Source organism: Selaginella moellendorffii, unplaced genomic scaffold (genome assembly GCF_000143415.4).
Source record: "Selaginella moellendorffii unplaced genomic scaffold, v1.0 SELMOscaffold_21, whole genome shotgun sequence".
NCBI classification, from domain to species: domain Eukaryota; kingdom Viridiplantae; phylum Streptophyta; class Lycopodiopsida; order Selaginellales; family Selaginellaceae; genus Selaginella; species Selaginella moellendorffii.
The window spans coordinates 1154187-1283127 of NW_003314282.1; the positions used below are offsets into that span (position 1 = coordinate 1154187).

The 128941-nt window shown below is 45.0% G+C and overlaps 28 protein-coding genes, 3 long non-coding RNA genes, 1 other non-coding gene and 1 pseudogene across 49 annotated transcripts; 18 read left to right on the plus strand and 15 right to left on the minus strand.

Moving 5' to 3' along the window:
* Positions 1-3705: 3705 nt before the first annotated feature.
* Positions 3706-6387, plus strand: LOC9637932. Its single transcript, XM_002973136.2, has 4 exons — positions 3706-4105; positions 5588-5789; positions 5849-5940; positions 6005-6387. Exons 1-4 carry the CDS (start codon positions 3706-3708, stop codon positions 6265-6267), a joined length of 957 nt encoding a protein of 318 aa, XP_002973182.2. The 3' UTR covers positions 6268-6387.
* LOC9637933 (sperm-associated antigen 6) lies at positions 6324-8628 on the minus strand. Its single transcript, XM_002973339.2, has 8 exons — positions 8516-8628; positions 8263-8444; positions 7755-8007; positions 7531-7683; positions 7374-7424; positions 7113-7314; positions 6711-7039; positions 6324-6651 (listed from the first exon to the last, which is right to left on the minus strand). The coding sequence occupies exons 1-8, from the start codon at positions 8612-8614 to the stop codon at positions 6385-6387; spliced, it is 1536 nt and encodes a 511-aa protein (XP_002973385.1). The 5' UTR covers positions 8615-8628; the 3' UTR covers positions 6324-6384.
* A 133-nt stretch (positions 8629-8761) lies between these two features.
* TRNAT-AGU lies at positions 8762-8835 on the plus strand. The gene has a single exon. It is a non-coding gene; the product is annotated as a tRNA-Thr (tRNA).
* An 8-nt stretch (positions 8836-8843) lies between these two features.
* LOC9641656 (probable small nuclear ribonucleoprotein F) lies at positions 8844-9471 on the plus strand. Its single transcript, XM_002973137.2, has 5 exons — positions 8844-8904; positions 8973-9060; positions 9129-9166; positions 9227-9291; positions 9346-9471. Exons 1-5 carry the CDS (start codon positions 8899-8901, stop codon positions 9401-9403), a joined length of 255 nt encoding a protein of 84 aa, XP_002973183.1. The 5' UTR covers positions 8844-8898; the 3' UTR covers positions 9404-9471.
* A 162-nt stretch (positions 9472-9633) lies between these two features.
* LOC9637934 (serine/threonine-protein kinase prpf4B) lies at positions 9634-10762 on the plus strand. Its single transcript, XM_002973138.2, has 3 exons — positions 9634-9829; positions 9882-9997; positions 10066-10762. The coding sequence occupies exons 1-3, from the start codon at positions 9653-9655 to the stop codon at positions 10667-10669; spliced, it is 897 nt and encodes a 298-aa protein (XP_002973184.2). The 5' UTR covers positions 9634-9652; the 3' UTR covers positions 10670-10762.
* Positions 10763-10838: 76 nt separating this feature from the next.
* Positions 10839-12366, plus strand: LOC9637935 (formyltetrahydrofolate deformylase 2, mitochondrial). Its single transcript, XM_002973139.2, has 8 exons — positions 10839-11045; positions 11096-11217; positions 11295-11442; positions 11507-11580; positions 11640-11799; positions 11855-11953; positions 12005-12091; positions 12169-12366. Exons 1-8 carry the CDS (start codon positions 10944-10946, stop codon positions 12322-12324), a joined length of 948 nt encoding a protein of 315 aa, XP_002973185.1. The 5' UTR covers positions 10839-10943; the 3' UTR covers positions 12325-12366.
* LOC9637936 (protease 2) lies at positions 12354-15272 on the plus strand. Its single transcript, XM_024678281.1, has 11 exons — positions 12354-12705; positions 12755-13029; positions 13083-13277; positions 13335-13681; positions 13732-14023; positions 14080-14238; positions 14300-14665; positions 14714-14779; positions 14833-14881; positions 14933-15056; positions 15111-15272. Exons 1-11 carry the CDS (start codon positions 12354-12356, stop codon positions 15196-15198), a joined length of 2313 nt encoding a protein of 770 aa, XP_024534049.1. The 3' UTR covers positions 15199-15272.
* A 176-nt stretch (positions 15273-15448) lies between these two features.
* On the plus strand, positions 15449-18127 carry LOC9637937. 3 transcript variants are annotated; one of them, XM_024678284.1, is made up of 6 exons: positions 15449-15978; positions 16034-16227; positions 16338-16596; positions 16667-17313; positions 17360-17875; positions 17944-18127. In XM_024678284.1, the coding sequence occupies exons 3-6, from the start codon at positions 16377-16379 to the stop codon at positions 18076-18078; spliced, it is 1518 nt and encodes a 505-aa protein (XP_024534052.1). In that variant the 5' UTR covers positions 15449-15978; positions 16034-16227; positions 16338-16376; the 3' UTR covers positions 18079-18127. The 3 variants fall into 3 exon arrangements, with proteins under 3 accessions (XP_024534052.1, XP_024534051.1, XP_024534050.1); XM_024678283.1 differs by having other exon boundaries at positions 15449-15849; positions 15911-16227; XM_024678282.1 differs by having other exon boundaries at positions 15449-15699; positions 15757-16227.
* LOC9637938 (GDP-L-galactose phosphorylase 1) lies at positions 18087-20147 on the minus strand. The gene is made up of 7 exons (XM_002973340.2): positions 19699-20147; positions 19527-19639; positions 19402-19461; positions 19109-19345; positions 18864-19049; positions 18562-18813; positions 18087-18505 (listed from the first exon to the last, which is right to left on the minus strand). Exons 1-7 carry the CDS (start codon positions 19814-19816, stop codon positions 18197-18199), a joined length of 1275 nt encoding a protein of 424 aa, XP_002973386.2. The 5' UTR covers positions 19817-20147; the 3' UTR covers positions 18087-18196.
* Positions 20148-20911: 764 nt separating this feature from the next.
* On the minus strand, positions 20912-22689 carry LOC9641657 (two-pore potassium channel 5). Its single transcript, XM_002973341.2, has 2 exons — positions 21228-22689; positions 20912-21150 (listed from the first exon to the last, which is right to left on the minus strand). Exons 1-2 carry the CDS (start codon positions 22523-22525, stop codon positions 20994-20996), a joined length of 1455 nt encoding a protein of 484 aa, XP_002973387.1. The 5' UTR covers positions 22526-22689; the 3' UTR covers positions 20912-20993.
* Positions 22690-22887: 198 nt separating this feature from the next.
* On the plus strand, positions 22888-25996 carry LOC9641658 (probable NAD(P)H dehydrogenase (quinone) FQR1-like 1). 3 transcript variants are annotated; one of them, XM_024678285.1, is made up of 11 exons: positions 22888-22939; positions 22998-23108; positions 23159-23252; positions 23303-23421; positions 23495-23617; positions 23673-23868; positions 23927-24033; positions 24105-24185; positions 24237-24301; positions 24355-24514; positions 24566-24636. In XM_024678285.1, the coding sequence occupies exons 1-10, from the start codon at positions 22892-22894 to the stop codon at positions 24425-24427; spliced, it is 1017 nt and encodes a 338-aa protein (XP_024534053.1). In that variant the 5' UTR covers positions 22888-22891; the 3' UTR covers positions 24428-24514; positions 24566-24636. The 3 variants fall into 3 exon arrangements, with proteins under 3 accessions (XP_024534053.1, XP_024534054.1, XP_024534055.1); XM_024678286.1 differs by lacking the exons at positions 24237-24301; positions 24355-24514; positions 24566-24636 and having other exon boundaries at positions 23916-24033; XM_024678287.1 differs by lacking the exons at positions 22888-22939; positions 22998-23108; positions 23159-23252; ... (4 more) ...; positions 24105-24185; positions 24237-24301 and adding exons at positions 24879-24972; positions 25100-25362; positions 25455-25715; positions 25776-25996 and having other exon boundaries at positions 24409-24514; positions 24566-24640.
* A 3609-nt stretch (positions 25997-29605) lies between these two features.
* On the plus strand, positions 29606-33899 carry LOC9637940 (homeotic protein female sterile). Of its 3 annotated transcripts, XR_002992767.1 has the most exons (9): positions 29606-30298; positions 30395-30796; positions 30894-31593; positions 31893-32039; positions 32180-32266; positions 32351-32416; positions 32836-32898; positions 33305-33620; positions 33729-33899. XR_002992767.1 is itself a non-coding variant. In XM_024678329.1 (8 exons), the coding sequence occupies exons 1-8, from the start codon at positions 30018-30020 to the stop codon at positions 33560-33562; spliced, it is 2004 nt and encodes a 667-aa protein (XP_024534097.1). In that variant the 5' UTR covers positions 29606-30017; the 3' UTR covers positions 33563-33677. The 3 variants fall into 3 exon arrangements, 2 of the variants coding, with proteins under 2 accessions (XP_024534097.1, XP_024534098.1); XM_024678329.1 differs by lacking the exon at positions 33729-33899 and having other exon boundaries at positions 33305-33677; XM_024678330.1 differs by lacking the exon at positions 33729-33899 and having other exon boundaries at positions 32201-32266; positions 33305-33677.
* Positions 33900-34249: 350 nt separating this feature from the next.
* On the plus strand, positions 34250-35544 carry LOC9637941 (desumoylating isopeptidase 1). The gene is made up of 4 exons (XM_002973145.2): positions 34250-34347; positions 34416-34513; positions 34596-34912; positions 34978-35544. The coding sequence occupies exons 1-4, from the start codon at positions 34330-34332 to the stop codon at positions 35397-35399; spliced, it is 855 nt and encodes a 284-aa protein (XP_002973191.2). The 5' UTR covers positions 34250-34329; the 3' UTR covers positions 35400-35544.
* Positions 35545-35736: 192 nt separating this feature from the next.
* On the plus strand, positions 35737-39149 carry LOC112347430 (probable LRR receptor-like serine/threonine-protein kinase At1g67720). 2 transcript variants are annotated; one of them, XM_024678258.1, is made up of 14 exons: positions 35737-35871; positions 35917-36472; positions 36523-37034; positions 37093-37225; positions 37279-37350; positions 37406-37474; positions 37530-37589; positions 37643-37800; positions 37864-38066; positions 38116-38245; positions 38295-38357; positions 38403-38592; positions 38654-38767; positions 38830-39149. In XM_024678258.1, the coding sequence occupies exons 1-14, from the start codon at positions 35796-35798 to the stop codon at positions 38867-38869; spliced, it is 2376 nt and encodes a 791-aa protein (XP_024534026.1). In that variant the 5' UTR covers positions 35737-35795; the 3' UTR covers positions 38870-39149. The 2 variants fall into 2 exon arrangements, with proteins under 2 accessions (XP_024534026.1, XP_024534025.1); XM_024678257.1 differs by having other exon boundaries at positions 38292-38357; positions 38830-39114.
* A 183-nt stretch (positions 39150-39332) lies between these two features.
* Positions 39333-40634, minus strand: LOC112347368 (spore coat protein A-like; the record flags this gene model as incomplete). Its single annotated transcript, XM_024678102.1, has 1 exon — positions 39333-40634. A coding segment is annotated over one exon (1302 nt), but the record flags the coding sequence as incomplete, so codon positions are not given.
* Positions 40635-41346: 712 nt separating this feature from the next.
* Positions 41347-44845, plus strand: LOC112347429 (probable LRR receptor-like serine/threonine-protein kinase At1g67720). Of its 2 annotated transcripts, none has more exons than XM_024678255.1 (14): positions 41347-41520; positions 41567-42125; positions 42176-42690; positions 42753-42885; positions 42939-43010; positions 43067-43135; positions 43191-43250; positions 43304-43461; positions 43525-43727; positions 43777-43906; positions 43953-44018; positions 44064-44253; positions 44315-44447; positions 44501-44845. In XM_024678255.1, exons 1-14 carry the CDS (start codon positions 41445-41447, stop codon positions 44735-44737), a joined length of 2601 nt encoding a protein of 866 aa, XP_024534023.1. In that variant the 5' UTR covers positions 41347-41444; the 3' UTR covers positions 44738-44845. The 2 variants fall into 2 exon arrangements, with proteins under 2 accessions (XP_024534023.1, XP_024534024.1); XM_024678256.1 differs by having other exon boundaries at positions 43956-44018; positions 44501-44837.
* Positions 44846-46789: 1944 nt separating this feature from the next.
* On the minus strand, positions 46790-49627 carry LOC112347409 (spore coat protein A-like). Of its 5 annotated transcripts, none has more exons than XM_024678178.1 (6): positions 49516-49627; positions 49389-49459; positions 49073-49317; positions 48801-49002; positions 47076-48733; positions 46790-47014 (listed from the first exon to the last, which is right to left on the minus strand). In XM_024678178.1, the coding sequence occupies exons 4-6, from the start codon at positions 48984-48986 to the stop codon at positions 46963-46965; spliced, it is 1896 nt and encodes a 631-aa protein (XP_024533946.1). In that variant the 5' UTR covers positions 48987-49002; positions 49073-49317; positions 49389-49459; positions 49516-49627; the 3' UTR covers positions 46790-46962. The 5 variants fall into 5 exon arrangements, with proteins under 5 accessions (XP_024533946.1, XP_024533943.1, XP_024533944.1 ...); XM_024678175.1 differs by having other exon boundaries at positions 48801-49014; XM_024678176.1 differs by having other exon boundaries at positions 48801-49023.
* Positions 49151-51682, plus strand: LOC112347369 (G-type lectin S-receptor-like serine/threonine-protein kinase SD2-5). The gene has a single exon (XM_024678103.1). The coding sequence runs from the start codon at positions 49151-49153 to the stop codon at positions 51680-51682; it is 2532 nt and encodes an 843-aa protein (XP_024533871.1).
* A 992-nt stretch (positions 51683-52674) lies between these two features.
* LOC9637943 lies at positions 52675-54077 on the minus strand (annotated as a pseudogene).
* A 529-nt stretch (positions 54078-54606) lies between these two features.
* LOC9641659 (uncharacterized protein C57A7.06) lies at positions 54607-55482 on the minus strand. The gene is made up of 3 exons (XM_024678104.1): positions 54961-55482; positions 54772-54902; positions 54607-54699 (listed from the first exon to the last, which is right to left on the minus strand). The coding sequence occupies exons 1-2, from the start codon at positions 55480-55482 to the stop codon at positions 54783-54785; spliced, it is 642 nt and encodes a 213-aa protein (XP_024533872.1). The 3' UTR covers positions 54607-54699; positions 54772-54782.
* A 228-nt stretch (positions 55483-55710) lies between these two features.
* Positions 55711-58400, plus strand: LOC112347408 (G-type lectin S-receptor-like serine/threonine-protein kinase SD2-5). The gene has a single exon (XM_024678173.1). The coding sequence runs from the start codon at positions 55891-55893 to the stop codon at positions 58393-58395; it is 2505 nt and encodes an 834-aa protein (XP_024533941.1). The 5' UTR covers positions 55711-55890; the 3' UTR covers positions 58396-58400.
* On the minus strand, positions 58336-60380 carry LOC112347370. The gene is made up of 8 exons (XM_024678105.1): positions 60243-60380; positions 59979-60157; positions 59283-59904; positions 59119-59226; positions 58846-59060; positions 58685-58750; positions 58493-58619; positions 58336-58436 (listed from the first exon to the last, which is right to left on the minus strand). Exons 1-7 carry the CDS (start codon positions 60378-60380, stop codon positions 58538-58540), a joined length of 1410 nt encoding a protein of 469 aa, XP_024533873.1. The 3' UTR covers positions 58336-58436; positions 58493-58537.
* A 45-nt stretch (positions 60381-60425) lies between these two features.
* LOC112347372 (G-type lectin S-receptor-like serine/threonine-protein kinase SD2-5) lies at positions 60426-61442 on the plus strand. Its single transcript, XM_024678106.1, has one exon. The coding sequence runs from the start codon at positions 60426-60428 to the stop codon at positions 61440-61442; it is 1017 nt and encodes a 338-aa protein (XP_024533874.1).
* Positions 61443-69259: 7817 nt separating this feature from the next.
* Positions 69260-71782, plus strand: LOC9637945 (G-type lectin S-receptor-like serine/threonine-protein kinase SD2-5). The gene has a single exon (XM_002973149.2). The coding sequence runs from the start codon at positions 69260-69262 to the stop codon at positions 71780-71782; it is 2523 nt and encodes an 840-aa protein (XP_002973195.2).
* Positions 71783-72283: 501 nt separating this feature from the next.
* Positions 72284-72759, minus strand: LOC112347411. Its single transcript, XR_002992750.1, has 3 exons — positions 72608-72759; positions 72465-72535; positions 72284-72390 (listed from the first exon to the last, which is right to left on the minus strand). It is a non-coding gene; the product is annotated as an uncharacterized LOC112347411 (long non-coding RNA).
* Positions 72760-72781: 22 nt separating this feature from the next.
* Positions 72782-74230, minus strand: LOC9637946 (putative L-cysteine desulfhydrase 1). Its single transcript, XM_002973345.2, has one exon. It carries the CDS (start codon positions 74145-74147, stop codon positions 72837-72839), a length of 1311 nt encoding a protein of 436 aa, XP_002973391.2. The 5' UTR covers positions 74148-74230; the 3' UTR covers positions 72782-72836.
* A 104-nt stretch (positions 74231-74334) lies between these two features.
* On the minus strand, positions 74335-77914 carry LOC9641661 (uncharacterized protein C57A7.06). Its single transcript, XM_024678107.1, has 11 exons — positions 77612-77914; positions 77385-77559; positions 76883-77325; positions 76606-76824; positions 76209-76550; positions 75808-76152; positions 75086-75754; positions 74905-75036; positions 74707-74832; positions 74610-74644; positions 74335-74547 (listed from the first exon to the last, which is right to left on the minus strand). Exons 1-10 carry the CDS (start codon positions 77912-77914, stop codon positions 74633-74635), a joined length of 2766 nt encoding a protein of 921 aa, XP_024533875.1. The 3' UTR covers positions 74335-74547; positions 74610-74632.
* Positions 77915-78580: 666 nt separating this feature from the next.
* On the minus strand, positions 78581-84800 carry LOC9641662 (DNA polymerase zeta catalytic subunit). The gene is made up of 21 exons (XM_024678235.1): positions 84673-84800; positions 84538-84620; positions 84430-84487; positions 84336-84385; positions 84174-84286; positions 84063-84105; positions 83946-84014; positions 83607-83895; positions 83459-83550; positions 83059-83337; positions 82155-83013; positions 81682-82103; positions 81475-81620; positions 80854-81424; positions 80660-80806; positions 80330-80605; positions 80170-80277; positions 79907-80112; positions 79555-79858; positions 78858-79505; positions 78581-78806 (listed from the first exon to the last, which is right to left on the minus strand). Exons 1-21 carry the CDS (start codon positions 84782-84784, stop codon positions 78663-78665), a joined length of 5019 nt encoding a protein of 1672 aa, XP_024534003.1. The 5' UTR covers positions 84785-84800; the 3' UTR covers positions 78581-78662.
* Positions 84801-84877: 77 nt separating this feature from the next.
* LOC9641663 (heterogeneous nuclear ribonucleoprotein H3) lies at positions 84878-86540 on the plus strand. The gene is made up of 2 exons (XM_002973150.2): positions 84878-84977; positions 85397-86540. The coding sequence occupies exons 1-2, from the start codon at positions 84964-84966 to the stop codon at positions 86250-86252; spliced, it is 870 nt and encodes a 289-aa protein (XP_002973196.1). The 5' UTR covers positions 84878-84963; the 3' UTR covers positions 86253-86540.
* Positions 86541-86643: 103 nt separating this feature from the next.
* On the minus strand, positions 86644-87623 carry LOC9637947 (basic leucine zipper 43). Of its 6 annotated transcripts, none has more exons than XM_024678325.1 (4): positions 87602-87623; positions 87471-87536; positions 87387-87407; positions 86644-87283 (listed from the first exon to the last, which is right to left on the minus strand). In XM_024678325.1, exons 1-4 carry the CDS (start codon positions 87615-87617, stop codon positions 86844-86846), a joined length of 543 nt encoding a protein of 180 aa, XP_024534093.1. In that variant the 5' UTR covers positions 87618-87623; the 3' UTR covers positions 86644-86843. The 6 variants fall into 6 exon arrangements, with proteins under 6 accessions (XP_024534093.1, XP_024534092.1, XP_024534090.1 ...); XM_024678324.1 differs by having other exon boundaries at positions 87387-87422; XM_024678322.1 differs by having other exon boundaries at positions 87387-87536.
* Positions 87203-87654, plus strand: LOC112347439. Its single transcript, XR_002992766.1, has 3 exons — positions 87203-87286; positions 87358-87443; positions 87498-87654. It is a non-coding gene; the product is annotated as an uncharacterized LOC112347439 (long non-coding RNA).
* Positions 87655-87881: 227 nt separating this feature from the next.
* LOC112347434 lies at positions 87882-89126 on the minus strand. Its single transcript, XR_002992760.1, has 4 exons — positions 89067-89126; positions 88450-88595; positions 88347-88375; positions 87882-88290 (listed from the first exon to the last, which is right to left on the minus strand). It is a non-coding gene; the product is annotated as an uncharacterized LOC112347434 (long non-coding RNA).
* Positions 89127-117487: 28361 nt separating this feature from the next.
* On the minus strand, positions 117488-117886 carry LOC9641665 (copper transporter 5). The gene has a single exon (XM_002973350.1). It carries the CDS (start codon positions 117884-117886, stop codon positions 117488-117490), a length of 399 nt encoding a protein of 132 aa, XP_002973396.1.
* Between the last annotated feature and the right edge of the window lie 11055 nt (positions 117887-128941).

The window sequence follows — 128941 nt, forward strand, 5'->3', positions numbered from 1 at the left end:
GGCGTTCCAACAGGTCCGAGATCAGGGTCAGCGGATAACGGTTCCGAACAGTCACCTTGTTCAAACCTCGGTAGTCGATGACTAGCCGCAAGCTCCCATCCTTCTTCTTGACAAAGAAGACAGGCGCTCCAACCGGGGACTGCGAATGCTGAATGTAGCCCGAGGCAAGGTTCTCATCCACGTACTCTTTGAGGGCCTTAAGCTCGGACGGGGATAACCCGTAGATAGGCCCCCACAGAGGTGACGCTCCTTCCTGTAAATCAATGGGACAATCATAAGGCCGATGAACAGGAAGTACACTAGCTTTTTTCTTGTCAAACACATCCCCAAAATCATGATACTTCTCAGGAAGACTGACAGGAGAAACATGCAAAGCAAAAAGAAAAAGAGGTTCTTCATGAAGGAGTTCCAGAAGATGGAGACACAAAATGCCCGCCGATGCCTTCAACCCTCAGATCCCGTATGGTAGGAGAAAGAGGAACGTGATATCGGGCAGCAAAGTCCGTGTCCATGAAGCAGGAAGTTGCACCCGAGTCCAGTAGCGCCAAAGCCTTGAGTCCTGATTGTCCGGTGAAAGAAAGGAGATATGGGACGCGGAAGTTGCGGGAATTGGTGGTGGCTTTGATGAAAGGTGGTGAGGAGCTTGATAAGGAAGAAAAGTGATTTTTATTTGGGGAGTCCAAACAGACAGCTCCTACTCTGTTTGGACAGGGTCGTTTCCCAACTGCAACAGAAGTGGACTTTGAGGCAGAGTGAACTCGAGCAATCGGGGAGGCTTCCTGGGACACACAGCTGCTTTGTGATTAGGATCAGCACAGTAGAGGCAAAGATTATGAGATATTCGACGTTGCCTCTCAGCAGGACTCAACTTCCCTCTAATGAGTTGGGGAGTACCAGAAATATCCATCGGGACCGGAGCAGTAGGTTCAGGACTATGCCCCGAAGACTCAAGCTGGGATTCCTGAGTCTGGGACGGAAAAACAGCGGCGCGGCGACTTTCCTGACGACGTTCAAAGAGACGATTGTCACATCGAACAGCTTTGTTGATGGCGTCCGACAGGTCCTTGGGATCCTCCATGGTGAGCAACAAATCCTTGACACCGTTGTTGAGGCCGAAACGAAATTGGTCAATCAGGGCCTGCTCATGCCACTGAGTGTCCAAGGCAAGGAGTTGGAACTCTGCAGCGTAGATCGAGGCAGGACGAGACCCCTAAGAGAGACGTCTCATCTTTGTGGTAGCAGCCCGAACCCGATCCGTCTCGCCAAAACATGCCTCGAGCTTCTCTTTGAACAATTGAAGATCCATCAGCTCCAGAACCACAACCCCTTTCATGCTCTTCTCCAGAAGAGGAGAAAACCATGACAAAGCTGCACCCTTGAGCAACGTCCCAATCGCGCCGATTTGAGACTCGGGAGTGGGGTATCGCCGATGTTGAAGTGCAAAGATCAGCTCCATTTGGTTCAAAAATCCACGAAGCTCCGAACGCTTGCCTGAAAATTTCGCCGGGAAACTCACCTTCGGTTCAGGAACTTTGCTGGATCCTTGAGCCGAAAGTGAAGCAAGCTCCTGCTGCATGCGAAGAAGGGTCGCCTTCAGCTCGGTATTCTCAGACTGGATTTTTGCAAGGACTTCGGCAAAGAAATCAAGATGGCTTGGAGACTCCATTGGCAAGAAGAAAGAAAAGAAAAGGGGGAAAAAGACAAAGGCAATTAAATAATCAAAACGAGCTAAAAGAAAAGCAAAAAACACAATCTGAATCAAATTGTCAAGACCCTCAACAAGATCAAGACTGGAAAATGCTAAAGACAAAGAGAAAATGCTAGTGAAAACAAAGAAGAAGCCTTAGACTGGTGTTGATTCAGATTGTGGAGAAATGGAACAAGGCTAACCTATATATACTATAGGTTGATGAAGCTCCACCACTCTTGGATCGAGGACGGCCTAAATACAGCTGAGGTCGAGGAGGCGCCACATCATCATCAGGAATGTGGCTCAAGACTCAGGAATCGGGAAGTGTCTCGAGACTCAGGAATCGGGAAGTGTCTCGAGAGTCAGGAATAGGGAAGTGTCTCGAGAGTCAGGAATGTGGTCTACAGGTCAGGAATCCGGCGAGAGTCAGGAATGTGGCAAGAATTGGGGGATTCCTGATATAAATATAATAAAAAAACTATATTCTGTACTCAACATTAAGTGATGGTATATCAAATGTGGATTGACTTAATTTTAGAAATGTGTAGAATCATGATTAAATCTTTAAGTGTTAATACAAAAATATTAAACAACTTTAATAATAAAAGTATATATTATATTTTTATATGTAGCCTTAGCTATTTACAATATAGCTCATTATCAAAAAAAAAACTATGATAATGTATGAAGTATTTAATTGAACAATAATATTTTAAAATCTTTTTACTAATTGCAAATATAGTTTATTAGAATGTAACTTTCTCATGAACGTTTTACTCAAAAAATAATATCCAGCCTAAGTAACAAAAGCATTACACATCTATAAAAATTTGACAACTATGAAGTAATTAAGCAAAAGGTGCAACATAATACTATGGAATATAAAATTTAAATTTATAGTTTCTATAAAATATATATATACAAATATTTATTTTTTTGATTGGATATGGGTAGTTATATATTAATGTTCCTAAACACTTATTGTTTTATTTTCTGAGTAAAACCTATCATCAATTAATGTCTTGTAGTAATTATTCTCTTTTATTTGATAAAATCATAATAATTTATCCCAAGTAAAAATATAATTTAAATATATAACATATTTTTAATAATATGAAATTCATTTTTACTTTTTTTCTTTTTCAGTTATTTTCTAAATATATTCATATTTCTGAATAATAATTTGTATATAATCTTTTTATGAATTAATATTTATTCTTACTTATGCCTAGGAATATATTTGTTCTAAATATTTATATTATCAAGTTTACAAGAATTGATTTTTATATTCTTCTAGCATTTTCTAGACATTATTCTCTCAATCAAAGTGGAATACAATATTTGTTGTTTTGATACTATTCCAATTTAATTTTTGATATATTAAAAAATCAAAATAGTATTTTGCTTGGCAAATGCTAGCCTAAACTTTCTGAGTCATCGGATCCAGCCAATTGCAATTGTCCAATGGAGGGTAATTGTGTGATAAGTGTCATATACAATGTGTTAACTATGACTGTGCTTATCACCTGTTAAGTGAATTGGTTTTGTTTTGTAATTTTTTTCTAGGGTTTATGAAATGGCGAAACAGCCCCTGCCGCTGCATGATCCAAATCTGAGGTGTTGTGTTAACGCTGTTGGAACAAGCCATGTCCTAGTATTGTTTGTGTCAAGATCTAATCGATTTGTCCATGCTTTCTTCTAATGTCTTCCATTTTACTTTCTTTTCTTCTTCTAGAACGCTTCAACTCTTGGTGTCTTTTCTTGCTGTTTTCATTCTTTTTTTAATTTGGTTTTTGCAATAGAACGCTTCAACTCTTGGTGTCTTTTCTTGCTGTTTTCATTCTTTTTTTTTTTTTCCTCTAGATTGGAGCTCGCTCGATGCATTGATGCATTGCAGATGCTTCGTGTGCCGCCAACGTTGCATGCTTACAAACTTGTAACAATCGACCACCAAGTGCCTTGAGATTTTGTGCAGTTATTTGGAATCTAGAGGGGATTTTAGGGCTTCTTTGTGTATGGGGAGGAGGCGACTGGAGCTGTTGCCGGGGTTGCCACCGTCGTGTTTGATACCAGTTTCTTCAACGCTTGAGTCGCCCAAGGATACCATGAAGACGCAGGAGTGCCGAAGTCTGTTTGCTTCGCTCGAAGAAGTCCGAGACACTTCAAGGCACCCAGGAGAGAGAGGAACCGGATCCGAGAGGAGGCGGAGAAAGAGGCTGTCGACAGAGCCCAGAGGAGTGTACAATCAGTCCCTGGCGCGATTGATATGGAAAAACATGACCAGGCTGTGGTTCTTTTCTCTCCTTTGCAAGCAGCATTTCTTCACATTGAACTCCAGCCGACAATGGTCGAAATCGTTTCGTTCATCAGTACAAGAGCACTGCCAATGCTTTGCTCACCATCGCGTGATTAGAGGTCTGATTTATAACATACAATCGATTGTAAGAGTCTGTTAGGTGTGAAGCATTCATTGTGGAAGAAAATATGCAACACAGCTAGAGCAATTGTTCATAATCATCTTACAGCTTTGATCTAGAAAGATATTGGGCAAGCTGCTTGGTATGGGCAATGGTGAATGGCAAGGTGTTGGGAATGGTGAGGATTTAGGCTATGAGGATATTGTGAATTGTTTTGGATCAGGCTTAATATTTGCTATCCACAGATAGTGAACATCACAAATGATGCTAGAACAGTTGCATGGATTTTAATGTTGCTCTAGAGACATCAATCTTTTATTGATAATGTGAGGATAAAAAAAAAGTTTTGTTAACTAGGCAGCTTATGCTGGGCAAGTGCTAGTACAATAATATATTTTTAAAATTTTTTTAGTTATTCCATACTTTACATACATTGATATTTTTTATTTATTTCTTTTTACTATTAATTTCTGAATATCAAATAATTTTTAAAAAAACTTCTAATGGATTTACCACATTAAACATTTGATAGTAAAAAAATCTTTTAATAATTAATATAAATTGTAAGTAATGACAGAAATAGTAACACACACACACATAAGGTTTTGTTTCAACCAATAGTTATTTAGCACAACTTTGAGTATATATTAGGTGTTGTGAGAGAAGAAAAAAATTTAACACATGTAACATGCACATTTATGAGAGAATCAAAATAATGCTCCTTGCTCCTTCAATTCCATTCCCACTAAACAAGGCCACTTTATGATCTTTGCCAACAAGGCAACTTATGCTAGTATATGTATATAAAATATATATTAACCACCAAAGTTTATATTTGTTGTTTATTTGATCAACTATCTGTTATCATCTGTATTTTTGTTGGAAAAAGTTTTATTAAACATCTTATCTGTGGTTTTAATTAGAATTGCAAAATTATACATTTCAAGAACATTAATATCATGGATGAGGTTGAAGGCACTTATATTTGGATAAGGTGGGGAGGTGTATGCATGAGCCTAGATGAGAAGAGATTAGTGTAGTGATGATAGTGCATTCCATCTGGCATGGAGTGCTCTCCTTGATATCCACATGATCAAATACTGAGGTATATTTGCAGAAAATGTTTGTATAGAAGAATCCAGAAATATTTACCAACACTCATATTTGCATTCCATGGAACTTCCAGCCAAAACTCTTGCCAAAAACCTTGTCTAAAACCTCCACCTTCAGAAGGATAGTAGCATCGTCATACAGAGTCCAAGTCTGGGCTTTTGGCGAGACAACCATGGGCAGCCACCACAAACTTTTGCTCGTGTCCTCTCTCAGGTTACCCAATGGAAGAACAGCCCCTTCCTCAATTAAAGGCAAAAAATTCGGTGAGACAAACAAAACCCTTTAATTGATTTTACTCTATCAATGCTTCTTGGTTTAAATTTGGGGGTTTGGGTTGTTTAATTAGGGTTTGGGTTGGGTTAATTAGGGTACACGCGGCTGCCACCTCAGACTTGTGCTTCAATAAAAGTATCCGGAGGAGCCCTAGATTTTAGATTTTGGCGCGAATTCGAGCTCCTCCTAGGGCTTGGTGTGGGCGGCGGGATGTCTCTTCTTGTCAAGAAGCTCTCGGCGTGCGCCATTTTGCCGTCCAGAGGCTCGGCGCTCGCCGCCGGCTACGATCTCTCCAGGTTTGGGCAGCTCTCGCGTTCATTCTCGCGTTCTAAAGCTTCGATTTTGGGGGCGGCAGTGCGTATGATAGCGTTGTTCCTGCCAGAGGCAAGGCGCTTATTCAAACCGATCTCTCGGTGGCAATTCCGGAAGGAACTTATGGCCGCATTGGTGAGCAAATCCTCTCCTCTTCATGAAAAGAGAGATCAAGGCTAAAGCTTTTTTTCTTTCGCAGCTCCACGCTCTGGACTGGCATGGAAGCACTCGATCGACGTGGGCGCTGGTGTTATAGACGCCGACTATCGCGGACCACTCGGTGTCATCCTTTTCAATCACTCTGACACGGAGTTTTCGATCAAAGCCGGGGATCGGATTGCTCAGCTCATACTGGAGAAGATTGTCACTCCTCCCGTCCTGGAAGTCGAGGACCTGGATCTCACCGTCAGGGGAGCTGGAGGATTTGGCTCAACCGGAGTGACCCTCAAAGTTGTTGCTTGAGAATCGATCGAACACTAGTAAGTTTCTCTTTGCAAATTCTTGTAGCTCAAGGGATGTTTGCAAAGTTCGTTCTTTTGTCTATTGACAGATGAGATGAAGCGAAGATAAATGGTTTCTTTATTTCCCTGGTTTGGCCCCTGTGAGCTTTTGTAGAAGGATCTCCTCGTAGCCCGGATCGTAGTACTGGACAACTTCTTTGGGATAGCTCGCATTCACGCCGTCCACCAGGCTCTTCATCTCTGGATCCGGCCCGAAATTCATCTGGAGCAGCTTCTCGAGGCCACCCGACGTGACAAACTTCGTTCTTCCCTCGGGATCGTTTGGAAGAACCTTTGCGAGCTGCGCTATCACGTACTTCAATGTCTCGATTGGCAACGGTGGCCCCTGGAGAGAGAGCTCAAGAACAGTAAGCTGAGAGGAAATAGTTTTTCAAACAGCGTTACCTGGAGAAGAGAATCTAAAGCCGGGATGTGAGTCAGGTGCTCTATGATCGCCTTAAGAGCTCTCTTGCACTTGCTACGAAGATCTTCGCTGCTTGTCTCGGCCAAAAGTCGGGTGACCAGCTGGGGAAGAACTCCGGCTTCAGCAACGGCGAGCGAGTGAACCGGACTGTGCCTTCCGACTTGTCCGAGTGACCACGCACTGGCACTTTGGATGTGATCTTCCTGCTCGTTGGTGAGAGCGTCTACCAGTGGCTTTACACCGTTGGACTGGATGATGGTTGTAGACAAAGACTCGTCAAAAGCCGCAATATATCCCAAAGCCATGATAGCTGCGCATAAACGAAGAAAACTTTATTGTATACGGACAACAAGCCTTCAAGATTGCGAGAACAAAGCTTGTACCTGGTAAGCGATCATTGCCTAAACATTCGGCACAGTTATCCACTAGTGCTGCAACACCACCAGTGGAGACGATGAACTGTGCCATTTGCGGTGTGTGCTTGGCAACTTCTCTCACGACAATGGCCGCTTGCCGTCTTACTTGGTGATCTATATCTTTTAGACACAAAAACAGCTTGGGGAACAGCTCCGCTGCAAGTAAAACCTGTAAGAAACCGCAGGGTTGCTGTTGAGATCTCAACTGGTCTGTGATAAAGATCGTACCTCAGCAAGATCGACCGTGTGTCTAGCGATTTGGCCCAGGCACAAGCAAACCTGAGAGATAAAACAAAGCGACGAGACGCGCTTAGACTAAAAACTGAAGAGAAGAGTTCTTACCCGACATTAGCTGCGATGAAGAAAAGCCTTAGAAGCAAATTACCTGCCTCTTGATCTTGGCGTCAATATGTACAACGAGAGGAGCAATGAAAGGAACAGTGCCAGCATCAACCACGAGCTGTGCAAGCTCCGGTGCATGCTTTGCGATGTCTGCAAGAGCAGCCAAGGCTGCACGTTTTAATATAAGTTCCGGCTCCTGACAGCATACAAAAGAAGAAGAAGAAAACTTTACGGCATATGTGGAAGCGAAATAGATGAATATCGCACCTGGACACAAAGAACAAGGAGCGGGACGGCACCGGCATCCACAACAGCCCGCGCAAGCTTCACGTTGTGTTTGGCAACATTACCCACTGCTGTAGCTCCAACTTCCTTCACCGAAGGATCAAACTCCTCGAGGCATGAGACCAAGTCCTCCAAGGCACCGGATTCAACGACTGCCTGTGCAAGCTCGGCATTGTGTTTAGCCACGGAGCGTAACACAGATGCCGATGCCTTCTTGCTATATCTATTTTGGTTCCTGGCAAGAGCAGAAAAGAAAAACACTTCTTAGTTCTTGGTAAGAAGAAAAGAAGCTCACACTAGAAAGACTAGCAGCTAGAAAACTCAGCAAGAGAAGTGGAAGACTGAGAAGAAACCGAGGAAAAAACTTACTTCAAGGACAAGACAAGCTGGCGCAAGAAAAAAAAAATCTTAGTTTTTAGAAGGATAAGAAGAAAAGATCACGCTTGAAAAACTTAGAAAAATCAGCAAAAAAACTGAAAAGAAAACTTACTTCAGGGAGAAGACAAGCTGGACCAGGAGATGATGCGACACAACCTCCTCCGCCATGTCTTCGCTCCAATTGGCGAGCCTTCCCAATCCCAGCGCCGAGGTTTGCTGGATTGTGGGAATGGAATCGATCAACAAGGGGCGCAGCAACTCCAGGACCCCAGCCGTGTGAAGAATCTCCACATTCTAGAAGCCACAAGGCGAAACGCGTGATCTGGGTGCCCCAAATCAGGGTTTGATGGATCCGAGCGCCAAACCTGTGCATTGTTGGACAACTCAGCTACCGTCTGGGAGAATGTGATACGCGCCTTCTGATACGACTCGAGAATCTGGAGGACTTGCCTCGTCGTCGCCATAGCCGCACAGCCAATCTAAAGCATCGCGCCGCGATTCGAATTTCCCCCCTGCGGGCAAATGAAAATAGTTAGGGCAACTTTATAGGGCTGAACTGGAAGCGGACACGTGGAAGAAGATTATCTTAAGAAAATCGATTAGCATAACAAGCTCTTTTAGCTCAGTTGGTCAGAGCACCCGTTTAGTAAGCGGGAGGTCCTGAGTTCGACTCTCAGAGAGAGCAAAACACATTCATTGACGTTTTAGGGTTTTGGGTTTGGCGCGAACCCTAGGAGCTCGGTGAGCGATGGCGGTAAGCGATCGATGGTGCTGCGCGTTTTCTCGGCTGATTCTCTGTCTCTTTTTCTCGATTTCTTGCAGACCGTGCCTGTGAATCCCAAGCCGTTTCTCAATGAGCTCACGGGGAAGGCCGTCATGGTTAAGCTCAAGTGGGGCATGGAGTACAAAGGTAAACTCGCAATGCTGTTTCTTCTCATTGTCTTCTAACACAAAAAAATCTGGTCTTTCGCGTGGCAGGGTTCTTGATCTCGGTCGATTCTTACATGAATTTGCAGGTTTGCTCTAGCTTTGGTCTATCTTTGGTAGGATTGAAATTCGTGTTTCTTTCTTCGCAGCTGGGCAATACGGAAGAGTTCATCGATGGGCAGTTCGCAGGAAATCTGGGCGAAGTGCTGATAAGGTTTTTCCAAGTTTTTTTCTCCTCTCGGAGGTTTGATCGTTTTGCTTCTACCAGGTGTAACAATGTACTCTATCTTCGTGGAATTCCGGAAGAGGAAGAAGGCTCTCAGTGAGAATGGAAGATGGTGTAAGAATTTTGCTTGACAAAATTTTTCCAAGCTAATCTTTTTTGTTCCAAGTGTTTGATTGTTTCCAAAGGCAAATCTGCATGGGCAGGGTTTTAGGGGTTCTTGGATATTTTTTGCCCTTTAGGAGGAGTGATGCGATGGAAGAATTTTGCTTGACAATATCTTTCCAAGCTGGGGTTTTAGGGGTTCTTGGATATTTTTTGCCCTTTAGGGTCTGTTAGGGTTTATGCGCGAATGGAAGGCGCGACGAGCGGCGGCCATGGAGACGAGGCGGCCGCCACGGCCGCCGCTGCCAGTGCCGCTCTCGTCGCCGCGCGCGTTGTCAAGCCCCAGGAGGTGCTGGAATCGCTCATGAACGACGGCACATTCGACGCTCTGCGCGGCAAGGTCACGGCCCAGCTCAAGAGCAATGTAAGAGCAAAATTCTCGTGAAATTTCGTGCTCAGCTACCGAAATTCTCCAGGAAGATCTCAAGCGATACACGCAATCGCTGGTGGAGAAGAGCCAGTGTCTCAACAGCCCCGGGGCGGACAACAAAACGCGGCGGGAGCTCTTTGATGCGCTGCGCCGCGAGCTCGAGTAAGTGAATCGTTTCCATCTTTGCCGATAGGAAGAAGAAGAAGAGAATTAAAACCTTTCATCTCCAGGGGTCCTGTTCTTGACAGAGCTTCCAAGGCAGCATGGGAGCTAATCCTCTCGAAAGAGAACTTGGGCAAGGAGATTGCCGAGGCTGTGGACTCGACTTACAGCAAACTTAGCACGCAAACGATCGAGGAAGAGAGAGCGCCATCGCTAGAGAGACCCAGCAACGATCATGGCACCGAGAAGAGCACGCCATCGCAGGAAAGAGGTGATTTGCCAGGAGCTAGCAAAGGATTGAATGGGCATGGTGGCTACTACCACCCGGGAGGAAGCGCTTCGAATGGCCGGGAGGGGAGCTTGAAAAGGGATAGAGATCAATTGGAAAGGATGGACAGGGAGCGAAGCAGCCGGATGCCGCTGGAGCGAGAGAGCTCCCGGGACAGGGATCGAGAGTTCTCGCGGGATAGAGATTATCCCGAGAAGACGAGGAGCAGGGATAGAGATCTATACGAGCGCCGGGACGCTGCGAGAGAAAGAGAGAGGGAGCAGCACCACTTTGGTGGTGGAAGATCTTCCTATGATGGCCAGGATTTCTCCAGGGACAGGGAATTCTCGCGGGAGCACAGTGGAAGAGATTTCTATGATTCGAGGAGAATGCCGCGATCGTGAAGAACACACTGCTGGAGTAGTGTTGTAAGGCTTGGCAAGCTTGGCTATGGTGGACGTTTAAATTATGCTAATGAGATTGAATTGGTTTATCCATTTGTATGGTGCAATCCAACGCATGCGATCGTTCCACGTGTGCTAATTGGCATCCGACGGTAAAGAGAGGTTTTTGCCTTAAAAAGCTTGTCACGCGAGCGTCATGGAATGCTCGTTGTGCGGAGCTCCGGCTAGGGTTTATCACGCGCCAAGAGGGAGAATGCTCCCGGCATAGTCGAGTATGGCGAAATCTCTGCTCGCATTGGGCTCCAGGCACCAGCGCCGGCTCTATTCGTCGACTTCGAAGCTCACGCATCATGGAATCCATGTCTTGCAGTGCCCGGTATGTGATTATCGCGAGTATTTCCAGGATCTTCAACGCGATTGTTCCAGGATCAAGTGGGAATTGTTGCAAGGATATCGGATTGCATCTCTGGTCACGGCGCGAATATCACAAGCACGGACATTTTCGTGGACATGGACTCCCGCGATGAGCCGGTTTTCAATTCACGATGGTAAGAAGCAACAATCTCTTTTTGTCCTTTCGTGAAATAGGCAGGAGGAAAATTTTCTAGTGGCCGCCATCACCCAGTCAGTTTTCTTTTAATCCCGTGCAGTGGACGCGGGAGGAAATGGAGAGCTCGTTCCAAGAGATTGGGAAGCAATTCGTAGGGAAATCAGTCGTCAGTGTTCCTGGGATGGACAGGGATATGAAAGTCGCCGTCTTCGCATCTTTGCAGGTAAATCAATCGTTTTTTTCGTGCTATAATAGAAGAACACGTTCTAAAACTCAATGCGTTCCAGGATCACTGCTTGGTAAATCTGCTCCATCGCTGGCAGGATGGAATGCTTCCAGTGCAAATAGAATGCGTGATAAGGTAAGCTCGCAAGCGTGAGAATCGATTCGCTATCGTGTTTTACGTGGTTTTTTCGACAGTAACCATGCTCGAGGGGAAGATACTCACATATGGCGCTTCTTAAAGCGTCACGGCATTCCATATCACTATCTTCCAACAACGAAGGCGAACAAAAGGGAGGACGATATATTGGAGCTTGTTTCCGGGACAGATTTCCTGGTTTTGGCTCGATACATGCAGGTATTTCCAAACTCTCTCAAGCGAAGAGATCAGGTTTTTCTTTTCTGTCAGGCAGATTCTCTCTGGTGATTTCATAGCTCGCTATGGGAAGGACATCATCAACATCCATCACGGATTGCTACCATCTTTCAAGGGCGCCAATCCATACAGACAGGTACCAAAAGTCTCCTTCATTCTTCCACTCGTTTACGCTTTGTTCTCGCAGGCTTACGAAGCTGGAGTGAAGCTGATCGGTGCCACAACGCACTTTGTGTGCGAGGAACTGGACGCTGGACCCATAATCGAGCAGATGGTAAGCACCAAGTTGCTAGATTTGCCTGCCAGAGTTTGCGAGTTTCCTGACAGTGAATCGATGATCAAACAACGCAGGTGGAGCGCGTCTCACACCGTGACACACTGGAAAGCTTCGCCATGAAATCCGAGAGCCTCGAGAGACAGTGCCTGGATCGAGCGATCAAGTACTACTGCGAGCAGCGCATCTTGCGATACGGTCGAGACAAAACAAAGACGATTGTCTTTGCGTGATAGAAGAAAACGATAATAAAGACGCCAAAATGGCTTCTTGTATAGCATTTGGATTCTCTGCCTCGAGCGTCTCGCGGAGAAACCCTATCGCGCGGGCCATCGCGTCGCCCAGCCGGCGCCAGGTGATCGCATTCCATCTCGGCCTTGGTCTGTGCTGCCGCGGAGGATTGGAGCTAGTTGCCGCCTTAGCAGCTGACGGATCGACCGGCCGTGTCGCAGCGATGATTCCACCGGTAGCGCCTCGGCTCAAGCAGGAATTCGAGCTCTTCGGCGATTCTCGGGAGGATTTCTACTTCTGGCTTAGGGATGACAAGCGCGCGGATCAAAAGGTACTGGATCATCTCAAGGCCGAGAATGCGTACACGGAGCAAGTCATGGCAGGCAAGCCTCATACATTGCATTGCTCGCGCTTATCTTCTTCTTTGCGCAGACACGAAGAAGTTCGAGGAAGAAATCTTCGCGGAGATGAAAGGGAGAATCAAAGAGGATGATACGAGTGTTCCTGTGAGAGATGGGCCTTACTTCTACTATGAGAAGGAATTGGAAGGCAAGCAGTACAAAGTCCACTGCCGGAGGAAAATTCCTGGAGGTGAAGGCCCGGGCTCGATTGACGAGATCATGGACGAGGCTCAAGAGGAGGAAGTTCTTCTAGACGAGAACGAGAAAGCTGCCTCTCACAAGTTCTACACTGTGGGGGATGTCCAAGTAAGTTTTCTTTTCTAGCTTTTATTTGGTTTGTATATGCGTGGTTTCTTCAGGTGAGTCCAGACCACACGAGATTGGCTTACACCGAAGACACTAAGGGGGATGAGATTTTTAGCATCTACGTCGTGGACATTGCGAGCAAACAGCTGCTGGGACCTGTTCTTAAGGGTGCTGTCGAAGATATCAAATGGATTGACAACGAGTCGATAGCTTACGTGACTCAGGATGATATTCATCGCCCTTACAAGGTCTGTCAAATGCTTTTCTTCTGTGTCTTTCTCATTGGAGACTCGTGCTTTTGCTAGGCTTGGTATCACAAGATTGGAAATGAACAATCGGAGGACGTTTGTCTCTACCACGAAGAAGATGAGACGTGCTTTCTGGACATGGGTTCGTCGGAAAGCAAAGAGTATACGTTTGTGCACTCCGGGACTAAGACGACGTCTTTTGTTCTCTATCTGGAGAACAAGAGTCCGGTGAAGGAGTTGAAGTACTTGACGCCACGCGTTGAAGGTGTTGATACGAGTGCAAGTCATAGAGGAGAGCACTTCTTTATCACCAAGAGGACAGATGATACTTACAACTCCGAGCTTTATGTGTGTCCTGTCAATGACGTTTCGTCCACAACGCTGGTACTCCCTCACCGGCCGAGGTTTGTTCGACCTTTGACGGATCTTCGTGACTCATACTATTGTCTTGCAGTGTTAAACTTGAGGAGGTTCAGGCTGCAAGGGATCATCTGGTAGTCTATGAACGGGAAAATGCCTTGCAGTCCATCACAGTTTTCAAACTACCTCCGGCAGGAGAGCCGATCACTAGCCTGGATCAAGGTGTACGGATAAAGTTTCCAGAGGCTGCGTATGCGTTGTCGCCAAAGGAATTTCAGTTCAACTCGCCGATTCTACGGTACCAATATTCCTCCTTGTCAACACCTTTTTCTGTTTATGACTATGACATGGAAACTGGAAAGTCGATGCTGAAAAAGAGGCAGGAGGTAATCCAGCTATTGTATTCTGGTTGACGTTTACTAAAACTTTGTGTGTTTTTCAGGTTCTTGGCGGCTTCCAGCCTGAGAAATATGTAACACTACGCAAATGGGCAACTGCACAAGATGGCACGCAGGTGCCGATTTCTATGGTTTATCGAAAGGACCTTGCAAAACTAGACGGCTCTGATCCACTTTTGCTTTATGGATATGGTTCCTATGAGGTATTCCTTTTTTCACTCTTTCCTCCGACACCCTGTTACTTTTTCTTTTGTCCTCGTACAGGTCTGCATTGACCCTGATTTCAGAATGCATAGGTTGTCACTAATAGACCGTGGCGTAACCTTTGCAATCGCTCACATTCGAGGCGGGGGCGAATTGGGAAGGAAATGGTACGAAGACGGAAAGCTGACTAAAAAGATGAACACATTCGAGGACTTCATTTGCTGCGGCGAGTACCTCATTGCAAACAAGTTTTGTGCCAAAGACAAGCTTTGCATTCAGGGGAGAAGTGCGGGTGGTCTTCTCATCGGCGCGGCTCTCACCATGAGACCAGATCTGTACAGATGCGCAGTCGCGGAGGTGCCTTTCGTAGATGTTCTAACAACAATGCTGGACTCGTCGATTCCTTTGACTACTGCTGAGTGGGAGGTGAATATTTGATCTTCGCGTTATATTTTCTAATCATTTTCTGTCCAGGAATGGGGAGATCCACGTAAAAAGGATGACTATTTGTACATGAAATCCTACTCCCCAGTTGACAATGTGATTATGAAGCTTTACATTTGTTTTCCACTGCTGAACGGGTTCACTTACAGGTCTTGCCTCGTGAGTATCCAGATATTCTTGTAACCGGAGGACTTCATGGTGAGTGGCTTGATTTCCGTTGCTTCAATTTTGTAAACACTCTCGCGACAGACTCGCGAGTTGCCTACTGGGAGCCTGCAAAGTTCGTCGCCAAGCTGAGAGAAAACAAGACGGACAAGAATCTACTGCTGTTCAAGTGTGATTTTGGAGCTGGACACTCCTCGATGTCTGGAAGGTACGAGAATTATAAGAAAAGCTTAGCAACATCCGCTTACTCCATCCATTGCAGATTTGACAAACTCAAGGATCTAGCACTTTCTTATACGTTCATTTTGAGAAGCTTGGGCCTGGCGACCAGGAGCACTTCTTCTCTATAGGTATTCTGCCACTTTTGATGGGTAAAACGATTTTCGTTATAATCAATGGCACTAAAAGCCAATTTTTCTTGCGAGCTGCTTCATTCCTTGTTTAGTAGGGAAACTTCTGTCAACCAGCTTCCATTTTGCTCCAGCGTCTTTTCGTGATTTTACAGATTGGTGTTATTTCGCTATTCATACCACCTAGATCGACTCAGAAGGTACTGGATCTTTTTGCGTTGCTCGTCACGAGATCTTCACTCTGTTTTGCTTGTGGGAAGAATATCCGAAGGCAATCGTCATGCGTCCCTTTCTCCTGCAAACACGAAGTGTGAGAGATGGGCTTAATTTGATGGTGAAGGCCACTAGGCCTGATGAGACTTCTATGTAATGCTTCCAGGTTTGTCCGGTTTATAACAGATTGCTATTTTATTTCGTGGCTGATAACTTCTTTCGTTTTGTGTCCTATTTTTCTAGTACCAGACTTGAGGTTCAGGCTCCAAGATTTCCTTAAACTTGAAGGTTGTACTCGAAGGTTTCTCGTTCATCTGTTTTAGCTCCTGAGCACTCTTGCTACAGATTCCCAAGTTCGTTCCGAAGATTAGCGAAAACAAAACGGACAAGAACAATTTTCTACTTTTCAAGTAACAGGAGACTGCTCGATGTCACAAGGTACGGGAATGGCAGAAGTGGCTCGACTTATTGTTTCCGTTCTGTATTTTGTCTTTTGCAGACTTGACAAAACTTAAGGACTTAACATTTATTTTGAGAAGGTTGAGCCTGGCAACCAGGGGATTTTAGGTACTGGTACCACAAGCAATTTATTTGCAACTGCATTTCTAGTATTCTTTCTCAGGGTTTGGTCAAAGAGGAGTCTCTTTCAGTAATTATTGGCCGTTCTCGGAGTAATGGCCAGGGCTCAAACCGCCACGATTTCATTCAAAAGGAACTGCGCCTCTGTTGCTGTCCGTTTAGTTCAATAGTGACGAACCAAGCAGCTCTAGCTATGGCGTATTAGATACTTTTTTCCCAACATGGTTTCATTGGAAGGTATGATTTAAGCTAACTCTCGGATCATATCAGACGCATGCTTCTTTCTCGTCCTTACGGTCATGCATTTTCTATGCTCTCTCATCAACACTCATTCACGGTTTTTGCAGAAATTTGATGCCTTCCAGGTAACCATCTACCGTCCCACAATGACTACATTTGCAGCAGCGCTCGGTGCTGCTATTTTTTTTCAAGCAGCAACGGCAGTAACTGGTGGATATGAAAGCGCTTTGGGAGATCCAGGGATGAGAAGCCCAAACTCCAGAGTGTTGCTCGAAGGCTGGAACTTCTGCAATGGTGCTGAGAGCATTGGTTCAGGACAGCCCAGTCCTCGATGGGCTGATTGCACTGATAAAGTCTGCAAGCCCGGTAAGTTTTCTCAACTGACCCTTTTCTTTTTTAGTTGTTTCGCCTAAATTTTTTCTTTTTTCATGTGCAGATAGTGTCTGTTCTCCTTACAGTTTCGTGTCAAACAATGACAACCAGCTACGGACAGGAGATATATTTCCAAACCGGGCATTCAAGAGCTACCAGAATCCAGACCTGTACGCTGTTGAGAAGGAGAAGTTCCTGGCTTCGCTCTGCCAAGTCTCCGATTTCAGCAACCATCATCCCTGGTACTTCTGGAACTCGATGCTCAAAAATGGCAACTTCGACATGAGCTCGGGGCTATGTCCGGCGACTTCGAAAGCAAGTTCTCTTCAAGTTCACACTCGGCTGACGAGACCTTTCAAGAAGATTGTCAACGCATTCCCTTGCTTCGGTGATGGCTGCATGAACCAACCGGTTGTTGTCCACGAACAGTCCACAATCCAGCGGAACTGCAGTTCCCATGGCTGTGTGGATGATCTCAAAGGCAGATTTTACGGCACCTACGACTTGAACAGGAGCCCCGAGAATGTGACAGCGGGCATGTCGTTCTTCTCGGTGGCGTGGGAGAAGAACGTATCGTCTGGAAGCTGGATTTTCAAGCACAGGCTCCAAGTATCCAAGAACTATCCGTGGCTGATGCTTTATCTCCGAGCCGACGCAACTTCTGGACTTTCTGGAGGCTATCCATGGGACACGCGAGGCATAATGACACAGGTAAAGTTCAAACTATTTTATCTACGCTAATCGCTTTGCCTTCCAGGTTCCCGAATCACCAAACTTCAAAGTAGTCGTCACTCTCAACGTCACCAAAGGCGGCGGCCCCCAGAGCCAGTTCTATCTTCTAGACATCGGTGGCTGCTGGAAGAACAATGGCCAGCCATGCGACGGTGACGTGAAAACCGACGTGACACGCTACAGCGAGATGATCATCAATCCAGAGACGACGAACTGGTGCACTCCATCGAGGCTAGATCTCTGTCCGCCATACCACGTAACTTCGACCGGCACCATAGTCTACCGCAATGACACCGTCAACTTCCCATACTCGGCTTATCATCTCTACTGCTCGCCGACAAATGCAGAGTTTCCAGAGCATCCGTTCTCCGTGTGCGATCCTTACAGCAATCCGCAGCCACAGGAGCTTGTCCAGATTTTGCCTCATCCCGAGTGGGCGGTGAATGGCTACCCGAGCCGGAAAGGAGAGGGATGGATTGGTGACGCAAGGACTTGGACTTTAGAGGCAGGAGCTCTCTCGAGTAGGCTCTATTTCTACCAGGCAAGTCTCTTTTGTCTTTTTTTTTTTTTTAGTTTTTCTTTTTTCTGGACGTTGTTTTGCCTTCACAGGACCCAGGATCGTTCCCAGCAAGAAGAGTCTGGCCTTCGATAGACATCGGGACAGAAATATATATTAGTTCGAGTGAAGAACTTGCTGAATGGACAGTGAGTGATTTTGATGTTTTAGTTCCAGTGAGATTATGAGCACATTGTTTTTTCCTAAGCTAACAGTAGTATTATAATTGCCTATTTATTTACACAATTGTTATTTTTCCTAAACTACTAGCTTTATTATGCTTATTCATTTTTGAAATAAAAGCTCCTACACCATAATGACGTTCTCTCCCACGGTGTAATAAGTGATATCTGTAGAGATTAAACTCTTGTGATAGAGTTTAGCATCAAATTTGTCTTCTGCTGAGGAGAAGACAAGTTTGATAATCTCGTCAAATACTTTTTCTGATACTGAAACTTCTGCCAGTAATCTCCAAGCATACTCCTCGGTGGCCCTCTCAAAATCTTCTTTCCGCTTCAAAACAATGTGACCACTTATTTCCCACACTGCAGGATTCACTTGAGTTTCTAAAATCTCAAGATCAACCTCACCACGAGCTTGTTTCTCAGCATAACACTGAACAAAAATAATAATTAATATGATATGATAAAACTATAATATCTAAATCTTACCTGTGGAAATAAAAAGATTTGACATCCTTTATTAGCAATAAGAATATTATAAGGAATGTTTCGTCCTTGAAGCCCCTTGCAAACCTTGATAATATAAAATGCTAATTCTTCAAAGTTGCTTTCTCCAACCTCATAAACAATACCCTTAACTGGATAGTTTTCTAGTTGATATACTTTAAAACCTTTATAGTGGTGAAGTATTAATTTGGTTGGAGCTTTCTCCACAGGAAAACAATTTCCCAAATAATAAGCCTATAAAATAAAATAGATAAATATAAAATTATAAAATATAATAATATTACCTGAAAATGGAGATGATTTATTGTTGCAAATGCACCCAAACTATTATAGCCCAAGCGAAAGAATGGACTGCTTGCTTCTGCTGCCATATAAATTGCCAAAAGAAATGTATCAGTCTCTAAATGTTGTGGTATGCAATCCAACACTCGAGGGACTAATAATATATGCCCATATTCAATTGGACTCACCTATAAACAAAAATTTAAAAATTCAAGAATATAAAGAGAAAGAAAAAAGAAATACTTACATTAATCACCACCACATTTGGACTACCTCTAATATATGCTTTTGAATGATAATGACTTTTATCATTGTTACTTTGCTCAAAGCAAAATAACATTTCCTCCTGACCAACCTTTGTAAAATTGAATTTCTTATGATCAAAAGGTTGTAAGACTTGATCCACACGAAATTCAGTTGGACGTTTCTTCAAATGTCGGCCCTCATTTAATTGAGCTATAAAGCCATATTTTCCTGGTAAAACCTTTAAAATTATAATAATATTAATATCATCAACTTTATAAAATAAATAATAATTACCTTTGTAGCACAAGCAGTGACATCATAACGAAAAAGTCCTTCTGCTTGCTTATCTGCCCACTATATTATAGCACCACAAAAACATTAAATTCACTTAAATAAAAATAATCTTTAAAAAAGCATACTTGACCAAGAATTGCTGAATCAAGAAAGGAATTTTGCCCCAACTCTTTTGATTGAATTTCTCCATGTTCATCCAATTCCTGATTTCCAAATAGATAAAGAGGCAGTCTAGCTCCTACAACAAAATAAACAAGTATGAGAAAACCATATATATAAAGAAATAAAATTTCTCACCAGGAATGCAACAAGATCCCAAACAATTCTTGCCACATCCAATCTTGGATTCAAGACTCTCCTGATAGTTGGATACAATTGTTGGAATCCTCCTGATTGTCAACATCTTTGACTCCATTGACTGTGTCCTCAAGTTTGCCTTGCAAGATTGCAAGAGCAAAATGATTGCCTAGAGGCAATCAAGAGAAAACAGAGCTCCGGAACCGCCCCCAGCCAAATTCAGAAGATCTGATGGGTGCCCTCCTGCAGCAGGAGCGGCCCCGCGACCACCGTGGAAAGAAGGAGAACTCAGAACGCGTGCTATGCAGAAACTCCTGGCAACATCCACACTCCCTACAGAGTTCCGAAACTTGAGATTCAAAGCCGTGATGAAAGATTGAAAAGCTCCAGCACGCAGAATTTTGCTCCCTGCTCCCTCACACCAATCCTTCCACTCTGAAATGAACTGCTCAAACCCTATAAAGGATTACAGACTACACTTTTCCTTTAGTATTGGGATATGTGATGCATGGGATTGCCACGTGGCAAACTCTCGTTTCTACAAAAAATTTCTGGCTAGCAGCTCTCTTTTTCTACAGCCAGCTTCCTTGGAGCTTCCCCGTATCCAACCCGGAAAGAAAGCAAGCGGTCCTTCAAAAAACATATTCTTCTCTAGATGCAAGTATTCGGTGGTGGATTCGTCTTTCGACAAGATGGCACAATTTCAAAGAATATGAGCGCGGCGAGATTTGGCCGCTATCAACTTAGCAGGAAGTTTGTCACAAAGTTAGGCACCAACCAGGGTCTTCTTATTCCCTTTGAATTTTAGTGAGAGAAGAAATTTACAACGCTCAAGATAGCGACAACCTTCTGGAAACTCGAATGGTACTAGAACGAGACGTGTACGTTCTCACATACGCAAAAAAGCCTTTCAGGAGATTCTTGATCATCCGCTGGCCTTGGTCGAGCTATGGATATGGAGTTCTCATCACTGTTCTCTCCCTCGGACGCCGTCAATGACAAGCATGGTGACGAGTTTCCAATCGTAGAGGCCGAGCACCAGCGCCTCCGACTCGCACTGGCTAGAGTGGCATGGACCCCGGAAAGACAAGGATCTCGTGAGCGATAGAGAGCCGAGCGTGCAAACCAGGCCTCCCAGCGCCGACCAGTGGAGGATCCTACGCCGCTTTCAAGGAGACAGGATCTTCGCCGTGATCTTCATCGAGAGCGATGATCTCGGCAATTACACAAGAGTGACTTTCCTTTACTCTTGATGGGCTTCTCTTATATACACTTTCACTTCTAGCACTAGTCTCTCATTGTACAGTGTTCTCTTCGTTGACCAGACAGGAGATCGTGATTCTTCCGGAGCAATCCTTGTCTAGGACGTTGAACTGCCTACACACGTCCATGATCTCCTTCTCACTGATCTTCCCCATCTCCTTGAGCTTGTATATCACATACTCGGACTTCCTGTACGCAGCAAAGAGAAAACATATATACTTGAGTCAAGATCACTGGAGAAAAAAAAAAAGACTTTGAAAGCTTACGTGACGAATCCGTTGTTGTCCATGTCCGCAGCAACTAGATCCGCCACCGTCATCTCCCTGTGCAGCACCCACTTTGCGATCAATCGGTTCCTCTTATCGATCCTCGCCTCGGCTAGAAACAGAAACGATCGAGCAACCGCCAGAGTGCTCACGAGCAACCACCCCGCAGCAAAAAGCCTGCCTTTGAAAGTCTTGAACGTGTGATCCCCGTAGCCAACCGTCGTCACGGACATGGTGGAGAGATAGAACGAGTCGAGCCACCCGAGCTCTTCCATCCAGTGCATGAAGAGAGTCCCGATCGCGAGGCAGAAGAACACGACCCCGAGCGCCAGGCCGACTTTCATCCGGATTCTCATCCTCCCCTTCTCCGTGTTCACCACATAGTTCTTGGCCGTCTCGTGGTGACTCCCCTCCACAGCACTGAGAAGGAGGTGTTCTTGCCGCTCGAGAACGTAGGCCACCATTCCACTCAGGAGTATGTCGATGAAGCCGAAACCAACAAGCACGAAGAAGCACGCGAAGAGCTTCGCCGATGGAGAGGTCGGGGTGATGTCGCCGTAGCCGATGGTACACATCGTCACGATGCAAAAGTAGAGCGCGTCGATGACTGGATACGTCGAAGATCCTGAGAAGTCGTCCGTCCTCCACACGTAGATCGCGACCCCGATAGCGAGATAGATCATGAGCCCGATGCTAGCTTGCACCACCACGGTCGTGGCGCTCTCCAGCTTTGGCCTCGTGAGCTTCTTCGACTTGTCCCGCTTGGTGTAGTTTACGTTGAGCGCTGGCGCTGTCCGCGATTTCTTCAAGTACTTCCTCTTCACAGGAAACCCCGGATGATCGCATTCCTTGGCGTCAGGCAGCTTCTCCAAAGTCTCGGAGCACTCGCTGGATAATCCCGAGAGAGTAGCAAGCAGTCCAGTGGTTTCGTCACCGCCACCGAAAAAAGAAGAGCCCCTTCTCTCCATCGGCGTCTCCTCGTCCTGTTCGTCATCCCTGCTCTTGCCCGAGTAAAGCATCCATTGTTTTTCCTCCGCGGTTGGGTATAGATTATATGCTCGCCGAGACCCTCCCTGGCTCAAGAAATCCTCTGTCTCGTCTTGGCCCTCGCAAGCGTTGAAAAGCCTGGGGAGATAGAACCCTGCGGGGCTCTCCAGCGATCCATAGACCAGCTTCTCCTTGAATGCCAGAGGTGTGATCGGGATTGCCACTTCCCCCGGAGCCGCTGCTTCATCTTCCACCACTAGCCGGTGCAAGGAGAATGGTCGGCGCTGGCTGCCGAGAAGTGGCTGCTCCATCCCCGGGAGCTGGAAATCCTCATAAAACCGAGAGCTTCCGGAGAAAATCCTCGCAATGCCGATGGGCCGCGGGGAGAACTCCTGTGCTCCCGGATTGAGATTACTTACAAGAATCGCTACGCCATCGCGGAGGGACGACGAAGTCAAGCTCTCCGATAATAGGGTTTTCTTCTCCTCCGGGGAGCTTCCATCCCCGCCGTTGGTTTGAGCGAATCACCGGGTGACACGTCAACTAACGTATCTCCGAGGATATTCTCAGCTTTTCTATTTTGTTTTTATGGGCGCGCCAAAATTCAAAGATTTGTGTCTGGCCCAATTTTGCTTTCCGTTACAATCTTTTTATTTTCTTTCTTTCTTTTAGGGTTTATGGCGCCACTGCGCGTCTTGGAGTTCTACAGCGGCATTGGCGGCCTGGTAAAGAGATTATCGCGCAGATTCGTGGATCCACACACTCTCGCATTCGTTCTTGCAGCGATTCTCACTCGAGGAGGCTAAGATCGATGCCATGGTCGTGGAGGTGTTCGAGATAAACGAGCTCGCCAACGATGTGTATGAGCGGAATTTCGGCCATCGCCCTAATCAGGTGTGTGCTAGCTAGGACAGTGCTTTGGATTGATTGATTTGAGAATCCAGGGAAATATCCAAAGGCTTTCCGTCAGCGATCTAGACAAATACGAGGCCGACGCATGGCTGCTCTCTCCGCCGTGTCAGCCTTACACTCGACAAGGTGTGCGATTCTTTTGCTCTTTATTCCTTTCATGTGGAAAATGTGGACAGGGCTACAGAAGGATTCTGCCGACGCTAGAGCTTCGTCCTTTCTCAAGCTTTTGGACACGATCTCTTCGCTGTCGATTCCTCCGACGCATGTTTTTATTGAAAACGTTGTTGGATTTGAGGTAATGGGATTAAGTTGCGATTGCTTTCTCCCTCACCGGGGTCTGTTTTTCTTGCTATTTTTTCCTTTTCTAGACTTCGCATACACGAAGTCAGCTCATTAAAGTGCTCGAAGACACCGGTTTTAGAATACAAGAGTGTATCATCAATCCGCTCCAGTTTGGGATTCCATATTCTCGGCCCCGTTACTTCTGCCTGGTAAATCACATTGGTGTTCGAGAGAGAGCATGACTTACCCGTGCGATTTCTCCAGGCCAAGCGTGAACCTTTCCAGTTTTCACGTTCCGACTTAAACGGGCAACTTGTTTCCTGCCCTTTCGATTTTTCCACCAACAGGGACTTCCATGTTGAAACTAAAACTGTCGGCGAGTACCTGGAAAATGCTTCCGACTGCACGGAAGACTATATGGTCCCGTCCACTACAATTGCAAGATGGGGAGAAGCTTATGGTATCCTTGACAGCTGGTTGATCGTTTTGTGAAGTTGTTCTTAACAGTGGCGACAAAGATATTGTTACACCCGATTCCGGAAGATGTTGCTGCTTTACAAAGAGCTATGCGCGATATGCCAAAGGCACTGGTTCCATTTTAGTCACAAATCCATCCTTTTACAAGGTAGCTTTGGAAAGATTTCTTTTCTTTTCTTTTCTGTGATTGAGCTAACATAATGGCTCTCGTGCTCGCAGTATTTTAGCAAGGACCCGGCTGAACTCAGTGACCTGACATGGTTGCAGTCTGCTGGCTTACGCTATTTCACACCACGCGAGGTATTTCCTTGCGACTTTTTCTGTATATGTTTGTGATGCTCGAGGTTGCAGGTTGCAAATTTCCATTCTTTTCCAAAGGGATTCGACTTTCCTGATCACTTATCTATCAAACAACGGTACGTTTTAGCTGTTCTCATTGCAGATTGGTTGTGTTACGGTTCTTGCACAGATATGCTCTTCTTGGAAACAGCCTCAACATCAAAGTCGTGGGATACTTGTTAAACTACCTTTTTTCTACGTAACGCTGGCGTAGCCATCGAAGCCTTGGTCCAAACAAAGCCGTGGTTTTCTTTTCCTTCTCATCTCACGATATTTCGTACGAACATACGGTATATCTATAGTTAATTTGGGCTTGTATTTAAACTGTCCATTTGTGGCAGAAGGGGAGATCTGGTCTGGGAGGCGTTTCTTACATCTTTGAGCAAGTTTGCGATGGCGGTCAAAGTTTACATTGTGTAAGCCTTCCTGCCTCTCTTGCCTTTGTATGCGATGCATTGCTCCCGCGTTGTTTGTGCTTTTATTGTCGCTGGAACTGTGTGGATCGGCCCCAAATTGCCTGTTTCTCGCATTCGGGTGCCCTAGATCCACACAGATCTGGGTTGACTTCCTTAAGCAATGCGATGCCTCGTTTTACTTTTGATGGGCTCACTGAAGAATCAAACTTTTGTTTTTGTTCTTTTCCATGCCGCGCAGGTACTACTCGATGTATGGTCATGTTGAGAAGCTGGCTCAGGAGATCACCAAGGGCGCTAACTCGGTGGAAGGTGTCGAGGCTTCTCTTTGGCAGGTAAGCCGCAGATTTTCGTGCTTGTTTGTCAACTGAAAAATAAAAGAGAGGGAGAGAGTGATGGAGAAGAGCTTGCTTGCTTGGTCGAAAAAAAACTATGTACTGAGTTTGCGATCGAAATTTCCAGGTGCCAGAAACATTAAGTGAGGATGTTCTAGGCAAGATGGGAGCACCTCCAAAGTCGGAGGTCCCAATCATACAACCTGGCCAGCTCGCTGATGCTGACGGACTGATATTCGGCTTTCCCACGCGATTTGGCATGATGGCTGCACAATTCAAAGCTTTCATGGATGCCACTGGGGGCCTCTGGCGTGCCCAAACACTCGCCGGTAAACCGGCCGGAATCTTTTACAGCACTGGCTCCCAAGGAGGCGGTCAAGAAACTACAGCGTACGTATTTCATTCTCGTTTCGTTCTCGTGCACGCATCTAAAGCATGGATTGTTTTTATCTCTCACTCTCACTCTCTCTTTTTACGTGCAGGTTGACAGCTATAACCCAGCTTGCTCACCACGGTATGATCTTCGTGCCGATCGGCTACACTTCTGGCGCTGGGATGTTTGAGATGGTCCAAGTGAAAGGCGGCTCTCCATACGGTGCTGGAACTTTGGCTGGGGACGGGACCCGGCAACCATCAAAGCTGGAGCTGGAGACAGCGTTCCACCAGGGGAAATACATTGCCGCCATCACCAAGCGCCTGGCCACTAAATCCGATTGAGAGAAACCATCTCCGCGAGCTCTAAGGTATACTTTGCTCTTTCTTTGTTTGGTTCTTTTTCTTATGCTGGCTGTGATTGCTAACAGATAAAACCGCGGGACTTTGATATATTGTTCTTCCTCTTTGGAGATTCCCGTGGAAGGAATCTCAGGGATGCTTTGGATTGTTTATAAGAAGACGATTTTTTTGGTTTTTGCTTTTACTATGTTTTCTTTCCAGTAAAGAAGAAGAGAGAATCACGGTGATGGTATGGAACTGGTAAAAGGAAAGGGTTTCGTGGCCCCGGTGAGTTTCTCCTTTTACTTTTTAGGATTTCTTTTCTTGCTTTGGATGCAAGGCAAGACAAAAAATACACAGTGGAATGATTTTCTCGTGTGGAAAGCTCTTCGCGAGGTTTGATTATTACATCACGACCTCAGGGTCAATAACACAAGAAAAAATCTTTCAAGCAAAATCCGATTCTTTTGCTTAATTTCTCGTCAGCACTTTCTTCCAGCACAAGATCTGATCTTGCTGCTTGAATTCCTGTTTACTCTTGGATTGAGACGTGAAATTTTCTTTCCCTCTGCGAGTACATACTAGAATCTTAGTAACTTGAAAAGGTGGCATACTCTATAGGGGAAACGAGAATGATCTGGGCCTGGGTCGCTCCCATGGCTCGCATGATGCAAAAAAGACATTGTACATATTGACTTCGTCGTTCTATACATCGTCCTTCTCGCTACAAAGTATGCAGCGTAGACCAAAGCTCATCAGATTTGTCGCTGCTTCGCGGGCATCTTAGCATTTCTAGCTCCAATAGCTGCCAGCGAGCCAATGAGGCTAAAAGCTTGCAAACCCTACAACTAGTTTCTACTGAAAGCAACCAAAGAGATGGGAGACAATGTAAACAAGTAAGGACAGGCAAAAGGAGAAGTGTAAAGTTTTGGTATTAAACACACATACACGCACAAAAGTCTTTCCAAGTGTATAGACTGTCACAAAGTTTTGGCTGCGTTCCTGGAATTTTCATGTGCTTGTCCACGGCCCAGTAGTGGAGAGTCAATGCTGAGTTTTGTCTTGCACATATGGAAACAGGTGATCTATCAACATTCTTCTTGTTCTTGTTGTTCTTGGCAATTTCTTTTGCGTTTCTTTGGGTGTGAAGAGGTTCTCCTAGTTGACTAGTTTGACTCTAGTTGCTTTTCTAGCTAGGTTGTGATGATTCGCTATGTATCCGCTGCAATAGGCCTTCGTCGTGGTGTCTTGTCTCGGTATAGATTTGTCTATGCTGTTTGGAATGTTCAAAAGATTAACAAATAGATGTTTCAATGTTTGTGCACACACATGTGTTGTGATATATCAAGACTGTAGTTTGAGAGGGAGAGGAAGAGGAATTCGGATGAGCGAGGAAACGGACCTTCCCCATGTCCCTTGCAGGGATATTTCAATCTATTAAACGGATTCAGTGCAGAGCGGCATCTCGCCTAGAGAGTCACACCAAAGCGAGAGAGGAAAATATTCCACACGATCTCCAAAGGGAAGCTCGTGGTGATGTTTATGTGGGTACAACTTTTAACAATGTTGCTGAAAGGTGGCACATTTCCTCAGAAGGGTAGTTGCCATCGATCACATTCGTTATCACATGGATATTCCTCTCTCTTTCTTCAGCATGTTTAGGAGCTTCTTGCTGTTTTGGATCAAGATAGATCTAGATCATCGATGATTATGGTTCTGCAGTGAAAGATTTGGCAAAACTTTCATATGCTAACCAAGCATGGATTGGGACCAGTAAGTACTTTCATTCGCTGATCAGGCATGGATTGGGACCAGTAAGTACTGGCGAAAGTGATTGTCTGCAAAAAGAAAACTCTAGAAATTTGTGTGGCCTGTTCTTCTTCTGGAAAACTTGGAACAACCAGCCAAGACTGGTGCAAATTCCTAGAAAACGAGATCTTCCTGCTTAAGGAGACCGTTTGTTGACCAAAGACTGGTTTGACCAGGCTTATACCTCCCCAAAGTACGTATAGCAGAGAGCGTATATGTCGTATATAGTGTTCTCAAGGACATCATGATTGTATGGTATGGAGGGAGAAAGAAGGGGGCCCATGCCACATGCGCATGGGGCCCCATGCCAGGTCGGTCGGTCACTTTATTGACCGGGGGCCCACGTGGAGCGTGCCGTGCCACGTAGGTAAAATTCCCCCGCCCCTTTCCCCTTTCACACCTCCAGTAGTCAACCAATAAAGAAAGGTAAAGTGGGCGTCACCCGTCAACGGCTGACGTGACGTGGTGATCTGTAGGTCGGCGGGAACGTGGGCCCCAAGTGGCAGGCCACGTGGGAATATGACGACACGTCAGCGGGCCCCAACCCAGAGGTCAAACTGTGGTCCCTCCCGTCCGTCACCGCCTGGGTGGTGTTCTCCGGCAAACGCAACGGATGCCCAGCGTTTACATTCTCCTTTAAGTTTTTCTTTTTTTTTTGCAAAAGGTGGCGTTGACTTTGATGGTTGACAATGTGATTTCCTGAAACGATTTTTCTGATTTAAAGCTGCAACCTTGGCTCCCAAGCATCAGGCGTTTTTTGTGACCAAAACAATCACTGCTTTGTTGCTGGCTGCAAGAGATTGGGGCAAATGGATTTACTTATTGGATCCATCCAGCTTTCAACTACAGATCGACTCTTCTCATTCTTAAGCTCCAAGTTGTTGAATGAATCCGGGTGGCCAAAGGCCAAAGGTGGTGGTACAAAAGATTATTATCATCACCCCAAGCTTTTCAAAAAGAGAGTCCTCATCATTCAAGCGATGCCGAGTAAAGATTCCGGGGCGACATATGGCGAGAGTTTCCTTGCTGATGCTTACTTCTTTTTCTCCCAATAGTAATTTCATTCAAAACTATATATCAAAGTTGCCCGGTTTCGCCATCTTGACTATAAAACGTGTCAACTTATGCCCACAAAACTATAGAGTTGGATTAACTTGTCTTGGGATTTCTTCCTATGCGATGCGGGGACATGATAGCTTCTATAATAATTGGCATGGAAGCATCAAAAGCAGTCGAGAGAGAGGTCCATCCATCAATTCGATTCATGGATGCCATATAAATCAATCCTATAGGATCATAGTCCTCGCCGGGCGGAAAGAGATCCATGTACGAGATGATCCTATTCTCTTCACCCCCTAAACCACCAACATGGAGAATACTAAATCTCCATGAGGTTATTTCCATTTCATACTTTTGGCCTTCATTTCCCCTTTAAAAACACATTGCTTGATGCGAAGAGGATTGATTAGACAAGTTTCCGTGTGTGTGTGTGTGGACCCAATGCTGCATCCCAAAAAATGCATACACAAACAATGCAATGTTTAAGTAACATGGTAGCTATCGAAGAAAAAAATCTTCTTCTTTAGAAAAAGTGGGAGAATTCGATAGAACTTGATGGAAAAACTGGCTGTAATGAAGGGTGGCACAAGGATTTGTATGAGGCACAAAGAGCCAACCACAAAACTATATGAAAAAACCGCCAGATTCTTGTCCCAGTCGCGTATAGATTTCGCTTCCAAAATCAAATGCCAAAGAAAGGAGGGAGAGCGAAAGGAATAAAATAACGCGGGGGTCCGGCGGGGGTTCGATACCGGCCAGGGCCATGAGGATGCTGCCCGCGGGCACCATCACGCGTGGCCCCTCGAAAACGCGGACAGCTGCACGCGTGGCATGGCCATGGCGGACGGGCAGCTGCCCGTGACGACCACCGCGAAATGCGGGAGGGGGGCTGACGTCATCCTGCCCGTTACTGGATCCAACGGCTATGATGCGGACACGTGGCATGGGCATCCATGACCCATTCATGCTGGGATAACTATAACTACATATATATACTCATTGGCCTGGGTTGACTCCTCTTCTTCTTTGTTTTGTTGCTCGGGAGAGAGCTTGTTCGTCTCGCTCCAAAGATTGCCCCGGTCAAAGCCCAGAATTTTATTTGGATTTGTGGAGCGCAGGGATCGCTCGCTGGATCCAGTTTGGCAATCGCATTTTACAAATTCTCACTCTTCTTCTTCCAGCGCTAATGAAGAATCTCCTGTGTTGTCGTTACTAAACGCGCCAGGGAGGAATTCCCGTTCGATCTCCACGCTATATATTCTAACAATTCTCCTTGGTGGGAGACGTTTGGAGATCTTCCTCTTGTCAAGACCCGTGGCCCCGGCTCGCCACAAAGAAAAATTGTTTTCTTCTTTCTTTCTTAGGAGGAGGGGAAGGGTTGATGCAGTCGATAGCAAGACTTATAACTCTCCTCTTTCTTCTCCGGAGTAGTGTTTCTCGAGAGATCTCGCGCCGCCGCCTCGATGTTGCATCACGCAGATAGCCGGCTGCTGAATGCGTTCCCGTTTTCAGGAGCAGAATCAGCAATTGCGGCCGTCAATCTGTCTCAGCTGCTGCTCTCGTCCACCACATCTGCATCCAACAATCCACAGCAGAAATCAGCAGCAACAGCTTGCGCTAGCGTCGCTCACAGCCCTCTCAATTCCGAAGGCTCCTCGACGAACAGCACCACCACCACCACCACCAATCTTGAATGTTCCACATCCATACAAGCTCCACCACCGCAAGCCATCCATTCCTCGGTGTAAGTTCTTGAAGCACTATACCGCACAGTGTTCCATAGTCTTATCCGATTGCCGTGTGAGAGAATTCTTACTGATCGTGTGCTCTCTTCTTGCAGCTGGTCCGAGTTCTTGAATGGTGCTGCTTCTAATTCCTTCATGGGTGACAACTTAGAGAACGCGCTTCCAACTTCGTCCAGTTTGAGCTCCACCGCGCCGCCGGTGACGAGCAGCGGCACGGCAGTCTCATCATGGTGGAGCGGGCGAGATCAGGATGATCAGCTCCCAGCCGTGAACTGGAACCAGACCGCTGGATCCACCCAAGGCTTGCCCGATCTCGAAGGTGGAGACTGGTCCCCGGGACAATTGGGTTGCCTCCCCACGGCTCCAGAAGTGAACGAGCAGCTCCCCAGCCACCATATGGCGATCGAGCACAGCGATTTCACCTCCACAATGAACACCACCCTGGTGGATCCCGATCAGATTTCCGGCAATCCGGCTTCATGGGGCTCCATTCTCATGTACGAAACTTCTCGCTATTTCTTTCTTACGTTAGCTATGCCGTGATTTGCGGACGTATCGCGGGGAACTAAATTCTCTTTGTTTGTGTCTGCACAGAGGGAGCTCCGGGAATGAGGAAGCTAGCCTTGACAACGAGGCCTTCTTCTCCAGCATGAAGCTCTTGAACAAGGCCGTGTCAGAGCCGTGGCCCGAGTTTAATCCTCTCAAGAGCTCGGCCGCTGCTTCTGGATTCGAAAGCATCGACGACATGATGATCAAGCAGCAGCAGCAGCAATTCTCGCTGCCGGGCCATCACTTAAACATGGATTCGAGCACCAACTGGTCATCGAGAGCAGCAGCAGTTACCAGCAGCCTGGACGTTTTTGGAGGCTCTCAACTCATTGGAGGCAGGAGCAAGATCAAGCAAGAGATGGATGCACAGTTCCTCATCACCCAACAGCAGCAGCAGCAGCAGCACTCGATGCTTCCGCCACCACCGACGATTCCAAATCCAAACAACGTCATGATGAGCAGCGAGGTGCCCAGCCCTAGCAGATGGGGAGCTCACTCTAGCAGATTACCAGCCATGCTCTCGCAAGTTCTTCCCTCAACTTCGAAGCGTGGTGGAAACCTGTTTGGATCCGGTTCGAGGTCTTTTGGAAACTATGTGAGCCCGAAAGCCGAGCCAGCTTTGTACTCGAGCAGCAAAGGCCAGCAGCAGCAGAGAGAACAAAGCTGCTCCATGTCCCAGCACAGCTCGGGAATCACCTCACAACATTCGCATGACAGCAAAGATTCTCATGCCAGCAAACACTTGGTAAGCCACCACACAAAACTTTAGACACTTATCTTCTTTTTTCTTCTCTTCTTGTCAAGGCTTGTTGTTTTTCTTGCTCTTGTTCTTGGAACTTCTATCACTGCACTGCAAGGATCATTTCTCAAAAGGAGAGGAGTAAAAGAAGAGAATCATAGATATGATCATGCATGAACTTTAATTTTCTTTTTCCTTTCCTTGCTGCTTGTCTGTGTGTTCAAGCGGAACTCGAGTAGTGCAACTTTACCTAGCTGGATGATCTCTTTGCTAAGTTGCTGTTGTTCATTTTCTACATGATATAGATGGATGAAAGCCGAGAGGTTTTGTCGTCCGAGCCTGTTTCAAAGCGAGGATCAAACAGCAGCAGCGATCATCCAGAGACATTCTTCAAGAGGCCAAGGATAGAGCAACAGCAGCAGCAGCAGGCAGCTCCAACTTTACCTTTCAAGGTGAATTTCTTTCCTTCTCTCTGTTCTTTGCTAGTACTGCTTTTCTCTTTCATAATCTTCTCCTTTGTTTTTCTTTTTTAAGTTGCTACCTTTTGTTTTTCCACAAAAGAAACCTTGTGAACTGAGAGTTTGATGAACAGGCCACCACATTCGTTTTGCAGGTGCGGAAGGAGAAACTGGGTGAACGGATCACAGCACTCCAGCAGCTAGTGGCTCCATTTGGAAAGGTGTGATAAAAACTCCCTCGAAATTCTTTACTTGGCTGTGGAATTTTTTCGCTGGATTCAAGGCTGATGGGTGTTCTCTCTCAGACTGACACTGCTTCTGTCCTTCTGGAGGCCATAGGCTACATTAAGTTCCTGCACGACCAAGTCCAGGTAATGTCCCAGATTACTTTAAACACATCCCCAAGTGAAGGAGCTTACCTCCGGGATCATTGCATATCACAGCTATTTGTTTCTGTGGGTTTGATCATTGTATCACGTGTGTCTGTGTGTCTTACTGCCTGTTTATACATCTTCCATCTCCTGGCACCGTGTTACTGCTTGTTTGTCTTACTGCTTGAGAGACAAACAAGCAATCACAAAAGAAAGAAAAAAGTATAGAAAAGAGAGGAAAAGAATGCTTAAATCTGCTTGCTGGGCTGCCTGTGAATGATCCAGACGTCTGCCTGTGTGAGGCTGCATCGAATCAAGCAGCCCAAGCTTTGGTGGATGGGATGATTGCATTCTCTTGCTGCTCCCAAGCTCTGGAAACTGGGCCTGACCGTACAACTGTTTTGTTCACATGCTGCCAGGTTCTAAGCACACCGTACATGAAGAACGCAGTTGCAGGCGCTGGAGTCCCGGGGAGGCCCAATGTAAGTGATTGATCAGCCCTCGTCGCTCTCGTACTCTTTTCTCTTTCGCAGCTTTATCTCGCTCCCGCTCTCTCTCTCTCTTTTATTCTCTCTTCTCGTTATCAAAAGATAAAGTTTACAAACGCTATAGATTGCCAAACTACTCTAATTCTCCGCTGCAAGAATTCTCTTCTTACTTCTCGTCCCTTCTGTCTCGCTACTGCAAGCTGTGTGTTAGAATCATGGCAGCATCTTTCCTGTCTCGATTGCTTGGCAGCGGTCAGTAGCGGCATGGGTTTTCTAAAGCATTTAGAAAGATGCTTTTGTCAAGTTGATCAATGCATATAGATCAATTCCTGGTTGATCGATACGGGATAGAATTTCCAATATATACTAATTAATGTGTGGCTTTCACCACAACTTGCAGGTGGTGGAGGGTGCGATGAAAGGATCGTCCTCGTCTTGGGCGATGAGTTCTTCCGATGCATCGAACAAATCCAGAGACAACGACGAGCCAAGGCAGGATTTGAGGAGCCGAGGGCTTTGCCTGGTTCCAATCTCCTGCACACTCCAGGTTGCCAATGACAATGGTGCCGATTTTTGGACTCCGAACATTGGGGGAGGAGGTGGCGGTGGTGGCGTTGCTGGTGGTGGTGCCGCTGGAGGTGGCGGCTCCGCCAAATGAATGGGATCAATCCATCATAGATCTTTCAGCGACGTTAACGCGCACGTCAACTCTCCAAGTACGTATATAGATTATGTACGTTAGATCAAGACTTCGAGCATTTGATCATTCGATTTAGCTATGTCTACGCCCAACGTTCTCTATTCTACTACTGCACTACGTACAGCCGCTTGCGAGAAGATCATCCAAGACACACAAGCTCACATTGGTGATCGACCGCTTCATATGTGAGTGACCGTATAATTATAAATATTGTAGATAGCCATCTAACAACATTTTCGTTGGACACTCTAACTTGATTATTTCGCTAATTACCAAATTAATAAAAGGTTCGCCACCAACCATGTATCTAAGAGAAAGAGTTTTAACAATTCTCACTCAAGTTCTCCCATTCAAGCACAGTAAAATAGAAAAAATTCCATTAGTAAATTCCTGATCTTTATCCTTTGAGGAACTACAATAGTATAATGGAGCGTGTGATAACGAAACAAGGCCAAGAAATATCAAACGATTCCCTGCAAGCCACAGCAAAGAAAGCGAATATGCTGGGCACTTGACATGTGCAGATGCTATCATGAGCGCACGCGGGCTGTACGGACTGCCCGCCCGTACCAACGGTACCAAAATACGGAATATTCTAACGAACGTTCTAGACGCCAACGTGGAATGACCTAGAAGCTTTCAAGCGCGTGAGATTAGGGTTTAAGGCGAAGAACGAAGAGGAGAGGAAGCGTTGCGCGCCGGCGATTCACGCGGGGTGCTTTGGAATGGCTGCCGACGGCGAGGTATGTCGATTCCGCGAGCGATCGATCGAGGATTTTCTTGCGCTGATCGCCGAAATCTTGCGTTGTAGGCCTCGCATTCCGTGGTTCTCTACGTCTACGACCTGAGCCAGGGCCTGGCGCGGCAGCTCTCGACTTCGCTGCTCGGGGCAGCGATCGAGGGCATCTGGTATGTCACGGGCAAATTTCCCTCTTTAGCTCAAAGATCCCCAGTAACTTCCAAGCTTATAGTTCCAAGTTTTTCTTCACAGGCACACTTCGGTGGTGGTCTATGGCACCGAGTACTACTACAGCGGTGGAATCACGACCAGCAATCCGGGGCGCACGCCCTACGGCCGTCCCGTGAACACGGTCGAGCTTGGAAGAACTCAAGTGCCAAAGGAGGTGTTTGCGGATTACCTCAGGGAGATCAGTCCCCGCTACACGGTCCAGACTTACAGCATCCTGTCGCACAACTGCAACAACTTTAGCAACGAGGTGGCGCAGTTTTTGCTCGGAGTGGACATCCCGGACTACATTTTGCGGCTGCCTCAAGACGTGATCACCACTCCCATGGGATACTTGCTCCGTGAGTGCCAATTTTTTTTTTGCTTTTGTGGATCTTTTTCTTCACTGACTGTTTGATTCTCTCAGAGCCGATGATCCAGCAAATGGAGACCACCCTGAGATATGGAGGAGTCCCGCAAGTGCCTGAACTAGCAGAGGCGACGGGGACGCCACAGCGTGTAGCGATGGCCAGACGTGCCAAGGAAGAGTGCCTCACCACCACCATACCCGAAGACGAGGATCTAGAGCTCCAGAGGATGCGCTCTTCGCGAGCAGTCAAGACGGCTAAGGTGGCTTCTCGCGGCGATGAGGGAGGAGCTGGACGGAAGAAAGCCGCCGCCACCAAGATGGAGGACGCGAGAGCCAAAGTCCAGGAGGAGATCACTCGCGAGTTTACTGCGCTCATGGCCGCGGGAGGGCTGCGAGCCAGCGAGGCGGCGGCTCTTGCCGCGCGGAGAGTGATGGAAAGGCACGGCATTGGTGGCAGTGGCACGGCGACGCAGTCGTGATAGATACGACGTACGAGAAATTCTTTTGGGTGTGAGCGATTCTTCTACACCCCCATTGATCACACAGTTCCTTGATCGATAACAACGACGATGATATGTTTCAATCAATATTGGGTTTTGCCGTGATTGTGGATGTAGTTTGAAACACGTGTTAAAGACTGGATCTCTGGATCGTATAGTCGACTTTGAATCTGATTTTTCCCATCGGACAAGGGAAAAATCAAAGTTGCAAAGTAAAGTTGCTATCATACAGGGTTATCACTCCATTAACTTTGTAAGCAGGTGTCAAGCAAGCGTAGTTCATACGTTCTTGCTCTGGAACTTCAGCTATTTGAGAGGTCTAGCTGAAAGAATTGAGCGGTTTGTGATATCTTCTTGCTCTTTAGGTCCAAGGAAATGTGGTCGACAGATTATCTCCTTCTCCTTCTCACAGTTGGCTTCCTCGCAAAGATTTACGTCTCAGCCCAACCAGGTCAGTAGTATTGCATAAGGGTCAATCTGAAGATTGTTTTTGCAGGATTTCTGAGCCTTGACTGTGGAGCTTATGACACTCACAGGGATGAATATGGTATCGAATGGACGCCGGATGACAAGTATATCACCACTGGAATTAAAGCCTCCATTTCAAGTTCGGAAAAAAATGGGACAGGTTTAGCTTCGCAGCGTCTTCGCTTCTTCAACGACACCTCTCGGAAGCACTGCTATGCTCTGCCAGTGGTGGTAAACGATAGCTACATCGTGAGGCCATGGTTCTACTACGGAAACTATGATGGGATGGAATCAGCTTACACAGAGTTCAACATCATAATTGATGCAAACGATGTGGCAAACTTCAGCATGGATTTAACCAAAAGAATAGCTTACTATCACGAGTTTGTGATTAAAGCCAAAAGCTCGACCCTGGATCTATGCTTTGGAACCGGCTCAAATTCACCGGCAAATATCCCCTTCATCTCCGCAATCGAGCTCAGAAGGCTGGATCCCGGTATGAGAATAAGTTCTTTCAATTCTAGTGAGCTTTTGATCACTTGGAGAAGGATCAATTTTGGAGCAGCTATAAATAATCCCATTTGGTAAGAAATTCTTCAGAAGGTAAAAGTTCTTTTTGACTCGTATCAAACAGGTACCCTTCTGATGACTATGATCGATTATGGTTAGCTGATAAAAATTTCCCAGACATCATGGGAGGATACCAACAGATTAATACTACCTCAAATGTTTCGGTGGGAAAAACATTTGACAAGCCTCCCACAGCCGTGATGAGTTCCGCCATCACCTCCCATTCCACGATGGTTTTCCAGTTCCCACAGCTTCCCACAACGCCGACTGAATTCTACGTTAGCTTTTACTTTGCTGAGTTTGCCGCCCTGGTGAACAACACGAGGGAGTTCCAAGTCCGTTTTAACACAAGCTTGCTTGAATCTCCCCAGCTTTTGGCAACCATCAACGTTGAGAAGTCTGTACAGGCTCCTCTAACGTCATTGCAGATGTATTACAACTCTCGAGTGGAACTTTCTGAACCAACAAACTTCTTGTTTGTGCCCACGGTGAACTCTACGCTTGGTCCGATTCTCAATGCTGCTGAGCTGTGGGAGTACAAAGGAGGTCTCCTCCCAGGGACGGAAACCAACGATGGTAAAGCATATAAATTTAAATAATTGTGATCTCGTTAACATTGTCATAAACAATGCAGTGGCAGCTGTACTTGATGTGATGAAAGATTTTCACATGACTGAATGGTCAGGAGACCCTTGCTTGCCTGATGCTTACACTTGGAAATGGATTACTTGCGATGTAGCTCAAATCCCAGCAAGAATTATAGAGCTGTAATAAGTGGACGCATTTCTAGCGTGATCACATTAACATCTGTGCATGACAGGAACTTGTCTAGCAGTGGACTCAAAGGAACCATATCACTGTCCATCACAAAGCTATCGCATCTAACAAAAATGTATGTATGGGTCTTTTGACGTAATTTTTCGTTCTTCTGATCTTTATGTCTTCAGCTATCTGGATAATAACGCATTGACAGGGCATGTTCCAGATTTTAGCTCCTTGAAAAACCTCACGGTTTTGTGAGTACCACCATTCAGTATGCTAGATGATAGAATTTTACTAATTCTTTTGCAGGTCATTAGAAAACAACAGTTTGGATTGCCTACCACCAGAACATGTACACTTCTCTTACAAGTCAGTTTTTCTCTATTGCCATTGAATTGTTTATCACCTATATGTTTTTTCAGCGCTACTTTTAGCTTGTGTGAGAAGAAACATACAACACTTATATTTGAAGTAGTGGTACCATGTGCAGCCATATTGTTACTTGGAGCTGGACTTGTGGTTTGTTTCTTCTCCCGTAGAAAAACTTCGAAATCCATCACAGTACAGAACAGGAATCCAAGTAAGTTCCAAAAGGTGGCCTTGTGGGTAATTCATTTTTCTAATGGCATATTGTTCCATCCAGGCTTGTCTCTAAAATCTCCAAACTCTAGCACTAAAATGATTGCTTACAAGGATGTGATTGAGGCCACAAGCAACTTCAAGAGAGTCATTGGTGAAGGAAGTTTTGGACCCGTGTACTATGGCTGCCTTCCAAATGGTGTTGAAGTTGCAGTCAAGGTTTTATCCAGTAACTCAAAGCAAGGATATCAAGAATTTCAAACTGAGGTGAGTTTGATCATCAACAGGTACAAATCTATCTAATTTTCCTTGATAGATTGATATTTTATCAGTTGTACACCACAAGAACTTAGTGCCCTTTCTTGGTTACTGTACTCAAAAGTCCAAGCTCATACTGGTCTACGAGTTCTTGTCAAATGGAACGTTGAGGGAGCACTTGTATGGTGGTAAGAATTTTTTGTGTTGAAACGTCCTCCTTTAATGTAATGTCAGAAGGTAAAAGATATCCAACTCTAAGCTGGAAAACTCGGCTTGGAATAGCTCTAGATGCTGCTCAAGGTAAGCTAAATCTCTGAATTGATATGATATAACTCTCTCTCATAGGATTGGAGTATTTGCACACATCTTGCAATCTACACATAATCCATCGAGACGTCAAAACAAGCAATATACTTTTAAGTTTTGATATGGTTGCAAAAGTCAGTGACTTCGGTCTCTCCAAGTTTTATGACAGTAACAAAGCATCTCATGTCTCAACTGGCATCAAAGGAACTCCAGGATATCTTGATCCAGAGTGAGCAAAAGTTTTTTTTCTCAATAAGCATGATATTTTACTGAATTTAATGGTTTTACAGGTCACAGAGAAATCAGACGTATACAGCTTTGGAGTGGTACTATTTGAGATTGTTTGCGGACGTGAGCCCCTCAATTTCACACTCCTTGAGGAACAAATTGTTCTTTCGGAATGGGTAAACGATTAAGAGAGCTAAGTTATAAACATCTGTTCTTGATGAGCTTTGCTTCCTCCCAGGCATGCAAGGAACTTGAGAAAGGCAACCTACGAACAGTAGTCGATCCCAAGTTATCCGACTATGGAGAGAAAGCAGCACTGAAGGTTTTGGAGGTGGCAAGAAAATGTGTGGAACGTTCTCCCCACGGGAGGCCTAACATGAGCACTGTCGTGATCCAGCTGAGAGAGGCCATCCAACTCGAGGAGGACGGAAGTTCACTGCCAAAATCCATGGAAATATTCACTGGAGGAAGATAGATATGCAAATATACTTAAATTCTATAAGATTGTGGCTATGGCATTTTTAACTACATATAATAATAATAATAATACTTTTACTTTAATGTTTTAAAAGTTGCGACTGAGTGACGAAAGAGAAGGGATATTGGAGTCAATTCGTTCTTATCAAATGCGGGTTGCTCTTCTCAGGAAGAGAATACTACACCGGTAAGTGCTAGTGCTTTGTATCCTTGGTAGAAAGAGGCCGCTGGACACTATCTTTCTTGAGCGCAATGAATTTCTGTTCAGTGTTTGTGCCCACAAGATCCACGATCACCAAATTTCCGAAGTGTCAACCCGTCTATGAAGCGAATCGAATCCTTGGCACCGCTGATCCCATCCTGGTGGCTCTGCGATGGCTGTTCCTGCTGCTGGATGCTGGAGGACAAGTCAGCCTCGCCGATCTCAAGAGCGCCAAGGAACCTGTACGAGATGCTGGGCTTGAACGCCAGGAAGAACCGGGTGACGGTGGCGGGCTGGATGACGGCCGTGTCCTTCCACCCGACTTGATCCACGTCGGCTCCCTGTGCCTCGCCCGTGTAGCAGCTCCTCGAGTCCGGGTAGTCGTACTCGAACGAGCACGACCCGGCAGCGAATCGCCCGGTGTCGAATCCCTGCTGCTCGAGCACGAGAAAGTTGATGAGATGGATGTGGATCGGATGGGATGCTGTCATGGTGTTGATCATGCACCACACCTCGTTCGTGTAGAGCAGGACTTGCTCGGTGGCCGGACGCGTGAAAGAGAACCTGTCCTGGAGGAAGAGTCCCGTGAGCGTGTTTCCAGAGTCGTGAACGAAAGGCCGGTTGTAAGTTGACGCCCAGTCGACGTACGAGAGATCTACTCCGGCCGTGGCTTTGATGATCGATAGCGTCGGCAACTCGGCCAGCTCGCTTGGAGTGAGTGCTTGCGGGATCTCATTGGCGTCTTCGTCGACGGTAGCGTTGGTCTGCCAGTTGATTACGTTGAACAGGAGAACTTCTTGCTCGGTGACGCTTCCACTCGGGAATGGAGCCGACGGGTTGTTGTACAAGAGAACTCTCTCCCCGGGCTTCACTCCGCGAAAGTCGATAAGAATGTCGACTCGTTCGGAAGGAGAGAGGCTGAGCTTCTTCTGCCGTATCGGAGTCGCCAGGTATCCCCCGTCCGTGGCAATCTTGATGAAGCTCAAGCTCGTGTCGTTCAAGGTGAGGATGAAGAATCTCGAGTTTGCCGCAAGCAGCACCCGGAACCTCACCACCACCGGCCAGACTTCGATGTAAGGCCACACCTTCCCGTTCACCAGAATGGTATCACCAAAGTAGTCCGCACACCACTGCGGATGAACTGCCGGATTGCTGGGATAGTTTATGGAGCCATCGCTGAAGAACTGCTTGTCTTGGATCACCAGAAGTAAGTAGTTTCTCGGGACCCAGGATGGATCTTCCCAGGGCGACTCTATCACGTAAAGTCCGACCAAGCCAGCAGCCATATTGAGCCGGGTCATGCCGTAAGTGTGGTCGTGATACCACAGGAGCAAGTGGCGCTGAAAGTTGGGATAGACGTAGTTTTGCGCAGGTTGGAGGAGTGCCCAATGTCTTGGAAGTTCGTAACGCTGTTCATCCTCGAGATTTTAGTCGCAGTAGAAGCGGATGAGGTCTGTCTGCAACTGTCACCGTCCCCGGAGCTGGAAAAGTTCGTCGACGTTCTTCCAACGCCACCGAAGATATACTTGACCCCACGCTACAGAGTTACCATTGGAGCTTACAAAATCACCCAGGTCCACTTGATTTCCAGACTCTTCCAAGACTCGTTTTTTTTTGTTGACGCAGAAACTGCACAGAGACTTGCCACCAACAACACTGTATGCATTCGGCACGAGCGAGTATACAGCTTCATATCCGGGTCCAACTTTGATAGCCCAAAAGAGACAAACATCCTTTGTCCGATGGGAAAATCACATTCCAGATCGTGAACACTCTCTTCCAGTCGACTATACGATCCTAGGGGCGGTACGGCTACATTCCCGTGGTCCCTCATCTCCATGGACAAGAGGGCTCGAGATGGTCCGACGGGCATCCAGAAGCCTGGTTTACATCAGTTGGCGAGCGGGGCCCGGGTTACGTAACAACACTTGGATCGTATAGTCGACTTTGAATCTGATTTTTCCTATCGGACAAAGTTGCGAAGTAAAGTTGCTATCAAACTTTCAATCGTACAGGGTTATAACTCCAGCATTAACTCTGTAAGCAGCTGACAAGGTAGCGTAGTTCATACGTTCTTGCTCTGGAACTTCAGCTCTTTGAGAGGTCTAGCTGAAAGAATTGAGAGCTCTGGTTTGTGCTATCTTCTTACTCTTTTCGAAAATAGGTCCAGGGAAATGTGGTCGGCAGATTATCTCCTTCAACTTCTCACGGTTGGCTTCCTCGCAAAGATTTATGTTTCAGCGCAACCAGGTCAGTAGTATTGCATATATGGTCATTGTGAAGAATGTTTTTGCAGGATTTTTGAGCCTGGACTGTGGAGGTTATGACAATTACACGGATGGAAATGGTATCGAATGGACACCGGATGACAAGTATATCACCACCGGAATTCCAACCTCCATTTCAATCTCTGCTAAAAATCAGACAGATTTACTTTGGCAGCGTCTTCGCTACTTTAATGACACCTCTCGGAAGCACTGCTATGCTCTGCCAGTCGTGGTAAACCAGAGCTACATCCTGAGGCCATCGTTCTACTACGGAAACTACGATGGGATAGAAACAACTTTAACGCAGTTTAACATTATAATTGGTGCAAACGATGTGGTAAAGGCCGGCGTGGATTTAACCAGCAAAGAACTGAAGTACTATTACGAGTTTGTGATTAAAGCCACAAGCTCGACCCTGGATCTATGCCTTGGAACCCGCTCAAATTCACCAGCAAATATCCCGTTCATCTCTGCAATCGAGCTCAGAAGACTGGATCCCGGTTTGAAAATAAGTTCTTTCAATGCTAGTGAGCTTTTGATCATGTGGAGAAGGATCGATTTAGGAGCAGCTACAAAACATACCATCAGGTAAGAAATTCTTCAGAAGTTAAATGTTCTTTTTGACTCGTATCAAACAGGTACCCTTCTGATGACTATGATCGAATATGGAGACGTGATACAGATTTCCCAGGCTTCATGGGAGAATACCAACGGATCAATACTACTTCGAATGTTTCTCTGGGAAAAACTCTTGACAAACCTCCCACGGCGGTGATGAGTTCCGCCATCACTTCCAATTCGACAATGGTTTTCCAGTTCCCAACAAAGCTTCCCACAACGCCGACTAAATTCTACGTCAACTTTTACTTTGCTGAGTTTTCTGCCCTGGTGAACAACACGAGGGAGTTCCGAGTCATTCTTAACACCAGCTCGCTTGAATCTCCCCACCTTTTGGCGACCATCAACGTGGAGAAGTATACTCAGGCTCCTTTAACTTCATTCCAAATGTACCTCAACTCGCCAGTGGAGCTTACCGAGCCAACAAACTTCTTGTTTGTGCCCACGGTGAACTCTACGCTTGGTCCGATTCTCAATGCTGCCGAGCTGTGTGAGTACAAAGGAGGTCTCCTCCCAGGGACGGAACCCAACGATGGTAAAGCACATATGAAACTTTAAATAATTGTGATCTCGTTAACATTGTCATAAACAATGCAGTGGCAGCTATACGTGATGTGATGAAAGATTTTCACATCACTGAGTGGTCAGGAGACCCTTGCTTGCCTGACGCGTACACTTGGAAATGGATTACTTGCGATGTAGCTCAAATCCCAGCAAGAATTATAGAGCTGTAATAAGTGGACGCATTTCTAGCGTGATCACATTAACATCTGTGCATGACAGGAACTTGTCTAGCAGTGGACTCAAAGGAACCATATCACTGTCCATCACAAAGCTATCGCATCTAACAAAAATGTATGTATGGGTTTTTTTAACGTAATTTTTCGTTCTTCTGATCTTTATGTCTTCAGATATCTGGATAACAACGCATTGACAGGGCGTGTTCCAGATTTTAGCTCCTTGAAAAACCTCACGGTTTTGTGAGTACCACCATTCAGTATGCTAGATGATAGAATTTTACTAATTCTTTTGCAGGTCATTAGAAAACAACAGTTTGGATTGCCTACCACCAGAACATGTACACTTCTCTTACAAGTCAGTTTTTCTCTATTGCCATTGAATTGTTTATCACCTATATGTTTTTTCAGCGCTACTTTTAGCTTGTGTGAGAAGAAACATACAACACTTATATTTGAAGTAGTGGTACCATGTGCAGCCATATTGTTAGTTGGAGCTGTACTTGTGGTTTGTTTCTTTTCCCGTGGAAAAACTTCAAAATCCATCACAGAACAGAACAGGAATCCAAGTAAGTTCCAAAAGGTAGCCTTGTGGGTAACTCATTTTTCTAATGGCATATTGTTCCATCCAGGCTTGTCTCTAAAATCTCCAAACTCTAGCACTAAAATGATTGCTTACAAGGATGTGATTGAGGCCACAAGCAACTTCAAGAGAGTCATTGGTGAAGGAAGTTTTGGACCCGTGTACTATGGCTGCCTTCCAAATGGTGTTGAAGTTGCAGTCAAGGTTTTATCCAGTAACTCAAAGCAAGGATATCAAGAATTTCAAACTGAGGTGAGTTTGATCATCAACAGGTACAAATCTATCTAATTTTCCTTGATAGATTGATATTTTATCAGTTGTACACCACAAGAACTTAGTGCCCTTTCTTGGTTACTGTACTCAAAAGTCCAAGCTCATACTGGTCTACGAGTTCTTGTCAAATGGAACGTTGAGGGAGCACTTGTATGGTGGTAAGAATTTTTTGTGTTGAAACGTCCTCCTTTAATGTAATGTCAGAAGGTAAAAGATATCCAACTCTAAGCTGGAAAACTCGGCTTGGAATAGCTCTAGATGCTGCTCAAGGTAAGCTAAATCTCTGAATTGATATGATATAACTCTCTCTCATAGGCTTGGAGTATTTGCACACATCATGCAATCTACACATAATCCATCGAGACGTCAAAACAAGCAATATACTTTTAAGTTTTGATATGGTTGCAAAAGTCAGTGACTTCGGTCTCTCCAAGTTTTATGACAGTAACAAAGCATCTCATGTCTCAACTGGCATCAAAGGAACTCCAGGATATCTTGATCCAGAGTGAGCAAAAGTTTTTTTTCTCAATAAGCATGATATCTTACTGAATTTAATGGTTTTTCAGGTACCATTCCTATAGCAGGCTCACAGAGAAATCAGATGTATACAGCTTTGGAGTGGTACTATTTGAGATTGTTTGCGGACGTGAGCCCCTCAATTTCACACTTCTTGAGGAACAAATTGTTCTTTCGGAATGGGTAAACTATTAAGAGAGCTTAGTTATAAACATCTGTTCTTTGCTTCCTCCCAGGCATGCAAGGAACTTGAGAAAGGCAACCTACGAACAGTAATCGATCCCAGCTTATCCGACTATGGAGAGAAAGCAGCACTGAAGGTTTTGGAGGTGGCAAGAAAATGTGTGGAACGTTCTCCCCACGGGAGGCCTAACATGAGCACTGTCGTGATCCAGCTGAGAGAGGCCATCCAACTCGAGGAGGACGGAAGTTCCCTGCCAAAATCCATGGAAATATTCACTGGAGGAAGATAGATATGCAAATATACTAGAATTTTATAAGATTGTGGATATATAGTTTACGATGGCATTTTTAACTATATAATAATAATAATAATAATAATAATAAAACTTTTACTTTAATGTTTTAAAAGTTGCGACTGTTTAGGGACTGAGTGGGATACTGCAGTCAAATCGTTGTTATCAAATGCGGGCTGCTTTTCTCAGGAAGAGAATACTACACCGGTAAGTGCTAGTGCTTTGTATCCTTAGTAGAAAGAGGCCGCTGGACACTATCTTTCTTGAGCGCAATGAATTTCTCTCCAGTGTTTGTCACTCTGCCCACAAGATCCACGATCACCAAATTTCCGAAGTGTCAACCCGAATCGAATCCTTGGCACCGCTGATCCCATCCCGGTGGCTCTACGATGGCTGCTCCTGCTGCTGGATGCTGGAGGACAAGTCAGCCTCGCCGATCTCAAGAGCGCCAAGCTCAGGAAGCAAGAGAAGAAGGGGAAGGGAGGCATGATTCGCGAGGACCTCTACTATCCTGGCGTCCTGTAGGTGCATCGTGTGGCCAGCACGGGCTGCATTACGAGAAACAATGCCAGTGGTACGTGTCCATGCTAGACATGCAAGGATTCGTCAATGGCGAGCTCAGAGCTGGTTCTACATACGAGCGAGCTAGCGGGAGGCTACAGGTGACTCCTAAGTTCCCATCAGTGCCAGAAGCCTCGGATCCAGATTTTCTTCTCATGACTTAACGCTGGCAGATGTTCTTCCCTCGAAACCGAGCCGCGGTTTTGCTACGGTGGTAGAGCACATCTAGTGGCTGTTCAAGCTGCCTCATCCGGCTATCACGTTGAAAGGCGCAGAACTCGTGCTGTCCGAGGAACACGGTGTTCAAGGTGTGGTTGCGCCTCTAGCCAGTGTCGAGAAGCGTATCATCTCGCAACGGATGGCCATGTCAACCTGCGGAGGCTGTGCAGCTCAGGAGAGGTGGACGTAGGTCTCCTCAGCTATCTGGTACTGGAGAGTTACGGGGAGCTATTCGGTGAGGCTCATGTCCGGGATGCAGTCTCCATGGAGGAGATGTGGAACCATAGACTCTGGCACCTTCACGAGAAAGGTGTGCTCCATCGGGATCTCAAGCCAGACAACATGCTGGTCTTAATGGGGTGCTGAAGATCATCGACTATGACGTTTCGTGTTTCAAAGGCGAGGCTACCACCTTCACGGAAGACGCTGGCACCAAGGGGTATGAGTCGCCATTCGCTACTGCGGCCTTACAAGTAGGAGGATGACGTGCTGAGCTTGGCACTGGTGTTTTACTCTCAAAGAACAGGCGTGCGAGGACAGATGAGAGCGACTTCGTATTTTGGGTGACGACCTCTGCTCACAGTGCTGGCGCTGGACAAATTCATTGAGAAGCTATGGTTTTGATCCTAGAGACGCCCTCTCTACTGCGAAGGAAGGTGACTTGGTGTATCCTTAAAATGTTTTTCTTCCTTTATATTGATAGTAGCTAAATCTTCTACACCATGCGAAGCAACAAAACTACCCACATACTGCTAGGAGAATGTGTGGTTGCAGCATTCTACTTGTAAAATCATCCACTTACAAACTTCTACCAACGTACCATACATTTGTAGCTTTGCCAACCATCTTTTATTCCGGATGAATGGCAGGAGATTCGTGCTCAGAAAACTGCAGCCGCCGTGAGTGACAAAGGTTTTTGCAATCTGTGGAGCCCGCACTTGCTCCGAGCCTGCTGTAACGTATCAACTCGATGCAGTTCTTGAGGACTTTGTGGCTGATGCATGGAGAATGGGATCTCTGGGGATGGCTGGGACAGCTCTATGTATCATGATCATGACAAAAGGAAGGATGCAAAAGGTGCAAGAGTGAAATCCTTGCCATGCTTGCCAAGAATGTGATTCATGTGCACTATGTGCAACCAGGGATCACATATGATGATCTTCCATCATCAGCTTTTGCAGTTCACTTTTCTGCAATGAAAGAGGTTATGGAATGCATTCAGTGTTCATACCTCCTACCGGACACGACATAGGGAGGAGCACAAGGAGCTGTGATCAAAATATAGTTAGAACTTATTGATACATAAATGATACGTGTTTGTGTAAAGCTTGTGTTACTAGTTGTTCTTGTTCCGCTATCAAGAATAACACCTGGTAAAGTTTCAGCGTTCTAGATGGATGGAATGGAATTGTGACTAGAACATCTTATTGTTGCGTGTAGTTTTAGTAAAGATGGATGGACTCGTTGGTGACGAGCTTTACGTAGACGTGTTTCCTGCGAAAGAAAGAGAAGGATTCCAGTGATGAAAAAAAAACAATGCCAAGAGTGTGAGCACCTGTCGTGTGGATGGATCGAGTTCCCGGTGGCGAGCCCTACGTTTTTGCTTTCGTCCCTGGGAAAGTAACGAGGGAAGGACTTGTTGGTGTAGAGAGCATTCGTGCTGGACACCACCAGCGGCCTCATCATCTCGTTATCCTCGTGCTCGAGAATGTGGCAGTGCCACACAAAGTGTGGAAACGTCGTTGGATCCAGCGGGAACCTGTACGAGATGCTGGGCTTGAACGCCAGGAAGAACCGGGTGACGGTGGCGGGCTGGATGACGGCCGTGTCCTTCCACCCGACTTGATCCACGTCGGCTCCCTGTGCCTCGCCCGTGTAGCAGCTCCTCGAGTCCGGATAGTCGTACTCGAACGAGCACGACCCGGCAGCGAATCGCCCGGTGTCGAATCCCTGCTGCTCGAGCACGAGAAAGTTGATGAGATGGATGTGGATCGGATGGGATGCTGTCATGGTGTTGATCATGCACCACACCTCGTTCGTGTAGAGCAGGACTTGCTCGGTGGCCGGACGCGTGAAAGAGAGCCTGTCCTGGAGGAAGAGTCCCGTGAGCGTGTTTCCAGAGTCGAGGCTTACACGGTGGACGAAAGGCCGGTTGTAAGTTGACACCCAGTCGACGTACGAGAGATCTACTCCGGTCGTGGCTTTGATGATCGATAGCGTCGGCAACTCGGCCAGCTCGCTTGGAGTGAGTGCTTGCGGGATCTCATCGTCGTCTTCGTCGATGGTACCGTTGGTCCGCCAGTTGATTACTTTGAACAGGAGAACCTCTTGCTCGGTGACGCTTCCACTCGGGAATGGAGCCGGCGCGGTGTTGTACAAGAGAACTCTCTCCCCGGGCTTCACTCCGCGAAAGTCGATAAGAATGTCGACTCGCTCGGAAGGAGAGAGCCTGAGCTTCTTCTGCCGTATCGGAGTCGCCAGGTATCCCCCGTCCGTGCCAATCTTCATGAAGCTCAAGCTCGTGTCGTTCAAGTTGAGGATGAAGAATCTCGAGTTTGCCGCAAGCAGCACCCGGAACCTCACCACCACCGGCCAGACTTCGATGTAAGGCCACACCTTCCCGTTCACCAGAATGGTATCACCAAAGTAGTCCGGACACCACTGCGGATGAACTCCCGGATTGCTCCCAACACTGGGATAGTTTATGGAGCCGTCGCTGAAGAACTGCTTGTCTTGGATCACCAGAAGCACGTAGTTTCTCGGGACCCAGGATGGATCTTCCCACGGCGACTCTATCACGTAAACTCCGACCAAGCCAGCAGCCATGTTGAGCCGGGTCATGCCGTAAGTGTGGTCGTGATACCACAGGAGCGAGTGGCGCTGAAAGTTGGGATAGACGTAGTTTTGCGTCACGTAACCCGGGCCCCGCTCGCCAACTGATGTAAACCAGGCTTCTGGATGCCCGTCAGACCAGCTCGAGCCCTCTTGTCCATGGAGATGAGGGACCATGGGAATGTAGCCGTAGCGCGGACCCGCCCCTAGGATCGTATAGTCGACTGGAAGAAAGTGTTCACGATCTGGAATGTGATTTTCCCATCGGACAAAGGATGTTTCTCTCTTTTGGGCTATCAAAGTTGGACCCGGAAAAGAAGCTGTATACTCGCTCGTGCCGAATGCATACAGTGTTGTTGGTGGCAAGTCTCTGTGCAGTTTCTGCGTCAACAAAAGAAAAAACGAGTCTTGGAAGAGTCTGGAAATCAAGTGGAGAAAGAACACATACCTGGGTGATTTTGTAAGCTCCAATGGTAACTCTGTAGCGTGGGCTCAAGTATATCTTTGGTGGCGTTGGAAGAACGTCGACGAACTTTTCCAGCTCCGGGGATGGTGACAGTTGCAGACAGACCTCATCCGCTTCTACTGCGACTAAAATCTCGAGGATGAACAGCGTTACGAACTTCCAAGACATTAGGAACTCTTCCAACCTGCTTGCAACACTTGCCGAACTTAAATAAAGTCAGTCAAAGAAGTGAACCTGGCGTAGTCCAGACGTACTTGCAAAGTCTTTTCCAAAGAGCGTGACACAGCTCGCCGGGAGTTCAAATAATTCAGCGCTTGAGAGGCCGAAAAATAATGGCTAGCAAAGGAAAGTTGTGCTTCATTGTCTCGTCGATCTTCATCCTGCGTTTTGCTCAAGCAGAACAATACTACAGGAATTTCACCAGCAAAATAAATGATTCCTTCTTGTTTCCGCTTGATCCACACGGCTTGAATGGCCGCTACGCTGGTTTATGGTCCAACTATAGCGACACACAGATCAGCCGGTATATTAGTTACGAGGTGTGGATGCTGAGTTATAACGCTGACACACCACGATCGTTTTTCCTGGCCCTCGTTGCCATCCGCAATCCAACTAGCTGGGAGCTCACAAGACCGGTCATCCTGTGGAAGGCCAGACAGACGAGGCTTGTAGGTGAGAATGCCACTCTACAATTTACCACAGATGAAGGACTTAAAGTCGAAGAAGACGGTGATGTTGTATGGTCCACGAAAACTGCAAACAGAGGCGTCCGGTGGCTCTGTATTTCCAATCGCGCAACCATAATGCTCCTGGATGAAAGCGGAAGCAATGTCATCTGGCAAAGCAGCGACGAACCTTCTGATACTGTGCTGTTGCAACGAGCACTTACGCCGGGACAAAAGCTCGTAAGTTGGAATACTTCAGAAGACAGCAGCGATGGCCTCTATAGTCTCGTCATAGAGAAAAACAGGCTGCAACTGTTGTACGCCTCGCAACCGTACTGGAGCTTCGGTAATATTACCAGCGAGGAAGATATGTTTGCGGTGTTTTGCTGGCAAAACGATGGTATCGTGTCTCTGGATCTGCGAGGCAACTTCTCACAGATTGAAACGGAGCGTGATGACTTGGGCTTAGTGTTTTCCTGGTCATGTTCCAGTCGAGGTTTAAGAGACCAAGTGATGGAGTTGCCAATAAATGGGTCACAACTCACGGCCTCCACTTTCATAAAGCTGAAACCGGACGGGGATGTCGTCTTGTACTCCTGGAATTGGACGGGTACAAACTGGATAGATTTCTTCAGGTTTTCGACTCTCTTCAAGTGCTTTCTTCCAAGTGGATGTGGAAGATACAGAACCTGCAATTCAGCATCAGGCGCATGCGAGGAAACTTGTCCAGATACCTTTGCAAGAAGAGGTGAAGACTGCCAGCCACCATATCCACTAGAGACATGCGAAGACCAGCTCGAGTATCGATTCGTTCGAAGAGAGGGAGCTGATTACTTCTCCACAAATTATTCCACTCCAGTTCCTGAAGCATCAGTGGAGGCGTGTCAGGGGCGACGTGAGTCGAACTGCACCTGCACGGCGGCCTTTTATAATGACGGGAGCTGCTTTCTCACGCACGGCGACGTGCAGTCACTCCGATCTGGGAAGTACGTTGCTCTGCTGAAAGTTGCCCGCCCTCGAAAGGTTTCCAAGACGCAACTCCAGGCCATCACATTGGGAGTACTTGTTCCAACATTGTTCCTGCTGATAGTCTGTCTCGGATGGCACTGCCGGAGGAGAAATAAGCATGATGACGACGAGGGAGAAGAAGAAAGCACCTTGCAGCTATCCCTCATGGCGGGTATCCCCAGGCGCTTCAGTTTCCAGGAGCTTGAAGAAGTCACAGGGAAGTTCAGCAACTGCCTCGGGAATGGAGGATTCGGAAACGTTTTCAAAGGATTACTTGCCGATGGCACTGAAGTTGCTGTGAAGAAGCTCGAAGGCTCGAACCAGAAAAGTAAGGACTTTTTTGCGGAAGTTGGAATTCTAGCCAGGACGCACCACTGGAACCTCGTCAAGCTGCTGGGATTCTGTGCGCAAGGGCCCAGGAAAAGGCTCCTTGTGTACGAGTATATGAAGAATGGCTCCCTAGAGCGGTGGATATTTGAAGACGACAGAATTCCTGGGAATATTTCGTGGAAACTTAGATTCAACATCGCAATAGGCACAGCGAGAGGATTGAACTACTTACACGATGACTGTGTTGAAAGGATAATCCACCTGGATCTGAAGCCGGAGAACGTACTCCTCGACGATGGTTTCCAGCCGAAGATAGCAGACTTCGGATTGTCCAAGCTCATGGACAGGAAGGAAAGCCAGTTGCAGCTGACGATTACGAGAGGCACCCCTGGCTACGTTGCACCGGAGTGTATTCAGGAAGGAACGGTGACTGAAAAAACAGATGTTTTCGGCTTCGGGGTTCTGCTGCTCGAGATCATAACAGGCTGCAAGAACAGGAACCTCTCAGGCGACTACCTGAAGGACTACTTGTTGGTTAGTAACAGAAACGGTAGTGCCGCTGCTCACCTCTCTGAAGAAGAGAACGAAAAGGAAAGATTGAAGAATGTTGCGGCGTTGTGTGTTCGAGACGATCCAAACTTACGGCCCTCGATAAGCAAGGTTATACAGATGATGGAAGGAGTTACCGAGCTGCTTGAAGTACCTTTGGAATCGGAGCTGAATTTCTTTTTCGCTTACAGACCCAAAGATCAGCTTAGCAGAACCGCAGCCTCGAACGTGACTTATAGGAGTTCTGATAAGTTGCTGAACTCATCTTCCTCGTTTAATGCCTTCTCACAATCTAGCCTGAATGCCCGATGAAATTATACGTTACAACATTGAACGAAAAATATACCTTCGTTGATTCGCTACTGCTGAAACTGTTGCGCTAAGCCAAAAACAATGTAGCTGCAATATCATTAAATCATCAACCTCCAAAGAAGAACAGTTATATCTTCTCCTATTTGGGTTCCAGAAACTCATAAAGGAAATTCGTCGTCCAAGTCTGTAGAAAAATCGTCAATTAGTACGTGATTCAAAACTAGAAATTATAAGAAGAAACCGTTTCGAGCTTCGGCTTTCAGCAATAGCAAGCTACAAAAAGAAAAACCTCGCGAAATATCCTGAAAAGCTCCATCAGGAACACAAGAAAAGAGAAAGATTGCCAATCGTCATTGCAATGTGGGGTAAAAAGGCAATATTGAGCTTAAAATCGCAGGTGATCTTGAGAGAAAAGGATGGAGCTCCCTCATGAGAGTTTCGAAAAGATGCTGAAACTATCAATATCGTTCAAGGATTTGCCACAACACGAGTCCATCTAGAGCACAAAAAAAGGAATAGCAATGGACGCGATTCTTAGCTTGAAAACCAAAATTTACCAAACGATGGACAGCGTCCGCCTGGAGCTAACACAGTTGGAGCACAAAAGCAAGCGCATCACAGCGCGCTCTTCCTCTATCAACGAACAGCGACCAAAGTGTGAGCGTCCATCTAAAGCCAAAGGAATTCTTTGTGTAAGCGAAATATACCTCAGATTTCACGGATCTTCTGTGACGAGCTCCAGCGCCAAGAAAAAGAAATCGCGCCATGGCATTGCATTCTACAAATTGCGAGGTTAATCAGCCGCAAGAAATCGAAACTAGAGAGAGCAACTCAATGAATGAAGTGTCACCTCAAAGATTCACCACAGTGCTCGAGCAGCATTGCGCCGATCTCCACGGAATGCGACTCGATCGGCAGAAATCCATTGCATTTTCCGAGCTCCATCCCTGGCCCATTCATAAACCCTAGAACACAAACCCACTTTAAGAGGCTTTAACAGGAGCAAAGGTTTATTATTTATCCACGTATGATCCAAAACATTCTTCGCAATCTAGCGAGCCAAGGATTTCACAGCGTCTCGCAGCCTCGTGTAGTCCTCGAGCTTGTTGTAAATCTGGTGAGAAACTCTCGCGTACGCCGTCCCGGATCTCTTGCTCTTCGAATTCGCGCTGGGCGATCCCCCCGCCTGGAAGCAAATCGGCACCTCCACTCCAAACTCCCTGCGCAAGCTCGGCACACGTCCCACACTGCGTCCCCCACGCCGCCGCGAGCATCTCCGCCATCGCCATCGCCCGGCGGTGATTGAAAGCGATGAGACTGGAGAGGCCACCTAGATTCCCATCGATGAACTCCACCGCGGCGGTCACAGCGAGCTGGGAGGTGTAGTCTCTCGTCCCCACCCAAGAACACTCGCTGAAGAGCCCCAGCTTGAAGTTGTGAGACACCACCGGGTGGTGGAGGCGCTCCAGGTGCTTGGCCTTGGCGTGGAGGAACGCGACGCTATGTGGAGCGAAGAGCCACTTGTGGAGATTGCTCGAGTAGTAGTCGGCGTCGATCTCCTCCACGCTCAGCTCGATGTTGCCGATCGCGTGAGCTCCGTCCACGAAGATCTGCTCCACTCCAGCGTCGCGGCAAAGGGCGACGAGATCTCGCGCCGGGAGAACCACCGATGGCATCGAGGTGATGTGGTCGATCACCGCCAGCCGGATGGTGGTGGAGCTCTTGGCGGCCTGCTCCAGCGATCGCTGGAAGCTGTCGATGATCTGCCGGGCGGAGAGGATTGGAAGCGCGAGCTCCACCTCGATGATCCTCGCGCCGGCGCGAACAGCGTAGGCCTCGAAGCACTTCTTCACGGCGGCATAGCTGCAATTGAGCATGAGGATGGCGTCGCCGGGGTGGAATCTCTTCTCCAGGAATCCCCACGCCATGTCCTGGGCGATCATCGCCGCCGCCGTCGTCACGTTGTCCACCAGGACGATCTCCTCCACGTTGGGGGCGCGGATGATCGACGCGATCGCCTCCCGCGACGCGCGCAATCTCTTCTCCAGGGGGCCGAAGTAGAACTCGTCCGGCTGCTCCAGCCACTGCCTGTGCCATCGCTGCTGCGCCTCCAGGACCGATCGAGGACAGCTCCCAAAGCTCCCATTGTTGATTCTCGCGATTCCTTGCCTGTGATGCGAGAATTCGCGAGCCAGCATCTCCTCCCAGATCTTGCCGGATCCTACAATCGGCATTCTCTGGATACTCCCGGCCTCTTGGCCTTGCATCGACACAGTCATGGCGCAGCACCCTCGATCGATCAAGAATCCCTACCCTCGTCGCGGGGATCAATCCAATGCAGCACAACCTTCCCAGAAGAATCTACACTCACAATCTCGCGGGAAATAGGTCGAGTTCTTCGCCGCTGCCCTGCCGCCATAGCTCAAGCTTCTGCCCTTAAAAACAAACGAGCCTCTTATTCCCTGGATATTCTCATTTGTCCGTTATTATATGAAGGAATCTATGGGCATATCCGTCTTGGTCAATGCATATGCCCGGATATCCTAAGAAGATAGCTTTGCAGCAATGGCAAAACAATTCCTCCACGAAAGAAGGAATCGATCGATCAAAAAGAATGTTGCCATAGCTTTTCGAGATGCTTGCTATCGCCCATCCTGCAATGGAAGAATAACAAAGGTTGTTAGATCTCGATTCCTCTGGAGAAAGATCGTCAAACCTTGTGTTTTCGAGTGCCCATCCTAGTTATTAAAAGAATAGCAAAGATCGTTAGATTTTGAGAGAAAGATCCTCAAACCTTTGCTGTGTTATTCGAGACGCTATCGCCCATCCTGGCAAAGACATGTGATAGAAGAATAACAAAGCTTGTAAGATTGCGATTCCTCTGTAGAAAGACCATCAAACCTTTGTTTACGTTTTCGCTCCCGTGCTCCGTGCGAGTTACTTTCTTGCTTGCGTTTTCTCTTGCCGACGTCCTCGTACTCGATTGGATCGATTATCACTCCCGCTCGTTTGATTATCTGCGTGGAAATCACGTTTACAATCAAATCAAAACAGGAAGATCGAGAAACAGTAAGAAAAACAAAGCTTACAGATGGTCGTGTCAAGTCCTGGAAAGCTTTGGTTGGATTGTAATCACCCCCAATGGCATCCGCATTGTTTTCTCGAAAACTTCTTTCGATGTGTAGGGGAATGGCAGCGACGACGACAGGAACTTTGCAGCCTGTTACACAGAGAAGTGAGCAAAGAAAAGGAAGAACAGGAAAAAACGCTCCCAGTACCTTCTTATCAGTCTTCTGGCTGATGATGACGTGCTTGAGCTTTGCATCCAGTCTCCGCTTCTCGGCCTCTTCTTTCTTTCGCTTGGCCTCCTCCTGTTGCTTTAGCATCCATTGTGGAGGACCTCTCTTCTTCTGGATGTCTGTCCACTGCCCCCACCCTGGTAAGTCCATTCTCTCGAGTTCTTCTTGGGGACACTCCTCGTCCACTGCGGCCGCTTTTGCTTCTTGGAACTCGGCTTCCACATCGTCTCCAGCAAAAGCCTCTCGAATCAGATCCTCTTGACTACGTGGAACTATGACTTCGTCACCGTCGTAGTCGAGATCTTCCTCTTGTTCTTCCATGCTGTTTACAGGTTTTTTGTCCTGCTTGCGACTCGTATCCTTTGGCAGCCCCGCAATCGCCACTTTAAAACTTTCGTCTGCTACGCTTTTGCTGTTTGTTTCTGGCCTCACAACTTTGTCCGTGCCGAATACTGTCGGGTTTGCGCTGATGACCGAATGTTTCGTCACCTGCACTCCCATCGAGTCGCCGATTCCTTGTTTTTGCTTTTCTTCTTTGTCTTCTCGCTCTTGTTTCCTGCTATCGTGATTGATTCGTCAACTTTCGTTGTGTGCTCCACGGCAGCACTAACCTATATTGCCGCGTTATCTTATTTTGAGGAAAGAAGAGCTATACCGGCTTACCATTCCATCCAGATGGTGTTTAACGGGAGGTGTCATACTAATAAGCACAACACCGTACTGACGTGTCTTTCCATGTAATGACAACTATTGGACACACTTTATGTATGCCTTTACTCTGCCTTATTTTATTGTGTGTTAAAGGCGCCGACCCCGCCAGCTACATACGTAGTCCAACTTGCAACGTCTTGTCATGACACAGCTGGCTGGGAGTTCAAATAATTCAGCGCTTGAGAGGTCGAGAACTCCATGGCTACCAAAGGAGAGCTGTGCTTCATCTTCTCGTCGATCTTCATCCTGGGATTTTCTCGAGCGGAACTGTACTACAGGAATTTCACCAGTGAATTAAATGGTCCCCTGTATCCGCTTGATCCATCCGGCTTGAGTGGCCGCTACACTGATTTATGGTCCAACTACACCGACACGGACATGAGCTTCCAGGTGTGGATGCTGAGCTATGACGCCACAACACCAAGATCGTTCTTCCTGGCACTGGTTGGAATTTGCAATCCAAGTAAGCTCTGGGACCTCACAAAACCGGTCGTTCTGTGGAAGGCCCGTCAGACGAGGCTTGTAGGAGAGAATGCCACTCTAGCATTCACCACCGATGGAGAGCTCAAGCTTGAAGAAGATGGCGACGTTGTCTGGTCCTCCAACACCACAAACAAAGGCGTCCGGTGGCTTGCCATATCCGACAGCGCGACCATAATGCTCCTGGATGAAAGTGAAAGCAATGTCATCTGGCAAAGTAGCGACGAACCTTCTGACACTGTGCTGTTGCAACGAGCGCTTAAGCCGGGATATAAGCTCGTAAGTTGGAATACTTCAGAAGACAGCAGCGACGGCCTGTATAGCCTTGTCATGGAGAAGAACAGGCTCAAACTGTTGTACGACTCGCAACCATACTGGAGCTTCGGTAATATTACCAGAGAGGAAGATATGTTTGCGGTCTTCTGCTGGCAGCCAAATGGAGTCGTGTCCCTGGATCTCCGAACTAATTTCTCACAGATAGCCGTTGCGGGCTTGGTACAGCCGGAGTCTTGTGCCATACCTGGTTCTGAAGACCAAGCGATGCAGCTGCCAATAAACGGGTCACAGTTCACGTCCTCCACTTTCATAAGGCTCACACCAGATGGAGATGTGGACCTGTACTCCTGGAATTGGACGGGTAGCAACTGGGTGACTTATCTCAGCTTTTCCAATCACTTCAAGTGCTTCCTTCCAAGTGCATGCGGGAAATATAGAACCTGTAATCCAACATTAGGTACATGCGAAGATACTTGTCCCGAGAGCTTTACCAAGAAAGATGAAGATTGCCAGCCATCGTTTCCACTTCAGATGTGTGAGGAGATGGAGTATCGATTCGTTCGGAAGGAGGGAACTGATTACTTCTCCACAAATTATACTGATCCACTCAATGTTGCATCGGAAGAAGATTGTCAAGGGCTGTGTGAGTCGAATTGCAACTGCACGGCTGCCTTCTATAGTGACCGGGCCTGCTTTCTCGTGCATGGAGACGTGCAATCACTTCGAACTGGACAATACGTTGCGTTATTGAAAGTTGCACAGCCACGAAAGAATTCCAGGAAGCACGTCCAGGCCATCACCTTGGGAGTACTTATTCCAACAGTCGTCCTACTGATAGTAAGCCTCGGATGGCGCTGCCGGAGGAACAAGGAAGATGACGACGAGGGAGAAGAAGAAAGCACCTTGCAGCTCTCTCTCATGGCTGGCATGCCGAGGCGTTTTAGTTACCAGGAGCTCCAGCAAGTCACAGGGAACTTCAGTGACAGACTGGGAAGCGGAGGATATGGAAGCGTGTTCAAAGGAAAACTTACCGATGGAACTGAAGTCGCTGTGAAGAAACTTGAAGGCTCCAATCAGAGGAGCAAAGATTTTTTCGCCGAAGTTGGAATCCTAGCCAGGACGCACCACTGGAACCTCGTCAAGCTGCTGGGATTCTGTGCCCAAGGTCCCAGGAAAAGGCTCCTTGTGTACGAATATATGAAGAACGGGTCCCTGGAGCGATGGATATTTGAAGACGATAGAAAGCCTGGCAGTTTTACATGGGACGTTAGATACAACATTGCCTTGGGCACAGCAAGAGGATTGAGTTACTTACATGACGACTGCGCTGAGAGGATCATCCACCTGGACCTGAAGCCGGAGAATGTGCTCGTCGACGATGGTTTCCAGCCGAAGATAGCCGACTTCGGATTGTCCAAGCTCATGGACAGGAAGGAAAGCCAGCTACAACTGACAATTGCGAGAGGCACCCCTGGATACGTCGCACCCGAGTGTGTTCAGGAAGGAACGGTGACTGAGAAAACCGACGTTTTCGGCTACGGGGTACTGCTGCTCGAGATGTTAACAGGTTGCAAGAACAGGAACCTCTCAAGTGATTACCTGAAGGACTTCTTGTTAGTCAGTGGACAGAACGACAGTGCTGCTGCTCACCTCCATCAAGACGAGAAGAAAAGAGAAAGATTGAAGAACGTTGCAGCCTTGTGCGTCCAAGACGATCCAGATTTACGGCCCTCGATGAGCAACGTGGTACAAATGATACTGGGAGTTACTGAGCTGCCTCAAATGCCCTCGCGATCACAGCTGAATTTCTTTCTTGCTTACAGATCCAAAGAGCACTTGAACAGGAGCTCAGGCTCGGACGTCTCGCATAGGAGTTTTGATAAGTTGCTGGATTCATCGATGTCATCGACGTCATTTGCAATTTTCTCACAAAATAGTGGTCGATAGTTAAACCGGAGTATAATTTAAACGTAGGTATAGTATTGCCTCTGAAAATCACAAAATTTGTTGAGGTTCATTCTTTGTCAAAGAAGTAAAAATATACCTTCGGAGGAAGTATTTCGTCCTTGTTCAACAAGAGAATCGCCGATCACAATGCTTCTAGGAGTTTTGGGTTTGGTGGTTCAGAATCGTGTTCTTCGTTCCCTACGTCGCAGCGTCGCGCAGTGTTTCTTGCCAAGAAAAATGAAAAGTCGCTGTTAGACTCCGCAAACCATTACTAAACAATACCTCACACATGGTCACATTGCAGTGCCGCATTGAATAGCAATTAGCGTTGAAACAGTCCCGACGAGACAATTTCCTGGCATTACTAAAACTCAACGATGAACAGCGGCACAAACTATTCCTTATCAGCTGTGTAAACGCGAACGAATAGATAACTTTAGTCATACGTACTTGCGGAAAGACTTCTTCAAAGCTAATGCTTCGAGTCGCTGGAACTCCCGAGTATGTGAGCGCGCTCTCCAGCAACACAAGCCATGGCTAGCAGAGAGCTGTACTTCCTCGTCTCGTTGGTCTTCATCCTTCGCTCTGCTCAAGCGGCACAGGAATTTCACCACCAAAATAGATGGTCCTTTGTATCCGCTTGATCCATACGGTTTGAGTGGCCGCTACGCTGGTTTACGGTCAAATTATAGCGACATAGGTATCAGCAAGGACATGAGTTACCAGGTGTGGATGCTGAGTTATAACGCTGAAACGCCAAAATCGTTTTTCCTGGCACTCATTGCCATCCAAAATCCAAGGGAGTTTTGGGATCTCACAAGACCGGTCATCCTGTGGAAGGCCAGACAGACGAGGCTTGTAGGTGAGAATGCCACTTTAGAATTTACCACAGATGGAGAGCTTAAAGTCGAAGAAGACGGTGATGTCGTATGGTCCACGAAAACTGCAAACAGAGGCGACCGGTGGCTCTGCATTTCCAATCGCGCAACCATAATGCTCCTGGACGAAAGCGGAAGCAATGTCATCTGGCAAAGCAGCGACGAACCTTCTGATACTGTGCTGTTGCAACGAGCACTTACGCCGGGACAAAAGCTCGTAAGTTTCAATACTTCAGAAGACAGCAGCGATGACAGTCTCGTCATGGAGAAAAGCAGGCTGCAACTGTTGTACGCCTCGCAACCGTATTGGAGTTTCGGTAATATTGGCAGCGAGGAAAACATGTTTGCGGTGTTTTGCTGGCAAAACGATGGTAACGTGTCTCTGGATCTGCGAGCCAACTTCTCACAGATTGAAACGAAGCGTGATGACTTGGGCTTAGTGTTTTCCTGGTCATGTTCCAGTCGAGGTTTAAAAGACCAAGTGATGGAGTTGCCAATAGATGGGTCACAGCTCACGCCCTCCACTTTCATAAAGCTGAAACCGGACGGGGATGTCGTCTTGTACTCCTGGAATTGGACGGGTACAAACTGGATAGATTTCTTCAGGTTTTCGACTCTCTTCAAGTGCTTTCTTCCAAGTGGATGTGGAAGATACAGAACCTGCAATTCAGCATCAGGCGCATGCGAGGAAACTTGTCCAGATACCTTTGCAAGAAGAGGTGAAGACTGCCAGCCACCATATCCCCTAGAGACATGCGAAGACCAGCTCGAGTATCGATTCGTTCGAAGAGAGGGAGCTGATTACTTCTCCACAAATTATTCCACTCCAGTTCCTGAAGCATCAGTGGAGGCGTGTCAGGGGCGAACTTTCCATGTGAGTCGAACTGCACCTGCACGGCGGCCTTTTATAATGACGGGATCTGCTTTCTCACGCACGGCGACGTGCAGTCACTCCGATCTGGGAAGTACGTTGCTCTGCTGAAAGTTGCCCGCCCTCGAAAGGTTTCCAAGACGCAACTCCAGGCCATCACATTGGGAGTACTTGTTCCAACACTGTTCCTGCTGATAGTCCGTCTCGGATGGCACTGCCGGAGGAGAAATACGCATGATGACGACGAGGGAGAAGAAGAAAGCACCTTGCAGCTATCCCTCATGGCGGGTATGCCCAGGCGCTTCAGTTTCCAGGAGCTTGAAGAAGTCACAGGGAAGTTCAGCAACTGCCTCGGGAATGGGGGATTCGGAAACGTTTTCAAAGGATTACTTGCCGATGGCACTGAAGTTGCTGTGAAGAAGCTCGAAGGCTCGAACCACAGAAGTAAGGACTTTTTTGCGGAAGTTGGAATTCTAGCCAGGACGCACCACTGGAACCTCGTCAAGCTGCTGGGATTCTGTGCGCAAGGGCCCAGGAAAAGGCTCCTTGTGTACCAGTATATGAAGAATGGCTCCCTAGAGCGGTGGATATTTGAAGACGACAGAATTCCTGGGAATATTTCGTGGAAACTTAGATTCAACATCCCAATAGGCACAGCGAGAGGATTGAACTACTTACGTGTTGAAAGGATAATCCACCTGGATCTGAAGCCGGAGAACGTACTCCTCGACGATGGTTTCCAGCCGAAGATAGCAGACTTCGGATTGTCCAAGCTCATGAACAGGAAGGAAAGCCAGTTGCAGCTGACGATTACGAGAGGCACCCCTGGCTACGTTGCACCGGAGTGTATTCAGGAAGGAACGGTGACTGAAAAAACAGATGTTTTCGGCTTCGGGGTTCTGCTGCTCGAGATCATAACAGGCTGCAAGAACAGGAACCTCTCAGGCGATTACCTGAAGGACTACTTGTTGGTTAGTAACAGAAACGGTAGTGCCGCTGCTCACCTCTCTGAAGAAGAGAACGAAAAGGAAAGATTGAAGAATGTTGCGGCGTTGTGTGTTCGAGACGATCCAAACTTACGGCCCTCGATGAGCAAGGTTATACAGATGATGGAAGGAGTTACCGAGCTGCTTCAAGTACCTTTGGAATCGGAGCTGAATTTCTTTTTCGCTTACAGACCCAAAGATCAGCTTAGCAGAACCGCAGCCTCGAACGTGAATTATAGGAGTTCTGATAAGTTGCTGAACTCATCTTCCTCGTTTACTGCCTTCTCACAATCTAGCCTGAATGCCCGATGAAATTATACGTTACAACATTGAACGAAAAATATACCTTCGTTGATTCGCTACTGCTGAAACTGTTGCGCTAAGCCAAAAACAATGTAGCTGCAATATCATTGAATCATCAACCTCCAAAGAAGAACAGTTATATCTTCTCCTATTTGAGTTCCAGATACTCATAAAGGAAATTCGTCGTCGAAGTCTGTAGAAAAATCGTCAATCAGTACGTGATTCAAAACTAGAAATTATAAGAAACCGTTTCGAGCTTCGGCTTTCAGCAATAGCAGGCTACAAAAAGAAAAACCTCGCGAAATATCCTGAAAAGCTCCATCAGGAACACAAGAAAAGAGAAAGATTGCCAATCGTCATTGCAATGTGGGGTAAAAAGGCAATATTGAGCTTAAAATCGCAGGTGATCTTGAGAGAAAAGGATGGAGCTCCCTCATAAGAGTTTCGAAAAGATGCTGAAACTATCAATATCGTTCAAGGATTTGCCACAACACGAGTCCATCTAGAGCACAAAAAAAGGAATAGCAATATTCTTAGCTTGAAGACCAAAATTTACCAAACGATGGACAGCGTCTCCCTGGAGCTAACACAGTTGGAGCACAACGTAAGCGCATCACAGCACACTCTTCCTCTATCAACGAACAGCGACCAAAGTGTGAGCGTCCATCTAAAGCCAAAGGAATTCTTTGTCTAGGCGAAATATATCTCAGATTTCACGGATCTTCTGTGACGAGCTCCAGCGCCAAGAAAAAGAAATCGCGCCATGGCATTGCATTCTACAAATTGCGAGGTTACTCAGCCGCAAGAATCGAAACTGGAGAAAGCAAACTCAATGAATGAAACATCACCTCAAAGATCCACCAAAATGCTCGATCAATGCAACATTGCGCCGACCTCCACGGAAATGCGATGTTAAAGCTCTCGATCGGCAGAAATCCATGAGCCATTCATAAACCCTAGAACACAAACCCACTTTAAGAGGCCTTAACAGGTCCCGCGTTCGACTCTAGCAAGGTTTTATTATTTAGCCACGTATGATCCAAAAGATTCTAGCTAGCCGATTTCACAGCGTCTCGCAGCCTCGCGTAGTCCTCGAGCTTGTTGTAAATCTGGTGAGAAACTCTCGCGTACGCCGTCCCGGATCTCTTGCTCTTCGAATTCGCGCTGGGCGATCCCCCTGCCTGAAAGCAAATCGGGACCTCCACTCCAAACTCCCTCCTCATCTCCAGAACCTCACCACCACCGCGATGTAAGGCCACACCTTCCCGTTCACCAGAATGCTATCACCAAAGTAGTCCGGACACCACTGCGGATGAACTGCCGGATTGCTCCCAACATTGGGATAGTTTATGGAGCCATCACTGAAGAACTGCTTGTCTTGGATCACCAGAAGCACGTAGTCTCTCGGGACCCAGGATGGATCTTCCCATGGCGACTCTATCACGTAAAGTCCGACTAAGCCAGCAGCCATGTTGAGCCGGGTCATGCCGTAAGTGTGGTCGTGATACCACAGGAGCGAGTGGCGCTGAAAGCTGGGATAGACGTAGTTTTGCGTCACGTAACCCGGGTCCCGCTCGCCAACTGATGTAAACCAGGCTTCTGGATGCCCGTCCGACCAGCTCTCTTGTCCATGGAGATGAGTGACCACCAGAATGTAGCCGTAGCGCAGACCCGCCCCTAGAATCGTATAGTTGACTGGAAGAAAAAGTACACAATCTTTCCCATGGGACAAAGGATGTTTGTCTCTTTTGGGCTCTCAAAGTTGGACCTGATATGAAGCTGTATACTCGCTCATGCCGAATGCATTCAGTGTTGTTGGTGGCAAGTCTCTGTGCAGTTTCTGCGTCAACAAAAAAAAACGAGTCTTGGAAGAGTCTGGAAATCAAGTGGAGAAAGAACGCATACCTGGGTGATTTTGTAAGCTCCAATGGTAACTCTGTAGCGTGGGCTCAAGTATATCTTCAGTGGGGTTGGAAGAACGTGGATGAACTTTTCCAGCTCCGGGGACGGTGGCAGTTGCAGACAGACCTCATCTGCTTCTACTGTGATGCAAATGTCAAGGATGAACAGCGTTATGAACTTCCAAGACATTGGGAATTCTATGGCACGGGTGCTGCGTGAAAAAAGACTGTACAGTGTGATATTGCATTTGCCAGGTGGCAACATTTGATTGGCCTGCCATAATTATGTTGCTATTATGTACATTGGATGAATGCTTTTAATGGTCATCCATACATGCCTACATAGTACATATCTGCTCATCCTTTGATTAGGGTCATTTTTAAGGCGAGGACTAGCAGGACATCTTGAGGGTGGGTTCTTTCAAGGTTGGGGGACAAGAGATTGATTCCTTGGAGGTGGGGAGTAAAGTCTGAGCGTGCGGGGTGTTTGGCAGACGCTATGACTGGAAAGGTGTGTTTTCTTTGAGGCTTTGTTGTTGTGAGCACATGAGTCCATGAATGAGAATGGATCCTAGTTTTGGTGGAGATGAGGGGTAGCCACATTGCTGAATGCTCCCATGAGCAGTGTGTGGCTATCCTTCATTCTCAGACCATGCAGGAAGCTTGATGATGCTAAATTGAGCAACACAAGTTGTTGGTAATTTGAGCAAAGTAGAGTCAATGAGAGGCTTCTATGGCATTAGAGACTTTCAATGAGGATGCCAAGGGCATTGTTGGAAAGTGATGCCAATAGAAACACCCCATGTGCAAGTCTCACCATGGCTAGTGGTGTGGCAGGTTTTTTGAGTGGAAACTATGGAGGCAAATATGGCTCACGAGGGTTTTCTGATGGAAGAAATGAGAAATGTGAGTGAGGAGCTGCCTAGAATGCAAGCTGGGAATTCTCCTATACTTGATATTTTAGAGGAGCAACTTGCAATAGTGGTTTCTACTATTCTCAAGAGTCTTGAGATGATGCGTCATCTCATTGGCACTAGAAGCTCAAGTCTTGGCCAATGAGCTCTTTTCATAGGGAAGGCTCCACACCCAGCCAGGCTGAAATATCCCACATTCCAACTTGGAGATGATTTTGATAGTTACCTGGATGTATTTGATTGCACGGCTTATAACAATCAGGTAATAGGCCATGAATAAATAAATGCTTTCTGTATGGCTCTCTCAAGAGAGGTATAGAGAATGTTTATCACACATTATGCTCGAGATCAAATGGTGTCTTGGGATAAGGCCATAGCTTTGGCCAGGAGGCTCTTCATCATTATAACTTTTGAACTTATCAACACAAGAAATTATCAAAAGGGCAAAACTATGCAGCAATATTGGGTTGTGCTATAACTGGCTGCCACATATATCTTTGATGACATTGACAAGGCAAAGAGGATGGCAAAGCAAGCTTTTTATCGAGGCTTTCTTGAGGATCTGCAGCCTTATTTGATCACAGCAAAAACGAGATTTGTGGACAAGTTGCTTTCTGTGGCAGCAAAAGCATTAAAAAAGTGGAAACCCAAAGCAGTTACAGCATGTGCTACTCGGCCAGAGGTACAAGAAAGTGATGACTCAGGAGAGCAAGAGGATTGCCACTATAATGCCAAAAGAGGTGAAACTAGTCTCAGAAGAACAGATACACCAATGGTCCTAGTGTCAAGTGGTTGGCACCCGCTAATGGTGAAAGGGATAAGTGACCTAGCAAAAGGATTGATTGTTACACTTGTGGGAAAGAAGGCCACATCCAGTGTGACTGTACCTACATTGCCGATACAATGACCTAAACCAGCAAGTTAAGGAGAATTTAAACTAGAGCTTGCACCTAGGCAGGGATCAGGCGCAGATAATGGATACCCTGACTTAAGAGTAGTAGAAGCCATTGCCCTTCTTTCTACAGTCACAGGATTTCGTTGTGGTCATGATATGGTTCAATTCGCTGAGCTCAGATTTCTCTGAGAGAGTGGTGGCCATGGTGGACACAAGCTGTGAAGTGACGACAGTACCAGAAAAGTGGGTAACCGAGGCCTCCAAGGTGGTACCCCCCTGTCATCATATATGTATACAACGATGAGTTATATACACCTCGAGGTTTAGTCGACCTTGATCTGAAGGTTGGGGACACAGCAATGAGGAGATGCAACATTGTTGGGACTTAATTGGATGAATGATGTAGGTGCGAAGATTGAAATAAGGGAGAGGCAACTCACTTTCTCCGATGGTCACAGACCTATGAAGTTGGGGGGTCTGCTTAAACCTAAATCTTCACGCAAAGCCTTTCATTGCACTTCCGAGTTTAAAACATTTGCTCCAATCAAGCAAGGGATGTATCTGTGGAAGGAGCCATGCAAAGAGGCAGTTACGAACGAAGTATTTTTGGTTGATCGAAAGGTGGTGCTACTAAAAGCGGAAGTAGACATTATGATTCCTCCTATGTCACAGGCATTTGTCCCAACACAATTCTTTATTTGTTGCTGCAAGGGAACATTCATACGCTTGTGGTCCTCATATCAGGCACTCCAGAGAGGCATGTCAGTAGCTAATGGAATAATTAGTTCTGTATATAAGGACAAGCCTAGCATCCTTATGGCAAACTTGAAGACCTCCACAGTGAACGTCAAGTCGGGTGATCCTATAGCTGAGGCAGCATGCAAGGATATCTCGGACATTGTGTGCTATACAGCTGCTTATGGTCTGGATGCTCTTGGATTGCCAGACCCATACAAAAATTATGTTGGGGGAGCGAGCTGTATGTCATCGGAAAAGCTGCCACTAGGCTCTAAAATTCCTTGGGAGGATAAAAGGAGAACTAAAAGTTGGAGATATGCTCTCAGGTACGGATCTCATTTCTGAATTTGATGAGTTGCTGTGGCAGTACTGGGAGATTTTTAGTACTGGAACTCTTGACCTGGGCAAAACTAATATGCTTCGTCGTGAGATCCATACTTCCTCAAGCAGGCCTATCAAGCAGCATGCATACCGTGAAACTCCCAAACAGAGGAGATTAAGAAAATGTTAGATGCTGACGTAATTGAGCCTTCATCATCACCCTGGGCATCGCCGGTGGTTCTCGTCGAGAAAAAGGATGGCACAACCAGATTCTGCGTTGATTATCGCAAGTTGAACCCTATTTCTAAGCGTGATGTTTATCCAGTACCGCGAATAGATCATACACTCGACCAGCTTGCTGGTGCACAGGTAGATGTCCGAGAGAGAGGTATGCTGGTACTTATGTGTTGTAACTCAGGTGTTTTCCTTCTAGCCTCTAGCTTCTGGCAAGTGCCTATGAGAAGAGGATAAGGAGAAGACAGCTTTTACATGCCGGGATGGTCTGTACCAGTTCAAAAGCATGCCTTTTGGGCTATGTAACGTAAGTGCTACTTTCAAAGACTTATGGACCGTGTCCTCGGTACGCTCAGATGGGAATTGTCACTTGTCTATATAGACGACGTTAATGTCTATTCTCGGGGAGTATGTAGCCTCATCACAGACCTCAGAAAGGTATTTTCCAGATTGAAAGCAGCAGGTCTGAAGATTAAGCCAAAGAAATGTCACTTCTTCATGCGCGAAATTAAGTTTCTTGGACATGTGGTGTCTAGCAAAGGAATTGCTCCGGATCCTGAGAAAATATCAGCAGTGAAGGAGTTTCCTATTCCTGAGGGAAAGAAGCAGGTCCACGAGTTCTGAACTCTAATGCCTTGGTGCAGATTAAAGCCTTTCTTGGTCTGGCTGGCTAGATTTATCAACAAATTCGCAGAAAGGGCTTCTAAAGCAGTCGGAGCGGATGGCTTGGGGTGCCGAGCAGCAGAACACCTTTGAAGAACTAAAGCGGGAGCTGTGCAAGGAGCCTATATTATCTTATCCTGATTGTAGGTATTGTAGTTGCCTGGTGATGTATTGATGCAATGCGCCATATCAGCAATATTGGCATAGATTGGGAATGGGAATGCGGAACATCCCATTGCTTATTATAGCAAGCGCTCAAGGCTCTTCAAGGCTCAGGATCACTCTCAGGCTGTCTCCAGTGATGGTCGATTTACTTAATGGGATATGACTATGAAATTGTCTACAAAAGAGGCTCAAAAACTCGAAAGCAGATGGGTTATCCAGAGCTTTTCACAGCTAGACTGTCTCACAAATTTGTTGAATTTCCTTGTTATATTTCTCATGTTTAATCGCATTGGCAATATTTATCATTCCTGTTCTGGGTTGTAGTTGCGTGAGCATCCCTATTTGGACTTGATTATTTAAGTGTGTGGGTCGGTTGAAGTAGTTATCCCTGCTTTGGACTTCAGATGGATCGCAAAGAATACAAACTGCACCTGGCCTTCGCTGAATCGGGAGAGATTGTTCTTGGCATTGACAAGTCAGTGAGGAGAAAACTCAATCGAGGAAGAGATAAGTTTGGTGTGCTAGATGGCAAGCTAATGTACATCGCTTCAAGGGAGCTGAATCAATACCTGGTAGTTCAGCGGGATGAGGTCGATGAGCTCGTGCTAAGATACCATGCTTCCTCTTTATCGGGTCATTTGTCACGGAACAGGATCCTAGATGATTTACAGCAGCATTACTGGTGGATTGGTACGAGGAATGATGTTGATCGGGTTACAGTTTGCAAGATCTCTAATGCTCCTATGCGGTCATCTATAACCTCAGAATTACAGCCACTGCCAATTGGAGGGCCTTTTGCAAGGGTGGGACTTGATTTCGTTGAACCTTTCAACTTCCCCTCCAGACATGGCAACTGATATTTTGTTGTTTGCATGGACTACTTCTCTAAGTGGGTTAAGGCACGAGCAGTAAATGACAAATCTACTCAGACTGCTGTGGAATTTATCTACGAGGATGTTATCTTAAGACATGGAGTCCCAGAGCAGATCCTTACTGACAGGATAAAGGAGTTTTGCAGTGAGGCATTAATGGGTGTGAAGCACACCCTGACAGGAAGATTAAAACCTTCAACTAATGGCATGGTAGAGCACTTTAACAGGACATTAGAAAAGACGATCTCAGTAAATATTTTGCTCAAGAAAGGGGAGTGGGACAATGTTTTGCCGGAAGTACTCTTTGCTTACAGAACAACAAGACAGGAGTCCACAGGTTTTTCACCTTTTGAGATGATTTACAGGAGAAGAGCGAAGAAACCTGCTCACCCTGGATTAGATCTCACCGCAACCAATGATGGTATTGAATCCCAGAACTATGTTGGAGAAAGCTCGAATCACAGGGCAATCTTGGAAGAAAGAGCAAGAGCAAACATTGAACAGGCACAAGCTCGTTATTCAAGGAACTACAAGAAAAGAATCAATGATCATCCCTTTGGTGTTGGAGATTCTGTCATGGCCAAAGTTGTGGTGCAAGGCATCCTAGGAAGGAAGTGTTCTTCACGGTACGATGGGCCCTATTTGGTAATAGATCAGCCAACTCAAGCTAAGATGACAATTTTGGCTCAGCAAACAGAGAGTGCAATGCCAGGGACAGTGTTATCCACAGAATTACGATTCTCTAATTTGATATTCGACAGCAATGTTAGAAGTCCTGGAGAGCGTTCAATCAGACCCATGTTTTTTCAAGTCTCTCCTTCAAAAACGAGGAAATGACTACAGACATTAGTCTAGGAGTTGTGTGAGAACACGAGTGACCGCTACAACGTTTTCACGCAGAGAATATCCGCGAAAAATATTCTTCCAGATGAATAAAGGAATGCCACATGTCCTTATTTTCATGTAGTACGGTCATTTTTTGGCAGACGCCATAAATTCCTCCAATATCAAGTCAGTCAAAAAGTGAATCTGACGTAGTCCACCTTGCAAGGTCTTGCCCAAATAGGATGACACAGCTGGCTGGGAGTTCAAATAATTCGGCGCTTGAGAGGCCGAAAAAATAATGGCTAGTAAAGGAAAGTTGTGCTTCATTGTCTCGTCGATCTTCATCCTGCGTTTTGCTCAAGCAGAAATATGCTACTCGAACTTCACCACCAAGATAAATGGTGCCTTGTATCCGCTTGATCCATACGGTTTGAGTGGCCGCTACGCTGGTTTATGGTCAAATTATAGCAACATAGATATCAGCCAGGGCATGAGTTACCAGGTGTGGATGCTGAGTTATAACGCTGAAACGCCAAAATCGTTTTTCCTGGCACTCATTGCCATCCGCAATCCAAGTGAGTATTGGGATCTCACAAGACCGGTCATCCTGTGGAAGGCCCGACAGACGAGGCTTGTAGGTGAGAATGCCACTTTACAATTTACCGCAGATGGAGAGCTTAAAATCGAAGAAGACGATGATGTCGTATGGTCCACGAAAACTGCAAACAGAGGCGTCCGGTGGCTCTGTATTTCCAATCGCGCAACCATAATGCTCCTGGATGAAAGCGGAAGCAATGTCATCTGGCAAAGCAGCGACGAACCTTCTGATACTGTGCTGTTGCAACGAGCACTTACGCCGGGACAAAAGCTCGTAAGTTGGAATACTTCAGAAGACAGCAGCGATGGCCTCTATAGTCTCGTCATAGAGAAAAACAGGCTGCAACTGTTGTACGCCTCGCAACCGTACTGGAGCTTCGGTAATATTACCAGCGAGGAAGATATGTTTGCGGTGTTCTGCAGGCAAAACGATGGTATCGTGTCTCTGGATCTGCGAGCCAACTTCTCACAGATTGAAACGAATCGTGATGACTTGGGGTTGGTGTTTTCATTGTCATGTTCCAGTCGAGGTTTAAGAGATCAAGTGATGGAGTTGCCAATAGATGGGTCACAACTCACGCCCTCCACTTTCATAAAGCTGAAACCGGACGGGGATGTCGTCTTGTACTCCTGGAATTGGACGGGTACAAACTGGATAGATTTCTTCAGGTTTTCGACTCTCTTCAAGTGCTTTCTTCCAAGTGGATGTGGAAGATACAGAACCTGCAATTCAGCATCAGGCGCATGCGAGGAAACTTGTCCAGATACCTTTGCAAGAAGAGGTGAAGACTGCCAGCCACCATATCCACTAGAGACATGCGAAGACCAGCTCGAGTATCGATTCGTTCGAAGAGAGGGAGCTGATTACTTCTCCACAAATTATTCCACTCCAGTTCCTGAAGCATCAGTGGAGGCGTGTCAGGGGCGCTGTGAGTCGAACTGCACCTGCACGGCGGCCTTTTATAATGACGGGAGCTGCTTTCTCACGCACGGCGACGTGCAGTCACTCCGATCTGGGAAGTACGTTGCTCTGCTGAAAGTTGCCCGCCCTCGAAAGATTTCCAAGACGCAACTCCAGGCCATCACGTTGGGAGTACTTGTTCCAACAATGTTCCTGCTGATAGTCTGTCTCGGATGGCACTGCCGGAGGAGAAATAAGCATGATGACGACGAGGGAGAAGAAGAAAGCACCTTGCAGCTATCCCTCATGGCGGGTATGCCCAGGCGCTTCAGTTTCCAGGAGCTTGAAGAAGTCACAGGGAAGTTCAGCAACTGCCTCGGGAATGGAGGATTCGGAAGCGTTTTCAAAGGATTACTTGCCGATGGAACTGAAGTTGCTGTGAAGAAGCTCGAAGGGTCGAACCAGAGAAGTAAGGACTTTTTTGCGGAAGTTGGAATTCTAGCCAGGACGCACCACTGGAACCTCGTCAAGCTGCTGGGATTCTGTGCGCAAGGACCCAGGAAAAGGCTCCTTGTGTACGAGTATATGAAGAATGGCTCTCTAGAGCAGTGGATATTTGAAGACGACAGAATTCCTGGGAATATTTCGTGGAAACTTAGATTCAACATCGCAATAGGCACAGCGAGAGGATTGAACTACTTACACGATGACTGTGTTGAAAGGATAATCCACCTGGATCTGAAGCCGGAGAACGTACTCCTCGACGATGGTTTCCAGCCGAAGATAGCAGACTTCGGATTGTCCAAGCTCATGGACAGGAAGGAAAGCGAGTTGCAGCTGACGACTACGAGAGGCACTCCTGGCTATGTTGCACCAGAGTGTATTCAGGAAGGAACGGTGACTGAAAAAACAGATGTTTTCGGCTTCGGGGTTCTGCTGCTTGAGATCATAACAGGCTGCAAGAACAGGAACCTCTCAGGCGACTACCTGAAGGACTACTTGTTGGTTAGTAACAGAAACGGTAGTGCCGCTGCTCACCTCTCTGAAGAAGAGAACGAAAAGGAAAGATTGAAGAATGTTGCGGCGATGTGTGTTCGAGACGATCCAAACTTACGGCCCTCGATGAGCAAGGTTATACAGATGATGGAAGGAGTTACCGAGCTGCTTCAAGTACCTTTGGAATCGGAGCTGAATTTCTTTTTCGCTTCCAGACCCAAAGATCAGCAAAGAGCCTCGAACGTGAGTTATCGGAGTTCTGATAAGTTTCTGAACTCATCTTCCTCGTTTACTGCCTTCTCACAATCTAGCCTGAATGCCCGATGAAATTATACATTACAACATTGAACGAAAAATATACCTTCGTTGATTCGCTACTGCTGAAACTGTTGCGCTAAGCCAAAAACAATGTAGCTGCAATATCATTGAATCATCAACCTCCAAAGAAGAACAGTTATATCTTCTCCTATTTGAGTTCCAGATACTCATAAAGGAAATTCGTCGTCGAAGTCTGTAGAAAAATCGTCAATCAGTACGTGATTCGAAACTAGAAATTATGAGAAGAAACCGTTTCGAGCTTCGGCTTTCAGCAATAGCAGGCTACAAAAAGAAAAACCTCGCGAAATATCCTGAAAAGCTCCATCAGGAACACAAGAAAAGAGAAAGATTGCCAATCGTCAAAAAGGCAATATTGAGCTTAAAATCGCAGGTGATCTTGAGAGAAAAGGATGGAGCTCCCTCATAAGAGTTTCGAAAAGATGCTGAAGCTATCAATATCGTTCAAGGATTTGCCACAACACGAGTCCATCTAGAGCATAAAAAAAGAAATAGCAATGGACGCGATTCTTAGCTTGAAAACCAAAATTTACCAAACGATGGCCTGGAGCTAACACAGTTGGAGCACAAAAGTAAGCGCATCACAGCGCACTCTTCCTCTATCAACGAACAGCGACCAAAGTGTGAGCGTCCATCTAAAGCCAAAGGAATTCTTTGTGTAAGCGAAATATACCTCAGATTTCACGGATCTTCTGTGACGAGCTCCAGCGCCAACAAAAAGAAATCGCGCCATGGCATTGCATTCTACAAATTGCGAGGTTAATCAGCCGCAAGAAATCGAAACTAGAGAGAGCAACTCAATGAATGAAGTGTCACCTCAAAGATTCACCACAGTGCTCGAGCAGCATTGCGCCGATCTCCACGGAAATGCGATGTTAGAGCTCTCGATCGGCAGAAATCCATCGCATTTTCCGAGCTCCATCCCTGGCCCATTCATAAACCCTAGAACACAAACCCACTTTAAAAGGCCTTAACAGGTCCCGCGTTCGATTCTAAGCAAAGGTTTATTATTTATCCACGTATGATCCAAAACATTCTTCGCAATCTAGCGAGCCAAGGATTTCACAGCGTCTCGCAGCCTCGTGTAGTCCTCGAGCTTGTTGTAAATCTGGTGAGAAACTCTCGCGTACGCCGTCCCGGATCTCATGCTCTTCGAATTCGCGCTGGGCGATCCCCCCGCCTGGAAGCAAATCGGGACCTCCACTCCAAACTCCCTGCGCAGCCTCGTCCTCATCTCCAGCGCCGCCTCCTCGCTCGCCACTTCCAGCTTCGCCGGGAGCTCCACCATCGCCATGGACGAAGCAAGCTCGGCACACGTCCCACACTGCGTCCCCCACGCCGCCGCGAGCATCTCCGCCATCGCCATCGCCCCCCGGTGATTGAAAGCGATGAGACTGGAGAGGCCACCTAGATTCCCATCGATGAACTCCACCGCGGCGGTCACGGCGAGCTGGGAGCTGTAGTCTCTCGTCCCCACCCAAGAACACTCGCTGAAGAGCCCCAGCTTGAAGTTGTGAGACACCACCGGGTGGTGGAGGCGCTCCAGATGCTTGGCCTTGGCGTGGAGGAACGCGACGCTGTGTGGAGCGAAGAGCCACTTGTGGAGATTGCTCGAGTAGTAGTCGGCGTCGATCTCCTCCATGCTCAGCTCGATGTTGCCGATCGCGTGAGCGCCATCCACGAAGATCTGCTCCACTCCAGCGTCGCGGCAAAGGGCGACGAGATCTCGCGCCGGGAGAACCACCGATGGCATCGAGGTGATGTGGTCGATCACCGCCAGCCGGATGGTGGTGGAGCTCTTGGCGGCCTGCTCCAGCGATCGCTGGAAGCTGTCGATGATCTGCCGGGCGGAGAGAATTGGAAGCGCGAGCTCCACCTCGATGATCCTCGCGCCTGCGCGAACAGCGTAGGCCTCGAAGCACTTCTTCACGGCGGCATAGCTGCAGTTGAGCATGAGGATGGCGTCGCCGGGGTGGAATCTCTTCTCCAGGAATCCCCACGCCATGTCCTGGGCGATCATCGCCGCCGCCGTGGTCACGTTGTCCACCAGGACGATCTCCTCCACGTCGGGGGCGCGGATGATGGACGCGATCGCCTCCCGCGACGCGCGCAATCCCTTCTCCAGGGGGCCGAAGTAGAACTCGTCCGGCTGCTCCAGCCACTGCCTGTGCCACCGCTGCTGCGCCTCCAGGACCGATCGAGGACAGCTCCCAAAGCTCCCATTGTTGATTCTCGCGATTCCTTGCCTGTGGTGCGAGAATTCGCGAGCCAGCATCTCCTCCCAGATCTTGCCGGATTCCACAATCGGCATTCTCTGGATACTCCCGGCCTCTTGCCCTTGCATCGACACAGTCATGGCGCCGCGCCCTCGATCGATCAAAAATCCCTACCCTCGTCGCGGGGATCAATCCAGCACAACAGCACTGGATTTCGCCCTTCCTAGAAGAATCTACAAACTCACAATCTCGCGAGAAATAGGTCGAGTTGCCCTGCCGCCATAGCTCAAGCTTCTGCCCTTAAAAACGAGCCTCTTATTCCCTGGATATTCTCAATTGTCCGTTATTATATGAAGGAATCCATCGTCTTGGAAAATGACGTGCATGCATTAAGCTCAATGGCTTTGCATATGCTATTTGCATATGCCCGGATATCCAAAGAAGCTAGCTTTGCAGCAAAGGCAAAACAATTCCTCCACGAAAGAAGGAATCGATCGATCAAAAAAATTGTTGCCATAGCTTTTCGAGATGCTTGCTATCCTGCGATAGAAGAATAACAAAGATTGTTAGATCTCGATTCCTCTGGAGAAAGATCGTCAAACCTTTGCTTGTGTTATTCGAGACGCTATCGCCCATCCTGTGATAGAAGAGTAACAAAGCTTGTTAGATTGCAATTCTTCTTTAGAAAGATCATCAAACCTTTGCTTGCGTTTTCGCTTTCCTGGAATCCCGTGCTCCGTGCGAGTTACTTTCTTGCTTGCGTTTTCTCTTGCCGACGTCCTCGTACTCGATTGGATCGATTATCACTCCCGCTCGTTTGATTATCTGCGTGGTAATCACGTTTACAATCAAATCAAAACAGGAAGATCGAGAAACAGTAAGAAAAGCAAAGCTTACAGATGGTCGTGTCAAGTCCTGAAAAGCTTTGGTTGGGTTGTAATCACGCCCCAATGGCATCCGCATTGTTTTCTCGAAAACTTCTCTCGATGTGTAGGGGAATGGCAGCGACGACGACAGGAACTTTGCAGCCTGTTACACAGAGAAGTGAGCAAAGAAAAGGAAGAACAAGAAAACCTACCTTCTTATCAGTCTTCTGGCTGATGATGACGTGCTTGAGCTTTGCATCCAGTCTCCGCTTCTCGGCCTCTTCTTTCTTTCGCTTGGCCTCCTCCTGTTGCTTTAGCATCCATTGTGGAGGACCTCTCTTCTTCTGGATGTCTGTCCACTGCCCCCACCCTGGTAAGTCCATTCTCTCGAGTTCTTCTTGGGGACACTCTTCGTCCACTGCGGCCGCTTTTGCTTCTTGGAACTCGGCCTCCACATCGTCTCCAGCAAAAGCCTCTCGAATCAGATCCTCTTGACTACGTGGAACTATGACTTCGTCACCGTCGTAATCGAGATCTTCCTCTTGTTCTTCCACGCTGTTTTCCTGCTCTGGTACAGTTTTTTTGTCCTGCTTGTGACTCGTATCCTTTGGCCGCCCCGCAATCGCCACCTTAAAACTTTCGTCTGCTACGCTTTTGCTGTTTGTTTCTGGCCTCGCAACTTCGTCCGTGCCGAATACTGTCGGGTTTGCACTGATAACCGAATGCTTTGTCACCTCCACTCCCATCGCATCTTCAAGTCTAGTCGCCGATTCCTTGTTTTTGCTTTTCTTCTTCTTTTTCTTCTTCGTCCTCTCGCTCTTGTCTCCAGCTATCGTGATTGGTTCGTCAACTTTCGTGGTGTGCTCCACGGCAGCGCTAACCTGTATGAACACATTAGTCTTATTTTCAGGAAAGAGGAGCTATACCGGCTTACCATTCCTTCTAGATCAACATCCTCAATATCAACGGCATTGACAGGAACAGGATCAGATTTTCTCTTTTTCTCCTTCCTCGTGACTAATAGCATCTTCGTTCCCATCAACGGAGATTCATCTTCTGAGTTTTCACTATCGGTTCCACGCTCGACCATGTCATCTTCTTCATCGATAGCTTTCATAGCGGACACCTTGTCTGCGTGGCCTCCAAACGACAGTTTCCCTTTTAATGGGCCAGTTTCCTGGCTGGGACCAGCATCGTCAGCTCCAGCAGATTCAAGTTCTTCTAACACTGCTCGGGCCTCATCTTCTGCTTCTTTTCTCTTTTTCTCAATCGCACGGACCTGAAAGAAAGTGGTAGAAGTAAAGATGAGTTCAATTAAAATGCATGAGTATTTACCATGAATGGAAGAGCAAAGATACCAGTAGTCGGTAGCTCGGTGTCGTTGGTTCCTTCTTCCAGTGCTTTCAACGTAGCGACCTTGGCTTTGGCTAGCACTCTTGATCCAGGCTTTTCTAGCACAAGTCCCGGCTCATCATCCTTATCACTGTCGTCTTCCTCGTCCTCGTCACTGCTACTGCTCTCAGACTTGGCAGAATGAATTTTTCTCGTCAACAACGCGTGCTCACGGAGCTGCTCTGTGATAGCCTCTCTTGTTCCCTCATTGTGTTGCTGCAAGCCACGCTTTAGAATTCTTTTTGCCCAGCGAGACGTGTTTTTGTGTTTCAATGTCATGCGCTCCTGCAAAACAGGAAGATTAGTAAGTCATCTGGATACAGGAGACTAAAACTTTTACCCTTGCACGATTCAACTCCTGCTTCATAGTTTCCTCGAGTTGTACGTCAGGATCATCCGCCAACATATCTGCTTTGGTCTTCTGCGATTTCCTCGCAAGCCGATGAAACGTTTTGGACTTGATCTTTTTTACTCTCTTGGCTCTCTCCTCGTGACGGAATAGAAGATTACGCATTTTAGCAAGTCTCTCTTGACGATCCCTGACTTCATCAACCGATAGCTGCACAAAAATAACGCTAGTAATTTACCAGAGGAAACATCAAAGAGCCAACCAATACCTTGTTAAGCTCGAGGCTTTCCTTGGCCTCAATTTGAGAAGGATCGGCCACACCGTTTTCCTTTAGCAAAGCTGCCACCTCCTTCTCAAACGCTGTCGAAGGCTTGAAATCAGCGACCATCGACGTCGTTGATGAAAGGGCGACGTTTACTTTGTCAATAAACTTCAGTGTAGAGGCTTCACGATTCCTTTTCACGATCGGCTGCCACTTGCTGATGTCCTCAACAGTTTTCTCGTAGCCAGCTTGTCTATCGATCTTCTCCTGAATATTTTTCGGCAGCGGTACCGACACCGGAGCCGCACTCTTTTGCAGTGATCGAACCCGTTTCTTGAGCGCATTAAATCCAGGCTTTTCCTGGAGTGGAGCCAGCAAATCCTCAACAGTGATTGGCACTTCTTCATTCTTATCATCCATGTAGCTGATATCTTCCTTGACCTTCTTAGCTACGTAGACAAAGAGCAGTCTTTTAGCCATAGCTGAGAGAGAATAGAAAAGCACGTACCATGTCGGTTCGCTTTACCAGTGACTTCCATGAGCATTCTATCATGGAGTTCTTCCTGATCTCCTTCTTCTTCGTCTCCCTCGTCATCTTCATCGTCGTCATCTTCCAGTGATTTATCATCCAAAGTTCCAACATTCTCCTCTCCAGACGCAGCACCTTCATCGATCTCCTCGTCCTGCAAACGCCCCACATTCAATTCCAGAAGCAAAACAAACACAAAATCTCACCTCGAAATCCGATGGAAGCTCGTACTCCAGCTTGTCCACCTGGTCAAACCGCCTGTTCTTCCCGGACTCCTCCTGCGGCACACCCTCTTGGTACTCGTACAAATCGCTGGCAACCGAATCGGGCTCATCCGCCGGCTTGCCGGATTTGCGAGAATGCCGCCTCTTGCGATCATTCAGATCCAGCGGCAGGCCAATCTCCTTGAGAAGACGCGATGGGTAATTTGGCCCGGCATCCCTGCCCTTGCCTCTTCCTCCCCTGCCTCTTCCTCCCCCTCCCCTTCCTCTTCCCCGCTTGGGCGCCATACCTAAACCCTAAACCTTCACAAAAAACTTAACCAAATAACCATTCCACCTTTGTTAAAAAACTTACCAAACACAAGAACTTTCGTCCTGTGGCTTTTGCGTTCCATCGTTCCATCGTAAAGCTTTAGTATGGTCCCATGCCATCTATCTATCTATGTATTTATCTATCGTTATGATCCACATGGAGAAATATTACAAACCAAAAGCCATGAAGTACCTTCACTCCAATTGCGATAGAAGAGCCAAAGTTTCTCTTCACTCGAAGAACAAAGAAGCATAGTGGCAAACTATTAAAAAAAAAAACACATTACAAAAGCATAACAAAGCTTGGTGAAACACATTCATTGTGGTGGTTTTCCGGGCTGGATTTGATTATTTTTGGTGTGATGGTAGATCTGGCACACTTGAGGAAGAGATTCCAGTGGCGAGGTGCTGTGCATTTCGCTGGATCATAAATTTCCGTTGTGCTGCATGACTTTGAGGTACTTCTGGGACTGCACAGCGCAGGCTCTAAGCAAGTTGGGGATCCTCCACAGACCTTATCACAGATTCTTGTGCTCCTCTTTACATCGTGTTCGGTAGGAGATACGAACACTGAACACTTTCTTTGAGCCTGCTTCCATAGGAGTAGCCACCGGATTAGCGTTAAGCATGGAGATGGATAGATTTAACCAAATAAATATCAAAGAACTTCATAAAAACTTTGTGCTCGTTTGATTACAAACCAAAAGCCATGAAGTACCTATCTTCATTCCAGATGCAGCTGGTTCAAAACAGCGGTGCTGTTCTCAAACTCTCTCTTCACTTTGACGCGCTCGAAGAACACCGGACAATCTAGCGAGACGCACAGCACCTCGCCACTGGAGTCTCCTCCTCCACAAGTGTGACAGATCTACCAAAAACAAAATCAGTTCCAGCCAGGAAAAAACAACCACAAACTTACGGCTTGAATGTGTTGGAGCTCTCTTTCGACTCTGCTCGCTCGACCACCAAGCACGACACTTATAAGCCGTTTGTCCGACAAGCATCGCTGACAAGTTAGCTGCCGCCGTCCCTGTGTCATGAGATCTCCACACACTGCGCAGTGCTGCGATGCGTAGTAATGGTCGATCCTTCCTCTTCGAGCACTTCCTCCTCCGTCATCACCATATTCCTGGTAGTTTTGGCGTGGCCTTTTCGCAGCAGGAAGCTGATAGACGCGGGACATATCGTAGAGCCATGCTCGAAGATCAACTCCAACGAGGCCAAATACTCTCTGGAGCGCCGGCAAGATCTGCTTGTTGATGTAGTAAGTGTCGTGCAGCCGGAAGCCTTTGCTGTCATCCAAGAGCGAGTATGGATCCACCACCATGTCCACGAGACGTGCACCGGGCTTGCCATGAACCACCACGTACTGGATGCGTTCTCCGTGGCATGGCTCGGCACGGGGATCCACAGCCATGGCTTTGGACGCAACGATGGCCGCTGGAGGCAGCACTGATGACTTTGTGCTGTAAGTCCCGAGCCGGACCTCCTTTGAGAACACGAAATCCTGGATTGACGTTCTTCCGCTGAAAATCTTTTGCCACTGGCGCTGCAGGTATTGTTTTACCTGTTGGGAAGAGCAGCACATCAATACCGAACAAGAAAGCGACTACTACCTTTGAAAGATCATATGTTTCAAACAGTAGCCTCAGAGACTTCTCCATTGTCTTGGCAACAGCAGCACAGCTATCACGTCGCACTGTTTCAATCCCTTTCGCGTCGAAAGTAGGAGTTTCTTGAGTGGGAGATTCATAGCTGTATCCCACATAACGCTTCTTTGTCAAAAGAACGCAAGGATGATACACTTTTTCCATCTTCAAGGCCACTGGATGAGGATTCACTGCTGTGACAGCGGAAGCTATTTCATGGCCAATCTTAAAGGCCTCGCTTCGCGAGCGTCCTTCTAAAAGTACAAACATACTGCAAACAAGCACCATTAGATACGAAAAAGCATTTCAGTTCACATGCCTGTCGGTGTCGCCGTAAACAACCCGTGCACCCCAAGCAGGATTGCTGTTCACCATGTTGATTGCTTGCTCTAAAGTATGCCTTCCAAGTTGAACTATACTGTCAGCTAGCTCTGCGCATGGCATTCTCCCACTGAAACCAGCCGCTGCGTAACCATATGTGACGTTTGCTATAAGCTTAAGAGCGAACTGCCGAGCATTGAAAATCTGTAAAAACGAAGCAACTGTCATTACATTCGAAAGAAAAAAGATAATTCAACGGACTCGGTGAAGAACTCTCTGCGATGCATCCAGTTTCTTCATTTTGCCTTTCACCATTATCCGCGTGGAGAGTATTTCTAGCAACAACCTTGGGAGAACTCCAGGAGCAATCTGGTTCAACGAGTGTAAGAATCAGCATAAGATTGTGAAACAGATATGGTACCTCAGGTGGAACAAACATGATCCCATTGGGAGTGACGATCAACTTATCCACTAGACTCCGTAGTAGCGACGGCGGTATCCATAATTTAGTCACCCCGAGAACTTTCGGGTTTAGAGAGATGCATTTACCCAGACACGTCGAGAAGCAAAGGTTGTAAGCAATTATCATGGAGGGATAGAGTGACTGGAAATCGAGCACTACAACCGGGCTCGTATAGAGTTTCGATTCTGGTTCCAATACAAGTGGCAGACACTCCATTGCCGGTTGTGCAGCCACCTACAAGACAATACAATAAGTTGTAAGGAGAAACTTCGTCAATATCATAAGTACCTGTTCTTTAGAAGGAGAGATAGCCAAGAAATTTTGCGAATGTGCAAGGCGCATCATCATAGATTCGACACGGTACTGCGAGCCCCGAGAAAATACAGAATAGAAGTCGATACCGAACACTCTTGCCAACTCTGCGGTTCTATTTACCTGCAAAAACATGTCAGACACAGGCTTGAAATACAGTATGCACTCACAATATCGAGCTGATCAAGGATTTGTAAGTTCAAAGCCGTTCGGTTGATCAAGTACTCGACGGATCTAAACCTGTTTCCTCCGGCTCCACTTGCAAACCACTTTGTCAGGTCTCGCCAGGAAATACGAGGAACTTTTCTCTTCAGAACTTCCTCCCCAACGCATTCTATAGTGTAGTTGCTAAGCTTGACTTCTCCTCGCATGATGCGCCACAGGTTTAAGACAGTCCGGCCACCAACGTAAATTCCACTTCCGTGAGTTCGGCCCCATTCGTCTTGGATGATGGTTTTGTTGGCCTCGGCGATTCCACCAGTCTTCTCACCATCCGAGAAAAAGGTGCTGCTCAAGCTGTTGTGACCGCTTCTTGGTGGAGTACGAGAGATAGATGCCAAAAGACCAACTCCAAGATTAGCAGCCCGTTCAGCGAGGAATCCCAAAGAAAGCCTCTGAATCTCCCATCCAATTATGATGTCTGGATCGTAAGCCCGTACCAACTCGATAAAAAACTGCAGAAGAGCTACTTCAGTGGGGAAGTAGCTTGTATTGGGAGAGCATGAAAGACCATCCGAAGGCCTGTTTAAAAGGAACATCAGTAACAAGCTGGACTTACACAAACAACAAACCTCTTGCCATCTTGTAACTCTTTATCGTGGATAAGAGCGATAGTCTCTCTTGTTGTTTCTGTATCATCTGCCACAACGATCGCAATGCAGCTGATTGAATCGTAATGCGGATCCGGTCGCAAGGAACCGCGTGTTTCAGCAAGAGCCTGCCAATGTTCTCGCATTGGAGTTTCAAGTCGTAAATAAATAAATCAGAAAGGCTTATACCTCTATGCTCATGACTGTGACTTGCTGACCAGCACCAGCTGCTGCAGGATCACGAAAACCAGTCTGGCTAGCCGGAGTAAGCCGATGAGCCGCCAAGGACGGGCCTGTGATCTGAGAAAAATCTCTAGACCGTCGTTTAGCTTCAGCACTCCCTTCCAACGTCGTGTTTGAGTGCTCACCGCTTTGAAACTCGTCCGAAAGTACGTGCATTTCATTGTACTTTGGAGACGCTGGTCTGCCGGATGGTGTCTCTAGTGTCGATGCTACATGTTCCTTTTGCAAAGAGTTTAACGCGAGGTTTTCTTTTGCAAGCCACTCACAGACGGAAGAATTCGATGGAGGCGCCAGTGCAGGAGTTAAAAGATGGATAACGGTATCATCAATATCAAATCTCCTCGCAGGATCACCAGCAAATATTGCCGCTGTAAAGCAGCAGGCGTTAAAATCAAGAGCACAAAAGCTGAGAAACATACCACTTTTTTCCATATCCTCCGAGCCTCCATAAGATACATTCGGGTACTCCACGTCCTTCAGGCCGTAGCTCTTGAAGCTTGCAAGGATATCATTGTTACTTGGAGGCCGCTGGTGAAAAATCATCGCCAGCTCTCCATTCTTCGGCAAGACTACATCCTTTTCCACTGCAGCAGCTGGCTGTGAGTTTTCGTTGTCACCGGAAGTTTCAACAGGCTCAGTGGTCATGTGACTTTGCAAGGGAAGAGCTCCATACTGGTTTAACAAGCATTTCCTCAAGCCTTGCGGTTTTACAGCGCTCTCAGTTTCTGGTTCCTGTTGTCTGCCACCTTTCTGCTTCCCACGTTTGATTCTCATCAAATCACGGACTGAAGTTTCCGACCTGGATTCTCTTGCCTGCTCCTGAGGTGATCCACAGGGACGTAAAGGTACAGCAACGCTTGCTTCTTCTTTTCCTGGCTTCGCAGGTGATCCTTTGACAGTTATCGGAAGCCGTCCCCAACTCCTGTTACCCACTCTTTTACCCGTCTCAGTCACGTCGGCTGGAGGTTCTTCATCCCCTGCTCCATCATACTGCGGAATTCTGATTCCAGAAGTACCTTCTTCAGCTACTAAGACCTCTTTTTCTTCTCCGTCTTCTTCAAAACAGTCGACAATATCCTGGCACTCCCTTTGCGACATAATCTCAAACGTGGACAACGTTTTCTGAAGTGCCGCTTCTACCCCATCACCTTCAAAAAGTCTGCATAAGTCGATTTCGCCGTGATCTTGCTCGTTGGCTGCTACCACATCACCTTCACAATTGTTGTTCTGGGAAGACACCATCCACTTGAGAAGTTCCAGTGCGTCCTCGTCAGCTGCCTGAAAAAGATGTTAGACACGAGGACGACGAAAAGAAAAACGCACCTTCCAAAGGTCGGGTTGAGACGTGCTTTGAGCCATTTCATTGTGAAGGCTGTCCTCCGGCGTCGGCTTCACCTCTTGGGAGAAGCCTTTCGCAGCCGAAGGAGACCGATACAGATTTGCCGGTTGTGAGCTTTCAAGTAGATCGTTATCTTGCGGCTGTGGCGTTGCTCCAGACATCCACACGGATTTCAAAATTTCTTTATGAAGAGCCTCCGCAGCAAAATGCTTATGCGGCTGTGGAGAAAGGAAGCTGCTCGTCAAGTCCTCTTGCTCCTGTCCCTGTAAAACAAGGGACATGAACGAGATTATTTCTGGAAGAAACATGCCATGCACAAAGACGGCAGACTGAAACGATGTCTTACACCGTCTAAGAGCAAGCAGCTTGCGGGCTTCTTCGCACCTCCCAGATAGGTATCAAAGACTGCACGAGCATTCTTCCAGGATCTATTTGCTCGAGAGGCGTATAAGAAAGTGAATCCTTGTTGAGGATCGCTGCAGCAGCGTCAATGTCAGAATAAGATCTTACAAGCTAACGTCAAGAGACAAACCTTCTACGGGAGCATCAGCTTCTAGCTCGCACGTACTGCATCTGGAAGGCGACGCTTTATCCTGAGAGAGATCTGACCAAACTTGGTGCGATGGAATGTTCGAAGATAACCAAAAATCATGAATGTCGTAATCACTTGACGATGTAAACCAGCTGCCATCGTTTTCAGCGGCTGGAGTGTTGAGTGCTGATATTTTCCTTTTCCTCTCGTTCGGCGTGTCGGGTAAAGGCGATCTAAAGCGCAAACTCGAGACTTCTAAGAGTCCCATTCCTGCCAGATTGTAGTCTATCTGAGATTGGAAACATCATTATTATCGAAACAATCACAGCCTTGTCTAACCTTCAATTGCAGCAGGTAAGGGATGTGAGCTTCGTAAGGTTGGAACTTGCGGTTTAAAATTCCACCACTCTGCAAAGCTTGTGTTACGAGAAACGAAACATCACTGGAGCTTATTACCAGTAGAAACGCGCTCATTTGGCTCGCTTCTTGAGGGTAGTATCTATGATCAGTCAAGAAAAGCCCATAGAAAAAAGAAAGAGAGAGAGAGATAGAAAGTCCCAAGGATACAAAGTTATTTTGATGAATGTGTCCTCGGATGGATGATAGCCGTAAAGCTTTTTCGCTCGAACGAGGTCGCAAGAATGTACGTGTTGTCTCTTGGCTCCAATGGAACTAGCCATCTGTGCAAAGGTCATACTAAGGCATGTATCAAGTACAATTGAGTGTTACCTTCATAGCTCTCTCGAGAGCCAACGCTAAACGCCGGACAAATGCCATGGCTGAAAGAAAAAAGATAAATGGAGAAAAGAGATTCGCGTAGTACCTTCTTCTAAGCTCTGAGGAAGATCGTCATCGTAAGGAACATAAAAGTATGGGAGAGCCTGAAATTGGACAATTGCGAGTGATTTCTCGGCTTCTAAATCATCACTACCTTGTGAAGATGCAAGCAAGTCTTCTGCCCCGCGAGAGTAGAACCATAGATTCTCACTACAGGAACTTCCATCACGCTCCTCCCTGGCAATCTCTCCTTAAATCTCACCGCTAAAACGAAGAAGTCCCAGCTCACCGAAGAAATGCGAGTAGCACTCGTCCATGTCCACCAGCGGCGCCGCCGTGTAGTAATCCAGGTTCACGATGCGAATGCCGAAGACTCGCTCCCCCTCCTCCAGCTCCGCCATAGCCCGCGCGGGCGCTTCTTTGACACGAGAAAACGAAGAATTAGGGTTCTAGCGGGAATATCCCAAGAGCATATATTTCGTTGCAAAAAAGGCCCTTTACTGTTTGCCGAGGCAGTTTTGCGGTTAGGGCAAGCGTTGTGCGATTCGCTGGGAGAGGAGGGATCGCGGCGCGCGCAGCGATGTTTTCCAGGGGGTAAGCTCTCTCAATCCTTTCGGCAATGCATCAGGATCTATAGGTCATTCCAGTCCCAGTCCTGCATTCTCCGTGTCAAGAGAGAAATTTCTTCCTGGATTGCCTGAAATCGCCTGTGTCTGGCACACTAAATCCACAGCTAAGAAGGAACGAGTGTTTCCTACTTGCGAGTCAGTCCGAGAGACAGAGAAAAAAAAAATCGAGAAGAAGAGTAAGAACAAAGAACTCACAGCACAAAGAATTGTGAAAGAAGAGAGAAAGAGTGTTTGTGTGTGAAAGTTTCTAGAGAGGTTTTTTTCTTTCTTTTTCTTGTTAAGTGGGATGGGAAGAACAAGCTAGAGCTATGCACACACCCAAAAACAAAAGTTTCAAAGTTTGTTGAGCATCTGTCGATGGGGTGGGCTTTTCTCTGTTTTAAGGAATTTATTGGGGAGCGGGGGAAGTGCCGACGGATACGAGGTTGCAGCAGCAAAGAGGCAGCGCTTGCTAGACACTGCAGGCTCTTACTTTGGAAGCTCGCCTCATGCCACTGCTGCTCATGCGAGCTTCATGTACGGGGGCCCCGGATTTGCCTTCCTGGGCCAGCCGCGACCCTTCCCAGTTGTCCGACTGCGAGGACTCCCGTTTAACTGCTCAGAGAGTGACGTATTCGAATTCTTTGCAGGCCTGGATGTGGTGGATGTGCTGCTCGTCCGGAAACAGGGAAGGTTCTCCGGCGAGGCCTTTGTGGTGCTGGGAGCTCCCATGCAAGTCGACTTTGCTCTCCAGCGGAACAGGCAGAATATGGGACGGAGGTACGTAGAGGTCTTCCGGAGCAAGAAGCAGGACTACTACAGTGCCGTGGCCACGGAAGTTAACGATCCCAGGTCCGGTGATGTCTTGGCGACGCTCGCTTCTTCGGCCGCTGGAGGTGGCGGTGGCGGTGGCGGCAGCGGCGGCGGTGGTGGTGGTGGTGGCAGCAGCGGGAAGAACAGCTTGTGTGACAAGGATCTGGCCGAGCACACGGGGGTGCTCAAGCTGCGGGGGCTGCCATTCTCGGCGTCCAAGCGGGATATAGTGGAGTTTTTCCGGGAGTTTGGGCTCAAGGAGGACAGCGTGCAGATTGTAGTTCACTCGGATGGCCGGGCGACCGGGGAGGCGTACGTGTTTTTCTTGGGACCGGGGGACTCCAAGGCGGCCATGAACAAGGACAAGATGACACTGGGGAATAGATATGTGGAGCTCTTCCCGTCTTCTCGAGAGGAGGCCAACAGAGCCGCGTCCAAGTCGAGATAGCCGGCGCTACTTGTATTATCAACCAACGCTTTTCGAGCAGGAGCAATGCACAGACGTAACAACGATGACAACGACGACGAAGACGACTTCTTTCTTCATCTCAACTCTATATAGGCGGGGGAAAGTAAGGAAAAAATACTGTACTCTTTTTTTCTTCCTCTCTCTTTCTCTCTAACGCTTGGGGGGATTCTTTTATACTAGCTAACATCTAGGTGGTGGCCGTGTACGTCTGGGCCATTGTTACTACATTTCCACCATGAACAAAGATTTTTCTTAAGAAACATAAAACTCTCCGGTATCTCTGGTACTTGGTATTTTTTCCGATTGAACTTGCTGGTACTGATCCATCTCCTGAAAGTTTTTCACAGACAGAGACACGGAGAAAAACAAAGAAAGCAAAAAACCCGGAGTACCCGGATAAGCTTGACATTACCTGAGAGAGAGAACTCGGTACAGACAGCAGTTCTAGGACCGACCACCTCAAGGAGCAAGGAGCAAAGGAAAGAAGCTTTTAGAGCACAACTCTATGGATCCGAGACCGACTAAAAGAGAGGTACCACCTGTAGAGAGCGAAGAAAGTTCAGTCTCTAATCACTCTCTGCTCGAAAGTTTTCTTTCTGAAATCCAAGCAGAAGCAGCAGCAGCAGCAGCAGCAGCAGCAGAAGCAGTAGCAGGAGAAGAAACAGCAGCAACAGGGGCAGCAGTGGTAGTGTTGATGCTGAGAGAAGAGGCAGCGAGGTCGAGATACTGGAGCCTGTAGCTTAAGTTGTGGGCATTCATTCTCAGCTCACGGTTGCGCAGCATCAACTCGCGATACTCGTTCACAGCCAGGCTTACCTTGTACCTGAGGAGCCCGTTTTGCTGGCGGAGATGCTCGAGAAGCTGCGTTGTCTCCTCAAGCTGGATTTGCTTCTTGAGGCGCGAGCGCTTGGCGGACTCGCGGTTGGATTGCATCCGCTTCTTTTTTCGCAGCTTCGTCAGATTCTCTTCCTCGTCGTCTTCGTCGCCAGCTTGGTCTTGGATCAGGAAGTCTGGTAAGGAAACAGAGTCTCTGTGAAGTTATGGCTTTGCATTTCGAGGTACTTACGTTGCTCCAAAGCTCCAGGAACTTTGGAAGGTTTGAGGAGAACTTACCTTCGACTTCTAGGTGAACTTCTGGCATGGTGACTCCTGAGAGATCATCGACCTGAGGTACAAAGACAAAACTTCGAATCTCACCTTTGAAATCACAGGCGATTCCTCCAGACGAGTCACTCGAGAACTCGAACATGGCGAGAAAGCTCTCTGCAAGAAGAAACCTCTGTTGAGATCTTCTCATTCGCTCAAGGAAATAGAAAAAAGAATGGAACCTGTAGTGTCAGTCATCCAGGAGAAATCCCTATGAGCACGTTTTCTCTCGTTTCCCTCTTTGTGCTCTTATACAACTAGCTTTTCTCCAAGATCCACGGCCGAGATCAATTGGACCAAAGATTTTTGTTTGCTACGACCACTGTCTAGTTGCAGTGAATTTGATTTGGTCGGGCCCCATTGTCAATAGATATCAAAAATTATTCGGCCCCACCCACGAGTTGGATAAGGCATAACTTTGAGCGCGGTTTTTTTCAAACGAAAAGCATATTCCCCATACACTCGGATTCCATGTCTCGAGTTTCCTGGCACGAAGATGATACTAAACAAAAACTTGAAAGCAACAATTCCTCCCCGTGATGCTGGATCCAACCTCATCACCACCAGTTTGTCGATCTTTCAAACTCATAGATCGCCTCCAGAAAACGAGAGTAGAACGTCAGTGCATGAACACTCGAAACTGAGACGTCTTTCTTGAGTTTCCTGGCGCAGGCATCTGTCGAATATGATCCTAATCGCTAGCTCGCGTAGAACACGCACCTCCTCTTAGCGATATGAAGCTCCGACGACGTTCTTGGACCGCCCCGAGGCACTGCTTTCGGTCAGCTTGTCGTCCATAAACTTGATATCAATACTAGCGGCAATCCATTCTTGAAGTTCACGTTACGTGTTCGGCCATTGTCATCTCGTCCTGCGGCCAGAAAGAAAACTCGTGAGATTCCAAAACTAGACAAATAATTCTCCAACCTTGAAGCTCGGCCCCGGTGGAGGAATCCCTGCTGTTGGAAGAAGTCCCAAACGTGAGATCAGTAAACAAAGAAATGAACCAGAACTAAAGGAAACCTCTCACCTTTGAGCTCAGCCAAAGCTCTGTGAAGTGTATATTAGAGAACGTAGTACTCCGCGTCTAGAAAAACTGGTGGAGGAACGAAGAATTCTAGCAGCCGGGGCGAAACCCAGAAAAAGCGCGAGCTCCTTCTCGGGAACGACGATCGCCTGCCAGTAAATCGGATCACTTTCCCATGTCCAAAAAAGTTTAAACAACACACAAAGAGGAAAACCGAAGTTCCACGAAAAAATCACACACAAACTTCCATGGTGAAAAGAATCACACACAGACAGGAAAAACCAAGTTCCAGCTCAGAACTAGACACGAAAAAAACTCACACACAAACAGGAAAAACCAAGTTCCAGCTCAGAACTAGACACGAAAAAGACTCACACACAAACAGGAAAAACCGAAGTTCCATGACGAAAAGAATCACACACAACCAGGAAAAATCCAAGTGCTAAACGAACTAGACACGAACACAAACAGGAAAACCGAGTTCCATGGCACTGCTAAGAACTAGAGACGAAAAAACTCTTACTCGTTCTACGCCCCTCTGGGGGACTGCTAAGAACTAGACACGAACACAAACAGGAAAAACTGACGTTCCATGGAACTCGAGACGAGAAAAATCTTACCGGAGGCCGAGGTCTCTCTAGGCGCTCGTTGTTTCCAGCCCTCTTGCATCGCTGGATTGACCTACATTGCCTCTATAGTTGCAAATTCGCCAAGGCCTTTGATTCTTGTGAATTTGATAATATGAATATATAAGTAAGAATAAGTAATTATTAATAAAAATATTAGATACAAAGTATTATTTGGAAATATTAACATATTTAGAACAGGAAAAAGTAAAAATGGAATTTTTAATACTAATTAGATATTACATGTAAATTAGTGTTTACTGGGATAAATTTATATTAAGATTTTATCAAACAAAAGTAAGAGAATATTGACTAAAAATAATCATTAATAATTTAGTTACACCCAGATCTAGTTAAGAAAATAATTACTAAGAAAATATTTTATAAAAATATATTATATACAAGTAAATTCAAATCTTATATTCTATAGTATTATGTACTAATAAAATATAGCTGTACTTAAAAAAAAGATTTTAAAATACTACTGCTTAATCAAATACTGCATATATTATCTTGATTTTTTGGTTTTGTTAAGCAAACTTTTAGGGGGAGTGGTAGTGAATATACCTAAAATATGCTTGTATATTCCAGGATATTTTACCATTTATTTGTTGTTATTTATTTAAATTAATCTTGTATTTATAATTTATAAACTTTCCTAAACACTTTCTTGTATTTTCTAGTTTATTCTACCATCTAATGGTTGATATTCAATAAGATTAATCTAGTGTTTATAAATTATAACTATATTTATAATTATAAATTTCCATTTGATCAATTTAATTAATAAACATGAGCTACATATAGATATATAATATATACTATTGCTTAATTTGTTTTTATTAATAATTGGAGCTTTGATCATGCTTACACACACATAAAACTATAGCAAATTCAAATTTAGTCAATTGATGCTAGTATCTTTAATATACCATCACCTAGTGTTAGGTTCCATATATTTCAATGATATCTAGACATAGACAAGTTATTATCAGGATGTCTCTGTATAAAGGACAAGTAAACATCTTCAAACTTACTGTAACTAAAACTTTTTATAACTAATTCTTTAAGCAAAAATCTTCACCAGCAATAGCACATTCCTAGAGCAAGAATTTACATGAATCCTGGTGGTAATCTCTTGGTATTCAACAAAATTTGCATTGTTCTTTGACTCCATGTTTGTAAGTTTTGCTCTGTTCCTTTATTCAGTGGCCCAAGGCCTTAAAACTTGGGTTCCACAATTGTCCTTTGGACATGTGGCATGTGGCATGTGGTATGTGACATGTGGCATATGGAGGGTTTAAGTTTTGCTTCATGGTTATCTTATGGTAAATCACCATAGGATAAAGGGTAAAAACCACATGCACTACATTAATAAAGTTTGTGTCAATTATCAATTGTTATAACATAATAGTTAGTGTAGAATAATCTAGAATATAATAAAAATGTTTAGGAAAGTTTATAAATTATTAACATATTTATAATTTATAAATACAAGATGAATCTAAATGAATAACAACCGTTAGATAGTAGAATAATTTAAATAATATCCAAACATATTTTAGGCATATCCACTACCTAAGATATTCAATAATATTAATCTTATATTTATAAATTATGAACATAAACTTCCATTTGATTAATTGGATTAATAAATATGAATAACACTATTATTAAGTAAACTAAGCGTTGTTGTATGAAACACACAGTAAATTATTTCTATAAAATATCTCTTTTAAACTTTGAAAAAAATTAAATTATCATTGGAAGTTTAGGCTTTCTTAAGATATATGTTTAAAATATTTTTAAACACACATAAATTGGTTTCATATCTATATAACATTGGTTGAACGCATTTATCATTAATATTTTATATGTTTTAAGTCGATTAAGTATGGAAAGCAATTTGTGATGGTAGTTTTGGTGGGGGGAGGTACACCTCCCAAGAAAGGAGATGTATCTAGGATGGGTGGCTTGGCAAAAAATCATGCAAGCCTGCAAGATATATATACAAAAAAATATATGTGCTTAAATTGTTATGACTTACAAAATAATATTATGAGCATAATATATTTTAATGTCTGCCACATATGTATAGCAAAATCTATGTCAATATTATATATATGAATTTTGTGTTAACTCCACATCAGATTTTTTGACACATTTGCAAGGTTTAAACTTTGGGTTAGGGCTTATGGATGTGATGGTTTTTATCATATAAGTTGGATTTTGAACATATTTTAGATATTATAGACTAAGTTTGCCATCATTACATTTTTTAGGCACTTTTCTTAGTGAAGGTAATAGAAAGTGCTTTCTATATTAAGCCCAAGTGCAACAAATTAACATGTCCTGTGATGCCAAAAATATATGTGTATGATTAAGAATATAAGAAATCAATGAAACTAACACTTTACTGTAGTTACAACAAGATACACTTGCAAAAAACCATTACACTCAACGCATCAAACATCCAAAGAAACCCTTGCAAAAGCTATTGAAACACCATACTTATATTAGTGTGCACTATGATTAAAATATACCTCAAAGCTGCGAAAAATGAGGTATAGCCATGTGGAATTGAAAGCAAATAGAAGACATGTCAAAGAGGAGAGAAATGATTATAATAAAAAGATCACAAATTTACACTCAATAACACACATAAAAAACAAAAACTCTCACTAGATTTACAGTGATATTATGCTGTATGTGGACATGATATTAGTCTTGCGTGGTAGTTTGAGGTGTCATACCCCATGTATATATGGATCCTATGACAAAAATATTATACACACAATCACATTTTAATTACTTATATAGCAAACAAAAACTGTTTGTGTGCATAATATTTTTGCATGTAACTCTAAAGAAAAGAAATAAATCCACACATATGTAAATTATAATGCTCCCACATGCAATCACACTTTTTTTTCTATAATTAAGGACACAATTTTTTGTTGTGTGTTGTTGTGAACTTAAATAATTGAAGAATATTTGAAATTAAAATATGTCAAAAATAAAAACATAAAACATAATTCATATTTTGTAATAATTCTGTTCAATATAAAGGCTTTATTTATGTAGCTCAGATCGTTAGATGGTAAATTCCTTGCTTGGCACTGAGATTGATGCCTGGCATCTCTAAATATAAAGAGCATGCATTTTGACCGGTGTTGACTATGGTTGACCATCAAGGTGATAGAAGCTCATCAATTCAAACAGGCTGAGTTTCATTGGTGCACAACTCCAAACACTCATCTCATGGTCTACACCAGGAGCTTTTCTTCCTTGGCATAATAGACCTTAACCACGTTGGGGTGCCTTGCTACTTTAGACCAGGACGATGAATAAACTAGACAAATTAAGACAGCTTGGACTTCATGAACTTGAAGCATGAGTACGATCTGTAGAGTGGATCATTATGGGAAACAACCAAAGCAATGACTGGCCCAACAGATTCATCCATCCTTCTTCTCAACTTTCAATATGTGTGCATGGTCAGCCTGTAAATCCCATTGAGGTAAAATAAAAGTGAAAGATAGCTACACCAAAAATGCCGCTCTTCCTCCAGGGATTCATGGGCAGTGATCACAGCGGGAAAAGACTTCGATGTCCTGCCCAGAGCTCGTCCTAAAGACATCAAGAGTGTTGAACTGAGATTTCCAAATCAAATATGGACCATCCTTTACTTTGGCTAAACAAAACTTAAAGTAATATGCCTGTTAATATTATATCCATGTCTTTTAAAGTAAGAAATATTTAGATGATAACAATCCCCTAGCATGCAACCACCATTCCTCTAGGATGCTGGCACTATCCTGGAACGATTTGACAAATCCAGGGGCCTGAAGGCATAAAATCCGATGCACAATCCCACCATGATCGCGATGAAGACCCCCATGTTGAACGCAATTGCCATCATCAGCGTCGTGGTCACATAAGCACCGTGCATCCCCACTGCCATCGGGGTCGCCAGCGAGCGTGCTTGGGGTAGTCTCTCTTCAAATCCTTGCCGGTGGTGGGTCCTGGCGTGGAATAGGCAGCGAGGATGTGGGCAATCCATTCGTGGATAACTCGCAATGAACATAGGCAGCGAGGATGTGGGCGGAAATGTTTTTGTTTTTCTTTCTCTCTTCTTTCACTCTTCTCGCAAGAGGGGTTACAGCTCTTCAGCTGCTAACATCACTATAGCAAAGCAAGACAGACATGACAAAAAACATTGCCCGATTCATCTATGGCACGACAATCCAATACCAAGCATCATTTTGATCCACCACCTGAAGATTTGCATGCTGTTGTTTCTTGACACCTGATTTTTCTTTTGACTTTTTGTGCTGATTCAGCTTGCGAGCTTTCAGCCGTTTTTCCAAAACCTATATAGACTAAAATGCAATAAATATTGACATGATTATTCAAAGCTGGTAGAAAAGGTTAGGTATAAGGAACAAACAACAATGTGTTTGTGAAGTAATAAACTCAACTATGCAAAAATTAAATATATTCTTAAGTTTTACAACATACTATTTCTCTTCAAAATCTAACTAAATTATAAAGTGTAATTTTACTTACTTACCATAAATATATACATAAATGCAGATGCTTATTTTATAATTTAATTATAATTAATAGAATATTAAATAGTAAAAGTATTATTAAAAAAAAGTTATTTTTTATAGTCTTATCTTCAGCTGATACACAAAATCTAGAATATTCTGAAAATAATTCAGGATGCTGGCACAGGCACAATCCTGAAAGGATTTGACGATTCCAGGGGCCTGAAGATGTAAAATCCAATGCACAATCCCACCATGATCGTAATGAAGACCCCCGTGTTGAACGACATTGCCATCATCATGAGCATGTAGCTTGTGGTCACATAGGCACCATGAATCGCCACTGCCAGCGGTATCGCCCAGCGAGCGTGCTTGGGGTAGTCTCTCTTTGGATCCTTGCCGGTGGTTGGTCCTGGCGTGGAATAGGCAGCAAGGATCATCCAGTGATTGTGGGCGATCCATTCGTGCATAACTCCAATCCATGCAATGAACATGAGCATGAACGCGTATTCGTGTGGATGCTCGGGCACACAGCCTGGGAAAAGGAACGTGAAATTTATCCCCCAGAAGAAGGTCATGCTTTTCCTTTCTCTTTCTCTCTCTTTCCTATTTTATAGCTAACCCTTTCTTGACAAGATTAGCCCAGCCTATTGTTAGTCTAACATTTTAGTCTATATAGGTTTTGGAAAAAAGGATTATTATTAACAAAGAATTTTGAGGCTGAAGAAAGCTATCAGCAAAAAGGTCAAACGCAAAAACAGGATGCTTTCTCCGCGTTAAGCAACAGCATGCAAATCTTCAGGTGGTGGATCAAAATGATGCTTGATATTGGATTGTCGTCCCATAGAGGTGGTTGCTTTGCTATAGTGATGTTAGCAGCTGACGAGGTGTAGCCACGCTAGATTCGCCTTTCTCGAAGAACGATGCCGCAGGGAACAAAGCTTAGCTTTTCTACTGAACTCAATTGCATCTCATCAAAAACTAATCTCGAGCCCTGCAATTCGATAGCCGAAACCAACGTAGAGCCTCAAGTCACGGCGGCCTTTAGCTGCTCGAGGCGAGAAGAGGTTGAGCGCTTCTTTTTTGCTCCTGGGAAGTCAAGCTTTGATCGCACGCATCATTCCTGCAAAATGGAGCCGCTCAAAATATTCCTTAAGGGCTAGCGCCTTTAAGAACTTCTCCAGGTGTGAGTTCAGCTCACTCACGTTTGGATCGTGAGCACCCGTTCGCCTTCTCATACTCTAGTGTCCATTTCCGCTTTATCCTCGCGCCAGCACCTTGTACAGTGAGAAGAACTAAAGAAAAGAACAAGAGAAACTAGTGTGACTTTTCCACCAGAGAGAGCTCCAATCGCCGCATTGATGTGTAGAACCATTGGCAACGAGTAGCTGGAAAAAAAAAATCCCCGCGTTCCTGGGAGCCATTTAAATAACCTTTGGTCACTCTCGTAAAGCTTACTCTATGAGAGGGGTCACAGTCCCAAGGAGAACTTCCCTGTCGTGAGGTAAAAGGCGAAGAAACCATGGTCGTCGTGGCTCAAACTTCACACTTTACAAGACTGAAAGAAGAAAGTGAGCAGGAGTAATCCACTCAATCTTACGGCTTCGTATAAATACTGCTAGTCGGTAAAAGAAATCAGCTGAGCACTCCGCCACCCCGTTTGACGAGCCTGGCTCTTATCTCGGCTTTGCTGCTCGATTTGTTCTCCTTGAGCTTCCGGAATCCGGACAGTGTCACTGTGTCTCCCCGGCAGCACCGATCTGGAAAAACCCGTGAAATCGAGTAAGAAACTCGTCACAGGACAACCAAAAAACTGAAGAACGCAAAGAGCCCAAGGGGACAGACTTAACGAGTGCTGGAGAAGCTCTCGCCACGGTCTGGGCTAAAGACTAGAAAAGGAAACCTCTCCTCGGAGACAGCGAGGAGGCTTTTCTGGATTGGAAGATGGCGGCGATCAGTCACTGGAGGAGTACAAGAGCGTATATTTCACCTGCATTGCCTCGATCGAGCGCGATTCAAACGAAAGCCGAGACCTTTCCTCCAAGCCCGCGCTCCCGGCGATCCTCCTTTACAGAAATCCCTAAAAAGGAAAAAAAACGAACGAGAGAGAGAGCGAGCGAGAATGAGAACGAGCTTCGTTCCTCTCTTGCTTGTGCTTGCTTCTTGGAGTTCGATTGCCCGAGAGCATCGTCCCCAGCTCCGTCTTTGACCAGGATCTTTCTGTCTCACAGCCTCTGACGTGGGCTTACTGGATGGGAATCGCATCGACCATCGTTTCTCGTTTCTCGCAAGCATGCCAGTTGAATTTCCAGCCCGCTGTCCAAGTTGAGGAGGTCGAAAATCCCAGTCGGATCGGTGGCAGTGCTAGCCACGAGCACGCTCGGATTTTCCCATTTCCTTGCAACCAGCGAGAAGTGGATGTTTAACAAGCTCGCACGATGGGTCTCGACTTTCACTACAGCTTCTGATCACGAGAAGGTGATTAATGTCTCTTTCCTTACAGTGGCTTCCTTGATTTTCGCACGAGTTTGCTCGGGATGTGCACAGAGCTTTCACAGTGTTAGTCTACACTTACGGACTGTTTTGGGGCGTTCCTTTTGGGCTGAGAGGACTGCTTTCGTTTCACCACTGCTTCGGGACCATGCTATCCCGAGTTTCGAGGTACGTCCATTCGTGAGCCCACAACACAGCTTGGCTTTACCACAGAGTGGCGATTCATCACGAGCAGTGTTAAGCACTTTGACATCGCTTATGTGGGTGTTCTATAGCTCGCTTGAGGAACGTTATCTCCTGCTTGGTTCCTTCATAATTGGAAGTAAAATATAAATTAATGAATTAACTATAACAAATATAAATCTATAGGAAAGATTTCAGGGATCAACTTTTTCTGAAACTAACCACATATCTAAGACTTTATAAGCTTGCTTAACACCTCCAAGTATACTCTGGTTTATAATATTAATCTTGTGTTTATAAATTATATAGTTTATAAGCTTTCTTAAACACTCCTGTTACTACACTAATTTTCACTTATTCCTAGTGTTCAAAATTATGAGATGAAATTGATTGTGTGGACTGATTTCTACTTGCTCTTTTTATTAATTATGGTGAAGATGAAATGAAGTGGGAGAAATTTACATTCCTAGAATTTCTATTTAGTATAAAATTATTTATTTTTTTATCTATAGGTTTTCTAATCCAGGAGTAATTAACGGCCACTAATTAAGCAATTTATCAAGTATTTTTTATTTATTTCATAAAAAAGAAATTGCTACTGTGAGGGCCAAGTGTACGGCTACGATGCCGTATACTAATATTAGCGTACTGGATTTTGGTAGCCGTCGGATTAGTTTCAATTCGGACCACTCGCTCCTGTATATAAGCTAGGGTTTTTGGGCTAATTGATATGCACATTTCTGTATTCCCTTTCCATATTCCAGGCACTCACATTGGTGGAGTTGAGGGGCACCTTTGATTGTCCCTAAGGAGTGCTTGGATTTGGGATTTTGGTTTAGATCTAACTTTTGTATCGTCTAGATCTAGCTTTTTCCATTTCCTTTCTTTTGTTCTTTCTTTTGGTTTAGATCTAGCTTTTTGCGTTGTCTAGATCTACCATTTCCTTCTAGCTTTTGTCATCTCTCTTCTTTTGCTCTTTTTTTTTTCGCTCATCTTCATGGCAGATCCACAATCTCCTCCTTTGACTCTAGAGCAGCAGTTGGTACAATTGCTTGATGCTATGCGCTTGCAATTGAACAACCAAACTCAGTTAATGGCGGCGTTCACGGCACGTGGTACAACTCCTCCTGCTCTTGGTGCTAATCCTCGCGTTCGGCCGGAGTTCTTTCGCGGGAATCCTGGGGATGATGTGTACCATTGGTTTGATCACTTCACGGTGATTGCCACATATCATTCTTGGGATGATGCTCGACGTTTGCGTGAGTTTCCCACGTGTCTCCAAGGGACGGCGTTGCAGTGGTACAATGGTTTGAGCGCAGCCACTCGTGGGGATTGGAGTGTTCTCCCGGACGTCTTCAAACGCGCCTTCGGCCATGCCGATGATTGTGATGATGCTTTCCAACAATTGCATCATTTTCGCCAAGGGCCATTTGAGTCGGTGATGCAATTTGGCATTCGTTTCCGAAGTCTTTTGCTTCGTGCGGAGCCAAATATGTCGGAGTGGATCAAGCTAGGAATGTTGTGGCCAGCACTTCGTCAAGATCTTGTCGGACTTGTGCATGCACTTGCTCCTGCCACCCTTGACGATGCTCTTCGCTTGGCACAACGTTATGAGACGTCGCCTCTTCCACTTCTCGCTGCACGTCCTTCCGCTCCCCTTCCTATGGGTGATGGTCCTGTTCTAATGGAGGTTGATGCTGCTGCTGCTCGAGTCCAAGGACAAGCGCGAGGACGTGGTCGTGGCCGTGATGTTCGTTGCTGGGCGTGTGATGAAGTTGGTCATACTTATCGGCGTTGCCGTCATTTTCCGGATTGGCGACCTCCATTTCCTGGGTGGAGACCTTGGCATCAGCAACGTCCCGTGGGTGCTGCTGCAGTGGAAGGTCTGGACACCGAGATGCATCCGGGAAACGAGGAGTCGCGCGAGTAATGGAGGGACCTTGCGCAAATAAATCAGTGACCCCTCCATCTTTCTTTCGGGAGTATCATCAAGGGGTTCACTTGGCACCGGTTCATCCCGTGTTTACTTTCCAAGCTCGTTTTTATAACAAGAGGTCTCCTATTATTCTCTCCGTGTTGGTTGATACAGGTTCAAGTTTATCTTCTATTGCTCGACCTGTTACCACACGTTGTCGTCTACACTTGCGTCGTGCGGCGGAACCAGTTTCATTCTTTATGGCAACGGCCGTACACATGCATGTGCACGGGATGAGGTGGACCTGGTTGTGCGTGTGGGCGATCTCGAGCTTGAGTTGCAGTCGTTGCGGGTGGTGCTGAGTCAAGCTTTTGACCTCATTCTTGGTATGGATTGGTTGCAGCGCAATCATGCCAAGTGTGACTTTGAGGCTTCTCCCCCTTGTCTCATACTTCCTTATGTTTCATCCATTCCTCTCACTTCCATACCTCTTCGTCCCTTTACTTCTACCTCTGCTTCCATTACTTTTGTTCCCCCACTCTTTCCTTCTGTGTTTCCATCTTGTTCTGCTTTTCCCTTTTCCGATCCCTCCGATGATCTTTGTGTTGCAGCAGTTGACCGGCTCATGAAGGAGTATTCTGATCTCTTTGAATTTGACCTATCATCTGGGGCCAAGATTGCCACACGTCATCCGATTCCAACCGAGGATGCTCGTCCAATCAAGGTTCCTATTCGTCGTCGGTCACCTAAGGAGATCAAGATTTTACGAGCCAACGTCAAGGAAATGCTGGAGAAGGGTGTTATTTGGAAGTCGCGGAGTCCTTGGGCATGTGAACCTCATCTTGTGACGAAGCCTGATGGGAGTATTCGTTTCTGCATCGACTATCGCCCGTTAACCGAAGTGACGATCCCAGATGTGTATCCTCTTCCTCACACTGCTGATCTCTTAGATCGTCTAGGGCGAAGTCGTTGGTTCACCAAGCTAGATCTTGCTTCTGGGTATTGGCAAGTACCGATGGCCGAAGAAGATATTCCTAAGACTGCTTTTCGTACACCATTTGGTTTGTACGAGTTCTTGGTGATGCCGTTTGGTTTGAACAATGCTCCCGCAACTTTCCAGCGGATGATGGACGAGGTTCTTTGCGATATGCCGAAAGTGACTGCTGACTTCATTGATGATGTCTTGATCCACTCGGAGGGGACGTGGGAGGAGCACGTTCGTGATGTTTGTAAAGTGTTGGATCGGCTACGTGATGTTGGTTTAAAGCTGAAACGGTCAAAGTGCGTGTTTGGGTCCAAAGACATAACTTATCTTGGGTACCGTATTTCTCGTGAGGGTTTGCAAGTTGATCCTGACAAACTTGCGGCTGTTCTAAAGTTCCCTACTCCGAAATGTGTGAATGATGTGCAGTGCTTTTTGGGTAAGGTGCAGTATCTCGGTCGTTTTGTGGATCATCTTTCCAATCGCAGTACACCATTGCGAGCGTTGCTGAAGTCATCAACGTCATCTTTCATCTGGTCTCCGGATTGTGAGCGGGCGTTCGTGGATCTCAAAGAGCTATTGACGACTCCTCCGGTTTTGGCATATCCTGACTACACTCGACCTTTTATTTTGCGCGTGGATGCTTTTGACATTGGTCTTAGAGGTGTGTTGATGCAAGAGAGCTTGAGTGTGCCTGGTCAGCGCCATCCCATTGCATACATAAGCCGTACATTACAACCAGCGGAGATGAACTACTCCACGACGGAGAAGGAGTGTTTAGTAGCAGTCTGGGGTTTCGAGAAACTTCATGCATATCTACATGGTTCTCGGACATTACTTGAAGGTGACCATGCTGCTGTTACTTCATTATTGAAGCGGAAGAACCTGGTTGGTCGTACGGCTCGATGGGCTTTGAAGCTTCAGATATATGATTTCGATGTTGTTCATCGCCCAGGGAGTTCTATGGCTGATGCTGATGCCCTTTCTCGAGCTCCTCTTCCTTCTCCACTCACTTCTCATGTTTCTGACGAACCTGTTGTTCCAGCGTCTGTGGATTTTCTAGATGAGGATTCTGTGCCGTCGGCGGTTGCTGTCCTTGACGTTCAGTGTCCACAGGGCGCAGAGCAAGATCTACCTTCTCTTGATGAGGTTCGTGAGGCTCAAAAGATTGAGCCGTGGATTCGAAGGCTTCGAGATGGGTTTGAGAATCCTGCATCACTTGCTGATGACTTGCCTTTCCGGCATTTACATTCTCAATATCACCTTGAAGATGGCCTTCTTTATTTTGTGGGGACGGATCCTGATGATCATTTACGGTTGGTGGTGCCTTCGGTGTTTATTCCGCAGTTTCTCCATGCCTACCATGATTCTCCTGTTCTAGGTGGGCATATGGGACACCGTCGTGTCACCGAGAAGCTGCGCAGGTCTTTCTATTGGCCGGAGATGCGACATGATATTATCCGGTATGTGCGTAGCTGCGTTTGGTGCCAAGCTCGTAATACTCCCCCTTGTGCTGCGGAAGGACGGTTGGAGTCAATTGCAGTTTCCCGTCCGTTTGAGTTGGTGGCGTTTGATCTTATGGGACCTTTTCCACGATCGACTGCTGGCAATGAGTATGTTATTATTGCTTCTGACTACTTAACTCGTTGGGTGGAAGTTGGTGCTCTTGCTAGCGCCTCTGCAACTGCTGTTGGATACTTCCTCCTCAATCGAGTGGTGTTCCAGCATTCTTGTCCAGAGCGGATTCTTTCGGATAATGGTCCTGCATTTATGGCTGAGGTATTTCATGTTTTGACATCTCGGTTGGGGATACGCCACACTTTTACGAGTGCTTATCATCCACAATCAGACGGTCTGGTGGAACGGCTCGTTCGGACATTCAAAGGGATGATTGCGAAGTATGTGAACTTTCAGCATTCGGATTGGGATGGTTATTTGCCGTCTCTTCGGTATGCTTATGTCACAGGGGTGCAGAGTTCTATTGGTGCTTCACCATATAAACTTCTATATGGTCATGATCCAATATTACCAACAGAGCTAGGTTTACCTTCGCGATTGCCACGAGCTCCTGATGCTAGGTCATGGGATCAGTATTTGACAAGCATTCTTCCACTTGTCCGAGCAGAGTCTGCCGAACACTTAGGCCGCGTACAAGTGGGACAACAACGGCGCTACAACTCCCATCATCGTCCACCTGCGGAGTACAAAGTGGATGATTTGGTGTTAGTCCGTTTTCCCCATCTTACGGTACATGGTTTATCTAAGGGGCTCCTTGCGCAGTGGAAAGGACCGTATCGGGTGTTGCGGCAAGTTGGACCGCAAGTTTATGAGGTTCGGCATGACGTTCAGCAGGCCGATCCTCCGGAGATTGTGCATGTGCAGCGGTTAAAACGCTTCATACAAAGGGATCAGGAGTAGTTAATACCGTCTACAGATCCGCCGATGCCTCCTCCTGATGTTCCTCCAGATCCCGGCCCATCTACAAGAGAACCCTGACGGCCTTCCATTATTCCGAGAGGAGGGGATGATGTGAGGGCCAAGTGTACGGCTACGATGCCGTATACTAATATTAGCATAGTGGATTTTGGTAGCCATCGGATTGGTTTCAATCCGGACCACTCGCTCCTGTATATAAGCTAGGGTTTTTGGGCTAATTGATATGCACATTTCTGTATTCCCTTTCCATATTCCAGGCACTCACACTACATCAATATGGACAATAATAGTAAGTTTCCACATGAAAGCCAAATTTGTGTAATTGCCAATCTTTTCATATTTACTAAAAGTATAATCACTATGGAATGAATTAAATTAAGTTTTTGAATTAGAGGTTGAACCAGATTAGTTTCTAAAACAATATAAAAGTAGGGTTTTGAGAACTTTGTATAAATTCATCTTTTTTTCTATATTATTTCACTATAGTAATTTTGTTATCTCTCAATAACAAGTGTTTGATAATTTAAACACTCTAATATCAATGGCTTCTTTAGATTCTCTTCATCAACTCTAGTCAAAGGCATCTCAATACTTTAAATAAGTCATATAAAGCAGTAGAGCAATCTAATATAACATTTGCAACTCTAGCATAGTATTCAGCATTAACAATGGTTTCTTAATTTAAAGCTAAAGATTGGTCTACTAACAAAATTTGATAGCATATAGTTCAAGTTTCATGGCTTTCTCAACTAAATTAGGCTTCAAAATTACCATGCAACTTGACCAATACTCTGACATTTTGTGTAGGCTTGATTAAATTTTTTTAACTTGATTCTTTACCCATTTTAAAAAATTCTTTTTTGGCTCTTTGCCCTTTTTAAAAAGAGTGATCATGTTCTTTAGGATTTCAATCTATTTATTCAACACTTCACTAACATGTTCCACGATATTGATTGAGAGTGCACTACCATCAATAAATTGTAGTAATTACACCCCAAATCCGCATCTACCTATATATTGGAGTTTAAATATTTTATAGGATAATATAGCTATTAAAAAATATTTTAGTGCTTCTCTAGTGGTTATCAATTTCCTTTCAATTTTTATATAAGATCCTTCATTGATATGCTCAATTATATATATTTAATGTCAAAATGCAATTACATGTTATCAAAGCATGCCATAACACCTTAGCAATAGGGAATTTTGGTGTTTGTAAGACATTGAAATTGGTTCAACAACAATTTTAGTGGCCTTGTATACATGCATATGTTAAAACTTTGGTCTATACTTGCAATATATATCAATAGACCAAGATGCTATAACATATTCCATTTGGTATTCTCCAACCTTCCTCCTATTCTAGGGTCTTGTGTAAGGCTTTTTTTGCCTGTACTCATGTTTTTGCTATAAGTGGCTAATTTTTCCATTCTACTTTAGTCACTTAACCACACCTAAGAATTTCATTCACAACTTCTATAAATCAAATTCAGGACTTAGGGCTTGCTAGCCCCGAGAATGGCATCCATGCCACTCTACCTTTGCACTTGGTCCAAGTGCTCCACGTGTCCGATCCTATGACCGACACCTCAAGGTACCACTGACATATCGACCTATTACGCTAAAGCCATGCCCATTCACCTTGGTCACACCGGAGGTCCAACACCACATGCATCGCAGTCCCGTCTCTCAAAGATTGGGCTATCTGTCACTTTTTAGCATCTTTAAGATGCCCACAAATATGGGGAACAACCTTCCCCAATATCCCTTTTACAATCTCCACCAAATCCCTTTTCTGTCCATGGCCGTGTTCGCCAACATTGCCACTGGGACAAGGCCCACAGGTCTGACCACTAAGTCCCATTGTCCTCTAAAACTTCCTCACCACATGACCGTATCCTTAGTCACTACATCAAAGGACCACTCTTCCTTTCTATAGTCTAGGACTTTGGGACAACATTTCTGAACACCATGGCTTTATGCAAGCCTCATGGGTACTCTCCCCACCTTCTGCCTTTGGGTGCTCTAGCCATGGGTTTAGAGCGAGGTTCTGTTCAGCCATAGTAAATATCTAAGTAGGTAGTGCCACCCATGCTTGGACTAAGAGCATTAACCATTCGATCTCCTAGGGGAACTAGAGCCGGCTCTTGAACACTTCACGAAGTTACCCTGTTTGTCAGTCTGTATTCACTCTAGCCTTGGACTTCCCAGTGGTTATTTCATCACCCAGCAACTGAGTATGGCATTCTTGGGCCAAACTGGCTCTATTGGGCTCTAACCCCCACACTCTCCCTACTATACTTTTGGAACCCCTTACAACGCCCCCCCCCCTCCCCCCCCCCTCCTCGGCGGACAATCACTTTGGGCTTTCACCTAACAGTCTGTATTAGTATTCGGACTCAGACTCACACTTGGTCTTTGTCTTGAACTCGGTTTCGGTCTTGAACTCGGACTCGGTCTCGATCTCGGTTTCGGTCTCGGTTCCATCTTGGACTCCATCTCAAGTCCATCTCGGACTCCATCTTGGGTCCATTTCGGACTCCATCTTGGGTCCATTTCGGACTCCATCTCGGGTTCATCTTGGACTCCATCTCAGACTCTATCTCAGACTCCACCTCGGGTCTATCTCGGACACTTCCACGTTTCATGTGTTAGTCCTCTTATGTCTCTTTTCTAGAGACTCACTTATTGCTCGCTTCGTGTTTATTCCTTAAGCACTTTGTTGGGAGTTCCACTCCTGCTCTCGACTTTTCAAGTTGGAGCTTTTAGTCCAAACATGTTACGTTCGTTTGACTTTCGCTTTGGCCACTACCACGTGGCACCTTTTCGGCTCCACTTTGGGGCTTAGGGATTTGTGTCTCACACTTGCCTTTGCCTGCAAAATAGTGACAAATAAACAAAAACAAGAATTTAGGAGAAGAGAAGAAGATTGAGAAGAGAATAAAAGAGAATTCAACCTTAAACCCCAAAAGCGTGAGTAAAGATAAGTATATGTCACTCTTTCAATTCTACTTTGCACAAACAATCATTGACGAAAGAAAAGATGATTAATTCAATGCAAATGCATACAATAGTGAGTGGGGGTTGTTTTTCAGTATGTCTAAGTGCTACTTATATACTACATGATTTTATAATCATTTCTAACTACTTCTCACCTAGGTCAAGTTTTTCTTTTTTAGATGCCTAAGCTGAAGCATAATTCCATTTCACTAAGGTTTCTTCTTTTGCTCTGCTTGGGATGATACACAAGATAAAACATTTACCTTTTTATCACTCCACGTGACAAAGCTACTATTTGTTCTCAGGCAGTCGGATGCTCCAAATCTTGCTCTAGGTTGCTAAGCTTGATCTTTATAGTAACAAGCTCAACGTTTCAGTGTAGATCGTTAAGTTCTTAATGCATGATTTGATTCTCTTGGTCGAGTATAACGATGCATTAGTCTTAGCAGCTGATGTGTTTTGCATCAGTGGATGTGGAAACTGAGATTGTGCTCTTGAGTTCTTAGATTATATGGCACTGATGATTTTGCTCACCTATGACTCCATCCACTTTTTTGGTGATTGTCTTGAGGTAGCTCAAGACCTATGCATGATATTTTGTTGTTTTTTTGTCTTCCACTGGCTATATTGGCTTGTCGACTAGCTACTTGCCTCCTCCCTTGATATGTTAAGTGAGCTCCTCCATAAAGCTTTAGGCTGCTAGCTTGCTAGACTGACTCACAGACTTATGCATAAAGGTGTGGCTACCCTTGACCTTGTAGTGCTACTGCAGCATCTACTACTACTATGGCTGCCTCATCTTGTTAGACTTGTCAGTCGAGGGTGTGTTGCTGTTGGATGCGTAGGTGGACTAGAGAAAACTTAGCTCGTACTCTTCCAGTTCACCTAGACCCTTTTTTGTAACCTTGTCCCATTGAGTTTCTTGGCCATGATCTTCTTGGCCTAAACTCACTTCATTAGCTATATCTACAGCTAATGGTTTTGCAACATCTATAAGCACATCATATGTTGGACTTTATGGCCTAAGTTTTGGAATTTCTTCCACAACTTTGGCATCCATTGTTTGCCTAATATTGTATGTTTGTATACTCATCACTTCTCTGATGCTTGGAGAGATTTGTGTCGGCATCAGAGTTGTTTCTATAGACATAGATGAGTCACAACTTTATTCCTAATCCGGGCATAATGTTTTATCATTGTACTTGTTGCATCTAACTTTTCTGTGGCATACTCGGCCATTGGATTTCTACAAAACGAACTTTGGAGGTCTTGTAGCTTGATTTTTGGATCTAGGTGGAGTTTCTTTTTTAGGGGAGAATTTTCCTTGCTTGAATCCATGTTATCGGAATTTTTCTCCACATCCACATCGAAGGAGATACTGGAGGTGGTGGCTCAATGGTAAGATGAGGTGTGGAAATCTCCTAAGTAGTGTAATACTCGTAGATGCACCACAAAAAGATAAAAACTCCTGTCTTCACTTGCCTTCCCTTGCCCATTTGTAAAACAACATTTTTCATTTTAGCCACAAATCTATTATAGGCAAAATGAGCTATGTTTATTTACCGTCTAGTCTCAATAACTTCCAATAGGTAAACTATCTTAATGCTAGCATTTTGTACAATTGTCCTCCCATCAATTATGGCACACAACACTTTAAGCCTAACATGATAGTCAAGCTTCAAGTAGGTGAGCCTCCTCATCCAAATGTGTATTTTGGGAGGACGTATTGATCGGGCATGTGATCCTTTTTGCTCATCTTGATTATTTCACCTTTGTTGTCTAAATGAAAAATTTAAACAAACTAAGTGAGTCTAAAGGGATGAACTCAATTGCAGAAAAGAAAAACATGCTCCATTGGGTCCCACTTTTGCATGAGCTCGATCCCTTGCTCGATCAATATTTCTCCTTTAAGCAGCTCTGCATAGGCAAGTAACCCAAAAACATTAAGCCAAAACTTATTATAAGGAGAAAGTATAAGCTTTTTAGACAATTTTACTTGGCCATAATCAAGCTCCTCATCGTTGGATGAGATTTCCTCCACATGCTCGTCTTGCTTAGGCATTTTTGTTGTTTGTGAAGATTTGTAGACAAAACACTTGGGATTAGGCAACTAAGAGATATAGTGCGGTGCCAATGGAGGTGCCCAAAGAAGATTTTACGTCTATAGTGCTCCAAGAGTGAAGTTGACGGCTTCTGGCAATGGCGTAAGGACAAGATCACTTTGCTCAATTGAGGATGTGTTTGATCTAGTAGGCGGTGGTGATGGCGTTTGCTCTTGCACGGCTCTAGGTGGCATTTAAGCTAAGTTTAGAGTGTTAGCACATTTTAGCAGAGGTGTAAGTGTTGAGTGAGTGAGAGGGAAAGAATGAGAGAAAAAAAGAAGCATTTTAATTGCCTCTAAATTACCTAAGTCACTCTACCTTACTACGTTAGCCCTAAGCTTTGTCCTTTTGCCTAGTTTGCTTTTGTATGCAAAATATTGTGGAATTGTTTTCCTTGTTAGCCTAATAATCTCTGCTTATTAATCCTCATAGTATTGATAGAGTTTATAAAATGGAGCAAAAAAGATGTAGACATTACTCTTAGAGTATCCGTCTCTTCTTTTCTTTTCCTCTAAGTTTTACATTGCCTAGAGAAAATTTTTATATGCCATACTAGCAAGATTTTGAGGGAAAGTCTGCTCTAGAGAAAGAAATTTTTATCTAATGTATCTTTTGATTTCTTTCCTTAAAACTTCCCCATCCAAGAAAGCACTTAGATATATGTAGCATAAAGACAAATCTTTCCTAGGGGACATGCATTTTCCCTCTGTTCTGAATGAATAAATCCCTATTTGAGCTTATCAGGAAAGATTACTCCTTCTATTCAATTCCACTTATCTACCTTTTCTATTCAATTCCACTGATTTACCTCTATGGAGACTAACTTCTGATACTAAGGGAGGCTTGGGGTGAAAGCCCAAAGCATGTGTTCCTCAAGCTATGAGGAGTTCCAAATATATAGTAGAGATAGTGGGTAGGTTGGGCATTGTTGACCAATTTGAGGTATAATTTAGCTCTTACTTGCATGTTTGTCCTTGTTCTGCGTCCGACTTGGGTTTAAGCCCAAGTTCCACATCATGCTAGCTGATGGAGTACCCATATCCTTGCGTTATGCCACCGTTATATTGAAATAGCACTAGACTCTATTTAGCTTTATTTTGTGTGTTAGTTTTGGCATTGGGATGTTGGTTGCTCTAGGACTGATCCAAATTGTTCTGTGCTCCTATCCCTTCACTTCTTGGGCTATATGCTCAAAAGTCATTCCATGCTCCAATGCCATTGCTCCTTAGCTCCATGTTTGGGAGTTTAGCACCATTCCTTCATTCAACGGCCCAAGGCCCTGAAACTTGGGTTCCACTCCGTTATCCTTTGGACACGTGGCATGTGGCACATGGCATATAACACATGGCACATAAAGGGTTTAGGCACCACTTCATAGTTATCCTATAGTAAATCACCATAGGATAAAGGGTAAAAACCATATGCGCTACAATTGGGGATATTGCTTACACTTTAGACTTGCCAACTAGTTAAAAGATTCATCCAACATTCCATGTGAGTAAGCTTAAAGTATATTTGCACTTTAGTGATGTCATGGATTAGTCATCATCCAAGTTCTAGATATTGATGCTAAGAAGGCTGGTCTAGCCAATATTCTTGCTCAAAGATTGGTGAAAACACGCCTCAGGAGTTGTTAATTCAGTGGAATGATTATTCTATAGACGAAGCTATATGGGAAATTAAGGAAGATGTGAAGAGAGTGTTTCCAAGTTTTGGTTATAATTTGGATGACATTCTTAAAGAACAAGAGCTGTATTATTATATAATTTGAGTTGTTTGTTCTATTCCCATTCTCTTGTTTTCATTACTATATTTTCATGTGAAAAAGTTGTATTGCTTTCTTTCTTTCATAGTTGTATGTCATGATGTTGGTATTGTTGTTTGCACATCTTTTCTCTATGGCCATATTGCCTTGGACTCCCTTCATGTGAGGCTTGTTTAACTTCTAGAATCTGCCGTCCATGATTGGTTATGAGGGAGGGGAGAATAACATAAACCATAGGAATATTTTAAAAATATTCTATGGTCTATGGGATTTAAGGCCATAATGCCTTAAGGGTTCATAGGTTAGCCTAAGGTTTGCTCCTTGTTTTGAGGCAAGCTCAAGATTGAGACAAAAAATTGACTAATGAGCATCATCATTATCAAGAATACAAAGTTGGTGACAAAGTTTTTCTTAAGCTGTCAAATACACAATAGTCTTTGAAAGAAGGTGGCAATACTAAATATGTAATATATATATATATATATATATATCTGTATATATTCTTTGAGAATGTCAAAGCAAGATGTGGTCATTTAGAACTAGTTTATGCTGTATTTTCTTGAATGAAGAAAAATTATTTAGTTTTGGTGGTAACCTCCACATTACTGAGGCAAAGATCAAATGAAACTCCACTCTTGAGTAACTTGCAACATCATGGTATATATTAAATGGTTGCCTCTATTAAACATAGATTGATGGTGCCAAGGATATGTTTGATGGCCCTAGATGGCATTCCAGATTGCTAACTTGCTAAATCCACCTTCAATGCAATGTCCAAGAAGGATTTGATAAGTTGGAATGTAATGTTAGATAGTTACTTGGTGAATGGTTTTAGATAACAAGCCATAGATCATTTCACTCCAGTAGTGATCCCAAACAAGATCTTGTTCATGGCTGTTTTTTTTTAATCACATGTAGTAATATTAGTAAGCTTCATCAAGCTTTGGTTGAGACAATATCCTTTATAGCCTTGTGGTTGAGACAGCTGCTCAAAATAAAGGAATTGATAGGGATTATGTCATTCTTTCTGGAAATAGTGATTTAGAATTGCTTGTGCTTGAAAGCTGTATCAAGATATGGTTTCAAGAAGAGTGGCTGTCAAGAATCTTATTGATCAAAACTTTATGACTCTCTGTTTTTATAATGAGATATAGTATTCATAATAGATCTCAGTTAGACACAATTGATGTTGGATTATTTTTCTATGATAATTGATAAATGATATTTAATACATTATAACTAATTTTTATTAATTTTTATCTGATAAATTCAAAGTGTGAGTGCTTGGAATATGGAAAGGGAATACAAAAAATGTGCATATCAATTAGCCCAAAAACCCTAGCTTATATACAGGAGCGAGTGGTCCGGATTGAAACCAATCCGATAGCTACCAAAATCCCACTACGCTAATATTAGTATACGGCATCGTAGCCGTACACCTGGCCCTCACATCATCCCCTCCTCTCGGAATAATGGAAGACCATCAGGGTTCTCGTGTAGATGGGCCGGGATCTGGAGGAACATCAGGAAGAGGCATTGGTGGATCTATAGGTGGTATTAACTCCTCATGATCCCTTTGTATGAAGCGTTTTAGCTGCTGCATATGCACAATCTCTGGAGGATCGGCCTGCTGAACATCATGCTGAACCTCATAAACTTGTGGTCCAACTTGCCGCAACACCTGATACGGTCCTTTCCACTGCGCAAGAAGTCCCTTAGATAAACCACGTACCGTAAAATGGGGAAAACAGACTAACACCAAATCATCCACTTTGTACTCCGTAGGTGGACGATGATGAGAGTTGTAGTGCCATTGTTGTCCTACTTGTACGTGGCCTAAGTGTTCGGCAAACTCTGCTCGGACAAGTGGAAGAATGCTCGTCAAATACTGATCCCACGACCTAGCATCGGCAGCTCGCGGCAATCGCGAAGGTAAACCCAGCTCCGTTGGCAATATTGGATCATGACCATATAGGAGTTTATATGGTGAAGCACCAACAGAACTTGCACCCCTGTGATATATGCATACCGAAGAGACGGCAAATAACCATCCCAATCCGAATGCTGAAAGTTTACATACTTCGCAATCATCCCTTTGAATGTCTAAACAAGCCGCTCCACCAGACCGTCTGATTGTGGATGATAAGCACTCGTGAAAGTGTGGCGTATCCCCAATCGAGACGTCAAAACATGAAATACCTCATCTATAAATGCGGGACCATTATCCGAAAGAATCCGCTCTGGACAAGAATGTTGGAATACCACTCGATTGAGGAGGAAGTAGCCAACAGCAGTTGCAGAGGTGCTAGCAAGAGCACCAACTTCCACCCAACGAGTGAAGTAGTCAGAAGCAATAATAACATACTCATTGCTAGCAGTTGACCGTGGAAAAGGTCCCATAAGATCAAACACCACCAACTCAAACGGACGGGAAACTGCAATTGACTTCAACCGTCCTTCCGCAGCACGAGGGGGAGTATTATGAGCTTGGCACCAAACGCAGCTACGCACATACCGGATAACATCACGTCACATCTCCGGCCAATAAAAAGACCTGCGTAGCTTCTCAGTTACACGACGGTGTCCCATATGCCCACCTAGAATAGGAGAATCATGGTAGGCATGGAGAAACCGCGGAATAAAGACAAAAGCCACCACCAGCCGTAAATGATCCTCAGGATCCGTCCCCACAAAATAAAGAAGGCCACCTTTAAGGCGATATTGAGAATGTAAATGCCGGAAAGGCAAGTCATCAGCAAGTGATGCAGGATTCTCAAACCCATCTTAAAGCCTTTGAATCCACGGTTCAATCTTTTGAGCTTCACGAACATCATCAAGAGAAGGTAGATCTTGCTCTGTGCCTTGTGGACACTGAACGTCAAAGACAGTAACCGCCGACGGCACAGAATCCTCGTCTAGAAAATCCACAGATGCTGGAACAACAGGCTCGTCAAAAACATGAGAAGTGAGTGAAGAAGGAAGAGGAGCTCGAGAAAGGGCATCAACATCAGCCATAGAACTCCCTGGGCGATGAACAACCTCAAAATCATATATCTAAAGCTTCAAAGCCCATTGAGCAGTACGACCAACTAGGTTCTTCCACTTCAATAATGAAGTAACAGCAGCATGGTCACCTTCAAGTAACGTTCGAGAACCATGTAGATATGCATGAAGTTTCTCAAAACACCAAACTGCTGCTAAACACTCCTTCTCCGTCGTGGAGTAGTTCATCTTCACTGGTTGTAATGTACGGCTTATATACGCAATAGGATGGCGCTGATCAGGCACACTCGAGCTCTCTTACATCAACACACCTCTAAGACCAATGTCATAAGCATCCACACGCAATATAAAAGGTCGAGTGTAGTCAGGATATGCCAAAACCGGAGGAGTCGTCAATAGCTCTTTGAGATCCCCGAACGCCCGCTCACAATCCGGAGACCAGATGAAAGATGATGTTGATGACTTCAGCAACGCTCGCAATGGTGCAGTGCGATCAGAAAGATGATCCACAAAACGACCGAGATACTGCACCTTGCCCAAGAAGCGTTGCACATCATTCACACATTTCGGAGTAGGGAACTTTAGAACAGCCGCAAGTTTGTCAGGATCAACTTGCAAACCCTCACGAGAAATATGGTACCCAAGATAAGTTGTATCCTTGGACCCAAACACGCATTTCGACGGCTTCAACTTTAAACCAACATCGCGTAGCCGATCCAACACTTTACAAACATCACGAACGTGCTCCTCCCACGTCCCCTCCGAGTGAATCAAGACATCATTAATGAAGTCGGTAGTCACCTCTGGCATATCACAAAGAACCTCGTCCATCATCCGCTGGAAAGTTGCTGGAGCGTTGTTCAAACCAAACGGCATCACCAAGAACTCGTACAAACCAAATGTTGTACGAAAAGCAGTCTTAGGAATATCTTCTGCGGCCATCGGTACTTGCCAGTACCCAGAAGCAAAATCTAGCTTGGTGAACCAATGACTTCGCCTTAGACAATCCAAGAGATCAGCAGTGTGAGGAAGAGGGTACACATCCGGGATCGTCACTTCATTTAACGGACGATAGTCGATGCAGAAACGAATACTACTATCAGGCTTCGTCACAAGATGAGGTTCACATGCCCAAGGACTCCGCGACTTCCAAATAACACCCTTCTCCAACATCTCCTTGACGTTTGCATGTAAAATCTTGATCTCCTTGGGTGACCGACGATGAACAGGAACCTTGATTGGACGAGCATCCCCAGTTGGAATTAGATGGCATGTGGCAATCTTGGCCCCAGACGATAGGTCAAAATCAAAGAGATCAGAATACTCCTTCATGAGCCGGTCAACAGCTGCAACACAAAGATCATCAGAGGGATCGGAAAAGAGAAGAGTAGAACAAGATGGAACCATAGGAGGAAATAGTGGGGGAACAAAAGTAATGGAAGCAGAGGTAGAAGTAGAGAAACAAAGAGGTACGGAAGTGAAAGGAATGGATGAAACATAAAGAAGTATGAGACAAGGGGGAAAAGCCTCAAAGTCACACTTGGCATGATTGTGCTGTAACCAATCCATACCAAGAATGAGGTCAAAAGCTTGACTTGGCACCACCCGCAACGACTGCAACTCAAGCTCGAAATCGCCCACACGCACAACCAGGTCCGCCTCATCTCGTGCACATGCATGTGTACGGCCGTTGCCATAAAGAATGAAAACTGGATCCGCCACACGACGCAAGTGTAGACGACAACGTGTGGCAACAAGTCGAGCAATAGAAGATAAACTCGAACCTGTATCAACCAACACGGAGAGAATAATAGGAGACCTCTTGTTATAAAAACGAGCTTGGAAAGTAAACACTGGATGAACTGGTGCCGAGTGAACCCCTTGATGATACTCCCGAAAGAAAGATGGAGGGGTCACTTATTCGCGCAAGGTCCCTCCATTACTCACGCGACTCTTCGTTTCCCGGATGCACCTCGGTGTCCAAACCTTCCACCGCAGCAGCACCAACGGGACGTTGCTGACGCCAAGGTCTCCACCCAGGAAATGTAGGTCGCCAATCCGGAAAGCGCCGACAATGCCGATAAGTATGACCAACTTCATCACACGCCCAGCAACGAACATCACGGCCACGACCACGTCCTCGCCCTTGTCCTTGGACTCGAGTAGCAGTAGCATCAACCTCCATTGGAACAGGACCATTACTCATAGGAAGTGGAGCAGAAGGACGTGCAGCGAGAAGTGGAAGAGGCGACGTTTCATAACGTTGCCAAGCGAAGAGCATCGTCAAGAGTGGCAGGAGCAAGTGCATGCACAAGGCCGACAAAATCTTGACGAAGTGTTGGCCACAACATTCCTAGCTTGATCCGCTTCGACATATTGGGCTCCGCACGAAGCAAAAGACTTCGGAAACAAACGCCAAATTGCATCACTGACTCAGATGGCCCTTGGCGAAGACGATGCAATTGTTGGAAGGCATCATCACAATCGTCAGCATGTCCGAAGGCGTGTTTGAAAACGTCTGGAAGAAGACTCCAATCCCCACGAGTGGCCGTACTCAATCCATTGTACCACTGCAACGCCGTCCCTTGGAGACACGTGGGAAACTCATGCAAACGTCGAGCATCATCCCAAGAATAATATATGGCAATCACCGTGAAGTGATCGAACCAATGGTACACATCATCCCCAGGATTCCCACGAAAGAACTCCGGCCGAACGCGAGGATTGGCACCAAGAGCAGGAGGAGTTGGACCACGTGCCATGAATGCTGCCATCAATTGAGTTTGGTTGTTCAATTGCAAGCGCATAGCATCAAGCAATTGGACCAACTGCTACTCTAGAATCAAAGGAGGAGATTGTTAATCTGCCATGAAAATGGACGAAGAAAGAGCAAAAGAAGAGAAACGACAAAAAATGAGAAGGAAATGGGAGATCTAGACAATGCAAAAAGCTAGATCTAAACCAAAATCCTGAGAGGGAAGAAAAAGAAAGGAAATGGAAAAAACTAGATCTAGACGATGCAAAAGCTAGATCTAAACCAAAAATCCTAAATTCAAGCACTCCTCAGGGACAATCAAAGGTGCCCCTCTCCTCCACCAATGTGAGTGCTTGGAATATGGAAAGGGGATACAGAAAATATGCATATCAATTAGCCCAAAAACCCTAGCTTATATATAAGAGCGAGTGGTCCGGATTGAAAACCAATCCGATGGCTACCAAAATCCCACTATGCTAATATTAGTATACGGCATCGTAGCTGTACACCTGGCCCTCACAAAAGGAAAACATCTCTAAGAAATTTTATAATATACAATCACTATAAAATTATGGATTGATCCAGGGTTCACCCAGATAATCTGGAAATCCATTCTGGAAATCCAAGTAGAAGGACAAGGGACAGCAAAAGCTCTAGTTTATGACTTTGTAAGCAATATACTCTCTAAGCTCAGGTACACCAGGAAATTTTGATTCCATTGCTCAATAAACACAAAACACAGTTTCCACATAATCTACCTGCTATATTGCAACAGCCAAATCAACTTTGCAAGCATTCCTTCTGGCTTCTTGAGTCTTTTTCCTACAATATCTAATTAGCATTTGTTATGCAGTGCAATTGCTTATTAATCTTTTGCTGCAACTTCACTTGGTAATCTTTTCTTTTGAATTCATTGCCCAAAAATCTGATTGGTTCTTTGGTTCTATATTAAGTACTCAGTGACAGCTTTGTCAAGTGGGAACAAGAAAATGTGAAGGTACAGTCAAATTCTTCCTCTTCCATTGCTTAATAATAAAGCTTAGAGAAACTCAACCTACTTTAGATAAAGTAGGTAGAAACCCTATAGAACTTAAAGGCTGTTCATCCAAATTTCTTTTTGGTTTGCTTATGCAAACCTGTAGAGGGACTGGGATGGTAGTAAATGTACTTAAAATATTCTTAGATAACCATCTAACGGTTGTTATTCATTTAGATTAATTTTGTATTTATAATTTATAAACATGTTTATAATTTATAAACTTTCTTAAACACTTTCTAGTATATTCATTTTTATTCTACCATTTATGCAATAAGATTAATCTTGTGTGTTGTTCTTGCTGATGATTTATTTAGGCTAAGTGATATGCTGCGAGGTTTGGAGCTGACAGTGTTGTCAAGACATGATACAGCTGCAGACTTAGTTGTTATGAATAGTGCATGTTGGTGGGCATGTGTTGCATGACTCAGGCTTGACTGTAACTGTAAGAAATATTTTCTACGCATTGCATGTAACAACGCTGTAACGGTTTGCTTATATTCTTACTTATTAATCCAAAATAAAATTTTATAATTATAAACATGTTTATAATTTATAAACAAGAAGGAGAAAATGTAACATACGAATGACTCCCGGAGACGTCCCCCGTCATCTGGCATATGCTCTTGAACCTACTGCTTCAATTTCCACCAGGATGTGCAGCATTATACAGCTATGCCTCATTCACAATCAAATTCTCTGCATCCCACAGCCACAAAACAAGTTCCTTCTAATTGAGCTTTTTCAAAAGAGGTAGTGCTCCATGTACCTCACCTAAAACTGGCAAAAGAAAACATCATCAAACAAAAACAAAAAAGTGCCTTGTCAAATGTGATGGCAGTGTTTTGCAGCCTTTGATTGTACACCCTCAGCCTATAGACAATACAGGTGGGTATCAGGAAGCCCTCAAACAGCTTTATCAACATTGGCAACGGTCATGTGAACCCCTAGAAAGTAAATTAGCCAAGAACTTAAATGTTTTTAAGAACTCAAGAGCTTACCTCTCTGATCACGGTTTTTCCTCTGCTGACTCCACAAACGGTTTGTCCTCTTACTTTGCAACCTGTTTGGAAAATTGTTTTTTTTTTCTTCTGAAAAGAGAAGTAGACTTGCCTTTGATCAAACTCTGAAATACACTTGAGAGGCTGCCCTCGGTGCATAGAAGTCTATTCAGTCCTTTGATCTGGTGTAACTTCTTTTTGACAATGTTCTTGCCTTCCTTGCAAATCGTTTTCCTTGAATATTCTTGATAATTTCAAAGCACTGGAATTAAGCAAGCACTCGATCTTGGCACTCCAAAAAGAATGCCTCACATCCAACTTAGAAGAAATCAACTTCAGGTAATGAGCCTCAATTTGCTTCTCAGGCCCAAAAAATACATGAAACCTAATGAAATGCAACACATATTACTATCCCAGCCGAAGACCTCTCTCCTAGTCTCTTGGAAACCTACAAAATACCCATTGAAATGTTGCTATATGATACTATAGCTTGAGTCCCAGTTGTAGAGGCATAAATGTTTGAGTCCCACATTTGATGGACTCACCACCATCAATCGAAACTGATTTGCAAAAGGTGATATAGAAAGAAATGTTCTTTGTAAGTTCCAGGTCCCTGTCTTGAAAGCAATGGCGATTCATATGCTCGGGCCACTATTGAATCGGATTTAGAGTCCTGGGAGATGGTTTCTCAGCTCAAGTACTTGAGGACAATGCTGGCTCTACACAACTACGAGAAGGCCTTTGCATGGGTGTTTCTCATCGGTGCGTCAACTTGCCTCTCAAGTCATGAAACCCATCATGGAACCGCTGCAGCTATTGTGGTGTTTCTTCCCCGTTCTTGGCAACTTTTGCAATCTCTAAAATCACTTAGAATCCTAGAGTGATATCTAAGGCTTGTTGCAACTAAATTTCATTTTGAAACCCAGAAACGAAAGAAGGGAGAAGTTCTGGCATCTCTATTGTAACTTTAATGAATCCATCAGTAAGGAGAATTACCTGAGTGAGTGCCAAGAGCGAGAAATACCAAATCTTGGCTTGCAACACAAATCTCAAGCCTTGATATAAGCATACAAGATTGGGATTTTGCATAAATAATAATAATAATAATATATACTTCATAAGTTTTTAAACTATAAGAATGTCTATAATTTAAACACATGATTAGATAGAGAATATCTTAATCTTAATTCTCTAACGCCCTGGCACAATCCTTGACGATTCCAGGGGCCAGATGGCGTAGAATCCAATGCACAATCCCACAGTGATTGCAATGAAGATCCCTACGTTGAACGACATAGCCATCATCATTAGCACGTAGCTCGTGGTCACATAGGCGCCATGCATCCCCACCGCAATCAGTATCGCCCCGTCATGGTGCTTGGGGTAGTCTGTCTGCGGATTCTTGCACATGACTGGTCGTGGCGTGGAATAGGCAGTGAGGATCATCCAGTGCTTGTGGGCAATCCATTCGTGGAGAGCTCCAAGCCCCGCAGTCAACATGAGCATGAACGCGTAGTGGACTGGACTATCGGGCACCCAGCTTGGGAAGAGAAGTGTGAACTTGATCCGCCAGAAGAAACTCATATCCATGCTTTTCCTTTCTGATGTAAACCCTAAACCAAAATTCATAACCTTTTTTATAAGGATGGGAAATCTGACATGCTCGTCGCAATTCCAACCTTACGAAGTTTCACAAGGCTGTGATTTTTCGAAACTATTTATGTTTCGAATGGTGACTCCAGGACGATCTAACAGATGAAATAGTGGCATTGGCTTGACACATGAAGAGTTCATAGCGCTACTCATGAATTCATTGATAAGCATTCGTACTTCTCTTTATCGCAATTTTATTTCTCATTCAGATAGGCTACAATCTAGCGGGAATGGACTCTTAGAAGTCTCAACTTTGCGTTTTTAGATCCCCTTTACCCGACGTGCTGAACGGGAGGAAAAGGAAACTTTAAGTACTCAACGTTTCAGCCGCGCCAAATGATGGTAGAATTTTAAAGATTTTTGGTTATCTTCGGATTCATCACAACAAGTTTGGTCAGATCTCTCTCAGGATAAAGCGTCACTCAGTACATCTAGAAGCTTAGACGGTTTATCTCTGACATCAACGATGCTGCAGTGATTCTCTGCAAGGATTCACTTTCTCTCCGGAGCAAAGAAGAATACTTGTGCAGTTTTCAATAGGTGCGAAGAAGCTCGTAAGCTGCTTGCTCTTAGCCAGATAAGACAGTGTAAGACTTCGTTTCAGTCTGGTGTCATTTTGCATGGTATGTTTCTTATGGAGTTGTTTTACAGGTACAGGAGCAAGAGGGCTTGATGAGAGCTTCTTTTCTCCACAGCCGCATAAGCATTTTGCTGTGGAGGCTCTTCATAAGTTTTGAAATCCGTGTGGATCTGTAGCCACCGGTGCATGAGTACGATCTGCTTGAAAGCTCACAACTGACAAATTTGCATCAGTCTCCTTCAGCTGTGAAAGGCTTCTCACAAGAAGTGAAGAATCAATGAAATGGATTAGAAGGTGCATTTTTCTTTTTGTCATAACAGTACGGATCACTCTTGAGCTCATGAGTTGAATAATTGACTTCATGAGTTAAGCTCAATTTTTAATTGTAATTTAGTACAAATATTACAAACTTTAAAATATTAAGGTTATGGAAAATTTAATAATTTCACAACTCTCTACACATTATTGTTCTAAAGGACACTTCTTGTTCTAACAATTTAAATATTTACTACATGCTATAATAGAGATGTTTATTAAAAATATAAATTAAAATGTTTGCAAGAAAAGTATCCTTGTCACTTCCTTAAATTTGTACTTTGTGCTTTCTGGCTAGTAAATGTCAAGTTTTTTATAATTTCAAAATTATTAAATTTAAAATAATATTTTATTTAAGGCTATATAACCATTTGAAAGGAAAAAAAATACAACTATTGACATAAGCTTATTGCATATAAAAGAGAGACTTAGTTCTTCTCTAAAATACATTCTTGGGGGGTTTGTCATAATATAATGTCTAGAATTTATAAATCTTCACTCGTACTCTTATTCAAAAAGAGGGAAATACACATAAATGTTTATGTGTTCTAATGTTAGTAATTTTAACTTTTGTAATCTTTCTTTTTGAAGTAGTAATTCAAGGGCTAAAAGCTATAATAATCATTCCATTGCACAACATAACTAAACTATACAAAAAAAAGAAAAAGAGAATAATGAATATAGTGATTATAAGTTGGAGATAAATGTAATGATAAAGGGTGTAATAAATTGGGTGAAAAAGAATTCTCTTCTATTTGTTTCAGAAAACTATAATTCCATGACTTTTAAGAAATATCTTATATTTTTTCTAACTTCTGATGGAAATAATAACAATGATCAGTATAATAGTATATATGCTTTTGCGACACACTATAACATCACGTATCTAAAAGACTACTATGAAATATTTTTTGAGATGGTAAAGACAGAAATGGAAATATATAAATGCTATGAGAAATATTGCAAAAAGAGCATTTACAAGTATATAAAATGAAAAGTAAAATGAAAAATATTTTTTAATAATTTTATAAAGTATAATAAGTTTATATTATTAATAGAGAATAAACATCGATAATCTTAAAAAATCTAATTAATTCCAAAAGTCTTCTACAATTTAACAATAGCAAAGTTTTTTTCATGTATATAAATATCCACTTTAGGATCTTGGTGCATATAGTATATATGCTTGTAAGGAGTATATGCCTTCCTATGTTTCTCGTGTTTCATAAAGTCTGTACTGTACTTTATGGAGATAATCTCACACTCAAGCATTTGAATTAAACTTATTTTACCCTACTTTTGCTTGGAGACAGTACCAATAAATTTAATTGGGATTAAATCATAATAGTTGTATGTTTTTAATTTTTTCTTGATTTTCTTGTACATCCACATGTGCACACTTTCCAAACCTGCTCTTAGGCATTTCAGACAATGCTCAAGAAAATTTACCAAACCCATGTAACCATTTGTCTTGTTTAAATAAAAAGTAACACATAGAACACTGGAGATAATATAAGCACTCTTGCTATATCTGAAACAATATCTTGAAGAAAATATTAACATCACTTTTGGAACATTAAAGTCAATCTAATTCTTTTAGAGACATCATAAGAAGAGGACTCATGTTTAATTGCACTCAAGGTCGCAAATGAAAAAGCCTCACAACACCCCCTCAAAATGAAAAAGATAATTGTTGTCCTCAAGCTGGATTTGCTTCTTGAGGCGCAAGCGCTTGGTGGACTCACAGTTGGATTGCATCTGCTTCTCCTTTCACAGCTTCATCAGATTCTCTTCCTCATCGTCTTCGTTGCCAGCTTGGTCTTGGATCAGGAAGTCTGGTAAGGAAACAGAGTCTCTGTGAAGTTATGGCTTTGCATTTCGAGGTACTTACGTTGCTCCAAAGCTCCAGGAACTTTGGAAGGTTTGAGGAGAACTTACCTTCGACTTCTAGGTGAACTTCTGGCATGGTGACTCCTGATAGATCATCGACCTGAGGTACAAAGACAAAACTTCGAATCTCATCTTTGAAATCACAGGCGATTCCTCCGGACAAGTCACTCAAGAACTTGAACATGGCGAGAAAGCTCTCTGCAAGAAGAAACCTCTGTTGAGATCTTCTCATTCGCTCGAGGAAATAGAAAAAAGAATGGAACCTGTAGTATCATTCATCCAGGAGAAATCTCTATGAGCACATTTTCTCTCGTGTCCCTCTTTGTGCTCTTATACAACTAGCTTTTCTCCAAGATTCACGGCCAAGATCAATTGGACCAAAGATTTATTTTTTTCCTGTCTAGTTGCAGTGAATTTGATTTGGTCGGGCCCCATTTGTCAATAGATATCAAAAATAATTCGGCCCCACCGATAAGGCAAAACTTTGAGCGCGGTTTTTTCAAACGAAAAGCATATTCCCCATACACTCGGACATAGATCACTCGGATTCCATGTCTCGAGTTTCCTGGCACGAAGATTATACTAAACAAAAACTTGAAAGCAGCAACGCTCTTGGTTCCTCTTCAACAAAACCCCGTGATGCGGGATCCAACCTCATCACCACCAGTTCGTCGATCTTTCAAACTCATAGATCGCCTCCAGAAAACGAGAGTAGAACGTCAGTGCATGAACACTCGAAACTGAGACGTCTTTCTCGAGTTTCCTGGCGCAGGCATCTGTCGAATATGATCCTAAGCACTAGCTCGCGTAGAACACGCACCTCCTCTTAGCGATATGAAGCTCCGACGACGTTCTTGGACCGCCCCGAGGCACTGGTTTCGGTCAGCTTGTCGTCCATAAACTTGATATCAATACTAGCGGCGATCCATTCTTGAAGTTCACGGATAAACGTTACGTGTTTGCCCATTACCATCTCATCCTGCTGCCAGAAAGAGAACTCGTGAGATTCCAAAACTAGACAAATAATTCTCCAACCTTGAAGCTCGGCCCCGGTGGAGGAATCCCTGCTGTTGGAAGAAGTCCCAAACGTGAGATCAGTAAACAAAGAAATGAAGCAGAACTAAAGGAAACCTCTCACCTTTGAGCTCAGCCAAAGCTCTGTGAAGTGTATATTAGAGAACGTAGTACTCCGCATCTAGAAAAACTGGTGGAGGAACGAAGAATTCTAGCAGCCGGGGCAAAACCCAGAAAAAGCGCGAGCTCCTTCTCGGGAACGACGATCGCCTGCCAGTAAATCGGATCACTTTCCCATGTCCAAAAAAGTTTAAACAACACACAAAGAGAAGTTCCACGAAAAAATCACACACAAACTTCCATGGTGAAAAGAATCACACACAGACAGGAAAAACCAAGTTCCAGCTCAGAACTAGACACGAAAAGAATCACACACAACCAAGAAAATCCAAGTGCTAAACGAACTAGACAAGTTCCATGGCACTGCTAAAAACTCTTACTCGTTCTTCTTCTGCTAAGAACTAGACACGAACACAAACAGGAAAAGCCGACGTTCCATGGAACTCGAGACGAGAAAAATCTTACCGGAGGCCGAGGTCTCTCTAGGCGCCCGTTGTTTCCAGCCCTCTTGCATCGCTCGATTAACCTACATTGCCTCTATAGTTGCAAATTCGCCAAGGCCTTTGATTTGAAATGCCGTGGCAGCCGCGTTTTCTTGATGCTTCGAGTGGCAAATTCGCGGCCAAAGCCCAGGCCTTTCCTCGATCGGAGCCGCGTTTTCTTGAGCCCTAGCTCCGGAGGAGAGGAGAATGAAGTCGATTCTCGTTCTCTTCCTTCTCGTGTCTTGTGTCTCCATTCTGCGGCTATGGCTCGAGAGATCTCCTCGCTCGCCTCCTCGGCAGCGCGGATCGATCTTCGAGCAGAATCTCTCGGCGGCAAGCGCGGGATCGGCATCGGCATCGGCATCGCCAACCCCATCGGCATCGCCATCGGCATCGCCATCGGCATCGCCATCGGCAAGCGGGTTTTGGATCGGCACCGGCTCTAGTGTCGCGTCTTTCCTCGCGAGCGTCCCGGTTGTCATGATCGCTTACGACTACCCTCCTCCACCGCCAGCTCCAGCGGGCCAAGCTCCAGGATTCATCGCGATACTGTGCTCGGCGTCATTGGGCTTTCTCAACTTCCTGGCGACCACTGAAAAGTGGATCTTCACCACGGCGGAGTGGTCGGCTTTCTGTCGCTGGAGCGCGACCTTCACAGCTCTCGCCTACGGCATCTCTGCCGCTCAGCTCGTCATCACCAGGAAGTCGCTACCGAAATTCGTGAGGGGGATTGCCACACCCATTCTTTACATCATCGCGTGTGTTGTTCCATCGATCTTTGGACGAGCTTTCCGTCATGACTCCCACGGCTGGGCTTACGATGCTTTGGCCGTCACGTATGGCATCTTCTGGGGTCTCCCGTTTCTCATCAGGTTGTTTGCTTCCTGGGCACGCTTGTATGTCGGCGTGTGGGCGGAAGGGGCAGAGTTGGGCTTCACCACGGAGCCAAGGTTCATGGTTTCATCGATGCTCAGCACCATAGCTGCTCTTCTTTGGGTGTTCTACAGTGACACTGTCGAGCACCATGATGGACATTTTGTGATTTCCATTGTGGCGTCAATTGGTGGAGCATGTGTTTTTCTTGGGCAGCTCGTCGTTCTACTGAGAGGGAAAGAACGTTGAGAGGTCCGCCTTGTGAGTGTGTAAGGAGCCCTGGCTCTTGCATTAATCTTCTGCTGCACACTAATAAATGTCTCGTTTAAATAGTCTTTTGTTGCAAAGAGCATGTTTAGGGACTCACCAAGGGGAAAGAATTAAAGCCCCGGGCTCTCGTGATCCCGGCAGGGTTTTCCAGGAGCTTCTCGGTTTTTCTTCGTTGCGTTAAGTTTCCCAGTCAAAGACGAGCAATGAGGGAATGAGAATGGTGCGCAGGCTGGATGAGAAACGCTACAGGAACTGGTGGGATGCTTGGGTGGAACTCTAGCGCAGTGGGGAGCCTTTCAACTCCGAGTACTGATGCTTTGGGCAATCCGTGGTCCCTGAAGGTATAAATAGAAAGAAAGCTAGCTAAAGGCTAAGTGCTTGGCCATAACAAGATAGTGTGGTAAAGTTAATTGTTATAACATAATAATTTCTTTTTTTTATAGTGGATATGCCTAAAATATGCTTGAATATTATTTAAGATATTTTATTATCTAATGGTTGTTATTCATTTAGATTAATCTTGTACTTATAAATTATAAATATGTTTATAATTTATAAACTTTTCTAAACATTTTTAGTATATTCTAGTTTATTCTACCATTTAATGGTTGATATTCAATAAAATTAATCTTGTGTTTATAAATTATAAACATGTTTCTAACTATAAACTTCCATTGATTAATTAGATTAATAAATATGAATAAGACTACTATTAATCAGACTAAGCGTTGCTAGTAAATTATTTCTATAAAAGATCTCATTTCAACTTTGAAAAACATTAAATTACCATTGGATGTTTAGGCTTTCTTAAGATATATGTTTAAAATATTTTTAAACACACATAAATTGGTTTCATATCTATATAACATTGGTTGAGCACATTTATCATAAATATTTTATATTTTTTAAGTAGATTAAGTATGGCAAACAATTTATGATAGTAGTTTTGGGGGGGAGGTACACCTCCCAAGAGAGGAGGTGTATCTGGGATGGGTGGCTTGGCAAGAAATTATATAAGCCTACAAATATAAAAAAAAAAATATGTGTGCTTAAATTGTTATGACTTACAAAATAATATTTTGAGCATAATATTTTTTAATGTCTACTACATATGTATAGAAAAATCCATATCAATGTTATATATACAATTTTTGTGTTGCATAAATTTGAACTTTACATCAGATCTTTTTACACATTTGCAAGGTTTAGATTGAGTGTGAATTGTATTTTGAACATCTATTAGATATTATAAGCTAAGCTCTCCATCACTGCATATTTAAAGCACTTTCTTTGATGAAGGTAACAAAAAGTGCTGTCCATATTAAGTCCAAGTGCAATAAATTATTGTAATGCCAAAAATATATTAGTGCGCACTGCAATCAAAATATACCTCAAAACTACGAGAAATGAGGTATAGCCATGCAAAATGAGAGGCAAATAAAAAATATGTAAAGGAGGAGAGAGATGATCACAATAAAAAGATCACAAATTTACACTCACTAATACAAAAAAAAAAGACCCTCACTAAATTTGCAATGACATCATATTATATGAGATGACATGGTATTAGTCTTGCATAGTAGTTTGAGGTGTCATACCTCATGTATATATGGGATATCATATCACAAAAATATTATACACACAATCACATTTATTGTTTATATAGCAAATAAAAAGTGTTTGTGTGCATAATATTTTTGCATGTAAAGAAATAAATCCACACTTATGTAATTATAATGCTCCCATGTGCAATCACATTTTTGCTTCTATAATTAAGGACACAATATTTTATTGTGTGTTGTTGTGAATTTAAATAATTGAAGAATATTTGAAATTAAAATATGTCAAAATTAAAAACATAGAACATGATTCATATTTTGTAATACTTCAATATAAAGGCTTATATTTTATTAACAAAATTAAACCATTTGGGGTGAAAAATTGGCTCAATTACATGCTTCTCCATTCTCTCAAAGATCTACTTCCGCTAAATTGCTGGCATTGGGATCAGCATTGCACTAGTGCTGCTCAGCTTAATTCATGTGATGATTGAGTTGGGATAAACACCCTAAACACCCAAAATAGCAGATTTGAAATGGTGAAGAAATGCATGAAAACTTCACATTTTCAACTTTGCAATGTAGCTCAGATGGTTAGATGGTAAAGTGCTTTCTTGGCACTGAGATTGATGCTGGCATCTTTAAATATTTAAATGCATTTTGACCGGTGTTGACTATGGTTGACCATCAAGGTGATAGAAGCGCAGGGCATCAATTCAAACAGGCTGAGTTTCATTGGCACACAACTCCAAACACTCATCTCATGGTCTACACCAGGAGCTTTTCTTCCTTGGCATAATAGACCTTAACCACGTTGGGGTGCCTTGCTACTTTAGACCAGGACGATGAATAAACTAGAAGTCTCCACAAATTGAGAGACATTGATGACAGCTTGGACTTCACGAACTTGAAGTATGAGTACCATCTGTAGAGTGGATCATTATGGGAAACAACCAAAGCAATGACTGGCCCAACAGATTCATCCATCCTTCTTCTCAACTTTCAATATGTGTGCCTGGTCAGCCTGTAAATCCCATTGAGGTAAAATAAAAGTGAAAGATATCTACAACAAAAATGCCTTGAGCGCTCTTCCTCCAGGGATTCATGGGCAGTGACCACAGCGGGAAAAGACTTCGATGTCCTGCCCAGAACTCGTCCTAAAGACATCAAGAGTGTCCAGCAAGTGAGTTAGATGGATGCAAGAGGTAGGAGAGCTATATACATGATTTTGAACTGAGATTTCCAAATCAAATATGGACCAGCATGCCTTTACTTTGGCTAAACAAAACTTAAAGTAATATGGGCCTATTAATATTATATCCATCCACCGTGAGAAGTCTTTTAAAGTATAGCATGCAACCACCATTCCTCTAGGAATCCTGGAACGATTTGACAAATCCAGGGGCCTGAAGGCATAAAATCCAATGCACAATCCCACCATGATCGCGATGAAGACCCCCATGTTGAACGCAATTGCCATCATCAGCGTGTAGCTCGTGGTCACATAAGCACCGTGCATCCCCACTGCCATCGGGATCGCCAGCGAGCGTGCTTGGGGTAGTCTCTCTTCAAATCCTTGCCGGTGGTGGGTCCTGGCGTGGAATAGGCAGCGAGGATGTGGGCAATCCATTCGTGGATAACTCCGAACCCCGCAATGAACATGAGTGTAAACACATAGTTCATTGGATCATTGGGCACACAGCCCGGGAAGAGGAGCGAGAAATTTATCTGCCAGAAGACATGCCCTGAACGTCCATGGTCTCTCTCCTATGTTATAGCTAACCTGCTCAATAAACACAAAACACAGTTTCCACATAATCGACCTGCTATATTGCAACAGCCAAATCAACTTTGCAAGCATTCCTTCTGGCTTCTTGAGTCTTTTTCCTACAATATGCATCTAATTATCATTTGTTATCCAGTGCAATTGCTTATTAATCTTTTGCTGCAACTTCACTCGGTAATCTTTTCTTTTGAATTCATTGCCCAAAAATCTGATTGGTTCTTTGGTTCTTTATTGAGTACTCAGTGACAGCATTGTCAAGTGGGAACAAGAAAATGTGAAGGTACAGTCTGAAGTTTCCTAAATTCTTCCTCTTCCATTGCTTAATAATAAAGCTTAGAGAAACTCAACCCACTTTAGATAAAGTAGGCACCAGGAACTCAATGGAACTTAAAGGCTGTTCATCCAAATCTCTTTTTTCTTACAGTTACTGTCGAGTCTGAGTCATGCAACACATGCCCACCAACATGCACTGTTCATAACAACCAGGTCTACAGCTGCATCATGTCTTGACAACACTGTCAGCTCCAAACCTCGCAGCATATCACTTACCCTAAATAAATCGTCAGCAAGAACAACACAAGAAGGAGAAAATGTACCATAAGAATGACTCCCGGAGACTTCCCCCATCATCTGGCGTATGCTCTTCAACCTACTGCTTCAATTTCCGCCAGGATGTGCAGCATTATACAGCTATGCCTCATTCACAATCAAATTCTCTGCATTCCACAGCCACAAAACAAGTTCCTTCTAATTGAGCTTTTTCAAAAGAGGTGGTGCCTCCATGTACCTCACCTAAAACTGGCAAAAGAAAACATCATCAATAACAAAAACACTAAGAACAAAAAAGTAGCTTGTCAAATGTGTTTTGCAGGCTTTGATTGTAGACACCCTCAGCCTATAGGCAATAAAGGTGGGTATCAGGAAGCCCTCACACAGCTTTATCAACATTGGCAACCCTAGAAAGTAAATTAGCCAAATGTTTTTAAGAACTCAAGAGCTTACCTCTCTGATCACGGTTTTTCCTCTACTGCTCTCTGTCAAAAACACTCCACAAGCGGTTTGTCCTCTCACTTTGCAACCTGTTTGAAAAATTGTTTTTTTATTCCTTCTGAAGACCTGCCTTTGATCAAACTCTGAAATTCAAAGGCTTGAGAGGCTGCCCTCGGTGCATAGAAGTCTATTCAGTCCTTTGATCTGGTCTAACTTCTTTTTGACAATGTTCTTGCCTTCTTTGCAAATCGTTTTCCTTCTTGATAATTTCAAAGCACTTGAATTAAGCAAGCACTCAATTACCTAACATCTTGGCATGCCTCACATCCAACTTGATGACTAAAACCTCACTCCTACAATATTTCTTTTCCATAAAAATCTAGGGAGTCCACGTAACTTCAGATAATGAGCCTCAATTTGCTTCTCAAGCCCAAAAAATACATGAAACCTAATGAAATGCAACACATATTACTGAACCATCCTTATTAGATTCAAATTTAGATTGGATTATAAGGCCTTTGCTATTTTAAATATATAAAAATGATATCAAAATACTTATATTTCTAAGACCTCTCTCCCAGTCTCTTGGAAACCTAAGAAATACCCATTGAAATGTTGCTATATGATACTATAGCTTGAGTCCCAGTTGTAGAGGCATAAATGTTTGAGTCCCACATTTGATGGACTCACCACCATCAATCGAAACTGATTTGCAAAAGGTGATATAGAAAGAAATGAAGTAGTTCTTTGTAAGTTCCAGGTCCCTATGGAGATTCATATGCTAGGGCCACTATTGAATCGGATTTAGAGTCCTGGGAGATGGTTTCTCAGCTCAAGTACTTGAGGACAATGCTGGCTCTACACAACTACGAGAAGGCCTTCATGGGTGTTTCTCATCATCAAGTCGGTGCGTCAACTTGCCTCTCAAGTCATGAAAGCCATCATGGAACCGCTGCAGCTATTGTGGTGTTTCTTCCCCGTTCTTGGCAACTTTTGTTCAAGGGACGCAATCTCTAAAATCCCTTAGAATCCTAGAGTGATATCTAAGGCTTGTTGCAACTAAATTTCATTTTGAAACCCAGAAACGAAAGAAGGGAGAAGTTCTGGCATCTC

Excerpts from the sequence above, each read along its gene's own strand:
- LOC9637932 (XM_002973136.2), top strand. The coding sequence starts at position 3,706 with ATGGGGAGGAGGCGACTGGAGCTGTTGCCGGGGTTGCCACCGTCGTGT. Across the intron at positions 4,106-5,587 it reads TCACCATCGCGTGATTAGAG|GGTACACGCGGCTGCCACCT; the intron begins GTCTGATTTATA and ends TGGGTTAATTAG. Across the intron at positions 5,941-6,004 it reads AGGAACTTATGGCCGCATTG|CTCCACGCTCTGGACTGGCA; the intron begins GTGAGCAAATCC and ends TTTCTTTCGCAG.
- LOC9637933 (XM_002973339.2), bottom strand. The coding sequence starts at position 8,614 with ATGGCGACGACGAGGCAAGTCCTCCAGATTCTCGAGTCGTATCAGAAG. Across the intron at positions 8,445-8,515 it reads AGTTGTCCAACAATGCACAG|AATGTGGAGATTCTTCACAC; the intron begins GTTTGGCGCTCG and ends TGTGGCTTCTAG. Across the intron at positions 7,684-7,754 it reads TCCTTGTTCTTTGTGTCCAG|GAGCCGGAACTTATATTAAA; the intron begins GTGCGATATTCA and ends GTATGCTGTCAG.
- LOC9641656 (XM_002973137.2), top strand. Across the intron at positions 9,061-9,128 it reads GTGGGGCATGGAGTACAAAG|GGTTCTTGATCTCGGTCGAT; the intron begins GTAAACTCGCAA and ends TTCGCGTGGCAG. Across the intron at positions 9,292-9,345 it reads CTGGGCGAAGTGCTGATAAG|GTGTAACAATGTACTCTATC; the intron begins GTTTTTCCAAGT and ends TGCTTCTACCAG.
- LOC9637934 (XM_002973138.2), top strand. The coding sequence starts at position 9,653 with ATGGAAGGCGCGACGAGCGGCGGCCATGGAGACGAGGCGGCCGCCACG. Across the intron at positions 9,830-9,881 it reads CGGCCCAGCTCAAGAGCAAT|GAAGATCTCAAGCGATACAC; the intron begins GTAAGAGCAAAA and ends GAAATTCTCCAG. Across the intron at positions 9,998-10,065 it reads GCGCTGCGCCGCGAGCTCGA|GGGTCCTGTTCTTGACAGAG; the intron begins GTAAGTGAATCG and ends TTTCATCTCCAG.
- LOC9637935 (XM_002973139.2), top strand. The coding sequence starts at position 10,944 with ATGGCGAAATCTCTGCTCGCATTGGGCTCCAGGCACCAGCGCCGGCTC. Across the intron at positions 11,046-11,095 it reads TCCATGTCTTGCAGTGCCCG|GATCAAGTGGGAATTGTTGC; the intron begins GTATGTGATTAT and ends CGATTGTTCCAG. Across the intron at positions 11,443-11,506 it reads CCGTCTTCGCATCTTTGCAG|GATCACTGCTTGGTAAATCT; the intron begins GTAAATCAATCG and ends AATGCGTTCCAG.
- LOC9637936 (XM_024678281.1), top strand. The coding sequence starts at position 12,354 with ATGGCTTCTTGTATAGCATTTGGATTCTCTGCCTCGAGCGTCTCGCGG. Across the intron at positions 14,780-14,832 it reads CCTACTCCCCAGTTGACAAT|GTCTTGCCTCGTGAGTATCC; the intron begins GTGATTATGAAG and ends GTTCACTTACAG. Across the intron at positions 14,882-14,932 it reads TGTAACCGGAGGACTTCATG|ACTCGCGAGTTGCCTACTGG; the intron begins GTGAGTGGCTTG and ends CTCTCGCGACAG.
- LOC9637937 (XM_024678284.1), top strand. The coding sequence starts at position 16,377 with ATGACTACATTTGCAGCAGCGCTCGGTGCTGCTATTTTTTTTCAAGCA. Across the intron at positions 16,597-16,666 it reads TGATAAAGTCTGCAAGCCCG|ATAGTGTCTGTTCTCCTTAC; the intron begins GTAAGTTTTCTC and ends TTTCATGTGCAG. Across the intron at positions 17,876-17,943 it reads GTAGGCTCTATTTCTACCAG|GACCCAGGATCGTTCCCAGC; the intron begins GCAAGTCTCTTT and ends TTGCCTTCACAG.
- LOC9637938 (XM_002973340.2), bottom strand. The coding sequence starts at position 19,816 with ATGGAGTCAAAGATGTTGACAATCAGGAGGATTCCAACAATTGTATCC. Across the intron at positions 19,640-19,698 it reads GGGATCTTGTTGCATTCCTG|GAGCTAGACTGCCTCTTTAT; the intron begins GTGAGAAATTTT and ends ATTTTGTTGTAG. Across the intron at positions 19,050-19,108 it reads CAAATGTGGTGGTGATTAAT|GTGAGTCCAATTGAATATGG; the intron begins GTAAGTATTTCT and ends TTTTGTTTATAG.
- LOC9641657 (XM_002973341.2), bottom strand. The coding sequence starts at position 22,525 with ATGGAGCAGCCACTTCTCGGCAGCCAGCGCCGACCATTCTCCTTGCAC. Across the intron at positions 21,151-21,227 it reads GACAACAACGGATTCGTCAC|GAAGTCCGAGTATGTGATAT; the intron begins GTAAGCTTTCAA and ends TGCTGCGTACAG.
- LOC9641658 (XM_024678285.1), top strand. The coding sequence starts at position 22,892 with ATGGCGCCACTGCGCGTCTTGGAGTTCTACAGCGGCATTGGCGGCCTG. Across the intron at positions 23,422-23,494 it reads AAAACGTTGTTGGATTTGAG|ACTTCGCATACACGAAGTCA; the intron begins GTAATGGGATTA and ends TTCCTTTTCTAG. Across the intron at positions 24,186-24,236 it reads GCTATTTCACACCACGCGAG|GTTGCAAATTTCCATTCTTT; the intron begins GTATTTCCTTGC and ends TCGAGGTTGCAG.
- LOC9637940 (XM_024678329.1), top strand. The coding sequence starts at position 30,018 with ATGTTGCATCACGCAGATAGCCGGCTGCTGAATGCGTTCCCGTTTTCA. Across the intron at positions 32,267-32,350 it reads TAGTGGCTCCATTTGGAAAG|ACTGACACTGCTTCTGTCCT; the intron begins GTGTGATAAAAA and ends GTTCTCTCTCAG. Across the intron at positions 32,899-33,304 it reads GAGTCCCGGGGAGGCCCAAT|GTGGTGGAGGGTGCGATGAA; the intron begins GTAAGTGATTGA and ends CACAACTTGCAG.
- LOC9637941 (XM_002973145.2), top strand. Across the intron at positions 34,514-34,595 it reads GCAGCGATCGAGGGCATCTG|GCACACTTCGGTGGTGGTCT; the intron begins GTATGTCACGGG and ends TTTTCTTCACAG. Across the intron at positions 34,913-34,977 it reads TCCCATGGGATACTTGCTCC|AGCCGATGATCCAGCAAATG; the intron begins GTGAGTGCCAAT and ends TGATTCTCTCAG.
- LOC112347430 (XM_024678257.1), top strand. The coding sequence starts at position 35,796 with ATGTGGTCGACAGATTATCTCCTTCTCCTTCTCACAGTTGGCTTCCTC. Across the intron at positions 37,351-37,405 it reads CTATCGCATCTAACAAAAAT|CTATCTGGATAATAACGCAT; the intron begins GTATGTATGGGT and ends TTATGTCTTCAG. Across the intron at positions 38,358-38,402 it reads AGCTCTAGATGCTGCTCAAG|GATTGGAGTATTTGCACACA; the intron begins GTAAGCTAAATC and ends TCTCTCTCATAG.
- LOC112347429 (XM_024678255.1), top strand. The coding sequence starts at position 41,445 with ATGTGGTCGGCAGATTATCTCCTTCAACTTCTCACGGTTGGCTTCCTC. Across the intron at positions 42,691-42,752 it reads AGGGACGGAACCCAACGATG|TGGCAGCTATACGTGATGTG; the intron begins GTAAAGCACATA and ends TAAACAATGCAG. Across the intron at positions 43,011-43,066 it reads CTATCGCATCTAACAAAAAT|ATATCTGGATAACAACGCAT; the intron begins GTATGTATGGGT and ends TTATGTCTTCAG.
- LOC112347409 (XM_024678178.1), bottom strand. The coding sequence starts at position 48,986 with ATGTCTTGGAAGTTCGTAACGCTGTTCATCCTCGAGATTTTAGTCGCA. Across the intron at positions 48,734-48,800 it reads GAGCTTACAAAATCACCCAG|AAACTGCACAGAGACTTGCC; the intron begins GTATGTGTTCTT and ends TTGTTGACGCAG. Across the intron at positions 47,015-47,075 it reads TCGATCCATCCACACGACAG|GAAACACGTCTACGTAAAGC; the intron begins GTGCTCACACTC and ends TTTCTTTCGCAG.
- LOC112347369 (XM_024678103.1), top strand. The coding sequence starts at position 49,151 with ATGGCTAGCAAAGGAAAGTTGTGCTTCATTGTCTCGTCGATCTTCATC.
- LOC9641659 (XM_024678104.1), bottom strand. The coding sequence starts at position 55,482 with ATGGGAGTGCAGGTGACGAAACATTCGGTCATCAGCGCAAACCCGACA. Across the intron at positions 54,903-54,960 it reads GCCAGAAGACTGATAAGAAG|GCTGCAAAGTTCCTGTCGTC; the intron begins GTACTGGGAGCG and ends TCTGTGTAACAG.
- LOC112347408 (XM_024678173.1), top strand. The coding sequence starts at position 55,891 with ATGGCTACCAAAGGAGAGCTGTGCTTCATCTTCTCGTCGATCTTCATC.
- LOC112347370 (XM_024678105.1), bottom strand. The coding sequence starts at position 60,380 with ATGCGTATTTCTCCTCCGGCAGTGCCATCCGAGACGGACTATCAGCAG. Across the intron at positions 59,061-59,118 it reads TAACTCAGCATCCACACCTG|CGGCCACTCAAACCGTATGG; the intron begins GTAACTCATGTC and ends AAACCAGCGTAG. Across the intron at positions 58,620-58,684 it reads CGGCACTGCAATGTGACCAT|AAACACTGCGCGACGCTGCG; the intron begins GTGTGAGGTATT and ends TTTCTTGGCAAG.
- LOC112347372 (XM_024678106.1), top strand. The coding sequence starts at position 60,426 with ATGGCGGGTATGCCCAGGCGCTTCAGTTTCCAGGAGCTTGAAGAAGTC.
- LOC9637945 (XM_002973149.2), top strand. The coding sequence starts at position 69,260 with ATGGCTAGTAAAGGAAAGTTGTGCTTCATTGTCTCGTCGATCTTCATC.
- LOC9637946 (XM_002973345.2), bottom strand. The coding sequence starts at position 74,147 with ATGACTGTGTCGATGCAAGGGCAAGAGGCCGGGAGTATCCAGAGAATG.
- LOC9641661 (XM_024678107.1), bottom strand. The coding sequence starts at position 77,914 with ATGGCGCCCAAGCGGGGAAGAGGAAGGGGAGGGGGAGGAAGAGGCAGG. Across the intron at positions 76,825-76,882 it reads AAAGCCTCGAGCTTAACAAG|CTATCGGTTGATGAAGTCAG; the intron begins GTATTGGTTGGC and ends ATTTTTGTGCAG. Across the intron at positions 76,153-76,208 it reads TCTTTGCTCTTCCATTCATG|GTCCGTGCGATTGAGAAAAA; the intron begins GTAAATACTCAT and ends ACTTTCTTTCAG.
- LOC9641662 (XM_024678235.1), bottom strand. The coding sequence starts at position 84,784 with ATGGCGGAGCTGGAGGAGGGGGAGCGAGTCTTCGGCATTCGCATCGTG. Across the intron at positions 80,278-80,329 it reads TCATGTTTGTTCCACCTGAG|ATTGCTCCTGGAGTTCTCCC; the intron begins GTACCATATCTG and ends TCGTTGAACCAG. Across the intron at positions 78,807-78,857 it reads AGCTCCAACACATTCAAGCC|ATCTGTCACACTTGTGGAGG; the intron begins GTAAGTTTGTGG and ends TGTTTTTGGTAG.
- LOC9637947 (XM_024678321.1), bottom strand. The coding sequence starts at position 87,570 with ATGAGAAGATCTCAACAGAGGTTTCTTCTTGCAGAGAGCTTTCTCGCC. Across the intron at positions 87,284-87,386 it reads AGTTCACCTAGAAGTCGAAG|ACTTCCTGATCCAAGACCAA; the intron begins GTAAGTTCTCCT and ends TTTCCTTACCAG.
- LOC9641665 (XM_002973350.1), bottom strand. The coding sequence starts at position 117,886 with ATGGATATGAGTTTCTTCTGGCGGATCAAGTTCACACTTCTCTTCCCA.